At 45.3% G+C, this 144179-nt stretch overlaps 2 protein-coding genes across 6 annotated transcripts; both read right to left on the bottom strand.

Moving 5' to 3' along the window:
* Positions 1-35520: 35520 nt before the first annotated feature.
* LOC8050673 (exonuclease mut-7 homolog) lies at positions 35521-104446 on the bottom strand. 5 transcript variants are annotated; one of them, XM_029994090.3, is made up of 19 exons: positions 104342-104446; positions 99750-99987; positions 98908-99099; positions 95465-95518; positions 94696-94835; positions 94126-94223; positions 93977-94050; positions 93658-93696; positions 92786-92949; positions 89237-89378; positions 87485-87546; positions 85262-85398; positions 85087-85187; positions 83143-83311; positions 80009-80154; positions 42689-42916; positions 37987-38040; positions 37768-37899; positions 35521-35889 (listed from the first exon to the last, which is right to left on the bottom strand). In XM_029994090.3, the coding sequence occupies exons 2-19, from the start codon at positions 99960-99962 to the stop codon at positions 35572-35574; spliced, it is 2463 nt and encodes an 820-aa protein (XP_029849950.2). In that variant the 5' UTR covers positions 99963-99987; positions 104342-104446; the 3' UTR covers positions 35521-35571. The 5 variants fall into 5 exon arrangements, with proteins under 5 accessions (XP_029849950.2, XP_029849954.2, XP_029849952.2 ...); XM_029994094.3 differs by having other exon boundaries at positions 42689-42874; XM_029994092.4 differs by lacking the exon at positions 104342-104446 and adding an exon at positions 103963-104048 and having other exon boundaries at positions 35523-35889.
* A 246-nt stretch (positions 104447-104692) lies between these two features.
* Positions 104693-134310, bottom strand: LOC8050674 (ATP-binding cassette sub-family F member 1). The gene is made up of 18 exons (XM_029994095.3): positions 133920-134310; positions 133762-133823; positions 133546-133677; positions 130280-130380; positions 130110-130195; positions 129862-130001; positions 127582-127730; positions 126380-126463; positions 125212-125336; positions 122897-123009; positions 121763-121937; positions 121069-121143; positions 120731-120801; positions 111960-111992; positions 111797-111868; positions 111136-111297; positions 108522-108594; positions 104693-105171 (listed from the first exon to the last, which is right to left on the bottom strand). The coding sequence occupies exons 1-18, from the start codon at positions 134176-134178 to the stop codon at positions 104987-104989; spliced, it is 2097 nt and encodes a 698-aa protein (XP_029849955.2). The 5' UTR covers positions 134179-134310; the 3' UTR covers positions 104693-104986.
* Between the last annotated feature and the right edge of the window lie 9869 nt (positions 134311-144179).

Genomic DNA, 144179 nt, shown 5'->3' with positions numbered 1-144179 from the left:
CACACACACACACACACACTGAAAGCGGTTTATAGGTTCGGGTGCCTCAGTGTCCTTCTGTTTTGTGTGATGCCATTCTTTGTAGTACTCGATGCCGACAGCACGCGCTCACGGGGAAAATAGAAAGAAACTGCCAGTAACAAAATGCCGTCGTAGCAAAGCCAATGCCAAGAGCTCGTGCCGGGAAGACGCTGCTTCACGCGCTCCAGAATTAAAAAAAAAAAGAAAAAAAAAAGAAAGCGTTAGGAACAAAATAGTCAGATGTCATCACCCTAAGCAAAGCGCGCATGAAGGCACCCTGGGATGACCGAGCCCAGAGGTCGGATTATGCGGAGGGTCTGGAGAATCGTCGGAAGCGAGTCAGCGGCTACCACCACGCACAGCCGAAGAAGAGGAGTTTGACCAGCCAAGCAGATCGAACTCCCGTAATCCCGCATTCCGCACCCTCGGATCGGAGAAAAAAAAAATTAAGAAAATGGTCCAAAGGCATTTTTCCGCAAGGCCGCGCGTGCTGAACCGAGAATTTCTCTGGTCGTGGTCAGCGCCCCCTGGGGGTGTTTGCCTCCTTTGCCGCTTTCGCTTTTAGCTTCCAGCTTCTCTCTGCCTGGTTCCGTCCGTCGTGTGTGTGTGTGTACACGTCGAACCAAAACGAAATTCGATGCAATGTTTTCGGTGGAGCTTGAACTCCGCTGAACCGGTTCAATAATAATAAAAAAAAATACTTCCTTGGTGTGTGCCATTTTCGGCGTTTGTGGGCATGGTTCATACCTTTGCTCGCTTTCTCACGTGACGAAGACTCGCTTGAAGAACTCTGGACAGCGCGCGCTGTGTTATGGATTGGTAAACAACGGAAGGAGGAAATCGAGTGCATCTGCCCGTTGAGGCCGCAACTGGACGCATTGGAAACCAATGCCAAGTGCAGGCGGGTGGGCCCATGGGGCGTGAAAAAAAACAACATACACAGTGGCTATGGCCAGAAGCACCTTTGTTGGAGATGTCCGGATTGCAGAACCCTTAAAGGGGCCCTGCAGTGCCTTTGAAAACCATGAACTGCTTTTCCACGCTACCTTACAACCGCAAAATTTTGTCAGTCCGTCCGTCCGTCCTTCTATCCGTCCGCCAATTTTCTGCTGAATTTAGCGGAGAAAGTGACGTCAGGTGACCTATACACCTTGGAGAAATTGACGGCTCGTGACCTATACGTCAAATCAATTACCCGCTAAATTTAGCTGGGAAATTCACGTCTTGTGACCCAGATACCAAGCCAGTTTCCCCGTTAAATGTAGCGGAGAAATCAAAGTCACGTGACCTGACGTCACGTGACCCATAAAATCACTCAGTTTCTCCGCTAAATTTAGGGGGAAATAAACGTCACGTAACACACAAATTTTCTCACCAATTCTTTGAAGATAAAGATCGCTACCAGTTCTTTTTTTTTTTTTTTTTTTTTTTTTACTATTATTGAAAACGAAAATTTACGTGCGAACTGCGATATGCGACTGTAGACTTCCACGCAGCCGACTCTACGACTATATAGGACCAACCAAACGTGAAAAACGCAAGTCACTGGGGATTTTCCTGTGCATGATCGTATCAGCGATGATAGAACACACGAAACTTGACAAATAGCAAAACGTTGCACTTTTTGACGTTGTGGGCTAGCGTCGGCTGCGGCGTCATGACGTTCTTCGTAGCGTCGGCTACGCGTCTTGACATAACATGAAACGAAGTATAGGCACAAAGTCAAAATATAATTATTAATATATAGTTAATTTTTTTGCTTGTTATCAGTTGAATTGAACACCACAGTCACTGCAGCTTCGCAGGATGTGGCCCATTATAATCGAGCTTCTTGTTTCGTGATTGGTTCATTTGCGTCTTTATCCACTGATGCCGCAATCTCATTGACTGCGGAGGGATGCTCGAAAATAGCCACGTCCTGCCTCCCTTTAGGCTCCCAATGACTCTAAGACCCAAAATGACGAGGGCGTGCAGACTCGCCGAGCGATATTTGCTGTTGTCAAAGACGCCGTGCAACGACGTTGGGCTGGAATAGCTTTCGCTCTATAGAGACCTTTCCAGAAACAGCTCGCTGGCCGCCGCCATTTTGCGACTCGAGCGACCCCTATCAGCCAAAAATTTCTGCCACCCGCCTGAGCTGTGGAAACCCGGTCAGCGCGACGGGATGAGGACGATTCGTCACATGCGCACTCGTCACAGGACGATTGGTCACAGGACGATTCGTCGCATAGGAACATTCGTCACAGGATGACTCGTCATGCGGGCAACTGGTCACATCGATCGGGCAGGGGACGATAGTAAATCACAAATTTCATCAACTACCCACATTCGCTGAGGAGGAGTTCCACGACTTCCCACTGTCACATAAACCAATGGTTAGGAAAACTAATCTTACAATACTCCGCTTTTACTTTCATTATATAACGAGGCTTCAGCAGGTTGATCTCAGTTGCTGGCTTGAACTAGCAGTAATCCAACTCAGCCAAACCAGTTGTTACTTGTGCCTTGCATACCCCTATTCCACAAAATCAATAAGTATCGGAATTCTTTCTGCTGCATGTGTACGAGTGCCCCTCGTGCAGCTGCACGGTGGCTCCACCTCTCTCTGTTGCGATCACCTCCATTCTTTTGAATGTAGTCCGAGTTAAAAAAAAGTCGCTCTTATATGGCCTCCGCATTCACCGTTTGGGACGGACCCAGAAACTAAAACGTCTGTTACAAATTCTTTGACCTTGAGAAGCGAAAGACATGCTAGGATAAGAGGTGGGCCACTTTGTCCGCCCGAACCAAATTGAGCAATACATTTTTTGGGGGACGAACTACTGTGGGACCAGTTGGCCGCGTGACGAGTCATCCTATGACGAATGTTCCTGTGTGACGAATCGTCCTGTGACCAATCGTCCTGTGACGAGTGTTCATGTGACGAATGGACCGTATCCCCAGCGCGACTCCCCACCTGCATTGTGTTTTCGGAGTTTGCCGGCTTTCCTTGAAAGTGGTTACTCTATTTGCCTGTTCAGGATCCTTGCGTGTTTTTGTAATCTTCCACTGTGAGAACCAGGGAATACCAGGGCTTGTAGCCTGCTGGACCTTCGCAGGAAACGAACGTCAAGCAGCCCGCGACGCTGGCCGTTCGACGTTCTTCGAGGATTATTTCCGTTGAGATAATCTCCGAAAAGCCTTCCCGGATATGTTCCCGGTCTTGGCGAGAATTAGCTGATAGGGTTTGGGGTATGGCAACTAAATAGACACGTTCGTTCATTTGCTTTAGTGCTGTGTAAAAAGAACATCACTCTTCAAAACGTACCCCAAGACAAGCCGGATTCCGTCCGATCGTCGTGAAGTGACTATCGTCGACACTGTATATTGGATATGCTGTATTATTTGAGACCTTTCGCAAATCCTGTTCGGATAACGCGGCACCATGGGGTACGTACAATATATGTTGTTCGATTGATGAGACTCGTTGAATTTCATGTAGTGAGGACGAAAATACCTATGCAGTTCGGCTATCCTCTGGTGTGGTCAAATATGTTAGGCAGTTAAGATCTTTGTAGGTTGACACAGCTGAGTGTATGGTGCCGTTAAAAAGATCTGCATAAAATGAAACAAACATCCCAGTTGCATTTGTTCTGTCGCGCACAGACTCGCCGAAAATAGCTTTCATATGTTTGTTTGTTTTTGTTCTCAAAAATAGTTCTACGCTTTCCTAATAATTTCGAGAAAATCTTTTCGCCATAGAACACAAAAGAAAAAATAAAGCGAGGCGATTTTGGCGCTACCAGCGTTCGAAGTTTCTCCTACGCAGGCTTCCACAGCCTACTGACGAGAAAACCCACAGCTCAGCGCAGTCGGGCAACACTGACGTACACTCTCAAAACCAGGGATGCGAGCTGGAAATCGCTTCGTTCGAGACTGCCGCTGGAAAGGTCTATACACAAGCATAGTACCAAGCACGGCCGCACCACAAACCCAAGAGTGTTTTTTGTTTTTTTTTTTTTTTTTTTTTTTTTTATCGTGAAAATTTTTAAATGAGAGTGGACTATTTTTTTGTTCTCAATCTTTTTTTCACAGAGCCTAATGACAAAGTCGCGAGGATTCCCTCTTGGTGAAGATTTTTGAATACGGCTGTATCCGCTTCCTTATAATGATGGGGAAAATTTAGTACTACGGCCTTTTTATCTGCTCGAGCACCTCGAAGTGCGATTCGCTCACCCGGCGAAACGTAAACTTAGAAAATGACGTCGAAACTTGTACCGCTAAAATGCGAATAAACAAAGATTTGCTTTTCAAACAGCTCAGCCGGGCTTGACTCTGTGCACAACGAGACCGGAGTTCGTTATTTTATTTCCTCCGTGTCTCGGGGTTTAGATCATGAAAACATCAGAAACGCACAAGCGCGGAAACGTGCACAACGCATCCCTTCGTACAACGCGCACGCGCACACGCGCTTTATCGGTTTTTAAAGATCGCGAATGCGTGATTATGTTGTCTTTTAGCTTGACGTTCAGGGATCTCTCGACGTGAGATCTCAGATCTCTATACTTGACAGCTGCGGAGATTAACTACTCGCACGCCCGTCGCGTCCGTAAACATATATGCCCGTCTCATCTCTGTCCTCCGCTGCTGCCCGATTGTCATCGCGATTGGACAATGTCCCCCGACACCGACACGATCATTGCATAACCGCCAATCACGGCCAATATGTGAACCCATTCCTAAGATGGACTGCGCGACGAATAGGCGCACGTGTATTTACACGCTCGGAAAGCGCCGTCCGACGGCCTACATACGCAAAGTGTTGACTGCTGTTCCGGCCTGCAGAACAAAACTGCAACATGGCACGCTCTTAACAGCTGATTAGTTATAGGATGAATGTAGTAGAGGGCATCCACCACGCACGGCTGCCTTGACGCGTTCGCAGACAACGCAGCTTGAGCTGCGGTCCGACTCCACACTCGACGGCGCAACGCAGTGCAGTCGGCGTCGAAGTGGCATCAGTGTAAACAGAAGCGACCGCCCGTCGGCGAGATGTGTTTTTGTAGCGTTGCCGGAGAGAGCGCTCGAGCCCTGCCGACGACCTCTTGGCAGCCGGTTGTTTGCGCTGCGCAGGCTCTTCCATCAGGGACGACTTGACGCGTCTCGTCGACGGTGGCTCTTGAGCGTTCTTCCGCATAACTGTCCCATTCAACTGAAACCGCCGCCGCTGCCGCTCCGAAACAAGAGCTCATTACAAGATGCGCGTGTCCTCCACCAGTAGTTGGCATTGTCCCTGACGTTGAAGGAAGGCTGCGCTCGGCAGACGTCTTTCTCTCTTGTCCGCTGACACGCGATCTTCCCGGGCACCTCGATGTCCGCCCGCCTGCCTGTGTACACATACGAAACGGATGAAGGAACCGCTGCGCGGTACACAGAGAAGCGACGGCACAGCGTGCTGTCGGGTCAGCGGGCCCCGCCACTTCCTGGCGCGGACAGTGGACGATGACGTCGCCCGGTGTGTATACCGTTGCACGATCGGGGAGACGCCCGCGACGGGCTTCTAATTGGGTGCCCGGACATTGTTGGTGACGTCAGGCTCTGCTGTGTCCTTGTGGAGCCAAAGGTCACCTTGCAAGGGGCTTTCTTGGTTGCCTTTCCATTGGTCCGCCTGCAACCCCAAGAACAATCCGTTACAGAAAAACTTCGATTGGAATGTCTATATTTCAAAGCCGTTTTGTTTTGTTTAGTTTTCGTGTTATTATACTTGTGTACACGTGTACTTAGAAAATAACATACCACTGCGTCGAACTGACGGGCGGCCGCGAAAGAGTTAGTGCGCAGGCAGTTATTCACGGGACAAAACGAGTTATTCGTACAAGTCCTACCTCGGTGTCTGTATAAATATCCCGCACACGGCAACACTTGTGCGCTTAAACTTCTCACTCGAAGAACTCAATGAGGTTCGAAATATGAACAGCCAAACAATAAACTTTTCTTCGCGGGAGCTACGTGTTTCGTTATATGTGATTGCGTTACCTGCGAAGACCCCCACAGGAAGAGATCGGGTTGGATGTTTGCGCTGCCGTAGAATATGGTTTCGCGCGATCATCTACAAGTTAGCCACCCTCTTCACGGTGTAGACACGCAGACGCTCGGAATATCGCGAACACCGGTTGTGTGATGTGTCCATATACCGTGCTGGAGTGAATGAAGTATACGCAAATCTATCCGGTTCGCGCAAGAGCAAAACGTGTGTGCCGAAGAAAAAAAAATGACGCGTCCTCACTTCCGTGTACTTTGACCGTCTGACTTTGCTTTCCGGCTTGACTAATTGATTGTGGACTTTTATATATCCCACGGTATATCCTTTGGTGTTCGGGCGGTTAGACTATTGGCGACGTGAGCGATTGAAAGCGTCGATGTGGTCGGCCTGCCACGATTGGCCGAATGCTGTCAATGATGTCAGCAAAGGTTTTCTCATCGATGGAAATAAGAGGAATGTAAGAGCTTGAATTTTAACGGTGTTGGCAGTGTTGCTTTGAGAGCGAAATGATCTCAAGCTTCTACCATGCTAATTACAAACACCATCAAACTTCTTGTTTGCAAGTTAACGACGTAACGAGAGGGAACCATAGGAGGGCGCCACCAAAGCATCCCGCCTCTAATAGCTCTTGACCCACCGGCAGACAAACAGCTCGCTGCCAGATCGTCTCCATCCAAGGAACAGTTTTGCTCTATATGTTACCGCCTAAAAGATGGTTGCCGAGTTCATTCATTTTCAGGAAATGTGAGCGCCGAAGCCGCTGACATATTGCTAATGCATCGTACAAAAACTGAGTCTGCAGAAACTGTCTTGGGTGTGTTTGTTCCTTGTATTGTGGTCCAGTCACATCAACCAGACAAACAACCGTCTGCGGACATGTTCGACATCTACAGAAATGCATATTGAGGCGTGTTCGCAGATAATTTCGGCGTCGTATCTGCGGAGAAACTCCGCGTGTCTTTTGTACGAACAGATACCCATTGGTATCTGTTCATCATTGATAGCATTACTTACGCCGGTGGCTGTTGTAACCAATTACTTCTCTTATTATCCGGTGATGTAGAGACTAACCCTGGAATGACTAAGGCTCAGGAAGCCCAATTAGAATCTGTCCTGGCCATTTTACGAAACCTTAAAGAATGGCAAAATGAAGTTTTAAGCGAACTAAAAAAACTGAGAGAAGATCAGTCTCGTACTGAATCAGCCGTGACTGCCATGACTAAAAGAGTAGCGAATGTGGAAGCATGCGTGTCTAGTTTGGACGAGATACGCAAAGATGCAGAAAGCACAAAAATATCTTTAAAAAGCATGACAGAAGAAATTCATACTTTGGAATCACGGTGTGAGGACGCGGAGAATAGAATGCGACGTTCCAATCTTGTGTTCTATGGTCACGCTGACAAACAAAATGAAACGTGGGCCCAATCAGAAAAACTGGTTCTTGACATGTGCTCTCGCAACCTGGGTCTTTCGCTACAATCTAGTTTCGTAGAAAGAGCGCACAGGCTAGGTCGCTTTAACGATAATAAAACACGCCCCATCATTGTCAAGCTTTCTTCTACCAAGCATAAAGATAGTATCTTGAGCGCGTGTTACAAATTAAAAAATACCGGTTTTGCCGTCAGCGAGGATTTTTCACCAGCAGTACGCGAGGCACGGCGAAAACTGATTGAGTTTGCGAAAGAACAAGGAAAGCAGTACAAGCTGCGCTCGAACAGATTAGTCATTGAAAACAAAACATTTTGCTTCGACTCTGCAAAAAACAGTATATATGAAGAAAAAAAGCCATAGGAGATGTGTACACGCCGCCACCCACCCCAGTCTTCCCGAGTACGCAGAAACACCAAGTCATGTTCGGTCGTTTTTACAAATATAAGAAGTGTTTGAACAAACCGCGATGACCTATTATCACTAATTGAATCATGCACTGCCGACCTCGTCATTCTGACAGAAACGTGGCTGAAACCCGAAATTGCTGACTCAGAAGTGTTCCCCCCCAATATGAATTATACCTTACACAGATGCGACAGACTAACAAAGAGGGGTGGCGGTGTCCTAATCGCTATCCGCAATCATATTAGTGCGTCACAAGTGAACGTTCCAGGTAACCTCGATCGAGATGGTATGGCTTCAACTTCACTCTCAGTGTTCCGATATCTTGATTGGTGTATGTTACAGAGCACCCGATCATCACGCTAGTTTCATTAGCGAACTTCATGACTCCCTCTCGTCCATCTTTAATACCCTTAAACCAAATGCGTCGGTCATCCTCTTTGGCGATTTCAACTTTCCGAATATTGATTGGAACTCCCTTTCATCAGGTCATCAGTTTGATAATGAGTTCATCGACCTAGCTCTTACGTTTAACCTCTCCCAAATGATAACTAAACCAACAAGAGTTAGCCATCACTCCAGCAACATTCTTGACCTGTGCCTTACTACTGATCCCTCACATGTGAATAACATCACTCATCTTCCTGCTATTAGTGACCACAATGTTATACACTTAAACCTGCAGTTTGACGTCGTCATCAGATCATGCCATTATAAATTTATTAAAGACTACAATAAAACTGACTATGATGCAATTAATAGAAATCTTCAACAGTTTTATGATACTTTTCATATCAACTTTTATCAAAGAAAAGTCGAGGAAAATTGGAATCTCTTTAAAAACAAGGTAACAACTCTGACTGACACGTACGTTCCAACCATCAGAATTAAAACAAACAATGCAAAGCCTTGGTACAACAAGAAAATCTCCAAATTAAGTGCTCGGAAGAAACGACATTTCAAGCAAGCTAAAGAAAAGGACAATACTATTGCATGGGATAATTACAACGCGTCTGCTAAGGAATATAAAAGAGAAGTGAAAAATGCAAAGAACAAATTTTTTAACTTCGACCTTCTTAACATTTTGAAGAATAAGCCTAATAAGTTCTGGGAGATCATTCATCCTAAAGAGCATAAATCCATCCACCTGACTAATATGAATGGAACTCCCGCGTCTGATAGCGAAAGCGCCTCACTAATAGATACCTACTTTAGCTCAGTATTTACACTAGAAAACAATGACAATATTCCTCTCCTAAATCACCTTTCTCATTCTGCTATGCCTTCAATCGAAATAACATATTTGGGCATAGTGAAAGCGATAGAAAATCTCAAACATTCTGCCAGCTCCGGTGATGACCAAATAAATTCTAAATTGCTGAAAAACACAAAACATATCTCATCCCAATTTTTAACCCTTATTTTTCAACAGTCACTTGATGTCGGCAAGCTTCCGTCTGATTGGAAAATTGGTAGAGTCATCCCTATTTTTAAAAGTGGGGATCGTAATGTTGTATCGAACTATCGCCCAATATCTCTCACCAGCATTTCATGTAAATTACTAGAGCACGTCATTTTCTCTTCTACCATGAAATATCTGGAAAATTACAATCTGGTTTTTAAAAATCAGCATGGTTTTCGTAAGACATATTCGTGTGATACCCAGCTAATACATTTCATTCATGAGCTTCACAGTAACCTTCACAACAGATTACAGACCGATGTCATTTTCATAGACTTTTCTAAAGCATTCGATAAAGTTCCCCACCAACGTCTGCTACAAAAACTAACCCAACTGCGTATTCATAATTCAGTAATCACTTGGATCAAAAATTTCCTATACGATCGTACACAATATACTGTTGTAAACGAGTCCCGTTCACCTCTTTCTCGTGTAACGTCCGGCGTACCCCAAGGTAGTGTTCTCGGCCCCTTGCTGTTTTTAATATACGTTAACAACCTTCCTGCTAACCTAACATCTGAAATTCGCCTCTTTGCTGACGATTGTGCTCTATACAGACCGATAAGTAATAATAATGATCACCTACTCTTACAGGCTGACTTACTAATAATAGAAGAATGGTGTCAAACATGGCAAATGACAGTTAATGTAAATAAAACGAAACTAGTGTCTTTCACCAGATCACAGTCCCCATCACTCTTTTCATATCAACTCAACGACACAATAATTGACCCCTGTACATCTTATAAATATCTCGGCGTTCATTTAACCTGTGATCTATCTTGGGCAACTCACATTAATTTTATTTTATCTAAGGCTAATTCATCATTAGGATATCTTCGGCGCAACCTCAAACTGGCCTCACCTGAAATTAAACAATTATCATACATAACATTTGTTAGATCTCGTCTAGAGTATGCGTCTTCTGTATGGTCCCCATGGCAGCTTTACCTAGTTATGAAATTAGAGGCAATTCAAAACCGAGCTTTAAGGTTCATTTTCTCAGACTACTCTCGTTTCACTAGCGTAACAGGCCTAAGAAGCAAAGCTAACCTTCACACACTTTCATTTAGGCGCATTCTTTCTCGACTAGCCCTGTTTCATAAATTATACTATAACAATGCCTCTATTAGAGCATCTCTCTTCCTTCCACCCCACAGTATATCTCTCCGCCATGATAACTCCCGCAAAGTTCGCCCGATTTTTAGTTCAACTGTATCATTTTATAATTCCTATCTGCCCATGACAATCAAGGACTGGAATAAATTACCCGATAGTGTTGTAACCGAGACTAACTCTGATAGATTTGCCGAAGAACTGATCAATTACCTGGAACTTACAAACATGTCTATCCGCTAAATTTTTTCTTCCTTTTTATGTTCACAGTGCATACCGTTAAAATACTAATAATATTGTGTAATGTTGATAAGTACTTGTATTTTGTTGTTCTTTGATTGATCTGTATTGCTGACTTCCTCTCTGTGAGTGTTAATTTATTTTAAACTATGATTATTAGTGTGCTATTGACCCCCCTTGTATAATGCCCTAACGGGCCCTCAAGGAATAATAAATGAATGAATGAATGAATGTACGGGCAGTGTAGCGCGACTGGAGCTTGAAAGGAACAACGCGTATACCACTAATATGCGCTGCCGGTAGCGATTTGCCTCTATAATAGGACGTATCGAAACTGAAACGCCATTAATACTAAAGAGCGGTTAGCTTACCTGCGAACGGGTGGATGCTAGGTGTGGGTGCCGAAACGCCACCCGCACAAAAGGGTCGATAGCAGACGAGATAAGACTCGTCGTTGTTCCATCGTAGGTCAAACTGAGCGAAGGTATAAGGTTCACTCCGAAGAAAGCTCCAATGTGTCAGCCGCCCTAACTGTAAAAACAAAAGAGGACTCAAGGACGCCGAACGTGTGGTGCTGGTACGTCTGCACTGAGTACGAACTATCGCAAAGGCCTAACGTCCTAAATCTTTTTACGAGCGCTCTTCGGTTAGTCTAGAAGGTGTGTCAGGAAGGTGAAGCTATTCCACCGAAACGCTCCTTCCTGACGCACAACTTGAACTAACTCGGACGGCTCGTAAAGCATCTTGAATCGTTCTGAGGAAAAAGTTTTAGCAGATTGTCTTTGAAGAACCAGCTACCCCCCTCATCACAAATAGTACATAATACAACGAAGCTCATATTGCCTACAAAAACCTCTCGGACATAATTAATCTGGTCTATTCCTAATTTCTTCCAACCCTCCTCGTCCTTCACTTTCCCAAAGCCGAATAACGACTGCTCGACACCTTAAAAAAAAAAAAAAAAACACAGAGTTTTTTTATTTTTTTATTTTTTTATGCAGCAAAGCAAGCATATGTTATTCTTAGCGAGCAAACTACCATTGAAGTTTATCTCTCACCTGATCGTATCGTCGTCCCATGTTCTCCTCCAAGCTGGATAAGCACCGTTGCTAGCTCTTCAAAGAATCATATAGAAGCTGAGATTTGGAATTCTAAAACAAAATTACACTATCTTCCCGAGTAGATCGACTCGTCGACTAGATTTTTAGCATTCTAAAATGAAATCCCGTGCGTCTACTTTCCCGCACCACGCTCGGAGAGCCAATCACCGCAACTTAAGGAGGCAGCTCAGCGAATGAAGATGTCAAAACATATGATTAGACGAAAAAACGCAGTATGAGTTCTGACATTAAGGAATGGAAAACTTCGCGTTTGCATTGGCTTAATGTCACAACTCAGACTTCGTTTTTGGTCTAATCATATGTCTCGGCATCGTCATTCGCTGAGCTGTCTCTGTAAGTTGCGGTGATTGGCTGATCGAGTGTTGTTGCGTTACGCACAGACTTTTTTTTTTAGAGTATCTGGGACCACCCCTTTGACGCTCTTAAACTTTATTTTCTCTTTCCGCTGCTTAAAATTTCATCGCCCTGACTTCTTTTTTTTTTTGTCATATATATATATATATATATATATATATATATATATATATATATATATATATATATATATACAGTAATGAACAAAACGATATATTTCAGTTTTACGTGAGTAACTTTTCTGCGAAATGTGATAAAGATATAAGAATTGTAATGGAAGACTACATTAACGTATTTATAGAGTACAAACTTATGCTTACTTAAATATGAATCAATCAACTAGACGTCGAGCAATACTTCTGTAAAAGAAACGAAATATCAATCTTTTTGTTCACTACTGTATATATATATATTTTACGAAAAACTCAGCTATTTTGTAGTTCCACTCCAGTAGTAAATCTCACACCATCATACCGACATGCAAAACAAATTGCACGCAGACGTGTCAATTTACATAGTGGCAGCTTTTTTTTACATTTTTCTTTACTCTTTTTTTTCCTAAAAAAAATTATAAAAAAAGAAGGTATTATAGGTTGTTCGCCAACAACACACGTTGGAGAACAGAAACCGATGTTTGTTGCAATAGTGAAACTTAATTGTTTCATTGGCATTGGCGTTCATGCCAAAGTAGCCAATTTGCCGGGCCTCTTACACGTTTAGCTCGACTTCCTTTCAACGGGTCTTTCATTTGACAAAAAGCTAAACTGACATCGAGAACACGAGACTTCGGGATAGGAATCGCAGCATACTACAACTCCACAAAAAAAAAAAAAAAAAAAAAAAAAAAAACTATTGTTTTTGATTTGAAGACGAACTTTTTGCGCGGACATCTCTTCCACGCGAAGATGGGAGCCGAGCGTCGAAGCAAGGGCCCTAGACAAGCGGCTTCCCCGTCGGCCAGTTGTGCGGAAGAGCGGTCAGAAGAGCGCGTCGTGAACTCAGATTTCCCTGGCTCGGGCATTTAGTCACCCGTCCCTTTAAGCCGCTGCCATTGCGTTTGCGGCCCCTAAGTCCGTTACTTATTGCGCACTCGTCGTGGAGGTCAGTTTAACTATCTCCACGCGGAAACCGAAACGCGGGAAGCCGTCTCCGCTGGGAAGCGGAGGAAGCTGAGACAGGTCCAGCAGCCGCGGCGCTGTGCCGCAGCGCGACAACCATGCACTCCGCTCACCCCTGCGTTGACAGTGCGCTGGAACCTATAGCTACTCGTCGGACCAGTCGGACGTGTATCTTTCGCCACGTGATCACTCTCCCGCCCGTACCCACACTTGTATATGTAACGCGTTACTTCTATTTAGTTACTTTTTTTTACCAGTAACGAAATAACGAGTAACGCATTTTTGTTTTCTCTTTGATGGAAGAACGACGGGCACTGGAAGAACTCTAGTTATTTACTTCTGTAGAAGAACCTATTACAATGCGAGTTACCTCACTTGGTTTTTTCATCCCAGCTCGCGCCCGTGACTTTAACGGCACGAAAAAAAGCGACAAGAAAATAGAAATAAGATGTCCACGAAGGCGTTAAACAGCTAGGCATTATTAACGACACCAAATAATGTAAGGTGCCTAGTGCTGCAGAAAAACGACGAATTCAAAGTAACGAGAAAGTAACTCGTTCGGTTCGAGCTGACGTAATCCGCTCCTTTTGAATTTTAGTAACGTACTTTAGTTACTTTATCAGCGAGTAACGAGTATCAATCTTTTTTTTTTGTTCAGTAACCCGTACATGCTTCTTTTATACCTGCGCGACGAGAGCGTGGTCAGGTGTTGTCAGTTGACTGGTCCGGTGAGAGCGTGGCTCCCACCGCACTGTCTGCGCAGTGCTGAGCGGAGCAGAGATTCACAGATGGGGCGGTCAGCGAGCGGACAGTTGCTTCTTCTTGCCGCTCGGGTGAACGTGCTCCGAGGAAGACAGGACAGGAACAAAGACGGCACCGGAGCCCTGACCGTGACAGCGGCTCTCGCTCGCGACAGAGAGGGGCAGATAGTACGTCCGCCCCAAGAGGGATTGTCTAAAGTCTTCGAGAGTTTGCAGTTCGCCTTCTCCGAGAATCTTCCGTTCCGAGTTCGACTCTTCCTCGCTCGCTCTGTTTCCGGGGATCCCCCCCCCCCCCCCCCCTTTTTTTTTTCGTCTTTGTTTCATGGTAGTCACCGGAACGAAAGACTCAAGTGTGTCCTGCTTAGACACGGGGGCTGGAATGTGTTGGCAGCGGCCGCGTGCTTCTGGTGAAAGCGTACAAGTGCGGTACGGTCGCCGCTTCGGGGTTACAATGTAGTTCTTACTTACTTTATTTTTCCTTCGTTCTTTTTTTACACTTAAGATGCACCAGCTTTACGAGTATGTACACGTACTTATCAGCTGATCGTAAGTATTAGCGGGTGTGATGGTCTGGAGTTGATATCGAAACCAGAGATTGATCAGGTTTGATCCCCAACCCGACCCATAGCATCGGCATGTGGTCCTGTAATCACTGCTGCATGGATACCTCCCTGTTGCCCACGCTCCCTGTATCTTATATGCAGACTGATTTCACGCTGTAAAACGACTCACAACATGCACTGCGCGACACTGTTAGAACGAACGTAACGTCGGCGGTTTTTCGCGTTTTATTATATTAGAAGGCTTCAAATTGTACCCCTTAGCTAAGTGCCTTTATTGAGCCCTTTCCACGAACCTAGTAGTGGTGATAAAATGACATATATATATATATATATATATATATATATATATATATATATAGCGAAACTGTGTAGCGCAGAGTACGTTTTGTGAGCCCGCTCGGCGCAGGCCAGATTCGAATTACCTGCCTCGCGACAAGAGCAGCCTGATATCAGCGGAAATAATGATAACGGCAACGAAGCGGAGAGTAAATATAGCAATGGTTGTGATTATTGTCAAGACCTAAGAGCACGATGTCCCATGACACTATTGCCAAATAAAAAATAAATATGTAATGCTTCTTTTATTAAGTATACAATGCTTGGACGACTGGGTGTTATATAGCTACTCGTAACCTTTCAAGCGTTTAAATCTGACAAATACGTATTCTGCGAAAAATATTTGTATCTGCACTGCACTGGGTTACTGAACCGGGGTAGATTATGCGCGCACGAATATGCACCATCCCATCATTCAAAGTACAAAGCCCAGCACGGATGATTGTCGCTTCAAAGAAGAACAAAGCACGCGCCGTACGTACGCACGCTGGGAATAGCAACGGCCGGAAGTTCATTTCTGCAATGGTTCATCGATGAGAAGAAATTACTTATTCCAAATGGGTCACTATAGTCAACTGCAGCCCATAGTTTTAATTTTTCATTACTTTACTCGCCTTCTACAAAACTTATATTTCATAGATCACTGCACTGTAAATTAGAAATATTATTTTTTTAATACAAGTGCAGCTAGACTAACTCCAATACGCCGTGCATTGAAACTGTCTTCGTGCTCGCGTGCTTCCATATATGTTTGGTTTTCTTCACAGAATTATTTAATTCTCGGAGTGTTCCGGGAGACCAAGTCTGTTACCGCACGACGGCTCGGTACCACGTGCAGAAAAAGACCGCACTGCAGATACACGCCTCATGAGTTTAGTTCATTATTTTGTTGTTGTTGTTGTGATTTCCCGGTTCCACAACTTCTTGTATGCGCTAGTGACTGAACGCGAGGTTATAGAGTAGGGTATGAACCCATCACACGAAGAAAAAAAAAAAGAAAATACTCTCATATCTAACGGGCGTATTTAGGCATCCTACATGCTCTCCTATCAAAATCTAGCAATTATTTTTATTTTTTTTAAATCGCCCGCTCGGAAGGTTTTTCGTGACCAACATTGCGATACATTTCGTTTTGGCTTCATTCCGAACCGCCATCTGGTGTCCAATCGTTAAAAGTGTTACAAAAGCCTCATACCATCGATCACATGAACATGAACTTCCGAAAAGGCGCGTTCACACCGGCAAGTCGCAGCTCACGCGCGACAACTTTTGTTGTAAAAGCGACAGGTTTGGAGCAGTCGCTTCCAGATGGTAATTTGCGACCTGTCGCCGAGTCGTCCGGCGACTGAATCAATCAGCGGCGCCTCAGAAGTGACGTGAGGTGAGCCTCGCGTTCGTTTACATCCGGCACGCAGAGGAAAAAGCAGCAACCAACATGTCCGTTCAATGCCTCGGTTCGCTGTAGCGGCCGTGGATACGGAGCCACGGAGGCTTCTGCGGCGCAACATCTCGATTTGATCCAGCTCTTGAAAAAGAAGAACTCAGCCTGGCAGCAAATCCGTGCCACTTCTTGACAGGTATGTACTGCGACGCGGTAGCTCGAGCGAGTGCACGCCGATGTAGCTATTGTGCGATTCACAAGAACTCAGGTTAACATAGCGAGTCTTTTTCATAAGACAACGACGGCGCATGTGTAGCTGTGAGACGACGGAAATGGAGAAGCAGCGAAACGTGCACCCGAGCTTTGGCGGGGTCGGGTGCACTGAACCGACGGCGGCTCCCAAGATCTTCCGAGAAGCGACTCGCCGGTAGCCTGCAGTGTGGACGTCGCTGGTCGCTTGTCGCGTGTCGCTAGTCGCTCTCGCGACAGCTGCTAGTCGCCACTGGGAACGCGCCTTAAAGGGTAACTGCAAAGAAAAAAAAAAAGTTTATTTTTAAACAGCCTAATTGGGACAAGCATGTCACAAAACAATTTTTCCGCCAAAAACAAAATTTTTTACAGCAATATTTATTGCGCGAGACTGAGTTTAGTTTGCGGCTATTTCGTCCGTTTTAAATTGCGCGCCACAAAGTTGGTATTATACGTCACGTAGTGGCTGCTATACTTCACGGAGTGACGCATAACAGCCACTCCGCGCGCGTAAAGAGAGCGGGAGTTTCAAATGTGGAGAAGTTGTGACTCTGACTAAATTACGTTTTGCGGCGTAATATTGCTAGAAAAAAATTTGTTTTTTCGCGGAAGGCTTGTTTTATGACATGCTTGTCTGATATAGACTGCTTAATAAACTTTTTTTTTTTTTTCTTTGCAGTTACCCTTTAAAGCTTGTTTGGCCTCAGCGCGTCAGTGAAGGCAGGAAAGAAAGCTTTACAGGGCATGATACTACACGTTTCCGAGGGATTTGAAGTATTTGTGGAAATTATCAAATATTATTTCGGCATGTGCTATAAGTCGCACACTATTACAAACATCAGGAAGAATTTTTTTCAAAATGATGGGCATAAATTTGAGGTTTTCTAGACGGGGTCCGTAGCAGCCGTTGCGAACAAATATGCCAGACGTAGGAATAAAAAGTATACGCTCCCAAGTTTCTAATCAGTAATAATTAATTTTAATCATCGCCATCTATAATTCTTTCGAGGAATATTATGACTTATGCAATTCTTAGCCCGAATAATTTTCTTTTTTACGCAGTTTTGGTGAAACTTTTTAAGAAAGGCTGCAAGGAACGAATGTCCCATGTCTCCAACCCGATCTTCTCTTCTTCATACTACCCCCTTTGCCCCCGAGCAGTGGCATAGCCAAAGGGGCAAATGTGTGTGTGTGTGTGTGTGTGTGTGTTTGTTTGTGTGTGTGTGTGTGTGTGTGTGTGTGCGTGTGCGTGTGTGTATGTGCGCGTGTGTGTGTTCGCGTGTGTGTGTCTGTGTGTGTGTGCGTGCGTGCGTGTGTGCGTGCGTGCGTGTGTGTGTTATAGGGTCGGCAAGATTTCAGAGGGGGAGAAGGTGAAGCCTCATAACCTCTCCCTGCGGCCCCCACCCCCTGACTACGCCCTTCTTAAGAAGCCTCGAGGCATGAGCTGCGCACGAATATGGCACTACCGAGCTCAACTTAAAAAAAAAAAAAAAAAAAAAAAAAGGTGTTTTTATCGAACGAGCAACGCGGAATCCGCGCGTTGGAGTGCAGCCCGGCTCACCGCCGGTGTCGTTGTGCTCCTTTTTTTTTAAATTACGTAATATATACACCTGGCAGTCTGACACCATTTGTCGAGGAGGACTCGAAAGGGTCGGGCCCTTCTGCGTGCGCCCCGATCCTCCGGCATCGAAGCCGTCGAGGTCGCTGGAACGGGACGGAGCGGAGGGGGGCACCGTCCACGCCGCATCGGCGCGGGACCGCGTCAAGCGGAGCCGACAATTAACAGCTTTCTTTGTCCGGGTGAGACTCCTGTTTCCGGATGGGACCTCCGTCCAGTCGTCCTCTTCCTCCTCGGAACATCGCGAGACGTAACGGTCAACCGCCCGGCCTCCTCCTCGACTCGACCACAGTGCGAGCAAGGACAGCTAGCGGGACAGCTGCGTCTCGCCTCACGATGGACCGCAACGGACGGCAAAGAAGCAGTCACACCGCTCCCACGTCACGCAAAAGACAGGCCGTTCGCTGCAAACACGATGGAGGAAGTGTCCGCGGACAGGCTTCACGCGTGTTCGAAGCATGCTGGCTTCATACATGTTTAGAACAATGTCCGCGGACAGTTTTAGTGGGACCAATGCGATAGCACCTAGCCTAAGTCTTTTTGACTTAGGCTAGGTGGCGCAAGCTACCGCCCATTGCAGAGGGTATAGCCATTAGCATGGATCCATTCATCCGGACCCTCCTACAACACACGCATCGGACAGTGTCTGCGGACCGTCTCTTGTACGATGTACTAGGAGTGGGGGCGCGGCTTAAGAGCCGTCCCAGCGAACCCGATGTCGCGTGAAACTCGGATGGCTTTCCCGGGCTGCGTAGCGAAGTGAGGGGATCACAGTCACGTGATATGGTTCCAGCGCTGGACCGCTCTACGCCGAGACTAGGGTGGGAGCCCCCGTTGAACGAGTCATACGCCTCTCTTTCGACACGTGGTCGAGTTCTCACCCATACCCGCCTGGCGCAGAGAGCCGGGCCAGGCGATGAAAGGAGGGCGGCTGATTGGTCCGGCGGGCACGTAGCTCCCACCGCAGTCTCAGTTTAGGGGTTAACGAATTAGAATGGGGACCACTATGCTCAAGAAGAAGACGACTGCGCTTGAAGTTTCTTCGTGCAATATATCATGATCGTATGGGTATTAGTAAACCAAAGTTCATACAGCCAACTCACTTCATCTCTCGAAGATTGGACCACTCTAAGAAAATAAGAGGATACACAGCCCGAACCGACATTTTTAAATATTCATTTTTTTCCTAACACCATAAAAGAGTGGAATGAACTTTCTGACGAAACTGTTTCCATCGTGTCCGAGTCTCTTTTTACGACAGACTGCCGCGCGATGGTTGGGCAGGCTGTCACGACTGAAGAGAATCTAATATCTCCCCTACGTTTACCTTCTCTTATGGAAAATGTGCCGGGTTCTGTGGGTAGCACTGTATTGCACTGTTTTGCGATTTTGCTTTTTTTGTAATGTTATTGATTTCTGTGCTCCTTTTTTTCTATAGTGGTTGATGTAAGTGGAGGGGCTCGTGGCTCGTTTTGTCACACTCAAACATGTTTTTTTTGTTTTTTTGTTTTTTTGTCTCGTGTTTGGCTGATACAGTGCAAGTGTATATTCATCTGTGAGCTTGTGTTTTTGCTTATTTGTACATTGTGTGCGCAAGCACCAAGTCATCTTATACGCAAATGTACTATCCCCCCCCCCCCCCCCCCTGCTATAATGCCTCTGGCGCTGCGGGGTAAACTGAAATAAATAAATTCTTGTACGCGTGACTGCAAAAATAAAATTGATTACAACTACAATTTCCTATTGGTTAAAACATAGCCCAGTGTATTACTTGATATTACTCGAGAGGAAAAGTAACTGGGCGTTACTCGGAAAAGTGAACGTTACTTTTCCAATTACTTTAGATTTTCAAAAGGATATATTGTTTTGTAGGTTTAAGAACGGGTCGTTCGTAGTGTTCGTTACATAATTAGAATCACCCTATCGGCCGATCTCACTAAGCGTTTCACGCATTCGTAAAGCCGCCATAACTTTAGTTCCCGGGAGAAAGGCGGCAGAGCACGAGAAGACGGCTCGTGTCGTCCCTGCACGTGCAAAGCTCCAGCGGTGTTGTCCCACGTACAGAAAAACTACAATTCGCTCGATGCGCCGTGGCAGCGGCGACGCAACGAAACTGGCTAGTGAGATCGGTTGATTGGTCTTCTTAATACGCACATTTTTGTAAACCATCCTCCTGACGGATACTTGATTCGAGGATTCCTCGTGGTGGGAAGCTTGTTTGGACAAAGGAGTGCCATTAAAAAAGCGAGGAGAAAAATAGTAACGGTGGCGAATAATTTTAGTACTTCCAAAATAATCCGATGACTCTCGCAATAGACCTATTGTTATATTACCGAAGCATCAATGAGAATGCCGGGATTGGTGTTCCACGCGCTGTACGTGCTGGCCTCAGCAGTAGTAACTTTTCTAAAGCAAATACCTAAAACAAATGGCATCTTGCACGCGCGTTCGTCAACGCTTTATTTTGGTTATTTACTTCGAATCTTTTATACGGGGAAGGCGTGCGCGAGTAGGCGCGTGGAACACCAATCCCTGCATTTTCCTTGATGCTTGGGTAATATAGCAAATGGTCTATTACTTCCTAGCAAATGTATTCGAATAACTACAAAATTACTCCTAAACGTAATCGATTAGGAGTAATTTGATTGCTTGTAACGAGTACCGCACGAGTCTGGCCCTAACCAAAGCCTGTGCACTAGAATTTCGACGTCGTCGCAGTGAGATCGTGCGAAAACGCCGATTGGACCCGAGTGCTGCGTCAGCGTTCGTCTGGGGCTCGTGTCCAATGAACGCGTCGAAAGACGCTCGGCGTCGGGCTCGGCTCCGATTGTCGAGTCGGCGCCATCCGACTGTGACGACGTTCCACGAAGCAAGAGGACGATGTTCGCGGGCCTCGGTTATTCTCGTGGCGTTGGTGACTGGACCAGTCGGTGATTATTAAAGCTCCCCGACGTGTTCCCGTTTGTCTCGCAAGTAGCGTCAAATGCGCCAGTGCACGAGACTCGTGTCTCGGGCTACCCTCGGAAGCAAATGGCGGCGCAGCACTGAAATGAGCGGCTCTCGGAAGCGAATGGCGGTGAAGCAGCCCGCTCGTGGCCCGTGCCTCGCGCATTTCCGGAACAATGGTTGGCGATACTTGTAAGCGTGAATTTCACCGAGGGTCTTTAGTCGGGATGGCTCGTATATAGCGTAACCGCTGCGGCTCGGTCGCAACGTAAAAGAAGCGGAGCATAGCGGTCTTGCAGGGGGGCGCGGACTGGCAGGCAGAAAGTCCCGTCTTTTAGCGGTAGGTGTTTTGGCGCATGCGGAGAAAAGCTAGAAGGCTACGAGAGAGGGGCAGAACGAGAAAGACGCAGACGTGGAGAAGGAGGCAGGGAACGGTCGCCCTATACACACGGCCCGAAAGAAGCTTCTCGACGAAAGCGCCTACGATAGCTGAATACGCCTCTTTCCTTTTTTCTTTTTATCCGATTGAACCGGCAGAAGTGTTAGGTCCGTTTTGGCGGACCTGGCCTCTGATTGCGGCTGTTCCCGTTCCGGATTCTTGCTGCAAGAGCGACGGTTTAAGATTACTCCTAGATTTATTTATTTTTTTCATTGTGTGTGTGAGAGAGAAAGAGGGAGAGAACCTCTGCAGTACAGACGCCTAATTTGCTTCCCAGCGAGATCCGGACGCGGGCATCCCGCATCTCGAATCCTTTGACGCTCCTCCTTCTGCGGTTTGCATTATCCGGTTCTGGCACGACCTGGCGCCTGCTTGGCCAAGACGACGGTGACAAACAGCCCTTTTAATCTAAAGGGCGGGAAGAGAAGTCGACGCTTGCGCAGATTTTCCTAGGGGGTCAATCGAATCACGTGCACGCGTCTTTGTGTGTTCGGTTTAGGAAAAAGAGAGGGCTGCTCTGATGTATTAGAGTGCGAAATGCTCCAGGTTCATTTTAGCCTGCGAGACAACTGGTAGGTATTATTGAAGTTCTCGCCGCTTTTCTGCGCAGTTTATTTCGAAGTGCTCTCCATAACCAGAAAAATGTTTTCAGCCGTGTTCGAAATGTGTTCAGGTGTAATTTTTTAACTGACTTCAATACGTCTATTTAGCTCATGCTAGTCATGCTTGCTGTGGTAATTTTAACGTGTCGTCCAAACGTTCTCCGCTGATGACCTCTTCGTCAGTGGAAGATCGACGAGATATCTACCAGGCAACAAACATATCGTTGTGCAACGATTCATCGCGACCTCTACGTCCCCTAATCCCAACCATGCTTCAGCTATGGCACGGTGCCTATTGTGGTCCTCAAGTGCACGACTTGCTCGCTGCAGAAAATGACGTATGCTCGTTCGTGTTCCTTGAGCCTAGTCGATGTCCCAAGTACGCCCAGAGGTCCTTCTCGCGCAAGACTTGTGTAACTGTGTAACTAAGCCTTCTAACACCAATAAGGGGCGCCGACAACAAGATCTTGGAAGGGATGCGGTTCGTCTCGAGAAAGGAGCAATTCTTGATGTATCACCATTGTACACTGAGCGGCACGGCGCAATCCCGAAGCCGACGGATTTTCTAGTCAGGCGTGTCACTGGGGGGCACTAAACGTTACTCGTAAGCTGCTTTCTTGAATGGTCATTTTCCACTACTCTAGTGATTTTATTTAAAAGTTCTTCACTTTAAGAGAAAAAAGAAATCGGCGATCGTTTCCTAGTTTTGCTTTACGCAAAAGCAAGATTGCAGAACACAATGCCAAAGGTGGACAATAGACAGAGTGGAAATTTCGAAATTATTTATATTCATGAGGTGAAGGTTGGTATTAAGCATATGGGCATCGGAATTTGTTTGGTATGGGTACCAGACATTCTTTGCTAGTTTCGGTGCGCGGGGCGAAAGGCGATCTGCGCGTTGACACAATTGTGACGCAAGCCGTTTATTATTAAAAAACGATCGCCTTGAAAATTCAGATATTCACCGAAAAAGCTAGGACATATCTAAAAAAAAAGAACACCGAGTTAAAATTGAATGTAATTTAAACCGTGCGAAACAAAGGTTTCACACTATCCGAGAGACGAAAGCTTTTCAGACGTCCACGAGCAAAAATCGCGAATAGTTAAGCCTTTAACAAAACCACATATTTGCGATATTTGTAAAACAAATTCCTTGACGTGGGTATTTTTATTTCTTTTATTTACTTTTAATGTAACAATATAATTTTATACTGTTATATATGTATATAATTTATATTGTAATTTTTATATTTTACATAAAAATTACAATATATGAGCGCAACGATTTTGGTACGTTTCAATTTCTGCCTGACTTTTGGCCCGCTTCTTCGGATATGCGCTTCAGTCTATAACCTCACACATACTTACCCAGTAAACATTACCACTTTTTTTTTTTTTTCTTCTGTAGAAAAAAGAGCCCATTTACGAGGCTGCTTTCTTTATTGTTTTAGTGCTTCGGCAGATTTCGAAGGCAAATACGTCGCGACACCTTTCCCTAAACATTTTCGCACGCTTTTCGGGTTGTTGTACCGTCTGTGGACAATAAAGGCTTCTCTCGAGCCTTGAGTGTAGTGCAGACTCCAGCCAAGCGTGCAAACATCATGACTGAATGCCAACGCCGGATTACTTAACAGGGGCGGCAGTCTTTTATGAGCTGCCTCCGCTTTCACTCCGAAATGTAAATGGCCCACGTAGAGGAGAACAGAAAACGAGTTTTCACGACGCTCTGGTCTTCATCGAGACTACTTTCAGCATCAAAACAAACACGCGCACGCAAACGCGCCCAAATTTGTTCGGAAACCAAACAAAAACCAAGCCTCGTTATGCAGCGAAAAACAAAAAGCATGGCTTCATTATAAAATGAAAAAAAAAAAAAAGCTTCGCTAAAGCAAAAAAAAAAAAAAAGAGAAAGAAAAAAAAAAAGCCAGCTTTGTTATATGGTGAAAAAGAAAAAGCAAGGTTCAGAGTGAAAAACGACAAAGTTTTGTCGTATAACTTACTCCCTTAAAAAAAAGAAGAAAAAACAAGTGAAATGTTTGTTAGAATGTTAGGCGTGCTAATTTGGTTCACTGCAATCCGTCTTCACGCGCCAAGGATTCCGGAGGCGTGAAGCAAAGTGTCTGCTTTCAACCATCAGAATGCCTTTGTCTTGATGAATGCTTTCCGGAATGCACCGAACGCATGAGTGTGCATGTTGGCGCTGTGCTCAGCCACTTCTGTCTAAAAGGAGTTGAACGAAACACTACTTTACAAAGAGTCTGAGCGCCTTAGACTGAAAGTTCCACAACTAAGTGCAGCTAAAGCTTATTTTTTTAACCTCATCTCACAGTTTTGTGTTTTGGGCGCCAGGTGATGTGGCATTCTGGCGCTGTCGTCAATAAACAACCGTCGCTACCGTCAAATCTTTAAGCTTCTTCACAAAACTACAACAATGTCGACTCAAACGTCCATGACGTGGCACGAGATATTCGTAAAGAGGAGGCGATGGCCACCCAGCGGCCAAGTCGCAACATTTAGAAACGTAGAGCTCGCGCCTGTCGAAACGCGCAGCGAAAACTTCTCCGACCTGGCGGCGAAGATGAGAAACGGAGGAACGAGGATTTTAAATGCACACACCGTTAAAGCCGCGAATAACCAGTAATCCCTGATCGCTTTTTGGGAACAGCTTTGTGAGTGTGTGAACAAGTTTAATCGAAAACAGCTACGGTTGTGTAGAAATTTGGTTCGTGAACAAACGAAAGCTGTTCCCCATATAACATATAAAAGAAGGAACCGAAAATAAAACAACGAAGGGGGTCCCAAGGCACATTGGGCGTTTACGGCGTACCGCTAACAACGTCCGGAGCGCATACCCCCACCCCCCCCCCCCCCCCCCCCTTTCCACTCCTCCCCCCTTGCGCCGTGCACAGAAGCTAGTGGAGCGTATCTCGAGGGCACGTTTCTATGCGGTGTCATGCGCGTAGGCAATACACGAGCGGGGCGCATTCTGCCGCGTCTTTCTCGGCTGTCCCTCGCTTGTGTACTTCCGCCGAGGACACTAATTCCCAGCGGGCCGCAAGAACGACCGGACGCCGCGTGGTCGCGCATACATACGCGTGCCACTGCGGGCCCACAAACACCCCGAACTTGCGCTTTATTCAGCCGACGCAAGCGAGGCGCGGCTCTGGAAGCAAACAGGAGGCCTGGCGCCTCCGTCTAAACTCAGCTTGATACTCAGATGGACCGCTGTGGACGCTACGACTGGGCCGGACCAGCCACGTGCCGTATACCGCGTTGCGTTACAGGCAGGTGAGCCATTCGAGATTCACAACGCTTAGAAGAGAGAAAATTCACAACGCTTAGAAGAAGAGCCATTCCAGAGTCGGGTACGCGACACGTCACCAGTTGGGTCTGCGACACCGCTCCGTTTGAGCCCACGAGTGAGAGCGTAGCTTTTGCTACGTTCAATCCGCAGGTGAAACAACAGACCGTGCCATTTACCGTTCTCCGCTTCAACCCAAGTGGACCGCGGCAAATGGTATAGCGTAGGAGATGCAGCCACGTGACTCTGCGAATGGTCGTAGCGCAACGTGAAACGTATAGAGTCTCGTGCCACGCTCCTGGCGCTCGACTTGGCCACAATGACTCGTAGAGTTCCTCCTGGTCCACTATAGTACGTAAATAATAAAAAAAAAGCGTCGTCCTGTTTTTCGTGAAAAGAAAAAAAAAAAAAAAGAAAGACCGACAGCAGCGGAAAACCGGAACGGACCAAAGAAGAAACCAAACACAGTATAGCTAAATTTGGAGGGTGTGGTTGGTTGTCGTTCTGCGTAAGGCAGGCGATGCTATAGTAGTAGCAGCAAGCCGAGGAGGGGGTACTTTGAGACCGCCCCTGTAGCGGCTATGTCAGGTCAACTGATGCGGAACGGAAGACCGCAAGTCGTGAGTGGGTCAAGCTGGACGCGACTAATGCATCGCACCCGCGCAGCATGAGGTACCGGCGGGCGAAGCCAGTTTCATCCTTGTCAAGGCAAGCGAGCGGGCACTTAGTGACCGCACAGTATTGATACGGCGAGCAAGAATTCTAAAATGCGTCTTTGGCGCATCGGAATGCAAGGAGGGGTACGCCAACCAAAGGGTAACATAGGGAACGCGCAATGACGAAGTAGCCGAACGCACACCGTTATTGGACGAGGTCGGGGGGATACAAGAGCATGTGGGCGCAGTTGGTGGGTAAATAAACGCACGGAGGTGCGCAAAAGGCAGATGAACTTGCATGCTTGTAAACGGCATGCAAGTTCGTCTGCTCTTTTCGCACCTAGTGCGTTTCTTTACGCTCAAGGTTCGCTCACGTGCTTTTGTCGTCTCCCTCCCCCGTGGTTGATCTCAACCAACGAGGGGTGCGCCTGGCTGCCTCGTCATCGCGTGTTCTGTCAACACCGCCTAGAAGACAAGGCCGTAGTGCTGACATTTTTGCATCACCAGCGAAGGCCAACGCTACGGACAGATTGGAATCGAGTGCTGCGCGTCAGCGCTCGGCTTCAAGTTTTAGCCGAACGTTGACGCAATCTTTGTGTCCAATCTATGGCCAACGTTGGCGTTCGCCGATGACACCATCTCATTCATCACTACGGCTTTGTTATCTCGGAGGTGTTGGTTCCGTGCTCGCTGTCTACTAATCGGCGTACCCTCCTATGCATCCTGATGCGCCAAAGACGTTTTTTGGAACACCTGCTCTCCGTATAGGCACTGATCGGACGCAAGAGCTTCCTGTTGATAGAGGGACATCGTGCCGTCACTTGAAGCACGGAACGACCAGGCGCCCGCAGGGCCCGCCATCCGTCCCATATTATGATCTACGAAAAGTCTCGAATTATATATGCTATGCCGCATACACCCTGTAGACTCCGCTGTATATACCTTTGCGCAGGTCCGCTTCTCGGTATAGAGCGGCGGCTGTTATGAATAGGAATCTTCCGAATGTCTCGCTAATCTCAAAACTGTACTCTTCTTCGTTGCACCAATAAACAAGAGATAGTGGGGAGTTTTAGAATAGGGGGACCGAATGCTTGGTGGTATCCAAAACGTTGGGTATCCATGATTCTCTCATTTCTTTATCGTTCTTTAATCGTCGCTGAAATCCCCAAATTGCGCAAAAACTGGCACATATACTGAGTGGAGGGTTTAGCATATTCGGCCACGCGTGGTCCACGGCACTCGGAAATTTTCTTATCACGCGTGTACAGGATATTTTTAGAATATTAGAATCACGAAGCAACGAGTGTTAGCATGATAAGCCGAGGCCTGCTTTTTTTTTAGGCTATCAGTGACCATAGTTACATGCGTCTCTCTAATCGGACTCGACATACATGTCCAAATACCCCCCACCTTTTTCCACCCCCCCCCCCCCCAAAAAAAATGCCAGTACGATACAAACAAAATGAATGCCCCAAACAAGCGCGGTTATCAGGCCAACCATCTGCAATGTCCCGTGAAAATGTCAATTTCCGGAACTCCAGCATCAGGTTGTTGTCAAGATTGATTTGGCGCGTTTTTCTTTTCCTTTCACAGGAACCAACGAGGAAGTCTCTCGCGAAAGAGCAACGGCATCCATTGTGATCAACGGTCCAATCCGTCCGTCCATCAATTCGCGTGCATTTCCAGCTACTCGAACGTGTCAATAGAAGAAAGCCCGTCACTTGGTTCGAAACGAAAGAGGTTTGGTGAAGAATAAAAAATAAAAATAAACATTTCAACCCGCTTCTCGCCAGAAAGAGGCTCGGGAAGGGGCAACGACCACGAGCTTCCTACATTCTATTATTATTATTACTATTATTATTATTAATATTATTATTTCTACTAGTAGTAGTATTTTGCGCTTGTACCTCGATCTTATACGTTACTATTTGTTGTTGCTCTAGCTGCCCCTTTTCACAGCGCTTGAGTCACTTTTACTTTGGATACTTATCACAACACACATGTAGGCTCCCTAGTCGCGCGCAAAATAACATACCCCACTTCCCGATTAGAAAAAAAAAAAAAAAAAAACATTTCCAGCGTTCGTCGCGGTCCACAAGAACGGCTCTTTGAGAGGAGCTCTGAGCGGGCAATACCCCGCCGTTGAATTGCGAGCTGGTCAGGAAAATGGGCAAAGCATTCTTTGACACTCCGCGAATGCAATGTAAAAGAAAAAAAGTAGACGAGATAGACCGAGAAAGAGAGACAGAGGGAAAGGAGGACAGAGACGATCCTAAAAGGAAAAGGGACGCGCACAATTTACCAAATATCTCAGGAAGGCCAGTAACCTTCGCCGAAAGTTTTCACGACTTCCTCCCTCACGTTGGTCTGCCGCAATTGTTGTTGCCGCTGTGCTCGGGGGCTGCAGAATAAACAGGCCCGGCGAATGTGGTCGGTGGGCTTCGAAGATTTTTGAAAATGCTGCGATGAGGTGGGAGGCCTTTTTTTGTCGACTCAAGCGGGCGTTACGGTTGAACGCCAGCAAAAAAGAAAAAAATAAGCCTCTTCCCAAAACAACAACAAATAATAATAATGTTAATAATATTAATAATAAATAAAAAAATAAACGTTCGACACATTTCGCATTTTTGTTTCTCATTTGTGCGCAAGATCTCGGTAGTAGATGCAGACGGGAAACCAAAACGAGGGTCACTTGGACATGAGAAGGAAAAACGAACCAATCCACACCGGTTCGTTTTTCACAGGGTAGGAGGCCCTGTAGAGGAGGCCCACATTTATTTCAGCCTCCCTCTCTCTTTTTCGTACCTGAACACACATGCACAAAACAAGGTAAGAAGTCTACACAGTGGCCTTATGTGCGGAGTGTAGTGAGCATTTTCAAATATTTCTGGGTTTAAAGAAATATGTATATGCAATATTTTTATGAAAGTCTGCATTTGGGCATCCTTAGTACATAATACGAGAATTGAGGGATGATTTGCAATCAATCAATCTGAATTAAACTATTATTCCAAGCACATATACCTTTTGATTAAAGTGCAGGTACACCGATAAAGGGCGAGTGAATGTGGCACCTTCTTTGCAAGAACATCACTGACATGGGCGTAGACTTCGGGGAGGGGGGAGCATCGGGGCTCGTGCCTCCCCCCCCCCCCCCCCCTCCCCTCCGGGCCCGGGCCATGATCCTTACCGAGACGCTGTTTACGTACCATGTAACGAGCTTCTATAGTAGTGGCATGTAAACAAAATAACGCCCACGTTGCCTTTATTGACAAAATACATGGGAAACGGAATCCCAGTGTACTTTTGTTAGCTACAATCTCCAGTTCTGGCGAAAAGGTAACGCGCAGCACCCCCCCCCCCCCCCCCCCCCCGGAGAACTTCTCCGAGCCTGCCTGCACCCCCACCCCGGGAAAATGGTAAGTCTACGCAGCTGATCACTGATACTAGTATACTGCAGAATCTCATGTATGCAACTATCGACTCTCTTAGTAGTATGTTATTCTTAACCTTTGAATAGTGCTACCTCCTTTTAAACGGTACAATATGCTTCTAAAGGATTTTTTTTTAATTTTCTTATTAGTGATCTGATTGGAATGTTATTTTACTTGGTTCGAATACCATTAAAAAGTTCCTCAGCAAAGGTTATAGTAAGATTAAGACAAATTCAAATCTTGAAATCATTACATAGAACATATCTCAGTAAACTGTAGGTCTACAGAATCCAATAAAATATAAATGAAAACTCTAGGTAGTTTCTTAAGTTTATAATAAAACTTTTTTTTCTTTGCAATTGTTACGAGTCATGTTTGAGGCATATAAAAACTGCTTAAGCCGCATTTAACATATTTATACCGGGGTACCTCGGTTATACTTCGACCAGGAAAAGAGTGACAAAGATTGGTTGCGTATACATGCAGAGCTTCCATAAGATATCCAGGTTCGTAAAAATTTTATTGCGAAATAAGTGGAAAAAAAAACATTAACAGACCGATTTTACTCCACTTTCGTGGCAACAGCTGAAAATAAATAGGAATTATTTCATGAAAACACTTGAGAGTAACAAGTATATTTTCATAAACAAAATTTCAGAAATGATTTTTTTTTTTTAGCCTTAGAGAGCAGTGTACCCGTTTAAGAATAAACATTTAGACGCTCACCTCTCATGTGCTTGTTTTGAAATCGCACTCCACTCGCACGGCCTATTTATTTATTTATGGTGACCACCAAACAGACAGCAGCCTAAAGCGGTAATTCGTATATTTTGATACGAGGAAGGAGGGAATCGTCATGGCAGCTACTCGCAAGCTCAGATGCCCGACAGTAGCGAATGCCATTACAACAAGACCTGTATACAAACTTTATGTTTTTCGGTACCAAACTGAAAGGCATATCGCGGAAGGGCATCACGGAAGCCGTGAATCGTCCACCTGCTCTGACGGAAGGTCACCATGCGTCTGTCCTTGCAAAGTCTGGCCGCTTGTTTTGCATTGTTTAACGGTCGCATTACCACGCACGAAGTCATATGGTAGTCTGAGTCTAAAAAGTCACGTTGTTCGCTCCATGGGGAGTTTTTAGGCGTGGCGTCGGGCTTGGATTTGTCTCCCAGCCTTTGCAAGGTGATACATCGAAGTAACGCTAGCGTGAAACGGTTATTAAAAGTCGCAAGATGTTTTTTGAGACATGCCTGCAAGACGTGTTCCTAATTTGTCGCTCCAGTTTGGTCAATACTGCACACTATAGAGGTTTGTGAATATAAATGTATACACTTTTATGTGCTAAAGGTGCCACAGCAGTTTGTTTTGTGACGAGTGCATTTTTTGTGCATGTACATGTTGTGTTTTGCGTGCCTGCGTGCGTGTGTGGTGTATGTGTGCGTGCGTGTACGTATGTGTGTACGTGTGTGTGTGTGTGTTTGACCCAGAACCGGTGACAAGTGTAAAACAAAGTACGTCATTTACCCGCGCAACCGGCGTTCTTTTGAAACCAGGTGGCAGCAGAACTCAAATTATCCTCGCACTTACTTCCACCCCTTAGAATCTCCACTTTACAGTATTTTCACTCGAGCGAAAACGTGTATTCCGCTTGCTCTAGAAAACGAACAGTCGAGAGCCAAATGCAGGATCTACGCGAAATCGAATTTGATCCAAGCCGTCCCGCAAAGTGACAGAGTAATTAGAAGGAGAAGCAGAACAAAAATCGGTAAATAGGGATAGAACCCGGACGCGTGGATGTCGATGGCTCTAACTTCCAACAACGGCGTCTTCCTTTGGCCATTGTGTGCCGCATATGTTAACTCCCTCGGTCCCGCTTTTCCGAGACAGCACTGGTGCATCACTTCCGGCAGCGTCCCGCAGTTGGGCGCTTTTCAATGCAGAAGAGAGAACTGCGATGCCACTATCCATTCGGGGGCACCCATTTGTGAAATTTGAACGGCCGATCGCGTGTGCAGTCTTCTCCCGCGTGGTACCGCGGACGCTGCATCTCTGGTCGGTGGCCGCGCCGACGAGGAGGGGGTTAACGACACCCTCGGCTCCCCTCGCTCGGGAACAACCAACCCGGCGAAAACTCCGCTTTCGGCGGAGACGGGAATTTGCGCCGCGAATCGGCGACAGCGAACGGAGCCAGCAGACCGGCAAAGGGTCAACGAGGGACTTAGCGCCACCGGTGCGCTGAGGAGCTCGCAGAAAACGCCCCGCGGAGAAAGTGCAGGCCTTGACGGCTGTTTAATCCAGTGAGAAGCGTACTTGAGTCGTCGTTCTTATACGTGGTTTACGATGAGATTACATTCACCAGCGGCCGTTGTGGTGCCCTTGCATATGCTGAGCGCCTATCTTAGGGTGCATGCTATTCGCACTATCAGTTTTTTTTTTTTTTTTTTTTTTTTTTTTTTTTGGGGGGGGGGGGGGGGGGGGGCAAGAACATGTAAGATTGACCACAAACAGGATGATATGACGCCACCAAGCCAGGTATCCGTTTAGTTCCCGTGTCACGCGGGCGGAGAAATTCAGATACGTCTCTTTCCAGGACTCACTGACTATCAGACATTAATACGAATGAGGCTCAAGAAATGAATATATTATACCAAATTTTATTGTCAAAGGGTTGTGCCAATCTGTTCGCTCCTTCTTTATGTCACATGTTTAACCTTTCCTTGAAAACCGGTGTTTTTCTATCACCATGGAAAAGGTCAGTTGTCATACCAGTGCAACAAAACGGCGACACTTGTAAGGTAAACAACTATCGACCAACATCTCTGTTATGTGCATTCTCAAACGTCTTTAAAATAATCGTACACTCGCGTATTTCCTATTACTTTTGACGTAAATTTAGTAGTGTTCAACATGGGCTTTTGAAGGGACGCTCAGTGGAAACGAATCTTTGTTAATTTCTTGGTTATTCAGCTCCTATAGTTATTTCTCATGGTCAAGTAGATATCGCTTATTTTGACGACCTATTCGTAAACGACCTTGCAAAGAGCATTAAAATTAACGTTTGTTAATGTTTGCTGATGACATGAAGATTTTTATAACATATGTGATCGTCCTCTGATTGCAGTATCTTACAAGAGGATATTAATCGTGTTTCTGAGTGGCGTTCAGCAAATTTTTTTATGCTTAATCTAGGGAAAATTACTGACAATGTCACGAAAACGCGAGATTTTATTTTATCCTTATGTTCATCAGTCCGCTACTATCACACGTGCCACCATGATTCATGACCTCGGGATCGACTTCGATACCAGACTTCCCTTTTCTGGTCATGTTATTCAGATTGTTGCCTCTTTTGTACGAAGGCTTGGTTTACTTTCTCGTCTGTCCTGAGACTTTAGGAATTATTTTTTTGCCTTGTACGACTATTTTCCTCCTTATACGAACAAAACTTGAATTCGGTATTGTAATATGGAACTCGTTGGTTTTGATCTGTCTCGAATTGAAACGGTAAAGAAACGTTTTATTCATTTGTTATTATGGCTACGACTACCTGCTCAAAAGTCTGCATTTACAAAATCTATCTACTCGCCGACTCACCCGTGACATTCTCTTTCTACACAAAGGAATTCATGGACACTTCGATGCTCACCTGCTAAGCTCTGCACATTTTCATGCACCTGCTCGCTTTTGAAGACACCACTCTCTATTTTATCCTTCCCTTCAAGGAAAATCATAACCATTAATTCGCATACAACTCTCATTTAACGATTTTGAGTCTCCACGTTTTGACCTTTTTGATGAAATGGACTCTTGAGATCGTAAACTATCTTGTGTCCTTTATGTTTAAGACTATTTTGATAATATGAACCAATCTTTTTTTTATTTTTGTAAAATTTTATGCTTGGAAAAAGTTCTTAATAACATGTTTCTTTTTTGTCAAAAACAAAAAAAAAAATTTGAGCGTGATTTTCTTTTTTTTTTTAGAATTAGCTTTGTGCGATGTATTTACGATTTTCCCGTGATGCGTTCATCCTTTTCGCCAATGAGTTCTGCCAGAAAGAGAAATCCCTCCCTTTTATGCAGAGCCTTGAAATTTAGATTGATTGGGCGATACTTATCGATGCTCCCTTTTATAAATAGACTGAGTTATTGACCTCGCTCATTGGAGTACCATTCAAAAAACATTATTTTAGGATGACCGGTGCACGAAGCCATATCTCTTGTCAAAGGCAATCGAAGAAAACAAAGAAGCCGCTGCATTAGAGTTCTTTTCAGAATTCTGTGACTCATCTTGTCATTAAGTAGGCTTTCCACTGCACACTCTGCAAGTTGTCCTGTTGAAGGAATAGTGAGGTAAGATTCGTATCTCGGTGGAGTAGGAGCAGCAGCTCGATGAACCATTGCGGCATCTCCATCCCGCCATGGACTAAACCACCGGCAGCGTAATGCTCTAGCCCTATGTTAAAAAAAAAAAAGGCCGCCGAATAGCTTCCCCTTCCTTCTCCTCCCTTAAGCTATTGTAGTTTAGTATGGGGTACATGCTCAAAGACCTGTGTTTCTAAGTTACTTCTATTGCAGAAAAGAGCAGTGCGGTCAATTGCCAATGTATCATATCGGGAACACTCCCGCCCATATTTCATAAAATACTCTCTTCTTACAGCAGAACAATCACTCACCGAGAAATTGGCAATAATACATGTTCCACAAAATTAAACTACACCCTGAGTTCGTGCAAGAAAATTACATCAACAGGGCATCCACATACACCTTCCGTCATACGCACCGCCTACAGTCGAGGATACGCACTAAATATAATAGCTAAAAAATACTTAATCAAATTGCACAATAAATAACCATCCTGAAATACTGTCCTTGATTAATAGCTCTAATACAATGCACATATTTAAAACCACCATAAAAAGTTTTCTTCTAGGACTAACATAATTTATGTTGGTATTTTTATGTGTTTCTGTTTTGTTAGATCACATTTTGTATATGTCACTGTGTCGTTGTGTAATGATGTAATTGTTTTGATTCGTTTTTTTACTGTACCTTTTGCTGCTGGACTGTGCAGGGGGACCGGCCCTTGTCAGGCGACTCTAGTCGCCTTTTGCCCTATCTTCCAAGACGTTTGTCTGAATAAAGTATATTCAAAATATTCAGCCTATTTCAATCTTCAGAACACGACGGGTATATTTCCGATTTCGTTCAAGTACCACTCTAAGGCAGGTTCCATAACATGGTGCTACAGTCCCTTATGCTAGCACCTTAGCGATAGCACTATGTCAGTGGTTTTGTGTTCTTGCCGCACTGCAGAGAGATTTGGGGTAGGTGTCGCATGTGACAGTGCACTCGCACGACAGCACCGCAGTGCGTGGTGCTGTCGTGTAGGTATTCGAAGCAGAGAGCAAGATTGCTTCTTGCACCATGCACGAACTATACATTTTGAAGGCCTTATCAGACAAAGAATACGCTGACCATGTACATGTGAGGGTATATATACGGTCCGTTTGCGAAGAAACTGGGTGGTTTTAATTTGTGGCGTCCGTTGCGAGCCTTTTACTCTTGATCACGCCATCGATGTCAGCGCTTTGTGCGACCACCGCTCGGCTTAGAGTGCCTGAGGAAGATTTTTGCATACTTTTTCAGTTGTCTCCGCGTTTGTTAACGTCAAAAGCTTTATGCTGCTTTTTCCAGTAACGCGACGTAGCTGTCAATGGCCATTTTTTTCCACGTTTGGGAACAAGAGGAATCAAATGGTAGAATTCAGCCATTCCAAAAGTGGGAATGGGTTTAGTGTCTACATTCCTGTAGGGGTTGAAATGAATTTTCAGAAACTCTAATTCCCCTGAATGGAACTGGAAGAGGGATTCCCCAACACTGGTGGCAACAGGCTCGCACACAACACCGAAATGTCGAGCCTGGAAGACAGCACGAAACCGTGAAATTCCCAGATGTAATTAAGGATCTGGATTCTTCTTATTCATCAAATTGACTTCTACAAAGTCTCGGACGCCTGCCAGGGTCCGGCGATCAGGTTGGACGAGCGCATCTGCTGGTTGACGCGACGGCGGTGTGATCCTTCCCAGTACACCTTTCCGCACTTGACGCACACGTGGAAGGTGTCCACGTGAGACATACGCTCGATGGCGAAGCTCTCCCGCTGAACCCTGACCCCGCCGTCGAAGCAGGCCGACTCCAAGTCTAGGACGTGGGCGCCGTACGTGCGCCTTTCCCGGTGGCGCGCTCCCGACCTCGTACAGAGCTTTCTCATGTCGTCTTGGGGCACCAGGGCATAGTTGTCCCCGTTGCACGCCTGACAAGGGGAAAAGAAAATGTGACGGTTAGTCAACAAAAACTTCGTCGCCACAAGTTCCCTTGCACGTGGATTTCAGTTTCGGGTGGAGACGTACAATAAAAACGAGACGACAGGCGGGTTGATGGAAATAAGCAAGATGAAAGCAGAGGCAGATCGTACGTAACTTAAACACTCAAATCAGGTTACTTTAATATTAATTTTTTTAGTAGCTTGATATTTTATTTCAGTGTTCCCTGTTTTCGGAAAGTACCGATAAGCCCTGAAAATACACCCGTGAGCTGATTTTACCCAAATCAGGGGAAACTAAAAAAACCCGAATCGAAACTGCCGTGAACGAAGAAAAATAGCTTCGCAAAAAGATCCTTTCTTAAGGGTTTTATTTTGTTTTGAACGGGAAGGACAACCTATATGTCCGCCGAGGCGGTTTCTCCCTTCGAAACCACACGCGCATGCCCCTTGGATTTACATAATCCCCGATAATCTCCGAGGTTGTGCCCGACAGCGAAAATTAACACTAAAAATCATGAAATTTGTGGGAGCAAATAAATCCTAAAAAACACCCCCGAATTCGAAGAAATTAATAAACTACAAAAACACGGAACCCTACTTAAAAGCGCTTTCAAATTTTATTATTTATTAATCTGCCTAAAACAGATTTTTAAAAATTCATTTTTTTTTCTTTTTGACGAGGCGGCAAAATGTTTTGTAAAATAATTAACTTTAATTGGTTTGGCTGCACAGTAAGATTGCATATACATTTCGTCTCAGATATTCCGGGGCACCACTGTCCTTGCACGGAAAGAAGTAATCCGCAGAAGCAGGGCCGTAACCAGGGGGGGGGGATAGGGGGTTCTGACCCCCCCCGAAATTTTTTTCTGGGTACGGCCCTGGTCGGTGCACTGGCAGCCAGCCGATTTTAATCTCCACCTCTGCGCACGCGCAGTGGCGCCGGTCGGCTACCGGGTACCAAACCGGGACCGGTTCTCCGGTTTGCTGTAACTCTCCATTATATGCCACCGATGCACATGATTCATAGGCGAAAATAAGGCAATAGACACTTTCAAAATGGCCGCCGTTGTCCCCGAAACCCCCCCCCCCCCCCCCCCCCCCCCCGAAATTTTTTTCTGGGTACGGCCCTGCGCAGAAGCAGGTATCGCCACATCAGGGACAACGGACAAAGAAAGAAAGTAAAGAGGAAAGCAAAGTACGCACTTCGTAACGCTATTGGCGCGTGCAAAACATCAAAGCTTTTTTTTTTTTCTTTTAGATTTGGTTTTGTTATGGTATCGGAGCCCACTAAATTCAACAGCTTACTTTAGTGCCCCGAACGAGCACTTTCCACCATTGTAGTAATTTTGGCGACAACCTTTCGATTCGCGTGTACTCTGGAGTGCACCTTGCTTGTCTTGCCCTTTTCTCTTTATTTTCTTTCTTTCATTCCCCCTCCCCCAGCCCAATCTCCGACGTGCATTGCCTACCACTGGGTCTAATAATATCCAATACTTTGTGCGAAAGGGTTAATGACCTCTGAATATCAAGTTTTCAAAAGAAACAAAAAATACTACTTTGGCTCGATCTTGGTCAACATTCGCCCAATAACCTTGACAAAAAAAAAAATCTTTCTTTTTTATTTTGCAGGTATTCTAGGCGTTTGTGTTAGTAATGAATGAACTAAGCCAAAACAAAAGCACCTCCTCAAGTTGTGTAAACGCGGTCAGACTAAATATCCATGCATGCAAACGTGACTCTACCTTATTTCGAAGCGTTTGGACATCATCGTGATATTTAGTGAGTCACGAGCCCGTGCAACTCGTACAAGTGATAAAAGGGGAAAAAAACAGCCAGAAAACAAGACGCTGAAAAACTGATACATACCGTGCAACGACTAAGCAGATTTTCTTCCTTGATGACGACCTTGTAATGTTCGAGAACTATCTTCAGTTGTTCCTTGGCTGGAAGGAGGTTGTTCACCTCAAAGATCATCACGGGGCGAACGTACAGTTTGAGCTGCGTGAGGAAATATTAAAATGGCCTAAATCTGCCTACGTGGAGCTCAAAAATAGTAAAAACAGAAATAAAAAATAGCAAAGCTACCTTTTGAAACGCAGCTCCGCTTGTTAGGATGACCCTGTCTTCTTTATGAGAAAGCTGAAGTGTATACACAAGGTTCGATTAGACACTGAACGGGCATTTACTCCAGTATATGCTACATTTCACCTTATAGTATACCGCAGCGGTCGCTACGAGCTGTCTCAGCCAATCAAGCGCTGTGAACCTGTCACGTGACTCTCGGGACGGGCGCGCCACTGCGCCCGTTTTCAAGGTCACGTGAAAAATATTCCGAAAATATTTTTTTATTTACCGTTTGTCCATCAGTTGACGCTTTCTGTGCATACGTTTGGTTTGTACATAAATCAAAGAATGATCAATCAAGAAGAATCTCTATATAAGACTGAACGCAAGCAAAAACAGTGCCTTTTTCTGAGTAAATCCGAGCGTTGAGCTGGATTTCTACCTTCCACTTCGTTCTTTACTTGCATTACGTCCTACAACAACAAAACCAGAACGCAAAAAAAAAAAAAAAAAAAAACGAAAACAAGGAAAGTATTTGCAACTCTCCCGACCTGTAGAGGGCGCACTGCTGCCTATCAAAATGGCTCTCATCTGGATGATCGTCGTGGAACAGCAGTACCAGGCCGGTTCGGCGACGCGCAGGTAATTATAGTCTTACTATATACGAGCAGTAACAAAGCCTTACTTTATTTTTTTGCACAACGGGAAGGTGTAGGCAAGCACCTTTATTCTGAAGCCTGTTATCCAGGAGCTATAGGGAGCGCGATTCTCACACCGCGGTACCACCATCGCTGAAAGGTGCGAATAATGTCCTAGCCTATTACAATAAAATCAGAACGCGAAAGAAAAACCAAACAAAAATTTTAAATAACGAGACAAAAGGTTGTGTTTTGTCTAGTATGCGGAAATTTCATCAATAAATAATTCCTGAATTAAACAATACTTAAAATTTACAGTAATTTTCTTCGCATTGTTTTCAGTGATCGCAAGAGCTGATCACTCAATCTCCAATGTTTATCAATACAAACGGTGCACTATTTTCGAACTAGAGAAATTTAAATCAAATAAATCTGATCTAAATTAAATAAATATGACTTAAATCAAATAAACCTGATTTAAATCAAACTTATACAATTTATTTAATAATATGTTTTATTCGCCAGGAAATATATTCCTCTCGCGAACAGGCTATCTGGGCACAAGGTATTTGCGTAGAGAATCGTTGACTTGAATGCATTATTAGGTACTTTTTTTTATACAGCACGTGATGACTGGTTGTGTGTGTGACCTGTGAGTAAGGTGACCTTATTCATAAACAGAGCGTCTACGACTCGAGTACATATTAGATTTATAAAAACAAGATTAAACAATTAAGACGTTTACAACCCTCTGCAGTGCCGAATTAGAGCGCAGCTCCTGAAAAAGAGGAGGGGTGGGTATGCCCCTCCTCCGACTCCTCCTCTCCTGCTCAATTCCCATTAAGCGGGGAAATTTTCGCTACATTTCCCGCTAAATTTAACGGAAAAAATTTCCCCGCTAAACTTAGCGGGAGAAACTCTTTTTCCTAATTTAGCGGGAATACTTTCCGCTAAATTTAGCGGGGAAAAGATTTCCGCTAAACAACGAAATTTTTCTGCTAAATATAGCGGGGAAGTTTTCCCGCTACATTGAGCGGGGAAATATTCCGCTAAATTTAGCGGGGAACTATTCCCGCAAAATTTAGTGGTGAATTTTTTCGCTAAATTTAGCGGAGAATTTTCTCCCTAAAATTAAGCGGGAAAGTTTTTTGCAAAATTTAGCGGGGAATCTGTTACACTAAATTTAGCGGGGAATTTTTTTTCCGGTAAATTTAGGGGGAACACTTGTTCGCTAAATTTAGCGGAAAAAATTTTCTCCTCCTTCTTCGTGACCCTCGTGACGTCACGTGTGACGTCCGTATGGGAAACGTCCCGTAATGCAACGCGCAGTTACGCCGACGGCAACGCCGCTCAAACCGTAAACGGGCGCCTAAGGGCTGCGTTCTAAAAAAAATGAGACGTTTACAATCCTCTGTAATGCCGAAATAGAGCGCAGATCTGTAGGAGGAGGGAAGGGTAAGGAGGGGAGGGAACTGTACGGAGGGGAAATAAGCGCGGAAATTTCCCTGCTAAATTTTGCGGAAAACTTTCCCCGCTCAATTTAGCGGGAAAATTGGCGGAATCATTTCCCCGCTAGATTTAGCGAAAAAAAATTGCCCGCTAAATTTGGCGGAAAAGTTTCCCCGCTAAATTTAGCGGGAAATTTTCCCGCTAAATTTAGAGAAACATTTTCTGCTATATTTAGCGGGGACATTTTTCCGTCAAATTTAGCGGGCAATTTTTGCCCGCTAAATGTAGTACGCTGCCCACACAAGCGCGGTTTGCTCGTGTGGGCAGCGGTTGCAGACCGATCTCACTAAGCGTCGGGCGCATGCGTGAAGCCGCCATAACTTTAGTTTACGGGGGCTGGCGCCAGTGGCCGAGACGGCTCATGCCGTATCGGGCTCTGCACGCGCAGAGCTCCACTAAGGTTGTCGCACGTGCAAAAAGACTAAAGTTCCCTGGATGCACTGCGGCAGCGGTGGCGTAACCAAAAAGGAAAGGAGCGGACAAAACTCAAGCCCCGACCAGGGCGCCCCTAGCGGCGAACAGAACATCGTCATCGGTAGGTCCTTTCTAGCCGCTGCCCTCAGATTACGTTCGCACACACTGATCTCCACTAGAGGGGGCTGGATGGCGCATTGAGCAAACAGGTATGAAGCCACCGGAAGTAAGCGGCTTGTCCCGGAAGCGAGCGCTTGGCAGGCTTTGTAACCCTTCCGAGTGCTGGTTCGAAAAACGTCGAGGGCGCTGGATTTTCACTTGTTCCCTCAAGAGAGCCAGAAGTATCATGGGAAGCCATTCAATGTAAACGTTTTGAGATTCTAGTTGATCAAGTTGAGAATATGTCCCAAGTTCAAATGCCTCATTCTCGGGATTTAATCCAGAACGGGGGTATTAAAACCCAATCAAAGGCACAAAAAAGCCTGTTCCAAAATATCGACTGAATGCACTAGGAAGCCCAGTGCACGCCCGACTTCCGGGACAAGCATCGAACTTCCGGTGACTTCACTTGCGCCAGGCTCGTAGAGCAGCTAAGCGCCATCCAGCCCCCTATAGTAGAGATCAGTGTTCGCACAAGTCTTGCGCCACGGAAAAAGCTTGCGGAATTTGTAAGAACCATAGAGTTATTACAATAAACGCTAGAGGCTCAGCTGGCGCTAGTGTCTACGAGACTTCCGGTCGCAAATTAAACAGCAAGCAGTCTACTTTTGCAGCCTTCCTGTGTATTCCTATGGAAAAACGTACAAGATATTTTTCTCTTCGCCAAGGAATAATAGAAATCGGCGTAGTTCCTTTACTCGTAACGGGTACTATGTAGGTTTATTCACATTATAAAAGTGTAATTTATTTAGTTCATGACTATTTTTTTATTACTGAGCGACGTTTGAATTAGCAACAATGGAGTCCCGGATCTATGGTGTACACCATGATATGTCAACACAAGCTATCAATCAATGAATACAAGCTATCAATGCAAGCTATCAATCATTATTCATGCACAGTTTTCTACTAATCCAGTACGTGTTCTTCGTTCCATAACTCAATGCTTCGTTCTTGTCGTCTGTTATAATTGTTTGATTTGGCATATACTAGCATCCTTTTGGTGTTCTGTCAAGCTGATTCACTCTGTGTGCGTCATAGCATTGACTATATGCGTAAATGTGTGCCCTATAATAGCAGTCTGCAACGTCAACATGTATTATACATGTGAATTGGGCTATTTTAGCGCAGCCTTCGACGCTATCAATTTTAAAGAAAAACGCTCTGACATATTTTTTCGTACATCCGATTGTAAAAAGTTCCAAACTTGTTATACTCTCACAACACTAAGCAATATTTGCTCTCATAATCGTGTGCGACAAGAAAACGCAATTGCGTTTTCCCATAGGAATACATTACCGGAAGGCAAATTTAGGCTGCTTGCTGTCTGTTTCAAAATGCAACAGCACACTAGCGCCAGCTGAGCCAGTAGCGTTTATTCTAATAACCCCTATGATAAAAACCTTAGATCCCATCGTAAAAATTACATCCCGACGAGTAGGCGGCGACCACCGCTAGGTGGCAGGTCACGTGGTTTACGGGCCGCGTTTGCACTACGAGTTACATGTGACGAATGCGTGGTCGTCCACGAACGCCTCCACCTTTCCACCTGCTTTCCTCCTAGCCACGCGATAACGCAGCACGTGCGCACTTGTGACCAATCTCCGGTGGCGCTGACGTGAAGTGGCAGCGCCGCATTCGGCCGCGGCATAGCATAAGAGGCGGTTTCCTTGGTTACACCACTCGGCGGCACGACACGACAAGTTTATTGATGGCATATGAATGCCCGAGTCCCACAAGAGCAAGAAACAGAAACAACCGACACCGACAAGCCTCAAACACGTAAAGCATCCGTGCGACGATACCTTTGGCAGGCTTTGTGTCTCTCGATGCTCGTGAAATAAGCACAAGTGATTGCAAGCCTGCCAAAGATACCCTCGCGTGCATGCTGCACTGCCCGATGAAATATAGTATCATGACTGTCATTAGTTTGTCGAAAATGAAACTGCTTTTTGAGACAGCAGATGGCACTGAATTTGGAAAAGGGTGTCTACCGAGCTTACCTTTACTGCTTGGTCGTGGTGCTCGCCCTGTTGCAGAATGACGGTGTCGATGCCGCAGAGGCGCAGTTGGTGGCCCAGGCCCAGCACCATGCTGTCTGCGACCACCTTGAACTCCGAAGCCGGGATAGGTGCCTCGGGTTGCACGACGGACACAGAATTCGTCGCTTCTTGGGGTCGGAACTTGTGCTGACATGGAACAGCGGAACGTTCTTCTAAGCAAACAGCCGACTGCGATAATATGAGGACAACGGTCGAGCCAAATACAAACACATGCGTGTGTGTGCGTGTGTATGTGTGTGTTTGTGTGAAAATTAAAACGTCGGCAACAAAACAACTTAAAAACTTAAAACTTTAATTCCCAACCGTTGCGCCGGGCGGACCTGGCTTCGTCAGGCGTTCGACATACAGTAAAATTTCACTCGCGACGACATCAGTGGAGGCACAATTAAGGATAAAGAAAGGGAAAGAAAAAGACAGCACCACATACGGAAAGACATAAAGACACATGTGGTGTTATGACCTTCTTTCCCTTGCTTTATCCATGTGCCTCCACTGATGTCTTCGCGAGTGAAATTTTACTGCGATATATATTACTGCAACTAACCTCTGCTGCGCTGGCATCGCGCGACGCAGCAGAGGCTGGTTGCACTTTTTCTCCACGGGGCGCGGTGCCGTCGGAGCCGAGATGCGCTCCGATTGCAAACCGAAACTTAAAAACCCGGCGAATATGTGCGGTTTTTCAGAAAGCCGTAAAATGCTTCACGTGCCTTCTATCCTTCTGCAATTTGTTGATTTAGTGTTTTTTTTTTTTATGATGCTGAGCAATTTTCTAATTGAAACCATGCCTTTAAACACAATATTTAAAAAATTAATTACGCAAAAATAATTAACAATCTATTTATACCGTACATTATTAATTTTCCTAAATAGGCCCCTGGCCCAGGACAAAAACGGAACAAGCCTTGTTTTGTTGCGACGCGTAGTTTTCGCAATACCGAATTTGTCCACTTTTCGTGAAAAACTACTAACGTTAAATAGAGAACCTTACATAGATCGAAATTCTGCTCAGCTGAGCGTCTATGCGAAGTCCCGTTCAAAACTATCATAGCACAAGATTCGAGTCCTAATAGCGGCAATACAAACAATATATTACAGTTTCTGTTGGCAGTTCCTGACAGACTACTATATTATCTAACCAGGAATAAAAAAAATGAAAACATAAAAGGTGGTTTCTTTTGTAAGAAAATCGACTTCAAACTTGCAAGTCTTTCTCAATAGTCGTTTTTCATTCAAATGTTCCGCGTTATATGTTTAGCGCAAAATATTCAAATTAAGTATATTTAAAAGATAGAGCTTAATTGGAGATTTACGGTGATTTAAAGATCATAAAAATATATTGATTAAGCCACACAGCACAGCTTGCTGAACTTCGTCAAATATTGTTGCAAAGAGGAGGTTTGACAATTTTAAAAAAATGATTTTTTTTAATGTGTTAGTCACATTTGACATTTGTCACAAGTGCGGGCACAGCGCAAAAAATGCGCTGTGCCCGCACTTGTGGATAAGGACTTCTAAGTAACTTTCTTTAAGTACACTACTCCAAATTTTATTAATTTTTATGGTTGGATATTGAGGTAACTGCAAAAGATAAGTAGAAAACCTTACATAGGCCAAAATTCTGCTCGGCACAGCGCCTGTGTGAAGTCCCGCTCAAAACGCTCATGGCACGAGATTCGAGTCTTAATAGCGGCCATAGAAACAATATATTGCAAGTTCTGTTGGTAGTTCCTGATAGACTACTATATTACCTAACTCTGAATAAAAAATAAAATAAATAAAGTTCTTTTTTTTTTTTTTTTCAAATTCGACTCCAAACTTGCTAGTTTTTCGAAATATCCGTTTTCCAGGCACATGTAGCGCATTATATATTTATTGCACAATAATGAAATTATACTCAAAAGAAAGAGTTTAATTAGAGCTTTACGGTAATGTAAAGATCATAGAAATATGTAGATTAGGTCAGACAGCACAGCTTGATGAACTACGTCAAAGATCGTCGCGGAGAGGCGGTTTGACAAATAAAAAAAATACATTAAGAATGTTATGACCTAGCCAGTGGTCTCAAACTCATTCAAGTGTGGGAGCCAAATAGCCCACACCGGAAAAATCGCGAGCCAACCTCAGACGGGAGAAGGGGGGGGGGGGGAGGGGGGGGAGGGGGGGGGAGGGGGGGGGGAAACACAGTTTTGCAAGTGAAGTCATTCGCTTTCATATGTTTTATGACTACTCTGGGCCCTGCCGTGATGTGATAGCTAGAATGAAAATGACACCGCCCTGCCAACGTGCTGCCATTTTTGATAGTACAAGGGAAGAGGTACACTGTCGTTCACCAGCTCCAAACATATTTTAAAAAAAGAAAACGGTTAATTTGGCAGTTTTTGCTTTCCTTGCAATTTTTATTACAACACTCCGAGCAAATACTTGTCTTTTAATTGTGACATATTTTGAAGGCGAGGATCCCGAGCTCGTAGCTTTATTTTTGGCTGTTGCTCCGGCTGATCGAAAGTTCGCGCAACCGAGATGCACCCTTCAACGAATAGCTCGCACTTGCGGCCTGGTAGCGGAACAGTTGTACATTACAAAAAAGTTAGGAAGCAAAGAAGAAAGCAAAACATAAGGTAAATAAACACAGATAAGTATAAACTATGCGAATGCGTTAAATGAGCAGAGTTACTTTTCGAGCGAAAAGGAATCGGTGAGAAGAGATCACGAAGCCGCATACTTTTTCTACACTCTAAAACCGGTCTCTCATAAAAAACGCTGTCCCTCTGATTTTAGAGGGGACAACAATGCTTTCAGGGGGACAGCTCTTTTTAAGAGGGAAATTGAAAAATAAAATAGCAACATCTAGAGGGACACCAACATATTAAGAGAGACCAAGGAAACCGTTTCGTTAGTCCCTCTGAACAGGAAAGACAGACAAAAAGATTCACGCGTGCCCTTCATATTAAGAGGGGACTGGTCCCTCTTAACTGGACCAATGTAGTTCGGTCAGGAGGAGGGGGGCAGGCGCACTAATCCACGGCAAAGAGTTCGGACTGTGCTGAGGCTTCGCGTCAATTCACGGAGAGCTGGAAACGGTCGTTGCCGGAGAGTCCCAAGGGTCATGCTGCTCGTTTGACTTCCTTCGGGTGAGTAATCCTGTCATATTGGCGCTTTCGTTTTGGGTGCATTGCGGGTGGGAATAACAAGCCATCAATATTTTCACGCTGGCTGTGAGATGCACGAGCTTTGCATGTAGAGTGAGAGTGTTCAGCTGTAGTCCGCGGACGCGGTCGCTTCCTGGATCTGCTCGTTCAGCTAGGACAAAGCGTCGCTAATCGTTTGCCCTGCCGTGAGCCGCAGGGCTGTCTTTCGCACAGAACACTTTTAGCGGGTTAGGGTGTCCCAATGTGTACGCGTCTGTCTTAGGCTGGTGATATCAGACCATTTTCTATCCGACGCTTTTGTCTACTTTTTAATTTCGAACGCGCGTTCGTTCTTCTCCCAGCTCGAGCTGCTAGCTTTGGCAGTGCTACGCCGGCATTTTATTACCGGCAATTTCCTTGTATTTTATCCGTGAGCGTACACTGTCGGCATCGAGTACTACAAAGGATGGCATCACCCTCCCTAAGGCAAAGCCAACATAAAGGCACCCTAGCTGGGGCAGTCAGTGTAAGCTTGGCTCGCCGATTTCTTTCTCGGTGTGCACTCTAAATGCTTGAGGTTGACCGCCCGAGAGCGTTGATTGACAGAAACAATGTTGGCGATTTTGCGTTTGTTTGCCTTCACAATTCATTACAGCAATTTACACTGCAACGTTATGTTGTAGACATCGTTAGCGTTGCAGTGATTATGAACATTTTTTTCTCAAGTGGGCGGCGAGCAAAAACCCATAATGTGTATGTATGTTTGTGAAAAGGGCAGGGGGATTGGACGAGCACAAAACAAAAAGAAGAAATAATGTGTTCGCGTTGCGTCGGCGTCGCGGCGTCTGCGGAAAGGGGGGAAGGGTGTAGCGGTGACCAGGGAGTACTTTTTTTTTTTTTTTGTATTTCTTTGGCCTACTGTTTTGTTCGTTATATTTTGACGGTCGTGCCGGCACAGCTACCGGCTTTTTTTCTTTTTTTGACGCCGACCATGTTTTTTTTTTTGGAGATTTTATGATGTTTATTATGCTCTTTGTTTTCTGTAGCTGGCTGAATATTTTTTTTTCTGTGTCGTACATCCGCGAAAAATATATAAACAGAAGTTTTCTTTTTTTTTTTTTTTTTTTTCCTTCTTATGCGCTTTAGGGCTAGGTTGACTGTGGGCGTTAAATGACTGACCGTTGTTAACAATCTTGTTTTCAGAGTGAGGCAATGGCAACGAACGTTGACATGAAGGGAATCAGGCGGGGGTTCCGCTCGGATTGCTCGTGTAAAGAGCTCTACCGGGACCCTCTGCACGGTGGAACGCACCACCCTGTGTGGTGAGCCTACTGCGGCCACCCGCACACGGTTCACAACGAACTCGGTAATTATTAACTTTTTGTATTCTGGTATGTAGGTAGGCTCTATTTACGTTCTGTTGGCATATGCACTGCTTCTGAAAAAAAGAGTAAATGAATGGCTTGCGGCGAAATGTTTACAGAAATGTAATTTTTTATTTGATTATGTTGCTTTCTAAAACATGCACTAGATCACTTCTGCAGCTTCGAGCCGCAAATGCAATCCATGCTTTCCAAAGCACATGGGGCTTCTAAAGTTCATCTACTACTAAATGCGTTTTCGTTTTGTCATGGTAACACAGAAACGATTGATTCTCGTAAATTAATTAAAACTACAGTCTATTCTCGTACCAAAAATTAATAGTAGCAGAAGTTACGTCATAAGCTAATGTCACTCGCTATTTAATCGTATACAGATTGGGTTCCGAATCTTTGAACTGTTTGCACTTTATTTTCGCATTTGTTTCCTAGCGCCTGCTTGATAACAGGTGAAATCGCTTCATTATCTTTATTCTAATTCCCACTCTCTGTATCTAAAGGAAAACGATATGGTCTTTCATTCAGCTAAAGGTGGATGCACAACTTCGGTTCCATAACACGATCGTCACCATGCTGGGAAACCTGGAGGAGGTAAAAGGGGCCTTCTGCGGAGACAACCCAACAACATTCTTGAACATTAAGACCATTCTCAGGTCTCGATTGGCCAGAAGTTCTTTCATCACCTATGGTATGTGAAAAAGCGAAGGCAAAAATAGAAATCTAAGTTTGACGCTGACGCACTTTTTTTTTTTTTTTTTTTTTTTTTTTAACAATTGCTGCTTGCAGGACGATTTTACCCCTGACGAAAAAGTTCCAAGACCCAAGACTTTCTTCGGTTCGGAGGAAGGGATCGTTTCTGGGAACTGGTCAGTGAACTCACCGCTAGCACGACTATGGAGGGGGCACTAGTCATGTGCTTATGGGTGTATTACATAACGGGACTCTCCTACCCTGTGGCATGTGGACAAACCCTTGGACTCCTGTAGGGTCTGCTCGTTGAAAATAAAATGTTTCGATTCAGTTTCTGTCGGAGAAGCTCATAAAATCGCTTATGGCCGTTCAAAAACAACAGAAATTCTGAGCTTCTGCTGATGGCAAGAGACACCGAATAATTCGTTTTTAATGCTATGAAGTAGGTAAATACGCTCTAAAAAAAAGCACAGGGATCTACTTTCCCGAGCCAGCACTTGGAAAGTCAATCACCGTAACTCACGGAAGCAGCTCAGCGAATCACGATGCCGAAACATAAGATTAGACCAAAAAAGGCAGTCCGAGTTGTGACATTAACCAATGCAAAACATCACGCTTGTTGTGCTTAATGTCGTAACTCATTTTTTTGGTATAATCATATGTTTCGGCATCTACATTCGCTGAGCTGCCTCCGAGAGTTATGGTGATTGTCTTTCCAAGTGTTGTGCGGGAAAGTAGACGCACAGGCTTTTTTTTAGAATGTACTTTTCTTTTTGTGTTATCCGCTAAAAAAAGTTTTTTTTTTTTCTAGCACGATGGTATTGTTATTGTTTATGACAGGCAAAATGAGTCACTTTGCAGCACGAAATTTTTTGTGTGATAGTTTCCAAGAAACGCCGATTTCTGGCGTCGTTCTAAGTCTTTTTTATTCGTAAAAGCTACCAGAACATCTTTATAGAATTATTATTTTGATAAATACATATCAGAATATTTTCTTGTGTCATGGCAAATAAAACAGTGTTTACTCTTAAAGATTGTTACTGTTTTCTTTAACACATTGATTCCGTTTATCAAACAAGATATACAGATCAAATTTCAATTCTGCTACGCAGCACAGAATAACTTTGGTTAAACAATATCAGCGAAAGTGCAGTGCAGCCTGTCAGCTGACACTCAAAACACGAAGGAGCAGAAATTGTACGATACAATAACAGAGGTAACTTAAAGCCGGGGTCACGCTGCTTATACATCATACAAAATACATTCTGCAGACATGTTCCAATGCGAGTCACCGCGACATCCGTGCTTTGTATGCCACGTGACAAAGTAACCTCTTGATTGGTTACCTCGTGGCGTACGAAGCGCGGATGTCGAGGCGACTCGTTTCGGAACATGTCTGCAGAATGTATTTTGTATGAAGTATAAGCAGCGTGACCCCGACTTAAGGGGGACTGTAACCCTGCATTTTAAGCGGGCCACCGTCCCTCCGAATTTAAGAAAGAAAATATCTAAAAACTGTCCCTCTTACTAAGGGACTCTGACCTCAAATTTAAGGGAGACGCCGCCTCGCTTACTTTAAGAGGGGTGGTGTCTCACTTAATTAAGAGGGAGCATCTCCATGTAATATTAAGAGGTCTGTCGCCCCCCTTAAAGTTAAGTGGGAAAAAATCGAAGAAATGTCCCTCTTACTAAGTGGGACCGGGCTTAGAGTGTAGCGCTCGAGACATGGGAACCGCGACTCGTAGCCGGTTGCCTGCGGGCCGCGTCCCAGCGAATCACGGGCCACATGCGGCCCGCGGGCCGCGTGTTTGAGACCCCTGGACCAAGACGCTTAATTACAGAAAAAAAGCACATGTCGAGAGTGTTCCCAAAAAGTTATATGGATGTAGCGTAAAAGATATGGAAAAGGGATGGAGTGAAATAATGGCACTCCCGATAAGCTGGAAAAACAAGTTTCCACCTTGGCCGCTTCAACGCTCCATAACGTGAATAAAAAAATGCGACGAACTTGCCGTCTGTGTCTTCTTTTATTATAGGAATCGTTCGAGCAAGATGGCCAAAGTTTCAGCACGAATCGTTATCATCTTATTCAAAAGTTATGAGCGATTTTCTGAAAATTTCAACAAAAAAAAATGGCGGAAAAACGGGCCAAAAATGGGCCCCATTTTTCCATCGAAATTTTCAGAAAATCGCATATTACTTTTGAATAAGATAACGATTCGTGCTGAAACTTTGGCATCTCGCTCGAACGGCTGGGGCTCCGTTCTGACAGAGTTTGAGCTCTCCGCAATGTCTAGTTTATTTTTGCGGTGCGAAAAGTCGGGTTCGGATTTCTCACAGCACCCTATACACGTTTGCAAGTCCGGTCTCAGGGCGCCGCCATCTTCCTGAGTGGGGTGCGCTCTCGGGAGCGGCCATAATTCGATTACGACGCCTTAGCAAGGGTTCGTAATCGGATTATGACTGGTCCAAGCGCACCCCAGACCGGCAAGATGGCAGCGCCCTGAAGCCGGACTTGCAAACGTGTATATAATCTTTCTGTGAAAGCTACAATTCGAGATAAATAAAAAAAAAACTTTTTGCGGGAACAAACTGCCAGCCTTGGCGGACGTCAAGTATTGCAAAAGACATACTAATTAGCGAGTCAATTAACTAAAGTTTACTCATTATTTTGTTGTAATTAGTGAAAATAAATATATAGTTTTACTGAGAAGCTTGCTAAGGCTATAAGACAAGGGCAGAATGTTTGCGGCGTTTCGAAAAAAAAACAAAAAAAAACGCTGAATTTGGATACGTTTCTAGGTTTCGGTTTCTTATCAGAGCGCAGAGAGCACATATCTGCGTCGCGGTCCTGCACCCGAGTGGCTGAGACGCGCAACGCACGTGCGCCACACTTGTCTCCATCCCACGGGGGAGGCCAGGCCGCGAGGCGGTGGCTTAGCGCCCCGATCACCGGGGAGAAGGACCGCGGGCGCAAAGATGCGCTCGATAACAAACCAAAACTTAAAAACGCGTTTCATTTTTTTTTTTTTTTAACGCGTAACTGGCAAGATTTATATGCTTTGTTGCAACACGGCCGGACTGGAAGCGCGCGCTCTCTTTCTCTTCTTACGGCCTTTGCAATAGGGGCAATCGCCACCTCCCGCCGTAATTCGCGGGAGGTGGCGACGAAGAAGTACAGCCAAAGGATATCTGCGTACCTCGCTCCAAGGAATCTGGCCTAATTTTTCATTACCGCCGGCAGGACAAGACGAAAACCTTTTTCGGATCCTTAATATAATCAGCAACGAGAATATCCCTTCATCAGCACATAAGGTGGGCCACCCCGTCAAGCCGACCCAGGCTTGGGGTTCCACATCGACTCAACTAACATGGCCAACCAACCTGGCATTCGAATGGAAACCAATCAATTGGACGCAGATACCAGTCATGACGACTCAGCTACAGAAACCTCGATGGATGAACTAATCGAAGAAGACAACGCTCCCAACGATGCTGAATCTCTGGATGCAGATTTCAAAACGGTGAGCAGCAGAAAGAGCTTTAAACGAAAGAAAGGACGCCAGAACGGCAACAGCTCCAACTCAACCGATGACACCATCCTATCTCAACCACAACGCCAGACTGGTCTGACAGTTAGTTATGTTGGCGCCTAAAACTCCAGAAACTGTGCTAACAAAACTGAGTAGCATAAAACTTTCCAAAGCCCTCGATGAAATCATTCCCGAAGGCGTCATACTCATACGATATAACCTACGCCTAAATCTCATCGCTGTCGATACTCGAAATGGTCAATCAACCAACGCACTTCTCCGTCTTAGCAGCATCTGCGGAATTCCGGTCACGCCTTATGAACCGCGGAATAGCTCCTCTGTTGTCGGTGTCATCAAGAACGTCTCTTCTGACGTAACAGACGCTCATCTCAATACATCGTTACAAGCAAGCTGCCCATATCGAATGCTCGACGCCTGGGGAGCACTGAAGCTGTACGAATAGTATTTTTATCCCCATGCTTACCGACGCACGTAACGCTAGCACATGTAACATACCCTGTGACGCCTTTCAAGGATCGCCCTATCCAGTGCTCTAAATGCGGAAGCTTTGGCCATCGTAAAAGCGGTGTGTCGTCGTTCTGCAAGGTGCATGCAAATGTGCAAGCGAAAGCCACACCACGGAACAATGCAAAGAAGACCCTAAGTGCGCAAATTGCGGAGAAGCACATCCTTTCACATCCACAGAATGTCCGAACTGGAAGCGGGAGTGCGTAATAAAACAATATCAGATGGAGAAGAAGGTAGACTACATCACAGCACGTACAGTAGTTTGCTCTGGAATATACTCGAAACCTGCGGTGGAATACCCCCCCCCCCCCCCCCCCAAGAAAAACGAGCCCGGTAACCGTAATGTCCAACAAACTAAGAAAACCCCGTCGATACCTGGCTCTACACGTGGTTCAAACCAACTTGCAACAACTCCACCGTGCGGCACTCCTCAGACACCGTCAACAACAGTTCTACAAGTCCCAACAGCTGCCTGTAGCTCCACTCCTCAGAAAACGTACACAGCAGCGCTACAAGGGGAACCAAGACAAAGCAAGGTAAAACCTACTCAACATCCAAATCCCGTGCCAAACAACACAGGTGTAGAACTCCCCAAGCAAGCAAACCTGCATGAGAGTCAGCCTTTCGGCGACAAGCCCACGCAAGCCTCCAAGGTATCTGCACCAGCCGAAAACTCCGAGGGCATTGGAGCTCTCTTTAAATCCATCTCTGAAGTAATCCGAAAAATTCTTCAGCGCTTTACATCCCCCTACACGTTAATTGCCCTTAAGATCATGGACTCTTTCCTACCCTTTATTGAGACATGGTGTGGTTAAAACACTTGGCCTTCGCATCATTTTTTTTTATTATCATTATGTCATCCTAACAAAATTTTAAGTCTTGCACACTATTTCAGTGGAACGCACGTGGACTTTGTTCAAAGCTGTCTGATTTCCGTCAGCTAATTAGGGAACATCAATTTCCTCTTATTACTATTTCCGAGTCAAGAGTTGCTGATTCATTTCGCCTAAATGGCTATCAAATATATCATTCCGAAAGAGGCGGGGAGCAAAGTAGGTTATTTCTCGGATGTCGAACTGACGTTACAGTAGTCGAGCACATTATTGCTCCCCATCCAACAAATGAATATGTCTGTGCCACAGTAGGACTTGGAAAAACCAAACTGACTATAATCACAGCCTATATCCAACCGAATGTCCCTTTCGATTCAGGAAGACTTGATCAAATTTTGCAAACTACTCCAAACCCTCACGTCGTCTGTGGAGATTTCAATGCCCACAATCAACTTTGGGGCAGCAGAAAAACAACGTCACGAGGTACAGTTCTTGCCGACCTCATGGAAAAATATGGGCTTCTCTGTCTTAATGACGGAAATGTAACATTTCTAAAAAATGCGAAATCAGGAAGCTGTCTCGATGTTTGTTTTGCATCCAGTGACCTCTTCAACAAAATGTCCTGGCACACGGACCTTGAAACGCGAGGAAGTGACCAATATCCAATACTCATGGCATTAGAAGGAATACCCTCAAGGAAGAAGCAACCACAATCCATCAACTGGGACAAATATACAGAAATGACAAACCAAAGCATAACAACTGCGACAAGTGATGATGAATTAATTCCAACTTTATCATATTCCCTTACTGAGGCAACATTTTTTTCCTTTGTGCGTCAGGTTGAAAATGCATGCGATCAAGAATACTTAAGACTACGTGCTTTAAGACGGAAAGCAGAGCGGAAAGCTCTTCGTACAGAAGACCCGGTAGATTTGCGAGCTTCACGACGGGCACAATTACACATTCGGAGACATCTCGAAAAATTAGCAAAAAAGAGGTGGAGGGAGATATGTACAAATCTCGATGTTCGTAAGTCATTTACATGCATATGGAAAATTATCAGAGGTCTAAGGAGAAGCCCCCAGCAGCGATATCCATTTAAAGCACTCTCACTACGTGAAAATCAAAGTGAAGTCGATACTGCGAACAATTACTGCGCTTTCCTAACAAGTGGTGGCATACATAGTAGTACTATCTCGACTCCGGGACCTACCACACCTGCTGCAACAAACGAAAGTCTAAATTTGCTCTTCACTATTGATGAGCTAAATGCAGCAATTCAAGGTGCAAATAATTCAGCGCCAGGTAGAGATGGCATTACGTATAACGCCGTGGCACACTTATCCCAACATTCCAAACTCAGACTTCTTGAATACTACAACAATTCCTGGATCAAAGGAGCCTTACCACAAGAGTGGAAAATTGCAAAGATTGTGCCGATTTTGAAGCCTGGTAAGCCGCCCACTAGTCTCGAATCTTTCCGACCCATTGCGCTCTTGAGTTGTATAGGAAAGCTAATGGAAAAAATGGTACTCGGTAGAATTTCATAGTTTTTAGAACAAAACAAATGTTATTCAGAACAAATGAATGGCTTCCGCCGCGGACGGTCATCTACAGACTGCATCATTGATCTTACAACGAGTATCGAAGAAGGTAGAGCCAAAGGTCACACGACCACTGCACTGTTTTTAGATATTACAGCAGCATTTGAGTCTGTTCAGCATGAGGCAATATTAATGGCTCTCGCAGATCTAGGACTTGGAGGACGCATTTATAAATGGATATACGATTATCTCAAATGCAGAAAAATTTACATTGATACTTCAGAAGGAAGTTCCAACTATTTTGATGTTGTCAAAGGAGTACCTCAGGGTGCAATACTAAGTCCCACTCTATTCAACTTCACACTGATAGCATTAAAAAAGCATCTTCCCCGAAGAGTTAGTATTAGCATATACGCTGATGACATCTGCGTATGGTCCACTTCCCGCTCTAGGCTAACTGTAAAGGCGCGTTCACACTCTTGCAACCGAGTACGACCGAGAAAGACTTCTTGGGACCGGATGCACTGAGCGGAGCTGGTCCTAAGAGATCGCAAGAGGCTTAAAAACCGGTTTGGTCTCTCTCGGTCGCACTCGGTTGCAAGAGTGTGAACGGGCCTTAAAGCTGCGGTTGCAAAAATCTCTCCATATATTGACAAGTTTTCTAGGTTCCAAAGGCCTCCAGATCTCTCCCAAGAAATCAGTTGCCATGGCATTTACGAAGAAATTTATGAAAAAGTATCCGATCTTTTTAGGCGGACATACAGTTCCTAACTTCACAGTACATAAATTTCTAGGGATCAACATTGATCGAAATCTCTCATGGACGAAAGAAGTTAATTCTCTAAAAAAGCGAATCATGGGAGCAACCAATGTTCTACGCTGCCTTGCAGGAACAGCTTGGGGATGTAACTGCAGATAAATGATTCTACTGTACAAATCTTTGGTTGAAGGACTAATAAGGCACTCTATTCCACACCTAACAAATATAAGCCTAACGAGTAAACGACAGCTTCAAGGGACGCTTAACAAATGCACTCGAATCTGCCTTGGTCTACCAAGAGGTTCGTCTGGACCTGGCACGGTAGCAGAAGCCAGATGCCTTCCTTTGGAAGTATTACAAAAACAAGAAATAGTACGAATTCATTTACGCCATAAAACTCAGCATAAGAATCACTATCTTTCTAAAATACACATAAAACGTCCAAACTCCAGCTATGGGGATACTTTAGGTCGAAATATTGACAATATTCCAAAGCAGGCAACTTTTATTGACTACTCCAAAATACCTCCATGGACGCTTCGAAAAATGGATATTAAACTAAACATCCCCGGAATCCTCGCAAAGCACCAACAGAGTAGCTTAGTTATGCTACAACTTGTAATGAGTTACATATATGAAACTTACACTAGAACAACGCACATATATACCGATGGCTCAACAACGGCGACGACTTCATCGTCAGCATTCTTTGTTCCATCGAGATTTCTTGCAAGATCTTGTCGTCTAAACCATCATACATCATCAACAACCGCTGAGCTTCACGGAATTAAGGAAGCAATCAAGTATATATGCCAACAACCACCCCAAAAATGGACCTTATTTACAGATTCGAAATGCGCTTTACAGTCGCTCAGTCCTATTGGAAAGAAATCAATGTATTCGATTTATTCCCTAGAAATAGCTGAGTACCACCACCTAGCATTCGAATACGGTCACCAAATAACCTTTCAATGGATACCAGGAAATTCCGGTATACGGGGTAACGAATGCGCTGACAAATCAGCCAAGAGGGCCCACCAGCACATCTCAAGACGAATGGCTCCTTTTACGAAAGGCGATTGCACATCTCTGACAAGACAAATAGCAAAACGTGCACGTGAGATGCTTTGGTTCTCACCAGATTCTAACTACAAATTTCTCTATGACATAGACCCTTTATTAACAACACAACTACCAAGCGATCTACCACGAAATCTAGAAACTCTTATACATAGACTTCGCCTCAACTGTGCGTACACGAAGAACTATCGCTTTAATATAAAACAACGCGCGACCCCGGACTGTGAGAAATGCGGTGCGCCGGAAACCATCAGACACATTCTACTCACATGTCCAGCATATGAAAATGAACGCAAAGTTTACAAAAATTCTACGAATTCTCTGGACTGTAGACCTTTTGATCTACCAAAACTCCTCGGACCTTGGCCTGCTAAGACACAAAGAGCAGCCTTAAAAGCTCTCTTTAAATTTCTCGAAGACATTGACTTGCTGACAGTGCTTTAATTATTTTTCTCATCTTTCTCTCATATCCTATCCTGAAACTAGACACTATAGCGTGTATATATTTTAACGTTTCATCTCATCATCATTGACCCTTTGTCGATCGTCTTTCTGTCCCCCCTCCCCTTCCCCACCACAGAGAAGCCTGTTAGAGCGCAAAGCTCAGACTAAACTCTCTGTTTCAATAAAGATATTCTCTCTCTCGCGCGCGGGGGGCGCTGTCACCTCACTCCTGGAGGGGCTTTAACCCCTAGCTGGGCTACCCTTTGCCGTTTGCACAGAGCGCGTCTGTGAGTGTATCTCAGCGCTCTCGCAACTTGGGGCCGAGATTTTTATAGCCTTTGACACCTGATGCTTACGTTCAGACCATCAGCCATTATCCAATGCGCTTCTGATGAGCCCAAAACGGTGAATATTTGACGCACATCTCCAAGAGATTCGGGAGTAAAAAGTAGTAAGTAGAGACAGCGAATGCGCGGAAAAACTATACTCGTCTTTACCTTCAGGACTTCTGTTGCAACTCAAGAACAGGAGACGGACCCTTTCTACGTGGAGGATCTTAAAATGATAAATAATTGGTACACTCTCGTGAAATGTAAGCAGGCCCAATTTATCTATTGCCGTGGTCTGCATCATCATTTCATAGGCCGCACATGAAATCGGTCAGCTGCTCTAGACGAGGGTGTAGTAGTCTGTACAATTTTCGCACCATGCATATTACAGCCTAAAGTGCTTCCTGAGGGCGTGTGCACATATCCAGCTGATTTTTCGTTTATGTCCGTGACCGTCTTTGGATTGTTAATCAGAAGTATTCTGAGGAACTTATTGCAAGCTAAACCAGCCAAGCGCTATGAGTGACTGTTGTTAATGCCCTCTGGGCAACTTAGGATTGGCGCGTCTTCAAGATAGGGTGCAATGAGTTGCGCCCTATCTAGTTGCAGAACTTCGTGCGCATTTGAACGCGGAAGGTGCTTAACAGCCTTTAAAAGAAAAAGCAACAATGTTGTCCAGAAGTGCGAGGAACCTAGGATTTAAATAATGAAGTCCACTTTTATCCTGGCCTTGCAATAAGGCGAACAGAGGATCACCTCTGTTACTCGTAGTCAACAGCATAACACAGGCGTCGCACCCAAACTCACTAATGAGTTTCACCAGATAGCCACCGACATACACCAGACCCAAGTTGCCAAAACAACACCCTACGAAGCTCGAACACCAGCGCAAAGTAGCTCGAAGGGACTCTCCGCGTGGGGTGAGTTGGTTGCGCCCCTGGCGGCAAGCAAGTGAACTAAATACAGAGAAAAAATGCCATTGACCAGCGGCCGATTGCAAAGGCCGTAAGAAGAGAAAGAGAGCGCGCGCTTCCAGTCCGGCCGTGGTTGCAAGTTCAGGAAAGCAGGAGAAGCTCGTTATGCGAAGCCCTTTACCCTCTCCAATTTAGCGGGCTGAAGGCTGGAGAGGAAGCGAGGGGATTTGCCTCCTCTCTCACCTTCTCTACAGCGTTCGCTCGTTAAAATAGAAAGAGGGGAAGGCTCTGAGGGAAGTGCTTGTCCTGCTTTTCTGAATCTGCAAAAGGGCAGATAGCAATATCGATGTAGTAAAGCTAAAATTCCTTGTAAACGGCAACTGTCCGCCGAAGCCCTATTCTCTAGATAGACTCTCGCTCTCGGCGTATTCGCGAGAACGCAGCACTGCGTTCGGCGATTATGCCGTTCCGGCCGCCAACCACCTGTGCCAATCTCTTTTAGTGCCGACTGTACATAACGTGGCGACCAATCCAAGGAGCAGCTACGAGAAGTTGTGTGTGCAACTTGACGGAAGGCGCGAAGACGCCGCAAACATTTTTCTTCCAATCGATAATCCTCTATAGTGCCAAGAAGGCCCACAACGCTTTCGCAATGTGCTCACAGTGAACTTGAACAAGTGAAAATTTGCTCCGAGTATGAGCTGAACAACTATGGCGGAGGGGGAAGTAACATGATCTACTCACGAAGGTGCCAGGAACTTACGTCAGCGGCGGCTCGTAAACGTTAGAATAAAACGAGTTCCAGCGGCGCCGCGCGAGTCGGAGAAGGAGGCAAAAGCAGGGGAACGACGCCGGGGCGCGTGCAACGTCTGCGAAGCGACTTTCCTGCACGGCGCAGGATTCTTTGCTCTTCACGTGATCGGCCTTGACGAATAGCGGCGTGACGGGAAAACAGACGCACAACTCTGACTCCCGTAGGGAGCCTATAGGAGAGGAGATCGAACAGCTACGCCTCTAACGGTACGCGTCAGCAGTGGGACAACAAACAGCATTTTCTTGTTTGTTTTTGATCCCAGAAATCGAAGATGACGATTCCAAGGCGACTAACGCCATTCGTTGTTTTAGAAATGCTCGAGGCACGTGCCGCGCGCTTCTTCTGGGAAATTCACGGCGTCTAAAATCTAGCTCAGTGCTGCGCCGTGTCGATGATCTTGCCAAGGGCTGCACGTTGCACGTGCCTCGTACATCGACGCACCTTTGAAATATCAAGGGGCTTTGAAATAAAACAAACTAAAGTCTCTTGATAAAATTCATGCTTTCAAGTACTTTCGTCAAGGTACCCGATGTTGCCCTTCTGTAATAAACGAATTCTCACCCTCGCCAACTCTTGTTTTGGGAACGCGCAAGACACGTGCACGCCACGAGCGGGTGCTCCACCGCCATTCGCTTCCAAGGGCCGCTCAATTCAGTGCTGCGCTCCATTTACTTCCAAGGGCCGCTCAAGACACGGGCCTCGTGCTCTGGAGCATCTGAAGCTACTTGCAAGACAAACGAAAACATATTGAGGGGCTTTAAAACAAACTTAAGTTCCTGTATAGGCTCCCGACGGGAGCCGGAGTTGCGCGTTCATTCCCGTAGCGTAGTCTTTCCTGCACGGCATTTGGAGCCTATTCTTCACGTGACTGCATTCGGCGAATAGCGGCGTCGCGCGTTCGAGGCGCGCGGCGCGCTCAGAAGCAGGGGAAAAAGTCAAATTTGGGGGTTTTACGTGCCAAACCTACGACGGGCATCTGGCACGCCCCAGCGGAGGACTGAGGATTAGTTTGGACCACCTGGGGATCTTTTGACGTGCAACCGAAAGCTCGGTTACACGGCGCCTTCTCCGCAATAAGCCTCCGTCATATTGCGGGCTCCTCGGTCGAAATTCGAACCCGCCACCTGGGGATCCATATGCCGGCGCTCTCGCCTCGGAGCCACCGAGGCGGCCAGAAGCAGGGGAACGTACACCGGGGCGCGTGCAGCGTCTATTTCCTGCACGGCGTTTAAGTCTGCTCATCACGTGATCGGATCTCGGCGAATAGCGCCGCGGCGGCACGTGGAAAATAGACGCGCAACTCTGGATCCCGTAGAACTATAAACAAACTATAGAGCGCCTTCATACACACGCACGCTTTTGCTTGAGTGGTGACATCTCAGCCATTTTTCCGCCCAATCGTTTTTTATGAATTTTGAAGTGCGCGCAATCCGGTGTCACTCAGCTCGAGCGCGTAGCCTTGGCTGATACATAGAGACGCCATTTTACAGCCCCAGTCACGCACCGAGTGCGCGAGAGCGTCACGCGCTGGCACATTCAGGGCAACAATGAATGCCTTCACCCTGAGACAGACAGACATGTAGGCACCCTAAAACAAACTAAAGCCCCTGTGTATCCTGAAGAAAAGTGGCGCCATTCATTAATGTGAAAATGCTCGAGACACGTGCCGCGCGCCACTTCTGGTAAGAGCATGGCGTCTGAAATCTAGCTCAGTGCAGTGCTGTGCCAACATGATGTTGCACGTGCCTCGTGCATCGACGCACTTTGCGCTACTTTTGAAACGTGAAGGGGCTTTAAAGGGCTACTCCACCAATTTTTTCATTGTCTCCGATTTGCTTGAAATTTTGCTAAACTAACCAACAAACATCGCGAAAATAGTATCCCAAATATTAGGTCAAAATATTGTTTTTTCGCGAAGTTATTGAATTTACAGTTTTGGTCCTCACCGTGTTTCTCAAGCTCGAAGTCTCTACTGGCAACAATGAAAAAGTGACGTCAGTGGAAGGCAGGGGTTCACTCTTTGGGCTGTAGATTTCGTTTTAAACTGATTCGAAGCAGTTTCATGGTGTCAAATGAATGCTTGGGAAGCTCACTGCAGTACCCGCGCTCCAGCACGAAACAAATGATTGGCATATTCTATTTTTTGGCTGCTTGCTCGACTGGCAAGCCTGCCTGCCACTGACGTCACGGCCCTGAAAAGCGCGCGTATATTTGAATGTTGGTTTTTGCATCATTTTCATTTGCCGATATCGCAATAACTATTACGAATTTCGCGATTCTAAATAGCATACCGGAGAGAGTAAAGGCCGGGGAGTCAGAAAATATAGTTAGTTGAGGTAGCTAAAAAAATCGGTGGAGTACCCCTTTAAAACAAACTAGAGTTCCTGTATAGGCCCCCTACGGGAGCCAGAGCTGCGCGTCTGTTTCCCACGTGCCGCCTCGCCGCTTGTTATGTCCGGCATAACATGGAAAAAGAAGAAGACGCGCCTCGTCTTCTTCTGCGACATCAGACAGTGCACGTGCCTGCGCATGCAGGCACATTCGGTCACGCCGCCATCACGATCGCAGAGTAAAGCTACTCGTTGTGCTTTCCGTAAACGACTCCTGATTACTCAGCACGTAACATTGGAAGAGCACTAGAATTTGAAGTTGACTCTGGTGCAGCAGTCACGGTCATCAGCCAAGAGACCTACAGGCGAACATGGCCAAACAAGCCACCTCCGTTACAGAAAGAGGATATGACGCTGCAGACGTGGACCGGTGAAGGACTCCGAGTTCTCGGTTCAGCGCGGGTACACGTAAAGCATAAGTCTAAGGACTATATCCTGCCACTCCTAGTCACAACCGGAACAGGATGCAACCTGATGGGACGCAACTGGTTTTCAGCACTGCAGATTCGACTCAGTGGTATTCACCACATTGAGCAAGACCGTACTATCACAACGGTGCTCAGCGCGCACAGTGAGGTCTTCAAGTCTGAGATCACAGGGTACATCGGACCAACGGTACACTTGGAGATGAAAGAAACAGCAACACCCAAGTTCCTTAAAGCCCGACAAGTACCATTTGCACTACGGCCAGTAGTTGAATGCGAATTGCTAGCATTGCAGAAGCAAGGCATTATAGAGCCGGTTCAACACTCCGCGTGGGCAACGCCTGTCGTGGTTGTCAGGAAGAAAGATGGATCCGTGAGGCTCTGCGGGGATTACCGCAGTACCGTGAACGACGCAGCAAAGCCGGCATCCTACCCGCTCCCGACACCGACGGAGGCTCTATCAAACCTTCAAGGAGGAACTGTCTTTTCGACCCTTGATCTCGCGCAAGCGTATCAGCAGCTGCGAGTAACGGATACGACCGCCGAAATACTGACGATCAACACGATCAAGGGGCTCTACAGAGTGAAGCGACTACCTTTCGGAATCGCGGCCGCCCCGGCGATATTTCAACGAGTCATGGAAACCACACTCGCGGCCATTCCGGGAGTTAGCGTTTACCTTGACGATATAATCATCAGCGGAACAACTCCAAGTGAGCACGCGCGTCGGCTGGATGAGGTACTCTCACGACTGGAAAAGGCAGGGCTGAAGCTCAAGCAAAGCAAGTGCTTCTTCGGCGTGAAGGAGGTCAAATTCTTAGGTCACCGCATAAACGCCGAAGGAATTCATCCAACCCAGGACAAGATCCAAGCAGTAGTCGAAGCCCCAGAACCAGAGAACAAGACGCAGTTACAGTCCTTTTTAGGCCTCCTGGCGTTTTACGACAGGTTTTTAAAGGATCGCGCGACAATCGCGAAGGAACTGTACGAACTACTTGAACAGAACAAAGAGTGGAGGTGGGAAGAAACACACCGAAGGGCTTTCAAAAAGCTGAAAGATCTAGTGGCGAACTACACTGTGCTCGCACACTATGATGGAAAACGACCTCTAGTGTTGTCTTGCGACGCCTCACCATATGGAGTGGGAGCCGTACTTGCACAGCAAGATGCTGATGGGCGGGAGGCTCCGATCGCTTTTGCATCCAGAACGCTAGGCAGTGCCGAGCGGAACTATTCGCAACTGGATCGTGAAGGCCTCGCTATCGTGTACGGAGTTCACCACTTCCATCAATACATAGCTGGGAGGTCCGTGACCATATTCACAGACCATCAGCCTTTGCTAGGTATCATCGGCTCCAACAAGCCTGTTCCACAAGTATTATCACCAAGGATGACTAGATGGTGCGTGAAACTGGCAGCCTACCACTACGACCTGAAATACAGGCCAGGAAATCGTCACCAGAACGCAGACGCTCTCAGTCGGCTTCCGTTACCACACACAGAAGACGAACTGAATCCACCTGGCGACATCTTGATGTTTGAAGGATTGTCACGGCCTCCTCTGTCAGCGCAACAGGTAGCAGAAGCGACAGCAAAGGACACTGTGCTGGTTGAAGTGTTAGAAGCAATTCAAAAGGGCACTCTTCATCGACTCAAATCACCAGAGTTCGCACCTTACACAAAAAAGGCGGCAGAACTGTCGACACACCGAAATTGTCTGACATGGGGGGCACGCATTGTGATCCCCACGCGGCTGAGGACGGACGCGTTGACGTTGATTCACGCGGGGCACCGCGGAATTATAGCAATGAAGACATGCGCACGGAGCTACCTCTGGTGGCCCGGTATCGACGCAGACATAGAGTCATTCGTCGCAGAATGCACTGCCTGCCAGACCCACCGCAAGACACCACCGAAGGAGCCCATGCCAGTCTGGCACAGACCCTCCCACCCTTGGGATACTATTCACGTGGACTTTGCGGGTCCTGTTGAAGGCCAAGTTTTTCTGGTGGTCGTGGACGCATACACTAAATGGGTGGAAGTCCGAGTGATGCGAAACATGACGTCGGCTGCCGTCATTAGACAATTGAGGGCTATCTTCGCAACTTTCGGCGTTCCCCGGAAGGTGGTTTCGGACAACGGCACAGCGTTTGTGTCCGACGACATCAAAACCTTCTACCGGAATAACGGTGTAATATCGATCACAAGCGCGCCATACCATCCAGCAACTAACGGCCAGGCTGAACGCATGGTTCAAGAGCTGAAAATGGCACTAGCTAAAAGAGGAAGAGAAGATCTGAATTGTGTGGTTGCCAGATTTTTATTCAAACAACATACAACAATCCATGTGGCAACAGGAAAGACACCTGCTTGGATGCTTTTTGGGAGAGAACTTCCGTCTGCTCTCGAGCGACTAAAGACGTTCAGCCCCGAGACACCTGAAAGCACTGCCACCTTTACAAACCCACGCAAGCTGAATGTAGGCCAGACTTGTACACGTTACTGAAAAAAAGTAACTGATTACAATTACAATTACTACAGTCAAAAAAGTAACCGATTACCGTTACTGATTACTGCCTCCCAGAAGTAATTGAACAATTACTGCAAAGTAATTGATTACTTTTCAAGTTACTTTCACGTTACTTTTTATTGCGATGACAGAAATACACAAATACAAAGTAAAATATTGCGTACACAATTTTGTTTGGTTATTGTTCCCTTTTTTGTTTTCAGACCCGGACCTTGTCGTGTAGCTGACGCGTCGACCTAAGGAACAAAGCCCACTAAAAAGTCAATAGCGAGTTCCCGCTTCCCGTCGACTTTATCAGCAATCTGCAACGAGATCCGGAACTCCCCAGCCAAGGCTGGTGGCGCGCTTGTAGAAGAGCGTGGCGTAAAAGAAAAAAGGATTTGCCGACTAATCCTAGTTTTATTTTTTTTTAGATGTTAAAAAAATGTCAATCATTTTTCCTCCATGGCTGAGTGACTATGCTGATTTTTGTGAGAAAAAAGAATTGTGGGATGAAAAATGTAATTCGTAATTGTGTAATTCAGTTTGTAATTGATTACAGGAAAAAAGTAATTGAATTACTCCGAGCGTTACAGCTTGACAAATGTAATTGAAGCGTTACAAAATTACACTTAACTGTAATTGATTACAAGTAATCAATTACTTGTAACGCGTTACGTACAAGTCTGATGTAGGCCAAGCAGTGTGGGTTAAAACATTTCCAGACGGTAAAAAGTGGATACCGGGAGTGATCGAACGTCAGCTGGGACATCGCTCTTGGATGATTCGGGTAGAGCAAGGTTCAATTCGCCGGCACACCAACCACATACGGCCGCGAAGAGTGGCATCGCATAATCAACCTCCACAGACAGCTGTGGCACCCGCATGGGACATTAACAGCCGTGATGACCTGGCTCCGCAACCCTCGACAACCATCAGGGACAACAGCACAACTGCTATTCCCGAGGAATCGCTGCCTGTTGTGCCGCCGGCAGAGCCTGACACTTCAGGCACTCGAAGAAGTTCCCGAGACCGGCGACCACCTCAAAGATATGGACATGACGTCTAGTGGGGGGAGGTGTTATGTCCGGCATAACATGGAAAAAGAAGAAGACGCGCCTCGTCTTCTTCTGCGACATCAGACAGTGCACGTGCCTGCGCATGCAGGCACATTCGGTCACGCCGCCATCACGATCGCAGAGTAAAGCTACTCGTTGTGCTTTCCGTAAACGACTCCTGATTACTCAGCACGTAACACCGCTATTCGCCAAGATCCGAACACGTGAGGAGCCGGATGAAGTGTCGTGCAGGAAAGTAGACGTTGTACGCGCCCCGGCGTACGTTCCCCTGCTTTCGAGCGCGCCGCGCGCCTCGAACGCGCGGCGCCGGTATTCGCCGAATTCAGTCACGTGACGAGCGGGATCAACATGCCGTGCAGGAAAGGCGAACGAGAGGGCAGCTCCGCGGGGCGGCGGAAGATGGCAAAACGTGCTGCACGCCATCCGTAGATCAGAACACTCGAGCGACGAACCTACCATTTGAACGAGAAAGAGAAACGGTGCACGTTGTGTAAATCTCCAAGCCAACATGATAGTGGATAATTTTGAATCCCCTTTTGGCGCCTGCGAGCGTTCGTGTTCAGAGTGTGTGGAGCTAAAACCTAAGGTTAGAGTAGGTCAAAGATCGCGCTGCAGAACTCAGGGTTCCTGGGCTAAATCCCCACCCCTGCCGGTTTCGATCTGGATGAGTATCGTATCGGCACCCGGCCGTGTATCACTAATGCAAGGTACACGTGGAAGACCCCAGGATAGCCGTTGTACTGCATGCACTGGCCAAATTGCACATCTACAGCTGAGAGACATGTCACGTGTTGAGGCGTAGTAACTTCAGGCTGTATAAACATACACACTACACACCATTTTGAGTGAGTTTACAAACTCGTGATATAGAGGCTTGTTTGGTTGCTTCTTGTCTAGCGAGCCAGCAAACAACCATTTTAGAAATTACTGGCGCCACCTGGCTTAGATAGGCCGACGTACAACCTCGGTTTTCTGCAGGGAAGATATTCCTCTTAGCACTCCTTTCTCCTAAGCTGCAAGGGGAGCCATGTTGGGGCAAGGTAGAAAGTGGAGAGGAGAGGAGCCGGGCAAAAATGCAAAGCGCGAAGTGTACGTCGGCCTTTAAGAAGGGGTTCAAATACAGAGGATGAAACGATGCGCGCGTTAGGAAGGAGAAGGAAGACCAGTTTGATAAAGAACTCTGGTGCAAAGCTGACTGGAGCTATATAGCAGGATCTAATTTCCTTAGTCGAGGGAGTGCCCGCGTTCACATGAGCACGAGCTCATATATTTTCATGCCAGAACCTCCTGAGGCGGCGATTTGCGAAAACGGTTCACTCTCGAACACTGCGCAGCAGCAGCAGCAAAATTAATAGGCTTCATGCATTTCATGCCACGCTGTACAGCATGTAAACGAACCCATTAAAGGGATACTGAACCAAAATTTGGATTTCGCAACATAAGGCTGCAAAAGTGCTGAACGGGATGCTACAAACTCCAAAACCTCACTCATACATCGAAATCTCAAACGGATGGCCGAATTTCTGGAAAAGTGCGCGATCAAGCGAGAACTCTTACGTCAGGATCTTCCTGGAGAAGTTGAGAATGAAGGGAAGTGGCCTCGCTACTCTCCTCGCTTCGGTTCACCAGCTCGACCAACAGCTTCTAGAAGGTGTTGGCTCGACGGGACGAAGCGAGGAGGAGAGGAAATGAGAATCGTGACGTTTCTTTTCATTTCTTTTCTTTTCCAAAAACATAGCCAACCGTTAGAGATATCGCTGCATGAGTGGTGTTTCTTAGGTTCTGCAGCGCCCTGCCTATCGCTCCATGCCCTATTTTGAGAGCTCGAAATTTGGGTTCAGTATCCCTTTAAGACAATTGAGACGGCCGGCAAAAATCGGTTTCTCAATGTGTCGCACTGCAATTTACTACAGAGGTGCAAGCAGGTGGTAAAAGTATACAGCAAACAAAAATAAATCAATTAAAAAAAGTTTTTTCGTGAAAAAAAAAAACATGTTGTTTAGGGCAACCTACGCCGCCACTTCGCCGTCGATGCACGCATAGTGAGCAGTGCCGCAGACAGAGGGCGTATGCCGCGTCGAGAGAGCGCCGGCCGATCGGGTTCTGTAACGGGATCGTCTGCTATCATAACTCGAATCGGCCGGCACTCCTTCAAGAGAGCCTACATTGCACAGAGTGTCCAACTCAAACCGCGGGGAACGTTTGTAATTTAAAAATTGAGTTGTGTGTATGTTTATATATATCAGCCGAGAACTTGGTCTGCCACAACGGGCGACGAGTCTCCCAGCTGTAGATGAGAAATTTAGCCAGTGCAGTACAACCGCTAGCCTGGGGTCTTTAACGTGCTTCACGCAGTAGCGATACACGACCGCACGCCGGTACGATGCTCATCCAGATCGAAACGGGCAAGGGTGGGGAGTTTGTAATTTAATTTCGAATGTCTCCTGCGGAGATTGGTCGCAAGTGCGCATGCGCTGCGTGTCGGGTGGCATAAACCAAACTCTCTGATATACAGCTCTCTACGCTTCCTCAACGCGGCGTACGCCATCTGTCGGCAGCACTTCTCACTACGCGTGCATCGTCTGCGAAATAGCAATAAATTGCCCATATCTTTTTTTTTTTTTTTTTTTTTTTTTTTTTTTACAGCGAAGCTGTTTATGGCTAGGGTTTCGTGGATTTGTCGTGTGCGTGACCAAAAACTCTACGCTCGCACCGCCGCACGCGTGCGCTTTCCTTGCATAAACGATTCGCAGTAAATAACCAAAATAAAGCGCTAAAACAAATGGCAAGATGCCATTTGTTTTAGGCTTTTGCTTTAGAACAGTTGCTGCTGCAGACGCCGACATGTGCGGCGCGTAGACCGGCTCATCGGGGCGGCGATAGTAGTACACGCGAATGTATATAAAAGACCAGAATGCCAAGTTGCGTTCTCAATTTTCAATTTCACTTCTCTCGTCGCAATGGGGAGGCCGCGTATGGTCCGGAGTCCCGAAGAGCAACGCGCCTACGAAGAGCAACGGCGGGAACAGCAACGAGAATGTCAGCGGCGGCGGCGGGCGGCACGCGTGTGTCCGTACCTTTCGTCACGATCCATTAAGACAATAAACGTGTTCGTACCTTTGTTCAAAATTCGGTGTCAAGTCTGTGTCGTGCGCTAAACAGCTTCGCTGGTCATCCACCTTCATAGAGTGGGTTGGCTCCCAATTGCTTTTACGAGGTAAGTTTTTTTTTTTTTTTTTTTTTTTTTTTTTTTTTTTTTTTATTATTATTTAATTTTAAATTTTCATTTTTTTTTTTTTTTTTTTTACCTGCACAACTCTGTACTAATTCGCAACGCGATACGCTGAAAAACTGATTTTTGCGGGCAGTTCAAAGTGACCTAAAGGGGCCCTGCAATCATAATTAAGCGTCTACCTTTTTTGCGGTTGCCACATCTCTTGCGGTTCGGGCAAGCCGGCGGGCACGGAGGGAGTAACTAAATGTCAGTGAGTCCTATTTGAACCGGACGACGCGCAAACCTCCTCCATCTACGGGGTGCGACCCGCGGTGCCGAAAGCGCGCGATATGTGACGTCTTTGGTCCTGGGCTACTACTGGTCAGAGCCGCTAAAAGCTTCTTTTAAGTCGAAATACAAAAATATAAGTGGCGCGAACCGTTTCAATTGTTTATAAAAGTAGTTTTTGTTTACTATTTTAGATCAGAAAAGAAACAAATGCAGTTTAGAAGGTACGGAAACAAGAAATGACCCGTCGACATACCCGCCACAAAGCGGTGAAAAAGGCGGCGCATTTAAGAAAGGTGTAGTAGTATCAGGCACGAACGAGCGGCGAGCGTAGAAAGGTCCCGGATGTACGCGGCGGCGCTGCGGTCGTATGGGCTGGAGGATCCGACCGGTTCCGAGCGTTCCCAAGGCCTTCGGCGAGCAGCTTTGGCTTGCGGTTTGGCCTTTTGGCGGTATGGCACAGCGAAGTGGCTCCCGTTCTGATCTTTACCCCGTGTTTGCTGTCGTTTGTGGCCAATGAAGTGTCATGCCGAATTAGTGTTTAACCGCGCAGCAAATGCAATGCGAGCCGCCCTGGCTGCCCGCTTCATACAGCCTATCCAATACATGCTTTAGTGGCGCTCTCTCGAGCTGTCGACACGGAGTGCGGCCGTGAGCGCTCGCTGAGCTCACTACCCCTCCTCTAGTTCACGGCCACTCAAGCAACCAAGGACATCATGAAGGAGGTTATTTTTTGCTTGTTTTTGTAATTTTTATTTGCCTATAACTTTTAAAATAAAGCGGAATTCGAGAAAAGAAAAGTTTCATTAAGTTACTACGTTTAGTACGCTCAGGTTCGGTGCAAATTAAAAACCAGTAAAAAAGTCATTGCAGGGCCCCTTTAAAGGGGCATTAACCACATTCTGGAATAGTTTACTTACAATCATAACTTAATCTATGGGCTCTAAGCATCCTAAAAAGCAAACATTGCATTTATTCGTGGCCAATTTCTCTATTAAAATTGGTATCAAAAGATTTATTCCCTCAGAACCATCAAAGACAGCAAAGGACGCAGTCACACAAGAAAAGGCAGGGCTCTGCCCTTCCTTAAAGGAGCCACGAAACAATTTTTCTAATTCCGCCAAATACTACTTAGAATCACTCCCTAACATTAATAATTGAACAAACTTGCCTTAGTTTTTCTTTCGAGGCAATTGCAGTCGCCAAACAAATTCGAGAAATATGAGCATCGTCCATCCCCTCAACTCAAAGCCAGAACAAGCAACTACATGGTCTGGTACCTGTGCTATGCCGCCGACGTTAATCATAGCCACGCGCTGGGTTTGACAAACTAGAGAACGGGTACTAAGCTCCAGGTGTTGTTAGAGTTCGACTATTCTCATCACCACAGTGGTTCGACACGAGCCACTACCAGAGTGTCCGCCGAGGCATTGATTGTTGCGCGCCGGAGTCGAGCGCTCACATGAGCCACGCTCGACTGTCGTCAGGCGGGTGGTTTCGATCCCACAATTACGTCATCAAGCTTTATGAAGGCAAGACGGAAATAGCTTCCTTTTATCCTCGGAATTTCACCGCGACAAAAAAGCTTTTGAATCAGTTATGGTCTGTGCGAGCAGGCGAGGCCATTGACAGTTTAGATTCTTCTATGTGCTTCTCCCCAGCACTGGCAGCACTGGCCTTTTTGGAGACTCGTCAACGCCCGTCTTTGGTGGCTCAGCATCTCGGTAAAACAAGAGGTCAGCAATGGCCGATCTAATCTGGCGCGAGTGTAAGGCGTCTATACAAGAACTCTATACTTGCAGAGCCAGAGTGACGCATTCCTTTTCCTTGCGCCGCCAACTCCGTATTGTTGGAAAAGCGATCCCGTGCGCCGAACTGGATCCCAACCTTCATTAGAGAAAACGACCTAGCAGGCCAAGTTTCGGGCAGTGCATGTTGCTCACTTTGCGCTTGCGAAAAATACCCCTACGCGGAAGAGTTGCAAAAAATACAACTAAACTCGAACAAACTTGAAAGTTCCTTGACCATTGAGTATAGCCACTGGTTTCCAAAGTCCGGGAAATAAGCGACACGGAGGACGATCCCGTTGCTCGCGTCTGCGGCGCTTGCGGGGTGATACGCGAACGGCACATCCGGGCACTTTGGACCAGACAACGCATAGCTACGGCTTGCAGAGGGACAACGTTTTCGTCGGCTACTATGTTCTACGAATGGCAAAGAAAAAAAAGTAGGAAGACATATAAGCACTTCTAATGAGTTGTGAACGCTAAAGCATGAATGTCGAACGATGTGGATGATAGAGGCGGCGCCATGTTCGTCGGCGTCGAGACAAGCGAAAGCACCGCCGACGATATGGATGCTAGAGGCGGCGCCATGTTCGACGGCGGCGAGACGAGCAGAAGCGCCGCCTACAATGTGGATCATGCAGGCGACGGCATGTTAATTATAGTCGGTTACAAGTCAAGAAGGTAGGAGAAGCTCCTTCCACAAGTGTGATGCGCCCGTTTCAAATCTCTCCGCAGTCGAAAGAAGAGTTCACTGGAAACGCTCCTTGTTCCGCTTCAATGGATTCCCACTTGTCTCCGATCCCACTTTTTAAGAAAGCGACCTTTGTATTCATCGGAGAGGGAACCGAGCCCCTGAAAGCAGCCTTTGTATCCATCGGGGGGGAAGCTAATCCCCGAAAGTCGCATTTGTTTCCGTCGGTGGGGGAGGACTCTAATCTCCCTCTCGTGGCTTCCACAATGCTAAGTCAAAGTCGAAAAATAAAGCAAATATGTACAGAAAGGCAAGACCCTCCTCGCGCGTTGGCCGCGACGTCAAGGAAACGATGCGGAGGTGGCGGAGGGATATCTGATCCCCTTTAAGGGGCATTTGCCGCTACCTTCTTAACCTGTAACCGCGAACCGGCCGAGGTTCGAGTTCGACCAGGTTCGAATTTTTCGACTTTTAGTGGAAAGTTCGACGAACCTTGTATTGAGGTTCGACTCGTGTGCGCATGCGCGAAAGGCTAGCCAGTTGGCTTCGGATTTGATGGTGATGACTAAGGGATGCATTAAGGGCAGCGCTGATTGGTTATTTCAGTTAATACAGTACCAAAAATTAAGTTATTAACTTCCTCGGTGATTAGAATTACTGTTCACAAAATTAAAATAACACTTTGCATAAAAAAAAATTCTCCAATCCTCGACATGCTTGTATCAAGGTCTGGCCATACTGTCCATAAAGTCGAACCGGTCGAATCTGGTGAAAAGGTCGAAGGTTCATCAAACCGGTTCGATTCAGTCGAACCCCGAAAGTTCGACCTAAAAATTTGGTTCGAAAAAAATTCGCAACACCCCTATTAATTAGTTTTATCGGCGCGCTGGCGGCACGGACACGCACACCATCTGGCGGCGGTCTTCGAAACTGACGCGCGCAGCGGCCAATGGGAGCCTCGTCGCCGCGCGCCAACCAATGGGACCTTTGGGATCAGGGAAACTAGGTGCCGTTTTCACGCTTCTAACTGATGACGTCGGCTCACTCCATGGGACCCCCCAGTTAATGCTTTCGCATTAAAACAGAAGACAAATGACAGGACGACGGCGCATGCGCAGCGTGTCACCGGACCATATTTTCTCCACTCCGCGCACGCCGCCTCACAGCTCAAAGCCACGCTAGGGGAAACGGCCTTGCTTCTCTCCCTCTTTGCGTCCTCGCAGAGTCAAAGCGAGAAGAGGAGGAAACGAAAATCGCGACGTCACAGGCTTTCTTTGGCCTTGTTCAAGCGCGCTCTTCTTTCACAAAAATACGAACATCCGTTGGAAATATCGCTTTATGAGTGATGATGCTTTCGGGTTTGTAGCACCCAGCCTAGTGCTTCCGTGCTGTTTTCTGAAATCAACGTTTTGTTTCACCATACCTTTAAGGAGTGTTCATAAACCCATCGTGGCAATAAAGGTGTGCAAGAAGCTACTCTATGAATAGGCAGTTCACGCAGGAAACCAGAGAAATTTTCACAATGCAACTGAAATGACAAGCAATGCTGTTGCGGAGAAATTTGTTTAAAATACTGCCCAAGACTATCGTAAGAATGCAACCACCTTAGTAATGTCTCATATTCCAAAGCCAGAAGCCTTATGGTCAGAGATGAAATCATAATATTAATTTGTCAAATGTTTGTAAATGGAAAAAAAAAATTCAGTCAGTTCGTCTGAAACAATAGTGCGACTTATGTGCGCGTTTTTCTGACAGTATGAAACTTAACCACGCAAATTTGCAGTGGGGGTTATATTTCTCATTTGATTCGTTGGCAAGAACATTAAAAGCGACTCCAGCCTGAGCATATATAGCGATCACAGTACCATATTTTCCAGACTATACATGCTTAAAGTTGAAATTATCCGTAAAATACCGGGCAAGCGCCCACTCAAAATTTAGAGTTAATTGCGAAAAAATTTGGGATGGGCGCTTGTCCTGTCATCATTTTTATATGTAAATGTACTGTGCATATTCTCTCACATCTTAGAAATTTTGATATGGGCGCCTAATGTGGAATGGGTGGATGCACTGTGTTCTACGGTAGGCTGTGCAGACCATACAGGAATTTCGTTTTTCAATATCGTTATGACGAGACGACACGGATTTTGTGAATAAAAAAAGTATGTTAATGATGATTTATGTGTAACACAAGCTTCTTTGTGAGCTAAAAAGCAGACATATGTCAAGGTGTGCCGCGTATGAGAAGATTTTCGTGTCGACTAAGCACCAGGTGCAGACTATACACTGAGTGCGGACTACAGTCCGGAAAATACGGTACACATATTCAGGTTTATCAGTGCAGTTTCGCCGCTCCAACCGTACATGTATATCAGAGCCGTATATGTAGAGAGTTTGGTCAATGGGAGGCGCGGGCAGAGCCAGGGCGCGCACCCGACTCGGAAAGAGGGCTTGGCATGCTCTTTTGACCAACCAGAAGCCGAAAAGAATCCCCTAGCGGTGGTAGCCAGAAACAGTTCTGATCAAAGGTCTATGTTCGTAAATGGTTTTAATAAGCGCATAAGAGTGAAGTGTAGTAACTCTTTGTGGTTGAAAATAGGGTGCACGTGTTGTTTTGATCATGATCATGCAGAAAGATGTAAGAAACGAATGCGCCGCTCAACTCTGTTTTGCTCGGACAGAGTGTGACCGCTCGGACGGCAGATTCCCGGCCCTCGGCACTTGGCGTAAGGATTATGTCAATCGTTCCGCTAATCGCACTCCTCCACCATCATTTTGGATGAGCGTGATTGAAACATCATGTGTACCATATTTTCAGTCATCAAGAGTTAATCTAATGCAGTTATCAGGTTTGTTTCTCGCAACCACCGCCAGAGTATTATTTCCGGCTTCTGGTTGGTCATATTCAAATTTCTGAAGACGCCCTGGAACACGCCCAGCCCGCTTTCAGCCAATGGCGCCTCCTCATTTGTCTCCTATACTTCCCAACGAATGGCCAAACTCTCTACATATACGGCTCTGATGTATATAAGTGTGATATATACAAAAGTGCAATTTATATGCAAATTTTTCGTGCAGCTTACACAAAGTTGTTCTGGTATATCGGTTGCACAAAGGTGCGACCCATAGACCAGAAATTATGGTACGAATGTTTTGGGGAAAACGGCCGTTTATATAGGTGTGCGACTTGCACAATGGTGCGATTTATAGGCCAAGAAATATGGTGCTAGAACTGATGAGGAGGCTTTGAAGGGCTCCTGCATTCCTTGACCCGCAACAGACTAGTACTTTATGGTCAAAATAATTTACAGTGGTCACCACTGTTCAAAAACTGTTTATTTCTGTACCAGCACAAGCACCTGTTACAACAAATTGTGCACAGTTCTTACTGCGCTCACACACATCCAGAACGCCAGACATAAATCTTGTGGTCAACCCTTGAGACACCGGGAAAAGCTCCCGTTCCATGAGGAAGAACTGCATATTTGTATCAGGTTCCACCAAAAGCTTGTTTGCAAATGCAAGATTTGAGTCGTTTAAAAATACGGCTTCTGCAAAGAGCAAACAGCTTTTACCATTTATAAGATGAAAGTTGGGCATGCACTTCTTTTGTATGTGCATAGTTGATAAACGAAAAACTGACATTTAAGGGACCCTGCAGTAATTTTTGGGCCGCTTTCAAATTGGTGTTGCAACCAGGCTAATCAAGCATTTAAGATAATCAAGCATTTAATATTGAACCCGAGCCAGAACGTAACCGTAACCTTATGTAGCAGTTACCTATTCATCGCAAAATGGTTTGGCTGGTCGATCGAAACATACCTAGTCTTAGTGGCCAACCAGTACCCAAGACGCCTCGCATGGCATGTGGCCACCGGGATTGTTTCTTGCAGGTGTCGGCGCGAAGTCAAGTAAATATTCCTGACGATGGTGTCGGCGGTGCACTTTTGACTAAACAAATGGCGGTGACATGGAGACATCTCAATAATGAAACAAGCAAAATCATTTTACGTCTACGTGCAGCACGACTTGGCGTCAGAGCAGTCGCATTATGCTTCCATGGTTTGTTTCACCTTACCATGAACCACCGCAGCCAATCCATTGCTCAAAGGATGCCACGTCCCCTTTTGGTTGGGCGGAGTGACGCAGGGAGTGCAAAGTCACGTGACAAGCTACGGGTTATGGATTGGTGCAGGTAGAGCTTGTAGCGTCTGTTGTGAAACATCATCGTAAGGTAAAACGGAGTATATCTGACTATGCCAAAAGGCTAAAGAGCTATTCTTTGCGTGTTTGTGTCATGTGTGTAATTTTCTTTTCTTGCGGCTAAGCAATATTCCTCAAGAAAAAAAGAAAGCAAACATAAACATAAAAAAAAAAGCAAGAAGCTGACGGCTGTCAACGGGAGTGTTTGTTCTGCGGTGGCAAGATCTGAAGGTGCCAAAAGGCAAAGCCGTGACTGACACTGGGACGCTGGTCGCCGGGACACCAATCACCCAGAGCAACCCAAAAACCTGGACACTGACTGAAAAAAAAAATTGTTTTGTACGTTTTTACAAAGCAGCATGTTGCCTGTTTTCGTTTATCTCTCTTTTGTTTTAAGGCGGGACACTACCCAGAAAAAACAATTTCGGCAAAAAAAGTTGATTTAAAAAAAATGTCATATTTACATCCACCACCACCTAGAGAGTATTCCCAGAAAGTTTCATTAGTTTACACTGCATAGTTAATTTTTTATAAATTATATTCGGTCCTCCGATGCTAAAGAAAAGGCAAGGGTTGGAACACTTTAAACACATTTTTCTCCGTTCCACTTTTTGGCATAAATTTCACTTTAGGAAAACTATCCTTTTGTTATTACGCAACTTGGATTAATTTTTATGAGTTCTTCTAGAGTGAAATTTAAAGGGGAAGATAGCTATGAGCTTGTATTTTTTATTTTTGTCATTTTTCATGCTCAAGAATGAAAAGTTTGGACAAAGAATGGAAATCTAAACAACAGTATTTGAGTTTATCTGGCTTTGTCGTGAAAGATGGTATAATATAGAAATATGGCTCCATAGCTGTCTGCTCTGGACTGTCCTAAAGGAATATAACACATGAAAACGACAAACTCACAAGTATTTTCGAAACAATAGTTTTCCTACGCAGACACGCCCACTTTCATCTTTAGACATTTGCAATTTTTTTGTACTTCACCCATGTTAACAAGATTTGGCAGAAATATTCTGAACGTTAACAGAAACGAGCCCTGTAAATGTCATTTAAATCAGATAAGTGGTTCAAAAATTCACTTTTTTGGGTAGTGTCCCCCCTTAATCATCTTTAGATCGCCCTTCAATGTCTGTATCTCTTTGCCATGATTGCTCCAGCAAGGCGTTCGGGAGTGCAGGCTGGGTAGTTTGCGAGTATGGTGTGTGCTACCGTCACGGTGTCACTGTGCGTGCCGGCTGATTGATTTCTCACGATATGAGTACTGCACTTTGGTTCTGTCTCTGAGGTAATTTGCATAGAACAGTGCTTTGCATTAAAAAGTCAAGATCACAAAACAAAATTAGGCATATATTTATTTTCCTGTCCTTGTTTCCGCGACACGGCTTTTGATGGCCTCTTTTAAAGCGATAGCTTTACGGGCGACACTTTGCAGAGATTTTGAGCTTGTCGGCTGTCATCGCCACTATGAAAAAACTCTTCTCTCCCCTCTTGGCACGAGGAGAGGGAAGTCAGTCGCGCAGCGCGGAGAGAGAAGAGAGGGGAGCTCCGGCATGCTGCCGGTAATGATGCGATGAAGGGAGGGTCTTCCTATCATCTGCTTTAAACATTTGTTTTCGAACATTAATTGCGTTGCACGAAATCAATTTTAGACAGTATCCAGTTGCTATGCATAATGTTGGATGGTTTTAGAAATTTCCACCGCACTTACCCACTTACTTCCCAGATCATTAAGCACCGGTGGCGGTCGTCAGTGGCGTCCACGACGGCTATGAGAATTAACCCCGCCGCACCTCCGTCCTCAGCTACGCAACGGCACCACTCCACTTGCATTGTGTGACCATGCTACAGCTATCGCTTTTGTTTTTTTGCACAGTGTCGGCGAAAAATGTGAATTTTTTTTTCAATGCAGATGACGCCGTGTTGAACACACTCTTTTTAACAACTTGGAGCTGTAAACTTTTTTTTTTAAAGAACCGGTTCAAGCCGGTTTGTGCTTGGTGGAACCAGTAACCAAACCGGTATTTCAATTCATCACTGAACCAGAACCAAACCGGAACAAAATGCAAAGCTACTGAACCCGAACCGAACCGGAATAATGACCGGTTCGACACCCTGGCTGGAGCTGATCTCTAGAAAGGTGATAACATGCAAGAAAAAAAAATGTTTTTTTTTCAGAATTCAAAGTAAGTGTATTGTAATAACAAATGCAAAGGGAGAATTAAATTCTGTGACACTACTGATGAATGTTGGAGTTGCCAGTGATGAGACCAAAGCAACTGGCCAATTAGCTGTAGACATTTCAGAGCTTCTTTTCTCATGTCGGAGCACTTCTGAGGGAAGGAAAAGGGAGACAGAAACTAGTAACGTCAACGGGAAGCGAAAACTCGCATAAAAGACTGAAATGTCGAAGTGCCACTTTTGCTGTATTTTCATTTTTTACTTCTTCTGATTGCGTTTTCTGCTTGCATATAAGGTTTCTGGTGTTTTAGATCCCTAGGTAGCTGCACGGACTTGGTCGCCAAGCTGCGCCACTATGCTAAGATAGGGTGGCTTGTTGTTGAAAAACAAATAATATTTACTTCTGAAATATCCACTTTGGCTCCTAAGCAGTGTGCACCACGAAAGATGCATAATGCCATAAATAACAAAAAGCAAAACCAACTGCAGAGTCCCTTTAAAGCACCATAAACAGCAAGTGTAAAAAAGACAACAGAGGGAGAAACACGAGACAAAATGTTCAATTTTCAAAGTAAGACTTATGAATGCTATACTGTAGTTATACATAACCAAAAGCAGCTTCTGTGCATAGGTGAGAGAGTGCTTCAGTCGACAACTTGCTTTACAAATGACTGCTAACTTGCCAACACGTGCAACAGCTTCGCCGTAGGCGCAGTGATAAGTGTGCTGTGGTAGCGGAACAGTAAAGATGAACTAGCAGTGACATGAACAGAACCTGTACGACCATATATGCTTTTAGTATGAATTCTTATAAAGAATTGTGCTTTGGTCCATGTACCTGAGAGAACAATCAATTCTGGTAAAATAGGATCCTAGAAAATACTGAAGTTTTTATTTGTAAATTGGCCAAATAAGCATGCAAGGCAGCCTGGTAGAAACAGCCCTGAATATACAGACATGGGACATGGCTCATCTACAACTGGACTTGTAGTAACTTCAGAGAAATTTCTGTCGCTGAAAGACATGCATTCAATTATGTACGCTTGTGTCATATGTCGATGATGCAGACATGAGCCAGGTACATGTGAGGAGCCTATCCAAATTAATGTGCCCAGCATATTCCCAAGAAGTCCATCTCGAAGCCATCTTTGATTATAGGTTCAGGTGAGAATTACAAGGTAAGGAATAAGTCAATTGGGGCAGCCAATTTCACAAGAATAATAGAATTTTTGCTTTCTAGAACAAATAAGTTATATTCTTCCAAAGACATCTGCACAAAATACCTGTGGCATAATGTCATCATGTGTCAAAGAAAATCAACTATATTAGCTTGCAAAAAGTAATGAGCTCAAATGAAAGTGTCACTGGTCAGAATTGTAATTTTACTTAGACTAGGTGGTTGCAATTTAGTAAGGGCTAATGTCACTGAACATTTTATTGAAATAGCAGTCTTGAAAATTTGAGAAATATTCCACCAAACCACAACAGCATTGTGATTTCAGTTGCCTCATGACATGGGAAGAGAGGAATTCATTCTTGGAAAACTACATGTACAGCTTCGTGTGGGCATACCAAATGAACGCCCCTGGGCGAAAAAAACCCGCCAAACAAATAAAGAAAAAAAACAAACGGAGTGACAAAAAAGTTGCTTTTAAAGGCCAACGTACAACCTCGGTTTTCTGCAGGGAAGATAATCCTCTTAGCGCTCCCCTCTCCAAAGATGCGAGGGAGCCAAGTTGGGGAAGGGTAAAAAGGGGAGAGGATATAGGAAAGGAGGAGGCGGGCAAAAGTGGAAAGCGCGAAGTGTACGTCGGCCTTTAACAAACATTCACCAACCTGATCTAGCAATAAAATGATATTAAAAAAGAACAAAAAAAATGTATGATCAAGTTGTAAATACTCAGGTCCAATGACCATTTTTTTTCCCAAAGTAGTATTGGTTATACTGCATGCATGTCTTCACAAAACACTTTTACCCATTGTGTCCACATGTTTGGTTGTACTACTATGCAAGGTATTTCATCCTCGTCAAAATTCAATTTAAAAATAAAGCTAACATCACACAGCCTGGACTGCACAGGTAAATTATGTCATGCACCGTGATTGGTGCAGCACCGCAACACAAACTACAATGAGTGGTACACTGTGTAAAAAGAAACTGAGGACAAAGCATACACTAAAGCAAAATTTGATCAGTAGGCAACCCAGCAAACATTAACGTGCAACTTACTTTGCGTAAATAAAATGTTCAAAAGCATCGTGAAACGGCAGATGTCCTTTATTATGCACCTAAGACGAAAAGTCTGACTTGGGTTTTGCTTACAAAATCTAGCTCTATCTGTGCCTGCTACAATTTAGAGGGCTTCAACAGAGGCCCCAAAATAATTTCACCTTTTTGCGAGATGGAGGGTAAATGAAGAGGAAAATTGAGAATGCGTAGAGCTGTGTGTCCGTCTCCCCCTACTTGCGGCTGCAATTGGCCGTGTAGCCATTGCTTCTTCTGTGTACCTGAGGTTTGTACTTTCGGGGCTTGTCCCTGCGCACTGCCTCGGAGTCCCTCACTTCCTGAATCAGCTCCCTCAGGTTCATGTCCTCTCCTTCGGCCCTCTTGAAGAGCTCCTCGTACACTTGCAGCAGGCAGAAAGCATCCAGAGCTGTTGGGAAAGAGAAAACATCGAACAACAGTGCTTAGAACAGGGTGTCTAGCAAATTATTATTTTGAAATACCCCTACTTTTCCAGGTTTTTCCCTGACCATTTCAGGTGAAATTCCCCGACCACTGTAGAGGCGGTTAAATATATAACACCATTACAACACAAGGCATTGAGCATTGAGCTCTTTGAGGATCATTTTGCACCGGTTTAATCCAACTTGCATATTCTAAATATTTGGGTTCGTCCAGTCCGGATTAAACGAGAACTTTCTTGCAGCCAACATTGTCAGTGAAGAGGACACTTCCGGAAACACGATAAAAACACGACGCTCAGCCACACACGTCAATAACCGAATGGCGACATGGCCACCAGATGCACACTTTCAGATACTTTCAGCTTAAGGCTTGGATTGGATTGGGGTCTGCGGCTTTCCCATTAGTTACTAAATCTAGTAGCTCTAACTAGATCTAGCCTAGTGTCACGCCCTCAATCCAACCCAATCAAAGGAATGGACTGGTATTGTCGGCTGTTCCCTTTGCATCGAGTAGCACACTACATCGGGTGAGCAGAGCCCACGCTCCGCTCTAAGCAGAATTTATTGCCTATTTTTCTGTCCCCCCAAGTCCTCAAGTCTTTGCTCAGGACACTCAATGGCGTTTCCGGCTCATTTTTTCTGACTGGGCTCGCTTTTTGACAACATCTCTGACAATTCCCCGAGTTTTCCCGGTAATTAAAATTTCCCCGACAATTCCCGGTTTTCCCGGTCGCTAGACACCCTACTAGAAGCAGGCAGCACTGGTTTGGCATAGCTAATGATTGCCCACAAAGAACTAGCTTATCAACACAGCTAGGGTTGATTAGCTAGTGTTTTCTGAGAAACTTGTTGCTTCTAAGCTTCCAATGCAAAGAAGGCCAGCTGCTAAAGGCCTCCATTATTTGTAAATTGGGCCGAAACAAACATGTGATATAGCAATTAAGGCATTCTATGTCCCTTTCATTCGACCGAGATATTCAAATGAGCAGAGCATGCTGAGAGCGAGCGCTCACCAGATTCCTTTTGCGCCGTTAAAATTGGTGCTCATGGCAGATGTTAAGTTGTCTTACCCACAGCTTGCACCAATGACGACATGCAAACACTTCCTATGTCAACTTCAAAGGCTGTTTGAGGCAATATAGGAATATCACTCCTACGCCTAACACTGGAGTACAAACGGCTTCCCATAACCTACTAGTTATTTAGACTACCCTAGTTCACCCATGGCAGTTACAATAAAGTCATGGATGCACACATGACTACTGTAATTGACTTATTTTTCGCGGGCTCAATATGTCGTGATTTAGGTCGAAGCTGAAGTTCTGTAATAATTCGCAAGTCCCAATTTTCGCGACTCGGTGGGATCTCAATGTAGATCTCAATGTGTTTACATTTTACTGGAATTATTCGCAAGACCTATTTCTCGCGAATTGTAGGCAATTCGCAAAAATTATGTCGTTTAGAGCATATAGCTATAAAAAACATAATGGTCAGAGTGTGCAGCAAACTGTTGGTTGGCCAACTGGGAGAGAGGCACATTCAGAACCTTTCAACCCTTTCATGGGCGGTGGGGTATATAGTTCCCACCCACGCCTCATCTGTATTGAGCTCGAGGGAAAGCCAATTCCCACTATTGTACTGTTCTGCTATCTAGTGATAGCAATGCAAAAAAAAAAAAAAAAATACACTGGTGCCATTTGGTGGTGCAACAACAAAGCTGTACTTTTCCGAAACATTCTCGCGCAAGGCGTTCGCAGGCCTTTGTACTTGTGAGGCTGGGTTCTGGTATCTGCTTATGATCAGAGCGTTACAACCTATGTAACCTTCGAACTTACAAATCAGGTGCTCTGAGCAATCGAATGAATCTGAATATTTTGAAAGCTCATGTGTTACAAGCAGCTTTCTTGGTAATTGTCGAAGTGGGTAGTATGGTTGCCGTGGCCCAAGAGCAACTCTCTCCCACACAACTTTCAGAGCTTCAGTTCTTAAAAGAAACAAATATTTTCGTTTCTAGATGGCTCTGAGAAAGAAGAGAGCACAGTGAGTTGCAGAAAAGTGATCTTCAACTCCTGCAGTTTCTCTCTTCAACAATAAAATTAATTGTTTGACTATATTTTGAGCAGCTGCTCAGCCATGAAAAGCATATTTCCCAACCTGGTATCTTTTTTGTGCTTTCCAGAAAAAATTTGAATTTGGCACAGAGCTCTTATTAAAAAAACTTTCATACGGTAGAGAAAAAAAAAAAAAAATTCACTACGGGGCCTACAAAAAAGTTGCCCATGAAAAGGTTCAGACAAGCCTGAGAGCCTGAGAGGCACAACGATTTGCCTTCTTCAGCAAAGGAACCCTTCAAAACAATTGTCTTCCACCCTGCATAATTTACGTAACATAGATTTAGATTGTTTCAGTTTAAAATTGGAAGTGCCTTTTCATACATGCAGAATATTGTCCCGAACACCACTTTCTGAATTTGGCTTCGTTTACAGCCAACACCAAAGGATCCCAGGTTCATAGTCTGTTTCACTTCATGCGCGAGCAATACTGAAGCTATGAGCACGAGCATGTTATCGCAAATGATGCTTGCACTGCACAAGCATGCTTAGCAGGAGGAACACTGAAAGCATGCGGCTTGCTCTTGTAGCTTCTACTATGCCCGCACATAAAGGTTCACCTACAGAATTGTCTTCTGCCAGGCAGAACATTGGTTCCGTTTTCCTCTCTCCATTACCTCTCACACTCTTCTCTCCCCTCCTCACAGGAGCGAGTCTCTGAGCTAGTCTCCACAAAGAGGAGGTGGCGTTCCTTCTTTCTTAATTGGAAAGACGGAATGAAAGGACAGTTTCTTGCTTTTTGGCTGCTCATTGGCCTTTGAAGTGAAACAGGGTACAGCAACTACACAAACTCTCATGGGCTGTTGTCTCCTAGTGCCAAGCCATGAGGACGGCACCACTCACCGGCATATCTCATCTGGGACGACCTCAGGGGCCTGTTCTCCCAGTCGGAGCACTGCTCGTCTTTGTTCAGGGGCAGGCCCAGCAGTGTTCGTGTCAGCTCCGAGAGCCCCTTGTGCTCTCGGTCCTTGGGAATTACAGGCTTCATCAGGCTGGGGTGCTTCTGCCGCAGCTGGGTACAAACAGTCAAAGGTTTACAGTCCTGAATAATTCTTCTAAAACTTGCCTCAATCTTCCTGATAAACCCGGAGATCTCAGAATGCGTCATGCATGCATAATGCACGCGTTATGATTGGGTATGCTTGGTTACAGGAAGCTTCAGGTTGTTTCAAATGTGCTGCACATAAGACGCACACTAGTGTTCATGAAGTACTGATCAAGACAAGTATATTTCAGAAGCTGGATGTGTCATGAGCATTCTTTAACGTGAAGTTCTCTATGTGGTCCGCTTTGGTGGGTGCTTGTAGGGCCTTGAATTCTTTGTACTTTTGGATTGCCAGGAACCCCTTGTGGCAACAGAAGTAATCCCGGAGGGAACAGGTTAATTGGACCCTACAGACAATCTATTGAATGCTGTTTAAGCTGTGACGTTATATGCCCACCGCGCTATCTCTTGGTACATTACGATCCACCCCGTGATGTCATAAGTCCACGTGGAGAGCTATGCTTCGTTATTTGAGAGCCAGCTGCGCGAGCTGACGGTCGCCTCCAGATTAGGTATGTTGTATCAAGTATGAATCGCTGCAGACAATCACTTGCAGGCTAATTAGCGCTGGACTAAGTGTGAACTGCCGTTGACGATCGCATGCGGAGTAAGTCTGCTGGACTAAGCATTACCCACTGCCAACAGTCGCCACCATACTAAGTATGCCGGAATGAGAATCACTCGGCGCGGACAGTTGCGTGCTACCGCGGTCGACCGTCGGCAAGTCCTACTTAGTCCAGCTGCTTGCAATCTCTTTCATCTCCCCCTTGTGGCACCGAGTAAAGAAGTCAAACTGCGGATTGCACGGTCTGGGGTTCGATTCCCGCCGAGCCCCTTGGTGACACATCTTGCTGTTTGGGATTAATTGTTCACAATTAAGATAATGTAAGAATTATTATAACTAATGATGTCTTTTACATAAAATCCAACCCATGAACAGACTCTGTGTTAAAACTTCAATCTCAAACTTGCTATAGGATGCGCAAGACAAAAATTGTACAGAAAGTTTCATGTGGTCGAGACACTATACTAATGCCCACAGGCCCGAAGAGAACGCACAGGCTGAGAATGACACTTGAACAAGTATAAACTAAGCAATTTCTTGTTGGTAAAAAAAAGGCACCAACAACAACAAAATGGGATTAACTAATAATAATGTGCCTATATGAATTTCCAGCAAAAGAGGCAATAATCTGAAAACCTTCTCTAAACAACATCTGACATAATCTCAGCTGCAACTGCCACCTAAAGATGAAATGCAGAATTGCAACTAAACCTCAAGCCACCCAAAAAGTTTCAAATAAACAACAAGCTCAAATTCAAAGCTCATAACTAACACCTCAAATTTCATTACAAAAAAAAAAAAAAAAATCCAATTTTATTAGGCACATCTTAAATTAGTCTAGATTTTGTTGAAACATCATGTACCTCACTTCTCGATTTGTCTGTAATGTTGATATATTAGCAGAAGCTAATGAAAGTAAGGACAAACAAATCAAGCCCTTAGAGATTGAGTTTTACAACATAAAATAAACTGCCTTCTATGAGATCTGTAATGTTGATATCAGCAGTAGTTAAAGAAATGAACAAACCAAGCCCACTAGAATTCAAGACTTCCGACACAAAATAAACTGCTTTTCATGACAGACAAGTAAAATTTGCTTTTAAGCACACTTTTAAATTTAGCTGCATGCTTTTAAGTCTGCAGTCTCTGATAGGAATTGTTCCATTTGCTGGCTCACCTTTTCGCTGAAGCTACACAGGTCAATGAAGTTGCGAGCCTTTGCACTCGGACATTTCGCCACTTCAGAGAGCAGCTTCAGGTCCTCTACAATCCCATAGCCTGCAAGAACATTACAGAACAGTTAAAAACTTGACCAATAATCAACTCCCGCGCAGCTAAAGAAGGAAGCTCACCGAGTTTGAGTATGTCGTCAGATGAAAGAATTTCTGTGTAGAGCTGTCGCCAGTGAGATTCTCCAAGTACCTCGGAGAGCTTCAGGATGTCCAAAACATAGACGCCATCCCAAACCGCTAACTGTACAAGAGACAACCTATAGAAAGGAATGGTAAATATCACACATTTCTGTATTCCCTCTGCCATGAAGACCTCACTAACTTGAAACTATAGAAAGAAGAGGCAAATATCACATTGCTTTCAGCACACCTTTCCACCTTGGTGATATCAGTAAGTTCAGTTTCAATCCAGCATGCTTGCTCAAGCAACAGGTGCATCTTAATCGAGGGCATCGGACGTGTTCGGGAGATGGGAATGAGATTTCCGGCCTCTTCCCCCATATTATTTACTCTACTCCATTTCATGTAAGAAACAGACACAAAAATAAAAAAAAAGGTTTTTTTTAAAGAGTCTTAATGGACACTCTTTTTGTCAAATTTTCAAGGAAAAAAAATTAGCAATGTTTACATTAGACGCAATTAAAGGGAAAGGGGGGGGAATAGGTAGCCCTGCTCTAGGCCCCACCTGGTGCTTAGCTAGAGCTAAGCACCTTCTTTTGGCTCTCATTGGTTGGAGATGGTTGACGTGTGAAATTGTTGTAAAATTGTATCTCCATGCCATAACAGTACCTTTATCGACAATACTTCTTTATATTTCGGAAACAAATAATCTAAATAGTCATTATTGTTTTCAAAAATGTCACGACACTGCCTTCTCCGCTTTGGTTTCAAACGATAACAAAACATGGTTTCCAGCGATTGCTCAAAGAGCTACGCTCCTTGAGCTCGTTTATTTTGACGAGTGCGAGTCGTTCCGCGTTCGCCGAGGCGTTTAGAGGAAGATCTCCTCAACCAACCTAGTTTTCAGCAAACAAGCGTTGCAAGTATGCGCGTTAGGAACTGCTGTGGGAGTGCTTGTTTTCGTAGCAGGACTGGCCCAGTGCATAGGGTCCCACGTCAAGCACTTTGCTCGATCTGGCTTGATTTGTACATTTGCACTTGGTGATGCTGAATAAAGATGTTGGTTCCCGTAAAAGCGGCTCCGCTGCTCTGTGACTTGTGCAACCGTCGTGACTGTGACCATGGTTTCAATATCAAGAAGACACCTACACAGGTAAGAACTTGCGAGCCATTTGGCTGGAGGCAATCGGGCGTTCGGCTCGCATCAAGTTTGTCCAGGTATGCTCCCGTCATTTCTCTTCAAAAGGCAAGTGACTCAAGTTTGGCAGTGCACCTGGTCTGCCAAAGCGAATGTTTTCAGGTAGCGTTTTAATTGTGCATCATGACGCTCACCCACCTTGCTCGCAAACGCCGATGAGTCGCTTTCATAACACCAACTTACAAACATTGAAGACGACGATAGACGGTGGTGGAATAGCAGGTAATGCCGAAGACTGCCGCGTGGTTGCTCGCACGACTGGTAGGAGGTGTCGGACACATGACTAGGCCCACCGGACATCGCGACGGGGGGACACTAGGCTCGCAAGCGTATCTGGCTGAGCGGCCGAGTTAATTGAATAGTAATGGGCGGGGCCACTCATCTGTGGGCTGGGCTTAAGAGCAGGCCACCACCTCCACCTAAATTGCGTCTACAACGTAAATACAGCAAAAAAATATTTTTGTTCTTGAGAAATTAAAAAAAAGTGTATACTAAGCTTTAAAAAAACCTTTTTTTTCTTTTCATTGTAGTGTTTTAAAGTTCGATTGCAGCCGACGCTATGACCTTGTTAAGACAATTGCGCAGAGTCAAAAATGCATCACCACAGCACTCACCGTCTTTGTGCGTTTGCTACCGCCAACTAAATCAATTGAGCACAGTGAATATGCCGTGACCCTGCACTTCTTTTTGTGGATTGTTGGTTTAGCTGGCGATCGCAAACGCACAAAAACAATGAAGGCCGTGACAATGCACATTTGGCACTGCTTCACTAGCTCCACCAGACCGTAGCATTGACTGCAGTCAGAAGTGAAACAGGGCATAGAAATGCAAGAGGGGGGAGGGAGGGGCGGCAATCACCCAGTCACTTAATCATGCAGTGACTAGCCTAGCAGATTTCTTTGCACGATTCTACCACCATCTTTGAGAATGGTTCTAAGAGATGACATAAAACCACATTGTTTATTTGACGTCCAACTTTAGGCAGCAGAGTTGTTGGTCCCTAGCAATGCAAGACATCAACCCACCTGGAAGGGGCAAGGCCCATTGTCGGCTTCCACTCGGCGTCGACCCCGACGACGTCGTAATCCTGGTGCGAGAAAGGAAATGCGAAATGTATCGAGATGTGCAAAGAGTAAAATCGAAGAGCTCGGAGAAAGATGGGCCTATGTCTCGCAACCCCAAACAATAAGATATATAGTAGATTTTAATTTGAAGTTACTCAACAAAGATGCAGCTCTACTAAAGATAATATAGCCATTAGCCTAGCCAAATAGCTGGTGCGCTCACTTTTCGTGCAGGGGGCCAGGATTCAATCCCTCATAGAGGAGGCTATTTATCTCTTTGTCAGCTGTTCTGGTATGTTCCAAAGTGATTGAGGTAGTTGCGGCATTTGTAAGCCTGGGTCTTGAATGTGGAGAGTGCATAAAAGGAAGTGTAGGTGTCTATGTCCAGGCTGTCCCGAGCTGGATTCGATCTGTCGTACCGACACAGTCGATATCAACCATTTTTCTTTATAGGCACAGGTTTGCCTTAATGAACCTTTTCGCTGCCCCTGTCGTCCGTCGACAACAATGTTGTGCAGATCTATGCAGACAGGCTAAATATTGTTGCTCTTTAAGAATGGACGCATAGGGCAACTACAAAAGTGCCCTTATAACAAAATAAATATCTCAAGGCCAGCCCATTAAAGATTGGTTCACATATTTGCGTTGCAGTGAGACCAAGTGCTTCGTCGCCTACATAGAGGGAGTGCAATGACACCACCTATTGAGTAGCTCTGGAACACTTCTGAACTGCATATGTTTTCATAATTTTTAAGCACCACTCTTTTACTGCGGGCCTGAAATAATTCTGTCATTTGTGACGTGCGAGCATTTCTCATAGATAGTGTGTAGACTTGATCTTACAAATACTGCAAAACCTTCAGTCTAGTTACGCGCAGATCGGAAGGTTTCCAGCGCCACCCGCCAGGTGACAGTGTGCTTTGTCGTCATAAGCACGCGCAACCAAGGGGGTCATAGTGGGCAGGAGGTGGCATCCGTATTCTCCATATACTGAGAAAAGTGTAAAGGAGGTAGGCGTGGTTACGAAATTTCCCTCTGGGCCAATAAGAAACTCAATTAATGAGCACTACCGTGTAAATATTGGGCAAAGAACCACATTGCCACAGCAGTGCGCTTCTTTGCCCCATATTTACACGGCGGCCTCCACCGAATCGGTGCCGAACGCGTGAGATTCGGAGCCCAACACTTGCCTGACCAGCAGGAGGTCGGTGAACGGCGGACAATCAAGGCACTCTGCCGGTAGCGTCGTCACAGCGCGGCTTTGGAAGGCAAGCATATCCGGTACCGCACACACGAATGCCAACAACGGTATTAGGTTGAGAATGCTATAGAAGTTTCGCTTCCAGCATGCATTCATTGCATTCCGCCGTGCTCCGACTGAGCATGCGCGTCGATACTTCTTCGGGTGCGCCAGTCGTAACAAAAGACACCTGTGACGGCGGGCAGACTAAGCAGACCACGGGCATGGAACAGATGTAGCCTCAACCTAACATAGCCGACAGAGTGCCAAGCGGACAATGAGAGCAGCGTCAGTGTGTAAAGCAGTCTGATATTGAGTTCTTTTTTCGGCATCGCTATGCATGATGTCGTGTCGGGCTCTGGGGTATTCAAACGTCCCTTAAGTGTGATGCGCTCGGTCCCACTCGAGCGCCAAGGTGTGAATTGGCCTTATGCAATTTAGTGTCAGTGCGGTGCCGCCCACCTCCCCCTTACCTTGAGCACCTCGATGCAGTGGGCAAAGCCGTCCGGTGTGTCCACCATGTGCACGTCCGAGAGGTCGATCCTGAGAGACAGGAACTTGCTCGGGTCGTCCTGGTCCTCATTGATGTTCCATGATCTCATCAGCTCTTGCACCCTGGTGGATTGGCACAGCGACTCAGCACAAAAACTGGGCAATGCAAATCGTTACAGAGGAACGTGAAACCCAAATAGTGCATGGCTAATTTGTTTGTAAGTACATGTGCACTGAATATGTCATGTCTGCCTTAGTTAGGGTGGCGACATCGGAGGTGACACTTCTTTTTCTTTTAGGCTCGGGAGTGTGTGAAAGAGTGGCTCTATTGTACCCTGGCCCCCAAGGGGCAACCAGGAAGAAGCAGAATGAAAACTGATGTTTACTTTGATGGCATGGCCTATATACAGATGTTACAAAATGTTACCAACACAACACTGAATATGGCATGTCTGCCTTGGTTAGGGTGGAGAAATTGGATGTGACACTTCTTTTTCTTTTACGCTCGAGAGCGTGTGAAAGAGCATTTCCCAGCACAAGCTCTTGGCATCGACTGTGCTGAAGTGGCACTTTGTTTCTAGCCATCTCTGCGTGTCGTCAGCGCCGGGCACTGCTACAAAAAATGACATGACCTTAAACAAAAGAGGATTGAGGCACGCTACCCCTGGCTCGTTGCACGTGAAGACTTTTGCTGGTCATCCCAGAATGTGCCTCTTCTAGGCAATCGGATAATCTGCTTTCTTTACTCCCTGGAGACTGGAGTAGATCTACTTACGCTAAAAGAGTTCTAGTTTATTAAAAATACCAACAGTCTAGGAACAATGGCGAGGCAGTGTGATAGCAGTGATAAGATAGTGGCCCAGAGCCGCATCTGGGGGCACGTGAGAGTGTAGCGCAATATATAAGAAACACTCCGTCTGGTTGTTGTACGCCCCCCACCCAGCGCCGCGACCATGTGTGGTCCCACTCTTGGTTTGTCCTCAATAAAGTGATGCAGCAACAAACCTGTATCGGATACAACCAGAGTGTCGAACCAAAACCAAACCGAACCGCTACTTTTAGCTGAACCGGCACTGAACTGAACTCTAATCTTCGCCGCCATCTTGGAACTGAACCGGAAAAAACATAACGATAACCACTTCAAAACGGTTCACAGGAATTTTTTTCTTTCTCTTTTGTTAGTATCACAAAACGAATAATTGAGAATAAAAAATTGGCAGTTGTAGTTCTATATATTGACCAAATCCTCATTATAGAATTGCAATGTGTGAAAAATTGTGGGTTCTCGTGGCGCTTTTGTATTGGCATTATGATTAATCACGTGTCACATGGTCGCTTGACGTGCATGGTGTTAGGCATGGTGCCTGGAACGCGTCTCCGACATTTACCATGCTCAAAAAAGGGTTCCTTCCATTTCCGCTTGATGATGTCATAGAAGTGCCCAGCTGTCACCGGTCATGATCCCGGCGGTGTCCCAGCAGTAACCATGCTTTATAAATTGCTAACCTTTTTAGGGCACCTTCAGCATGCCTTTTGCCGAAGGAAAAGCGCCCTACGAAGCTCACTCAGCACGAAGAGCAACGCGACCATTCTTAAGCCTAACCACTTTCACGATTTCACTGTCCGAAAGCAGACCACAGACAGCGGCGTGTTTGTTGACATCAATGCATCCGATAGGTGAAGAATGTCCGGAAATTCCTCGACCCAAACTTCGTCAAGTGTGCGAGCCGCTCCGTATCACGGTTGATCCCTTTCACAACTACAGACTTGCAGCCATTACGAGAGCGGCTTGGCTTAACTTAGCCTGACCACTTGGCAGCAAAAAGAAGATGGGCTAGGTGGGCTTGGTGGCTAGCTAAGTTGGATGCAACTCGAAACTTGCGGTGCAGAAAATTGAAGGTGCATTCATTACGCGAGGAAAGGAAGAAGTCAAAATATTGGTACCCGTTGTGGGGGGTGCGTTCATTATGCGAGTAAATACGGTATATCAGGGTGTAAGATAGGCAGATGAGGAAACGAGAGCCGATTGGGCGACCTGATTATGTCCCTGCTTCAGGAAGGTTTGTGGTACTCCACATTGATGGCGCCACACAAAAAAGAAACGAAAAACAAAATATTCTTTTTAATTTTGCAGGCAATGCGACCGGCTGGCAATTTATTTTATAAAATGGGCATGAACCACGCAAGTTTAATCAAGCAAATTAATAATATATTTAATATATGGGTTCTGTTTTGCCCGTAGTTTGACATTACAAGTTAAAATAATCAAGGGGGCGCACAGCGCAATAAAACGAAGGCGAGCTGAGAAGTCAGCCGAGACGTGTCGTGAATGCATCGACGTCGCTGATTCCACTTCGCCTGCAGATGTATTCCGACGACCTAACTTACAAGTTTCCGCTGTTTACGTGCAAGCAAGTCCGACGTGATTTAAAGCCAGCGGTACGCAACTGCACTTTCCAAGTATGACTGCAGTCATACTTGGAAAATGCGTCAAAGGTAGAAAAAATGTCGAGACATAATCATGTGGCACTTTTATTTCACCAGGATTTAGTAAATTAGACTTTAAATTAAAGAATATCGTTGACACGGTGCATTCTCTCGCAGAGTTCCATACAAAGCCGAGCCTATCGCCTTCCGTATGCCGTCACGCCACCTATCATAAGGCTAACATACCTGCCGAGCGGAAGCCGCCAGGACATAATGAGGTCGCATGACTGCGGCATGTTTTAATGGCCGTTCCCCCACCTGCTTATCTTGAAATAAAACTGAGCATACGTGCAAACAAAATTATTGCCGTTTTCTAATTCAGTTATTGCGTGGGCTGTAAATAACAACAGGACAAAGGACGGGCGACCGTCCGCGATACAGCTCAAGGTGACAGCACAAAGTGCTAGAAAAGCGAAGGTGCCTAGCTAAAACCTTCTACTAGTAGTTCAATGCTTTAGCAAGCCTAATTGAGTCGGTTCAGAACCGAGCCATTCGTTCCATCCCGTCTAATCACTCAGGTTTCTCCAGTGTGTCTGCCGTGAAAGCTCAACTTAATATTCTCTGTCTTTTCACTCATCGTAACATTTCCCGCCTTTGTCTTCTGCACAAAATTTATTACCCTCCAACCTATCTACATTTCTGCGAGGTTTGATCGCTCCTGCAAAATAGCCCAGTATAAATGCAGCTCAACGGCCTACCTCTGTTCTGCCCTTCCCGACGTCATTGTCGGCTGGAACGACCTCCTGGAGAATATTGTCACCACCGGCGACGGCACTTCATTTAAGAGAGTTACAAGTAATCCCATCACTAACACCCACTCTTCTCTGTAATGCCTCAGGCCCTGAGGGCTTTTGAAATAAAATAAAAAAAATTAATTCTATAAGGTCATGGCTCATTTCATTTTTGGCACCTTTGACAATACCAGCATGGGCTCAAAATTGTATTGGCTTAACATACAGTCATTTTCGATTGATAAGATTATTTTTCAGAGAAATTAAGAGGCCCCTGGAAGTCTGACATGAAAAAAGGAAGGGTGAACTCACTTGCGCACTCCACACCGCTCTTTGTAGTCTCTAAGGTAGTTAGGCCAGTGGTGCTCGGGCAGGCCAAGCTTGAGGGCAAAGCTCAGGGCATTCTCGTAGTCATTCATCCACATCAGGTCGTTGATCAGCTCTTTCTGAAGACTGCAATTGGGGCCAACTGCCTCCTGAAGTTCCAGAAGCAATCTGGTCAAGTCCCTTGAACCACCCTTCTGGTCAGCACTGCTGAGGTTGTACCACCCCCGATAAAAAAAATTCCAGCAAAGGCTTTATTCCGTTTTGTCATACAGCCTAGCAACTGAAATAGAGCAATGGCACGCAGGTTTCATTCTGTCTAGTTCTCATTTCCTTTAATGTGGAATGTGTTCTTGGGCTTGCAGTGTGGATTTCCAACAGCGCGCCAAAGTCTTACGACAGAACACGTGTTCACCCTCCAACTCCAAGTAACCCTGACCCTAGACCCAAAGGTAGGCAATCTTCATACATTCACAATAAATCCTCATATATCGGCAACTGGCAGGCAGGAGTGTCATGCGTCCGCAGACCAAGAATGTACTCAAAATACTACAAGATCTGTAAGTACAGCCAGGCTGCATCTCTTAATTACCGAATTACTTCATCCCTTCAATTTTTTTTTTTTTTGCCAAACAATTTTTTTTGCTTTTTGTTTTGAGCAAGTTAACAGCACTATGATATGCCATTCCTTGTCAAGCACAGTTCCCAGCGACACAAAACCAGGTTCTTTTGCCACGAACTGCCTGAAAGGCAACCATTCATGTGGACTTTCTGACAGTTCAGAGTTGTCAATGTTGCAAGGATAAATTTCACAACTTTCTGCTGCAACCTACCACTATGATCGTAAAGACGTTACTTACACAAATCATTTCTCTCCAACTTGCTTCAGAGTAATCATTCTGGAATGTTTGTCATCAAAGCCATTAGATCGCTTATACACTAAACTTCAAAGTGCTGAAGAACATTTAACCCTTCATACCTTTGAAGAAAAAAAAATTTGCTACAACCCCAATGAGGAACTGAGAAAATTGAGGACTAAAGCTGGAAGCTCCGGAAAATGGTCCTGCCAAGTATTTGCTACTGAATTAGGACCACCTTAAATGGAAGCTCGGAGGACCACCCAAAGCAATCAAAGAAATAAGAATGAACCAGGTTCAGCACTGAGAAAAGAAAACTTACCTCATTGTACTTTTTGTGAATCAGGTACTTCATGGCACTCTTACTTCGACTATACTGAACGTTAGGACAAAGCTCTGAAAATAACAAATTTAACTTTTAAAATTGAAAACTGTTAAATGATATCATTAGAAAAAAATATGAATGCTCACCAACGGGAAGGTTGTACTGTTTCAGAAGCCTAGATATCACTTTGGCCAGGGTCTTTGGATGAAACTTGTCTCGGCTGACCATCTTCAAGTTTAGGTTACTGTGGGAACAAGAAAATTTTGAAACGTTGAGTGGAACTCATCAAGGGTGAGGCGCAGGACTATACACTGCAATCCATTTATAACGATAACGAGAAGACTTAAAAATTCAATCGTCATAACTAATTATCATTGTGTCTGGACTAAAAACTGAGCGTTCCTAGTCTTGAAACTCTAGAAACTGATCGTTTTAAGCAGTACATTGTTGTATATGGTATCGTTACAAGTGGATTGCACTGTACTTTGCGCACCCCCAACTTGACAGTGTGGTGGAAGCCACATGCACGTTGGACCAGTGGTACGTCTAGTACCTTTCACCACGGGATCCCAATCTCCGCAATGCCAATGTGCAGAGGACAGGGCTCAGGTGATGAAAAGGAGGCAGTCGATTGGTCTGGCAAGCGCGTAGCTTTCATCGAACTGTCAGCTCAGGGGTGAACGAGTATGCTAGTATGTACTTTTTGAAGAACGCACTAGATCAAGTTGTCAATGCGGTTGGCATCATTATACAGGCTGTCCATGTACACAATGACTTCCTTTTGAAGCTCGGGTAGCCCAGCCATGTAGTTCTCGAGAAGGCCGATCTTGTCAAGCAGGAACAGGGGAATGGCAATCTTGAAAAAGACAGAAGAAAAGCCATCAAAACTATCCATATGACACCTAGGAGTTGGGCAACATGTATAGAGATTACTAGGATCACGTAGCTTACACAAGAATACAAAAAAGTTGAGGTTGCAGTAATGTTTGTAGCATAGTCATTTTCAATTGGCTGTATGTTACAGTCGATTGGGGCCAGAGGGTAACTTTAAATCCGTCCCTTCTAAACTAAAACGACTTTTTCATATTACTCTCGTTCATCCTAAACTAGAATATCTTCATCAATATGCAATTGAAGCGGTTCAAAGTCGTGCAGCTCGGTTTGTTATTTTCGATTACTCTTGTGTTTCAAGTGTAACTGCAATGAGATCACAACTAACCCTTTTCTTTCCTCGCGTCGTAAAATTTCCTGGCTTCGCCTTCTTCATAAAGTTTATTATTCTGCACCTTTAAGAGAGTCCCTTCTCGGCCCTCCCAGTTCTATTTCGGCAAAACTTCACTACTCGTGTGAGATTTCCCGGCCCATCGTCACCATCACCGATAACGCCAAGTTCTGCGTCAGATTAACCAACCACTTCCCTCCGTAATGCTTCTTGGGGCCCTGAGGGCATTTGTAAATAAAAAAATAAATGTAAGTAAGACTAACCTCCTCAAGAGTGAAGTAATCGTGTAGCTTCAGTCGAACCACGATGGTGCTAGCCTGAAATGAAAGTACACAATCAAGATACTTGGAAGCGAACAATAGAGAGATACATATGGAAAGTAAGCCTGGTTAGAAATGTAGATTTTCATGTAGATTTTCATGTACATTTGGCACAACTCTGTTATAAATAGTACTAGTTATGTCTTCTTCCCCTAGAGTCGTTCACATACTGCAAGATATCTTCGGACACCTCCTGCTCACACCTCTGCATCATAACCCCACTGTGTAACAATATGAGCGAGAAAACTATGTTTCGTTTCACCTTACAATGGACAACAGCGGACCCTACAAGCCATCCTAGCCGATCAAACACTGCGAATGAATTAGTGATGGGCCAAACTTTTGCCGAATCGAAAATTCGGCCCCGTATCTTGGGATTGGGCAAAACAAAATTTTTGCCGAAATTTTTTAAAAGATTCGGCAAAGATTTGGAAAAAAATACATTGTTGAAGAGACCTAGAAGTTGATATACCATAAAGTTCCGAGAGAACGCCTGCCCCCGAGACCGCCCATCCTGTTTTTCTGGCTAAATATCTGCGATATAAAAATTCCGAAACATCGCCCCTCCCCCCTTCCTAATTTCCCTCGGACGTCACGTGATGTCAGACAAGAATCGCATCCGCCACGCGATCTGCAGTACCAGTACACCTAATAAGCGAGTTCATAGAGGGTTCCCGGAATTTTGTACGCTACCAACGTGCGCGATATCGGCTCCTGTAACATACGAGTTGTTCATTGTGTTGCATATTGCATCGTGACATGCGAATCTGCTGCGTCACGATTTGCGGTATCCGTTCCTGTGACATGCGGGTTTGTAGCGAATTCCCGCCTTTTTGTCCGCAACTTGCGCGCGCGATATTGATTCCCGTAACACGCAAGTTGGTCCCGCGTTTATATTGCATCGTGAAATACGATTCCGTAGCGTCCGCGATTTGCGGTATTCATTCCCGTGAGATGCGAGTTCTCAGCGGGTTTCAGCGAGTCCTTCGCACGGTGAAATGCAAATTTGAGGTGCCCGCAATCTGGAATATCATTTCCCGCGTGCCGTGGTCTGAGTGGGTGTCCAGGTGTTTATCACTAATATTTGATAAAATTTTGTTGTGGCATCCCCAAAGATAGCCCACCCCATGTTTTTCATAATTTATCTATTCATTTTGGACGAATGTTCTTTCCCAACTTTACGGTATAAATTTTTTCCTGTAAAAAGATTGTTTTTTTTTATTGCATATTTACAGTTATTACTTAAAGGGGCACTGACACCCCAAAGGTTGCATTTTTTTCATTGTCTAAAACGATGCAAGTTGTAGTCATAAACACGCAAAAAAAAACGCATCGCAAAAAGAAAAAGAATTTTTGCGCACGCGAGCGCTTTTTCACTTTTGTTGCTCTTCTTTTCCGCTCGTTAACACAGAGGTTTGGGCAAGTTGGTTGCTCATGATGTACAGGAAGAACAGTGCACCCGCAAAACAGTCACTCGAGTCAACACACACACAAAAGAAAGAGACTTTCTTTTGTGTGTGTGTTGACTCGAGTGACTGTTTTGCGGGTGTGCTGTTTCCCCTGTACCCCTCCCGCTCCTCACCTCCTCGCTTCTTTTGATTGGTGACATAAAAAATCATGAAATTTAGAAGCTTTGTAGGCGACATTTCTATAGAATTTAATAACGGCAATCGTAAGACATGTTTTTTAACGCAATTGCGAACGCACTCCCGCCCTTCTTTTTGAAATACTAAAAATCAGAGTCCGGTGCAATGTTGCCTCCTGGATTTGTAACCTCCTTCGGAAAAGTTGGCTGCGCTCAAGCAGAGGACGATCGGTGAGTTCGGGGAACTGAACGAAGAAACCGGCTTTTCCCGGTCCGCCAGCGCCCTTTTCTCCCGCCTCCTCACCTCCTCGCTTCGGGTCGCGGTGGTTTGGAGCGGAGGTGAGAAAGAAAGTCGACTCGCAGGAGACCGCAAAATTTGACGCCACTGCACTGACGTGGATCGAGCAGGAACTTCAAAGTCGGCATTTGGAAATTGTTTTTTTTTACTTCACAAATACTGAACTCCCAAGTTTCGAATTTTGAGGGTAATGTCCCGGCATCGTTTTCAATTGTTTCGTATAATAAAAAAAATAATGATTTTGATGTGTCAGTACCCCTTTAATAAGGTGATATTCTACTAGATAATTGTATTGGTGTCATTTTTGTGTGTTTAATGGTAATTTTAAAGTGACTTTTTGCAGAAGTGCTGTGACAACAGGATTGGGTACAATGCAACCCACTTTTAACCATAATAAGAAAACCCAAAATTTCAATTGTTATAACCGATTATCGTTGTATCTCGACTAGAAACTGATCATTTCCAGTCAAGAAACTCTAGAAACTGATTATTTGAAGCAATGCATCGTTATATGTGGTATCGTTATAAGTGGGTTGTACTGCAGCAGCAGGCGCAGTCACGATGCACGAGTTTCGATTTTGAGCAGCCTGCAAGTGTGTATTACTGAAATAAAGGCAATAACACTGTGTTCTTACTTCCTCTGGAGTCACCATTTTGTGCGCAAAAATGAATGCAATGGCTGCTGAGCCTTCACCAGAAGAGATAACAATATTATTGTAAGTATGCATGTTGTTTTATTTGAGTCACTTCAGCTTTGTATGAAAGTGGGCACCCCTATCCGCAACGTCCCGTTTTTAACTTTTAAAATGCCAATTTCTGATGTTAGGACACACTGGATGTTTAGAAAGATGGGAAGAGTTAGGAATGTCAGATCTGCAATGTCAAGCATGATAGTTCTATGTTTAGTTTTATGCGGATAGATAAAAACAGTGAAATAACGCTAATTAAAAAGCGATATTATTTTGCTTTGGCACAAACTACGTCCATTTGCAATCGATGGCCCTGTCACGTTTCCGCGAGTGCGCAGACGTTTGCCAAATTTTTGCCGAACTTTTGCCAAACTTTCCTTCAAAAGCTTTGGTATGTGCCGAACTTTGCCAAATCTGAAGTTCAGCAGATTCGGTCAATCTCTCGAATGTATCATGTGACTACGCACCCCAAGCTGCCCCTCCCAAAGGTCTTGTTACATTCGCACGGCATGGGATTGGCTTAGATGGCTCGCAGCATTCTCCGCGGGAATGAGCAACATTTGTAGTGCCCAGAAGCGAAGCTATACATCTTGATTTACGACGAAAACCAAGCTTCATGGAATGAGCATCCATTTTTAACTCTGCGTGGACACAGTAGCTAGTCTGCCTGTTTATGCTGACAGTGTCTGTAAGTGCACAGTCAAATCAATAACCTGAGCAAATTATTGCACCAGTTTGTTGTGGCAGCTGTACCCCAGTAGTCTGGACCCAAAAGGGGACACCACTCAAGTGCAAGCATAGAGTTACCAGTTACCTCGTTGAAATGCTGCCTGAGCAAGAGGTCCTGCACAACATCCATGTAGTCCTGGGCATTCTCGTCCAGCCTGTACACTCTGCACACAAGATCGATGAGCGAGGTGTTTGTCTGCTTCAGCACTGTTTGCAGCGCGTGCCGCTTGATCTCTCGGGTAAGCAGTGCAGGGTAGAGCTCCTGACGCTCAGACACCTGAAATCAACCATGAGAAGGTAGTGCAGTACTTTTCCGACCAAAACGTGCATCATTTACTTTTTGCATGTGCTCTTAGTGACCTGGAAACTTTCACGTTTCCATGTTGTGGGCATGCCGTCACCGATACATGTTCAAGCGGTCTACAGTGGAAAAACAGATGTCAGTTTAGTTGAAACGATTTCACTACTGAAACTGTGCAACATTAGATTTGATCTCTCAACTTGCCCACTGCTATATGAATACTGTCTCCAATACCATCAAACTTCACAGCCGCACCCCAAAGATCACATCTGAAGCACGCCTTCACGTACTGCCTCACAAATCTATAGATTAACCACTAATCTGGACATCATTCTCTTACTAATCTGTAAAACACGCTCGTGACATATCTGAAACAGGTCATTTTATGCTGCCTGATGATCTCAACATTGACAGCTAATCTGACACCACTTCTTTGCTAACTCGTAGAACAGGCTCAGGATATGATATTTCGAACATGCCTCCATGCCTCATCAATCTTAACGTTGACAGCTAATCTGATATTACTCATTCAAAAAACAAGCTCACAATATCATATTCGAAACATGCCTCCATGTACTGCTTCGACAATCTCAACATCGACAGCCAATCATTCGTTATTTTCTTACCCATTCGTAGAAGACGCTCATGATGGTGTAACTCTGTGCCGTGGGCCTGTTCTTGTGGAAGTCAGAGGCAGCCCGCATCAGGGCGATGGCGCACTCAAAGCAGTTGGGTGCCTTGTCCAGGTACGTGGTCAGCACCTTCACGAAGGGCTCGCTCTTCTTGTTTCGGCCAGAGACCCAGAGGGCCTCCAGGTTGACCGGCCACGACGGATCCATGCTTACTCAGCACTCACTTGCTTGGCTGAAAGGGGACGAGCAGTGCATCATTTGAATCGGCTTTGCCAAGGTGCAGTGTCAAGCAGCTTTCAACTCTCAGCACAAAGCAAAACCTCACAGTGGTATTCGAAAGTAACGCCTAGTAAAACTGCACTAATCTTGCAGTTGATTTCCACGGCACTGTGAGCCATTTCTTTGAACCAACCTCTTTCGGCAAAAGTGGCACCCCTTGTTGGAGGATTATCTTGGTAAGAAACTCGAGGAAAGCAAAGGTGCCAGAAGGAAGGAGAAGGGAGAAGCTTCTTTGTTCTAACTCAAAGGAATATTTGCGCTCGCTCGTGCTGCACCCACACATTCTCGCACGAAAAAATCCTCAAACCGGGAATCCAAAAAAGGGTGGATTGCAATACTATTTGGAGCGGACAGTGGGATCACCGTGAAATGCAATGATCTCACAGTCTTCATTTATTTTATATATTAAAGCATGGAATGCTTTTTAACGAAACAACCCAATCCCAGAAGTTTGTCTGCCCATCTAAATTTAGAGGGGAAATTGATGTAACATGACCTACATGTAAGTTCAGTTTCCTCGCTAAGTTCAGGGGGAAAATTCAGGTATTGTGACCTAGTCCTAGACATCAATTTTGATTCCCCGCTAAATTTAGTGGGGATATTGACGTCATGTGACGTTTAGACCAATTCAGACTCCCGGCTAAATATAGCGGGTAAATTGATGTCCTTTGGCCTAAGTGCCAATAGACCTTATGCAGATTAGCCCACCCTCTGTCAGATGTGGCGTCAATTTCCCTTCCAACGCCATCTTTGAGGCGGCTGGCAAAGTGCTGTAGCTGTTTGCGGCGTGTGAAAGTGGCGCCCAGCAACCGTGCGACTGCTGTGTTCCGATATGTATCCAATAAGGTAATCAAATTAAAAAAAACTGATGTAAAGATTGCAATTGTGTTACTTTTCTTTTAAAGGTAATTGTATTATAACCACTGTTTGAATAGCCGTAGCGTTTTCCTGTAATATTCATGCTCCTAAAGAGAAGCACCCGCGCATTAGTGTTTCTACCGGGGTCCTAAACTTTTTTTAATATATGACATTTGCTATCATTGCATGAAGGGCTCTTGATATTTGTATGTAACATCAGGGAGCATCTATTTTTTTATTAAATTTTTTGGAGCATGACGATGGCTAGCGTCGTAGCTTCGCTCGCGCAGAACAACAGCAAGGTCCAGTCAACATCCCTTAGATATATTGCTTTGCGCTTGTTTTTTTTTTCTCGCTCAAGTAAGTTTTTTTTTTTATTCAATTGATGGCTGATGCAAAGTGCAGAAGAGCTAGGCAACGTAACAACTTTGCTTCGCACATGAATGATAAAGACAGCGGTGTTAAAACGCTAAGGCGAACGCTTGCTTATTATCACGCTAGTCTCACATTTCGAGAAACATTTTCAAGATGTAAACGAAAGCATAAAAGCGGGCCCTTGACTGCTAACCTAGACATGTTGGCGAGTTAAGACAGTTGTGCTCGCTCACATTCCAACAGATCGGCTTCGCACTGCAGGAGAATGTAGCCAATACTGCAAGCGACCACTTTTATGAGCACTAATCATATTCTAGTATAAGTAAGCATGAAAGTGAAAATTGCACTGAGCTAGATGATTGAGCTACTAAGAGGAGCACATTAAAATGTTGCAGACATTTAATAATACATTTTCTCTAAAGGGACCTATGAGTATAGATGCACAAGTCATTTATTCATTAGTATCATTATTATTATAAAAGGAAAATGTTCTAGCTTTCCGTAGAATAGTATTTTTTGCTTTTGAATACATTATGTTCAGCATACTTGCACCACGGGGACATGCCAGTCATTACTTTTTATGCGTGTGTTTCTTGCATACGCTTGCATGCGTGTGTTTCTTGCATACGCAAGTAGATACTCAGCATAGCTTTCTTTTTACTTGCAACATTAAAAATTACTACTATCGTAAATTCGTGCTGTATTACACATGTTCCTTATAATGACGTTTTAAGCTACCATTCGGTGATCTCCTCAAGGAACTGAATAAACATTTATTTAATAAACTTAGTTTCATGTCTTTTTGTTGTTTCTTTGTGGAATAATTTCTGCATTATTTTTAAGGTTAATGGAGCCCTGCAATCATATTTAAGCGTCTACCTTTTTTTGCGGTTTCCACATCTCTTGAGGTTTGGGCAAGCCAGCGGGCACGGAGAGAGTAATTAAATATCAGTGCGTCATATTTTAACCGGACGACATGGAAATCTCCTCCACCTATGGGGACGACCCGCGGTTCTGAAAGTGCGCGATATGTCAAGTCTTTGGTTATGGGCTTACTACTGGTCAAAGCCACTAAAAGCTTCTTTGTAGTCGAAATACAAAAAAATATAAGTGGCGTGAACCGTTTCAATTATTTATGAAAGTAGCTTTTGTTCAGTATTTGAGATCAGAAAAGAAACAAATGCAGTTTATAAAGTATGGAAACAAGAAATGAGCCGTCGACATACGCGCCACCAGGCGGTGGAAAAGGCGGCACATACTAGAAAGGGGTAGTGGGGTGAGGCGCCAACGAGCGGCAAGCGTAGAAAGGTCCCGGACGTATGCGGCGGCACTGCAGTCGTATAGGGGCTCGAGGATCCAACCGGTTCTGAGCGTTCCCAAGGCCTTTGGCGAGAAGGTTTGGTTTGTGGTTTGGCTGTTTGGCAGTATGGGATTAACTTCGCCAATAACAATCATTATTCGCACAATGATCCATGTCCCTGGGAAGTGTGGTGCGAGGTGAAGCAAAACTCGTACGTGAGTGCATCTCCCAGGCAACTGTACAGCAACAAAGCAGCAAAGAGCATTTGTTACAACTCTTCGTTCACGATAGATTCCAAAGTACAGCCAATTTTTGTGAAGGATCTCACACACAGCTTCAAAGATAGTCTATAGGGCAAGAAACTTTTGTTATATCTGTTCTATTGGTGCATAGTTCACACTGGAGTTGTCTTTTGGTTGGAGCAAAAAGTTCAAGAGGGGATTCTGCAACCTTGGTCCTCCATAGCATGATTAGCAACATCAACTGAAGTTGCAAAGCTGCTTTTGAATTTGTAATATGACAAAATGAAACTTTAGGGGCCTAGGCGCCAAATCAAGAAAGGCCGTCTGGCACATCTCTGTGAAGAGTTGAGGATTAATCTAAGCAGCCTGGGATTTGCTCGTCATATTACGGGCACCCTTGGCCAAGATTTGGATCTACCAACAGCGAATCCGTAGGGTGGCGTTTTGCCTCGAAGCCAGTGGAATGGCTTGTGTCTGTAACATGTCCCTGCTGACTGTAACATACATAAGATCAAACTGGTGAGGAACATAATCATGTAAAAAATTTCAAACTGTATAATCACCAGCTGTTGGTTAATTCCATATTAGGGACGTTTGTTGCCAGCTTGGCGCCAGAAACATACCGAACCTCGAGTAACGTACTGCAGAGCACGGCATTTGTTCTACGTGAGCACTGTGTATGTCAAGCAGACGAGATAGGACCGTCGCTAGCCAGCCCTCGACGTCGCATATTTTCACTCTGGTGCTCACTATCGGGTCTATCGGCTGCGACACGGAAGGCTGACTTTACAGATAGCGCGGAGAATGCATTTCTGACCAAAGGCCGCGCGGAGCTTCTTTGCGGGCGCTCGGAGAGCAATATGCAAGTTGCAAACACAAGCGTGCGCTGCTTACCAGCTCGGAAGTGCGCGCGCACTGGAGGCAAAATGCTCTTTAACTTTCAACAACTTTGCACTATTTCTGCACCAAAATGTCGGGCACAGTAGACAACTCATGAAGATAAATTCCCACTGAGTCACAAAAAAAAAAAAAAAAAAAAAAATGTCAGCACGTTGACTCAGCGTGCGAAACAAAGAATGAAGCGCTTTGTCCCAACTTATAAGAATTATAGCGTAGGGTTTAATAACATGGTATAAAAGCGAAAGAAACTTACGCTAAAAGGGTAGTTTACGGTCATGAACCCAATTTTGACGGTCCGTGAACACGAAAAGCACGGCGTTCGTTGCGCTGCCAAGAGCTTGCGTAAGCTGCGACAAAGAGGTAGCTACACAAATCAAAAACAAAAAAAAAACGTTTTTACTGAGAGTCTTCGTGCCTGGAAAAAGGTGGAAGGACGCGTTGTACGCTCAATTTACGAAATAATTACAGGAATCGGGAGAGAAGTGACTAACGGATTTCCTAGATTTGAGGCGACTGATAAGTTCAGGGGATTTTCTCCCCATGTCTTACACAGACTACAGATCGAGCCGCGCGCTTCTCTATGAGGCTCAAGTCTCCTTAAACAATGCAAAATAATCGTGAAATAGACCCACCACTTTTTCCAACATGTGCGATGAAAACTGGACGGGCAGACGTCGTAGGAAAACGACGGGGCTCGGGAGATCGGGAAATCTAAATAGAATGAGGAGCAAGCCTGTCCATACCAAACGCACGAGGTGGTATAGTAGTATTAATCAGATGCAAGGTAATGTCATTAAATAAATGCATGAGGTGACGGATAGAATAGATACGAGATATGTATTTAAATAAAACTTCACATTTATAAAAAAATATTAAAATTTAGGCATTTGACATATTTGACGTGCAAACCGAAACAAAACCCGGTACGATGACAGGACAGCCAGAGCTATCAAAGCCCGTCGCAGTGACAGAAACACAACACCAAAATTTAACCATTTTATTTTCAGAAATTGTGCGGAAACGTTCGCTCAACATGCACGTCGAGTGATGCAAGTTTTCCTCTTTCTCTCTTTGCTTAGCCTAAATTTGTATCTTACAACCAGCGCCAAATAAGTTATAGCCAATCACCATTGTGAAAGATATGGTCAGAATTATTAAAAATATATTCATATTTTCCACGGCGATATCTTTCAGGTCACAAATTTTCATAAAACTTCATGACACTGACTCAAGCTAAAGCTTTCAACAGTCCAATCATATTCCTCCTTTAGTGGCAGTTATTCCATGGCTTGTCGAGCTGCAATGCTAGGGTTGTTGACAATCTCTCCCAGAGATTCCAGCAGTTCTTTCCTGTAGTCTTCGAAGTCTCCGTCAATCTCTTCGATTCCTTTGTGCTCGATCACCCAGAGCTGGCAGTTTGTTTCTCGAATCAGCCGCTCGTCGTGGCTCACAATGATAACTCCTGCGCACCCAAAAATGCAAAATGACCAGTGACTTTCATGTTCCGAAAAGAACTGGATACAAAAGACCAGTCTAGCAAATTTATATCGGTATCTTCACAAAGTCAATGTTTTTACCACACCAACCACTGAACTTGGGCATCTGTAGGGAAACCAATGTCTTTCAACAGGTACAGGCTGCAGGAAGCAGTAATGTGGAGACCTATTCTTGCCAGCCTGCCGTCATCACCGACGATCGTCGCCTTTGGCCGTACACACTGTTTCATCACACTAAGAGTGAGTGAAGCCGAAGGTACAAGAGCGAGCACCATGCTTGAGCTTGCCGTGCCGTGCACGTACACTCGTGTCAATAAGTGTCGTTCATGGTAACAAACACATGCTTGCAGTTTCAGCTTTGCTCACACTAATGATAAACCTAAGTATCCAGAGCGCTAGTAAACCTAAGTATCCAGAGCGCAAGTTAGTCTGCTTATTTTGCATGGGTTGTGGTGACGTCAGAACGCCGAGCTCTGGTTGGCTCCGATTAAAGAGCAGTGGATAGACCTCAAAGCATATTGCCTTAGGGTCTACCCACTATCTTTTAATCTAGTGGTGTATCCAAGAGAAAAGCTTACAAGGCATCAGCCAGCCCCCCCCCCCCCCCCCTCCTCCACAATCCAGCCGACCCTATATGGAGATCAAGTTTTCTGCTTCTTGCGCAGGAGTTGCGGGGACGTTGCAACACCGAGCTCTGATTGAAGGATAGTGGGTAGACCTCAAAGCAAGCTGCCTTGAGGTCTACCCACTATCCTTCAGTCAGAACCAACTAGAGCCCAGCGTTCTGACTTCACCACAACCCCTGCAAAAGAGGCAGACAAACTTGTGCTCTGCATAATATACACCAACTCATCTCTGTTACGTCACAGCGCGGTGGTGATGTGTCGGACACACTTCCGGTCTGGGGCTGTGGGCAGATGTCCCCATGTGAGACGTGTATTCCTGCATTGTTTTGAAAGGAACCAGACAAAAACTTGCCTTCCCGTCAAAACGCCGCGATGGGGGCTGTACCAAAAGAGTCGAGAAAAGTTTGAAGGTCAGTTTTTATGCGCTCGGTTCGTTGAAGGACGTGGAAATGTGCCGTGAAAAGGGAAAACCAGACGCCATCGGACCACGACTGCTTGGGCGGGAAGCACTTTGGGTTGAATTCACAGGTACTTGTGGTCATCAGATTTATTTGTTTTGTTCCAACATGAACGCCGGGAAACCGTCAAGTTGTACGGACCGCCTCCAAACTACATTCAGTGAGTCTTCAAGTTCAAACGGCCGCCTGATCGTTCGAACTGTCGTTTGCTCTTTCAAACGTTTCTGCTTGTCGTCTGCTCTTTTAGACGACACCAGCCCGTAGACCAAACCCAGTACTTGCAATAAGAAGTAAATGCAGGCCTCGTAAGGCTTAAGTTTGAAGGTTGGTAAGCAGGCTCGATGTAAACAGTAGATACAAGGAGATGTTGATTATTGTTACCAGAGGCCATCACAGACTTGTTATGCCCGATTCACTTGGTCCGATTCTGCTTGCGATTTTCAGTATCGACGTCGACCATCTCAGCTACGTTTCACACTTTTGCAGCCCGAGTGACGTTGCGACTGAAAATTGCAAACAAAATCTCGTCATGCGAATTAGGCTTTAGCGTATATTCTGCGGCGTCCACGCAAAATGAATCGCCGCATGTCACATTATTCACGCAAAGTTTTGCGGTGTAACGAGCCTCGATAATTTCGCTGAGGCCACTCAAGTTGTGAGACATTGCCAGGAAGGCGTAGAATCAACAATTCGAATGTGAAAAAGGGCAGGGGGACTCACACCGACAACGACAACATCGCATTTCAATGGTTTGTTTATGGGCGACAGCGAGCTTTCCCACACTCCATCGCGCATGCGCGGCGCCGGTGGCGTTTGCTAGGGGCGCTCCAGTTTGTTTGTAAACATTAGTTTGTGTATACACATGCACTTTGACCCCCTCTCCCCCGTTCCACACCCCAAGTCATACATTCCAGCCACCTCAGCTTCCCACTCCTGAAAAACAATTCCTGGCTAAGCCACTGCTTCAATCAGAGCCAATCAGAGCTCAGAATTCTGATGTCATCACAACCCCTGCAAAAGAAGCAGACAAACTTGCGTTCTGCATAGATGATCAAAACTAATGCAGCCCTGTACGATGAATGCAGGGCCTATCGGTGGTATAGCCCCATGTCGCAGTACAAAAAACTTGGTTCAAGTTGCTAGCTTAAAACACACTTTTCGTGTAAGGCTCGTTGCAACGAAGCAACTTTTTAATGTAGAATGAGCAAACGCAGCATCTGAAGCCAGCAACGGTAGATGCCATTTTCCAATGGTCGTCTGCTAAAGTGCATGCGTCAACGCTGGCCAAACTCAGACACGCTGTGGTAGAGGTCAATGATGAGAGCAGAAGGCAATCGCCTGGGAAACCCTTGGCGGGTCCAACAAGGCCTGGTGCACGCTCAGGCCCGAGACTATAATAAATTTTCCCCAAGCGAAGCGAGGGGTGACTGCGTGAAGCGCACTCTGGAAGCCTAGCCTGGAGCCCAAGCTTGCGTTGCCACATTGTTAGCACACAGCTTTCGGAAGATGGTGCAGCTGTAGCCGGCTTCAGGCACTGCGTCTTTGTGTGTGCCTATTGACATACAGTGACCATAGCAGACAAACTTTACTGTGTGGAAGGAGATGGTGGTGTGATAAAATCAGATGTGCACTTGGTTTCTTTTGCCTTACACAAAGAACACTTTTTTTGTGCACCGACGGCTTGTTTCTTTCTCCTGAAACGTAGGACTAAAGTATCAAACTGCCAAATGCAGTACCTCGATGGCATGTAGAACATCTAAAAAGCAAACTTCAGATGCAACTACCAAATGACAGCTTTGTCGTCCCGGTAATAAATGAATAAAGTCATGACAAGATGCTGATCACAATGCCTATCAAGGTAGGCATTGTGATCAATGGTTCAATGGTTCCTATTCAGCAATACTCTTATAAACTATTATATAAAAAGGTGGCAAGTGAAGCTAGCTGGTTTGTGATTAAAACATTCAAATGCCAGCAAACAGAGACAAAAGATAAAATACAGGCAATGACCACATATTACTTGACCCAGCAAAGTACCCTTGCGTTGGGCATAACTGTGAAATTAAGCTATCTTTCTAAATTTATTATTTAACATATTAAAAGCTCATAATTAGAGTCCCGATTAAAGGGGCTTGTAAAGGGACAATGGAAGTTATCTCGGCCCCTAGTCCTTCGAGCATTGGGTCTGAAAAGAATGTTCTCCTTGAAGAAAAGATAAATATAATAACCTACCACCCTCATAGCACCCAATGGCTTCAGCCAAGGCATCGATTGACTCAATGTCCAAGTTGTTTGTAGGTTCATCCTGAAAAATGAAGACAAATTTGGAATTAAGTTATGTAGACAGATTAAACAAGCAAGGCGAGGGACGATAGCTAATTTAGTGTGGATCACACACAAGCATGCACATGCTTTTTTGAAGCAGAATTAAATGTATGTTGTTAAAGAAACTGGTAATAAACTTCATATTATTATTATGATCTCCCGCCATGTCAAATCAACATCACCGGGAAGGCAAACCATACTACTAACAAACAAATTGTTCAAACCACATCATCCCATAGCCCCATAGCCTCCTCTATACAGTATAGACCACTTACAACGTAACCGCTTATAGTGCAGGACTGGGTATAACGCGGCTTTCTTAAACCACCGGTTCGCCTCCCATAGAACTCCATGTAATCACATACCGCTTAAAATGCGGGCGCGCAAAGGGAAATACCAGTTATAGTGCAGTTTCTGGAACAGCCCACCGACCGTGCCGACCAACCAGTGCAGCGAGCACGCTTCCCTGTGCGACACTAAATAACGGCGCTGGCCGCAAGCGGCACTCGCGGGGCAAGGAAATTGCTCGAAGAAGCGGGGAGAAGCGAAGAAAGAGGCTTCAGTTGCCATAGCGACGGAGGGACGAAAAATTTGGGGGGGGTTTTACGTGCCAAACCAACGACAGGCATCTGGGCGGAGGGACTCACGCACGTGTCATTCACATGTGTGCGTCCCTCCGCTGCGTTGGAGACAACCGCAACGACAGACCAATTGCAGGTTGAGGAGAAGCATGCCGGTCGCGGGCCGGCTTCTTCTATCCGCAAACATGGCGTCGGTTGTGATTGTCGACGTAGACGGCGTGGCGAAAGCTCATCGTTCGCGTAAAAGCGCTATCCTTCACTGTGAATTTTCGTTGTGTGTTGCTACGATAACCCAGCACGTACTAGAAGGGAAGATCCATCTATTTGTGTGGCGATGTCGTGGACGCACTCTCAAGACGGCAGAAACGCCCGTGCCGTCGTGTTTGTTTACTTCGACTACAGTGGTGCTTTCTTAGCATTTGTGTTTTCGAACATCGCCCGGATTTCTTATTTGGAGCATTTCATGTCTGTGCTAAAGTTGAAAGTATTACTGGTGCGTACCGTATAAAAGATGTGAATTTTCACGCGTTTTCATCACAGAAGAAAAGTGATTAGGGTTAGCAATCCTGAACGCTCGCAACGTCCGTCCGCAACCCGCGATGCCATTAAAAGGCTGCGCCAGGCAAAAGTCGCTCATTTCTTTCAAAATGTGTGACACACTTGAGAGAGAGGTGTACTAGTCTGGTGAATTAAAGACTTTCCTCAAACTACGCTTTATTTTTCATGTAACATAAAATAAATTATTTTACAAAGGTAAGTTGTCTCATGGCATGTATTTTGGCCTGAAAAATTTATGTTTTGGTTAATATGCGGTACCGCTTATAGTGCGGATTTTAGCGACTCCCGCGACATACGTTATATGCAGTCTACACTGTACTCACAAAGCCTGGCAGTTTGACGACAAAGCCATAGCATGCCCAGTCGTAGATTTGGAGAGCGAGGATCTGGTAGCACAGAGCATCGAACAACCATTTCTCAAAAAAACTTGGGCGTCAGCGCACAACTTCTGCAGCGGCGAGGACACGAAACACACTTGTTCACTCGGGAGAAGTGTCTTTCAGCGTTCGGTCGCCGCAGGGCGCCAGTCACGTGGCTCTCCTCTCATCCGTTGTTTGCCGCTCCACCTTTTCTATTTCGGAGACCGCTTCTTGTGGTGAACTGCCAGGCTTTGTCAGTATATAGGAGGCTATGTGCCTGCTCGTCTCGCCAGCAAACATGCTTAAAATTACTCATAAAGAAAAAAAAAAAAAAAAAAAGAAAGACCCGAACATTGCATTACAATACCACAAGCAACCATTCTCCGATCACATCTCCTGCCTCGATCCACAGAATACAAACCCTAGCCCGGAAACCCCCTCCTTACTCGTACCAGCCTGCACACCTACCACGTCTTAGTTCGTTGTAAGACGAGAGCATTGGGGAGGACAAAAACAATGTTAGTCAAATACATTCCACTCCTGGACGGAACAAAAATTTCAGCTGCTCCCCGATCGCAACCAAAATAGACTTTTTGCAAAACTTCCAAAAGGCAGCACGTGAGGTCTCGTCAAAGCATACAGGACTCTGCTTCCTCTATGTCACGACACCGAAGAGAGCGAGAGAGGTAACTCAATTCCTCGCACACCCTCGCCCATTAGTCTGTTTCAGGTTCAAAATATAGCAGTACAAGTCCCTTCCACAAAGCTCTCTGCTCGTCATAACCGATGGTTTCCTGCTCTTCAGCATCTACCTTACTAAGGCGAAAAAAGTGGAGGGGCCCCACGGGAAGAGCCTGTCCCACTATCCTTAACTTGCAACAGACTGTAGCCTGCATATCATCCCTTGCCCGCTACAACCGGTTCTGAGTGGGGTGTTCCCAGCATTCCTCAGGGCACCGCGGATGGCGCTGCACATTTTGCAACGGGTCTATCCTGCATTTGGACGGAAGAAGAGGCCCTCACCAGGATGAGGACGTCGGGAGCCTTGAGGCAAAGCTCGGCCAGGGCCACCCTCGCCTTCTGACCTCCGGATAGGTCTCCGTTCTTGATCGTGTGCGCGTAGCTCACCAGGCCGAAGCTGCCCAGCTGCTTGCGGGCATCCTGGTAGTTGAGGTTGAACAACCTCTGCAAAAAAAACGAAGCGAGCAACCCGAGCATGAGTCTTGACAGGACGGCCAGAGGCCCTAGGCAGCTTGGAGATGGCGGCAGAGCACATGCTCGCAAAGTACTTGTGTCGTGTGTTTGTTCAGACAGCAGGAAGTTAGTTGTCCTAACGGACGTCTGCTGTCTTGACTGTAGATGAGAAAATAGCCAGTGCACTATCGCTGCTAGCCTGGAGTCTTTAACACATGCCACATGGTGGTGACACGCGACTGCGCGCTGGTACAATGCTCATCCACATCACAACGGGCACAGCTGCGGATCGAGTCCCTGGATTCGGCAGGGCGTTAACACGCTCAGCCACCGATCCCCCGAACCTGCTCGAATCTTCATTCACATTTAGCATGTAGCCAAAGACCCCCCCGTTTTCAGAAGTCATGCGTACAACAATGTGCACAACTGCGTCATGAAACTAAAATTTAATCTAGAAAAAAAGGAAACATGCAATGAAGCGCCGTCTTACCTGAAGGTATTCGACTGGGCTCTCTTCAGAATTTAGATGCTCGCCCGAGTGCTGGTCGAAACGGCCTATTCTCTGCAAATAAGAGAATGTGCTCGATTAGAAAAAAAAAACCTTTTCACGAGCACAGTACCGTTCCTGTAGACAAGGGAAGGCGAAAACTTACCAGTCTGTGATTTTTCCGAGCTTCACCTTGTAGCTAAAAGAAACGGCGGTGAAATTCGACTTCAGTAGTTGCATTAGAAAAAAATATCAATAATTGAATCATTGATTACTAGCTCTTGAACGTAAACATTTCGGCAGAGGTCTGCCTGGTTGCAGAAGAACTTTGAAAATTGAATGAAATCACCAACCAAATCCTATTAGGAGTCCCCGACATTTCAAAACCGGCTCGGTTTTCTTCTTCAGGGGCAACTGTTCACATATAGGGGACAGCATTTGGTAACGTGAGGCTTTGTAAAATGATTGAAAAATTAAGTGCCTTGATCGGTACCGCCTTTCTATTGCAGGTACAACCGATTTAAAGCTAATTCAATATAAACGAATTGGATCCTGGGATCAAGTGGAAATTTCACCAAAAAGCCAATTGGAAACCGAAGGAAGAAAAAACTGGGCCTTGCCAAATGAACAACCCAGGAAGGACCGATAGGGAGGAAGGACCTTGCAGAGCCCGACACCAGCCCAACCCCGCAAAAGGGCACTAAAGGAATAAGGGTGGCGATGTGGGTTAGTTGGTTCATACTGACGAAAAGGCAAACAGCGCACAGTAAATGGGGACTAAAGGAAGTGCAAATAGGACAAGCGCTTATCCTGTTTGCACTTCCTTTAGTCCCCGTCTACTGTGCGCTGTTTGCCTTTCCGTCGGCACTAAAGGGCGACACAGTGGGTCGACGACAGTCGAGGGCATCCCCTGCGCCGGACAACCGCCACCGTCGTGGTATTTACTGCTCGCCCCCCTCCCAAGGAAAGACCCCTATCAGGGCCCCCCCCCACCCTCCCCCTCGGTAGGGGGGGAATAGGGGACAGCAGCTTTATTTTCTTCTCTCGTGATTGTCTCTTTTTCTACTTTTCTGTCAAGTGACTTAGTCTGTTCACATAGGATGATGGTAATGTGCCAGAGGATTTATTGCCATTTCTTAGTGTTGTTTGGCTATGCCACGACTTTATAGACTTTTTCACCCTCCGTTGCATCGGCGCTGCCATCTTGGAATTATGTGACGCGGCCGCCATAAGGTGGCTTCAAATCATCGCTCTCTCCCCTCAGCACCCTGGCAAATGTGTTGTATTCTGTATTTGTGTTTTTCGTCGCAGTTTACCGCGCTTTTTTGCCTTGGTTTGTGAAGTGTTGCCCGGCAGTTATTTTTACTACCTACCTAACTGCATTCCATCATATGGGCACAACTTCTGCACTTGATGTCATACAGTCGAATCTCGTTAATTCAAGCTTGCGGATAATTTAAACTAACATGCAGGTCCCATCCTATATGTCTCTGTGGGAGGAAACTCCCGGTAATTCAAACTTTGCTTTGTTCTAACAAACTTTTGGTCCCTCTCGAGTATGAACTAATGAGATTCGACTGTAGCACGTTTTAACTATTTGCACCATCGGCATACTGGATACGGACGAGGAAAGGAATCAGTATAAGCACTGGCACACATTGAGTATGTAGATGATTCTAAGACACATGAGGGTTGAGAGGCCAAATATTTATGACAGCACACAAATTTTCTTAAGTGATAGTGGCTCCGTGATAGTGGCGCAGTAAGAAGTGCAACGTATATTCAAGCATTTATAGTCTTAACTCTATCCTGACCATAGCAAAAGTAGCCATTTTCAAAGGATCCATGCAAACGCTTTTATTTTCCTAACTAATTTGCGTAGGAGCAATATGACATATGAAAATCAGTAAAATTAGTTGTTCTTTCAAACGAAACTGAGGTTGGTATAATGTGGAAAACAGATTTTAAAATTTTATTGTTTGAAAATACAATGTATGCGTGGAAGGCATACGAACGCAGATACTTTTACAACTATTCAAATTAAACGACAAATTTAAAAAATTTCAGGCCATTCAAAATGTGCCCCACCACCCACGGCTATTACCCTACTTCTGAATGTTAGTCTAGTGTTACCGGCGTTAACTATTTTTGGTTCGTCAAAGAGTCAGCCTCCGTAATACGTGCGCTTTTCAACGAAAGAATGCTTATATCGGTGAAACACATCCCAAACAAAATGATTTCTTTGTGTGTTACCCTCGTTTCGTCATAGCCTTGATTGCAGTTCTTTCATATTTAGCATTTTTGCCCTTGTTAGGAACATAAAATGTGCACGCCGGCTCAGGACAGCATTGGATATTATAGTGATGATTACTGACAGCCATCTGTTACTCCTATACCATCATTTAAAGTGTCCCCAGAGCACTGGAGGTACAAAAAATATGCCATAATACAGCTGAATTATGTAAATAATGCCATCTTCGTTACAAAGATTGACGCAAGCAGTTTCCTTGTTAGACAAGCGCAATCAACGTTCCCAAGACTATTTTTGACAGCCCACCAGGTTCCGATAAAGCTTAAACCTATGTTGAAATTGAAACTACAGTTCTTCGGCTATCCACGAGACTGGGGAACGTAATTCTCCACACTAAATTTAATTTCTTGATGGCGCTTGGAAACTGTCTATCACCGGGGATCAATGGCCTATGGGTGCAGTCAGAAAAGAGTTAAAGAAGAATGCAAGTATAGTCAACACAAGGAGTCACTGTGTGTTTCGTGAAAGCATCGTGCTCTGCCTGTATAACAAAACAGTTACTCTTGATTATATTGGGGAATAATTTTTTGCAGTATAAACTTTCGCTTGATCTGTTTACATATGAATTTAAAGAAACTATACACTGTGCTACGTCTCATCTGCAGTCATTCAGGTTTCTTAAGGTAATTAATTTAATTAATTTGTTTAGACACGAAGAGTTGGGGTCCCCAGGTGAAGAATGTGTCACAGACAGCTCGCGAGTGCCTGACAAAAGTGCCTGAGGTACACAATCCTAAAAGCCGAAAAGTACATGGAAATCACTCGAGTGCAGCGTTGTCGATGCCGGATTTACTCTATGCGCCGCTGACAGTAAAAAGTGTATCTGTTCAATCAAACAAAGACCTGTCTACACAAATCCATGAAGTGGTGCCTGGCATTTGACTTGAACTAAGCTTGCTGGAGGTCAATTTTCTTGCACCATTTACTTTTATTCCGCAATTTATATGGAAGGCAGACGCCACAGTTCAATTGACAGGTTTGTCCCATACCTCATATTCTCAATACGTTGTAGGAAAATGTCCGTATAACAGATAGTTTCCTAAAGTCAACTATAAGAAAAGCTGCCAATAAATACTTTAGCAGGGCTGATAGTTGAAAAAATTTCCTACATGGTTTACGAGACACCATCAAAGCATCTCTCGAATACTTAATTTACTTAATTTCTTTAAAGAGACCAACGGAGGCAATATTGCTTTTTTTTTTTTCATTCCATGTGCCATTATAATGGAGTTTTCCGGTCGGCAATTTCCACCAAAAAAAATTGGTGTCCTCAAAAACCGAACAGTGAGCACTAAACTTGTGAGTTCATCTGTTCTCTGCAATTCAGGACATTGTTAGTCAGGCTGTCGACCCGCTTTTTCACTGCCTCCAGGCATCAGCCTCTTCATTAGCTTATTTTTATGGAAACTAGTATCAACTAGTACGACCAGTACGGTTATAAAAATCACTAACCCTCCCCTGGCATGATTTCAGGCGTTTCGCCGCCGAACCTGGCCGAATGAGGAACATGATCAGATGAAGGCGTTCCTTAAAATGTACACAATTTAAACATGTAACTATGTCGTAGCTTTCAAAATGGCCCATTACCACAGAACCATTGGTTCTTTACCACAAGGGATACATTTACCTATATCACAAAACTAGGCGAAAACTACAGAACACACCAGCCCATACGCGAGCCTGCTGGAACTGAACCCAACCAGGTTGAAGCCACCTTATTGTGCTGCACGTGTCAGCGCGCCCTGTCCACCGGTCAGCTAACTGCTAAGATGACAGGTCTATAAATAGTTGCTGACGGAAGTTCGCTTCAACGTTTATGATGGGGGTGTCTGCAAAGTCGATGCGATGGTCACCGTCCTCACGGCGCCTAGCAACAGCGCTGCGCTAACGGCCGAATTTGCGCACATCACTGTTCTGTTGTAGAATTCTTTCTGGGAGGTTCATCATTTGCCGACGTAGGTGGAAGGGCACTCTGCGCAGGGAATTGAATGCACAACACCTTGCGCTCTTTCTTTAGAGGGACGATCTTTCGGTCATGGCATCATACGTCCAAGTGTTAATACCGGTTTGTGGGGCACCTAAATACCTTTTGCCAGCGTATGTGCCAGCGCTTCGCCAGTTTTCTTAATGTAGGAAACGCAAATGAGGGTGTTTGGGCGGAGCCACGTGCTGTCCTGTGGCTGACGGTGACGCCGAGCAACACAACAAAAGAAACTGCTGGTGTAGCCATTCTTTTTTAAATCATTGATGACTGTTTGCTCTTTGTTTTTTCGGCCTGTCTATGATAAGAAGGTGTTCCTCACTCTGGACAACAGGGTCGTAACCACCGAAGCCTTGCGACTTATTGGATGTTTTCAGTCAAACTGGAGTTAACGTCCTGTGTGAGTCAGCTTTCTGTATACTGTAAACTCCAGGCGTCCACCTTGCCTCTTCATAAGCACATCCCAAAACGGTAAGGTGTTGTCCTTCTCATGTTCCACTGTGAATTGGATGGCCGGCTCTATGGTGTTTAGATGCCCCAGAACGTTGCCTACTTCAGACTTTTTGATACAAAAAATATTGTTGATGTAGCAAAAAAGCCCTTTTGGGGTTGTGACGAATGACCACAGCACCCTTTGCTCGATGGCCTCCATTGTCAGAATTGCTGCGGTGATCAAGATCAATGCACCCGTGACAGTTCCGCTGGTTTGGCTTTAAAACTCTCCTTTGAAGCTGAGGTAAGTGCTGCTAACGCATAACTCAAGGAGGTGACACAGTTCATCGACGCTAAGGCTAGTCCTTTCATTCAAGTCTTTCTCTTTCTTGGGGGTGTTTGTAGCCATGGCGATTGCCAGGGGAACAGTAACGCTTGTGAACAATGAAATCACGTCAAAGGATACCAGTCTCTCCTCGGCAGTGACCTTGAGTTCCAAGACGAGCCCCACGAAATGGCCGGAGTTTTGCACATAGACTGAGATGACTAAGAGATCAAGGTTTGGAATCTCCTCAATAGCTTGGCTTACCCAAAACTAAAAAAAATTACCCTACGACACAGATCCAGACAAAATAGAACGAGATCCTGGCCGAAATCTTCAAAAAAACATCTCAAATCGAGAAACCTGCACCCACGACTGATTTGCAGAAATAACTCTTCATCTGGATTCTACGGGTTCCCTAAGATCCATAAGCCCAACATTCCTCTCCGGCCCATCGTAGATTTCACTATCTCGCCGCTTCAGACACTCTCCACAGGCATGTAGCCAGGGGAGCGGCCCATGGGGCCTGAGCTCTCCCCGAAATCTTCCGTTTTGCGGGGGCCTCCTCTCCTCCCTCATACAGCATTTTGTCATGGGCGGGCACCCCCCGAAACAAAATCCTGGCTACGTGCCTGACTCTCCAACTACCCCCACCACACTCTCTCCCCCCTCATTGGAAAAACTCCGACCTACCGTAAAATACCGAGGAAGCGCCCACCTCACTTTCACTGAAAACTCAATTAATCTAGACATGGGCACTTGTCCAGTCAAGTCGGTAAAAACCAATATGCCGGTCAATAAAGAGCTTTGAAGGTAAGAAGGGTGAATGGAATCAGAGAAAGCACATTTATTTTCACATGATGAATGATGGGGTTCCCCTCATCTTTTATCATGTCAAAATGAATAAACTAGTTAGTACCTATTCATTGTCACTGAACCCAGAAAACAAATCTGAGTCAGTGCAGAATAAGTGAATCCTCTCATCACAAGTAGTTTTTCCCTTTCGATCGCAAGAAAGCGGATATCCCCGTCATCACCGCTGGCGGTCTGATGGCTGCTGCAACGAGGTGAATATTTTCGGCTGATGCCGGCACTTTGGAGAAAGTGGACAATTAGCAAATACTTTGCAGAATTCCCAAGTTTTGGAAATGTTAATAGTGGGTGCTTGTATGAAATGGGCCTTCTGCAGTATTTTACGGTATGTGCAAAACTCTGGCCATTTCATGGGGCTCGTTTGGGAACTAAAGGTCACAGCCAAGAAGAGCCTGGTGTCTTTTGACGTGATTTTATTGAAGCGTTCCTGCTCCCCCGGCAATCGCCACGGCCAAAGATGCCGTCGAGAAAGAGAAAGACCTGAATAAGATGATATCTTTTGTATCCTAAAGAAGTTTGAAATAGACAGCGTCCTAGCACATCTAAACACCAAAGAGCCGGCCATCCGATTCACAGTGGAAAGTTAGAAAGACAACATTTTACTGTTTCCGGATGTGCTTATGAAGAGGTATGGTGAAGGACTGGGGTTTACAGTATACAGAAAGCCGACTCACACAGGATGTTACCTCCAGTTTGACACAAACCACCCAATGAGTCGCAATACTTGTGTGGTTACGGCCCTGCGGTCCAGAGCGAGGAGCATCTAATCATCACAGATGGATCGAAAAAACAAAAGGGAAACAGTCATCACCAATTTCAAGAAGAATGGTTATACCATCAGTTTCGTCAGTCGTGTTGCCCGGCGTCAAAATTGCAATCGCCGACACCTTCAGCCACAAAATGGCACGTGGCTTCACCCAAACACCCGCATGTACGTTCCCTACATAAAGGGAACTAGCAAAGCGCTGGCACGTACGCTGGCAAAAGAAGGTATTTGGGTGCCCCACAAACTGGTATCAAGACTTAAATGTATGATGCTGTGACTGAAATATTCCCTCTGAAGAAAGAGCGCAGGGTGCTGTGTATTCAATTCCATGTGCAGAGTGCCCTGCCACCTACATCGGCGAAACAAAAACGATGCACGAAAATTTGACCAGGAGTGCGGCACTGTTGCTGAGCACTGTGAGGACAATAACCATCGCATAAACCGAGGGTGGCCAAACTCCGGCTCGCGAGCCACACGCGGCTCTTCGCTTGTTGAAGTGCGGCTCGCGGCTCCCCCCCCCCCCCCCCCCCCTTACTCCCCAACCTTCCTCCCGGTCACACGAGCATTTCCCCAAACAGAGAAATGGATGATGTATTAAATCGAAAGACATGTTGTGGTTTTGTAGTCTTGTGCTACTGCTACCTCACGTACAGTTGCACTGCTTTTGACTAGGATGGATTGAAAGTAGTTCGAGCTTTGTTTATTGTTCTGTACAAAAATGTTGCCCCCCCCCCCCCCCCCCGCAGCTCTTGGAAGCTTCGTGGGTTTGTTTGCGGCTCTTAGGCCCGGTCAGCCTGGCCACCCCTGGCATAGACTTTGCAAACACCTGCATCGTAAATGTTGAGACGAACTTCTATCAGCCTAGGGTCATGGCATATCGAAACACAAGGAAATGTCAATAGGTCCACTGGCATACTACCATTATCCTATGTGAGCGAACTAACCTGGCAAAGAAGTCAGAAAAGAGAACACACCGTAGAAGAAAACAGAGCCGCTGTTCCTTATCTGTAAATAGTCGCCCCCGAATTAAAAACCGAGCTGGTTTTAGAACGTTGGGACCTCCATATAGAATTTGGTTGGTGATTTTATTCAATTTTATCAGCTCTGTATGATTACCCTATTTTCTGCTGGAATAAGTCACATTTGTTTTACAAAATTTCCGCCAGTGCAATCTATATGTTTTTGACTTCTATAAGTATGAACCTCATTGCGCAAATTCACCGCAAGGGTTGTATGGCTCATTCAATTCAATGCAAGGATATTGAAATTGGCTCCTGGTTATGCATACAGTATCGCTATACCAATGTGCACATGCGGGCTTATGGAAGCCGTTTCATTGCGCCGACATGACAAATTTTTAAGTGTGACTCATACAAAGGTGCAACTTATACACAAATTTTAAATGGCCGTTTGTAGGGGGGTGCAACTTATACAAAGGCACGATTTACAGACCAAGAAATATGGTATATCGCAATAAAAAAGGACGTAATCCTAACAAAGTATGAAGGCAGTTGAAGCTGCTAATAAGAACTCAAAAAGCTTCCAAAAGGTTCTTACAAAAAAAAAAAGAAAAACGTGCAATGGAATATGCAGGAAGCATGAAAAGGTATCATTGCCGTTTTTACAAAAAGAAGTTGGTACATGTACAACTCGCATTTATATATTTGAACGGTTGGCGTGGTGAAACTGCACGGCTCAGTCTGGATATGTATATTGGCACTGCGTTATATGCGCAAACGAAAGCCCGTTTCAGTATTCTTGCCAATTAAGTCAAACGAGAAAACTGGAAGTACATTGACCTATACTTTTCTACGAAGTGTAGGGCAGTGTACTTCCGGAATGCGTATTTAGATACAATCAAAAGTACACCGCCCCACACTTTTCTGCACCGGTGAAAGAAAATCGAACACAGCTAAGGACCATCTTGATTTTTATACACCGCAGCCGTCACAATGTTTGACGAGGGCGTGCTTTAACATAAAGGCAGACAATAAATGAGAGTTGGAACCGTCTCTTGACAGGGGCCCCAAAACTTGGTCGTTGGCTAGACTCTGTCGTCTGCGCCACCAAACTGTTCAAGTGTGTTGTTCTCGTCTTTCACGGGAACGAAGCCAGGCTTTAAATTTCCAAAGGTAAAACTAACCGCTAAAACACACTTTCAATTCAACTTTTAACTTGCTATATGCACAAGCACTGATTTTTCCGGCTCATTTTACTGCAGGCCCGAAGACCAATGCATATAGCAAACTTACGGGAGTTAAGTCGCCACACAGGAGTTTGAGGAATGTACTTTTCCCGACTCCGTTCGGTCCAACAACAGCAACTGCAGAAAACAAAAAGACAATATATAGCCACATTTTCAGCTTTTGTTTTACACATGGAACTTGAGGGTACCATGACCATATCTCCGCAGGAGTGGGTTTGCAGTTGAGAAAAGTTATCACAAGTTCATCAGTAAAATGCTATTGATTGCCTCCCTCTAGAGTAAAGTCCCAATTAACTTTAGAAAACTCGAAAGCTGATAGAGCATCTGACGCTTAGCTGGAGAGAATGAACTGCTCCCCTTTACACGTTATCTACCCCAACTCACCTCTGGACGACATGTCAATACCAAAATCAAGAGATTTGAACAGCAGGGGCTGTCCTGGGTATCCGAAGTCGACGTCTGCAACGAAAGCCGGTAGATTTCACTTAGAGTAGAATATATTGATCTAGCACACATCAAGCACTAGCAAGCTGATGAGTTAGTAGGGTGCCAAATGGATGGCTAGCACCGCCCGTTTTGTCCCGTACAAAAGACAGAGTTCTGCAACTGCTACGCAGCCTTTACTCCGAGTGCAAAAAGGCACGCGACAGGATAGACCTTTGAATTATAACAGAATGTTGCTATCACTATCTAATAATAAAAACATTTTCACAACAAGTACACGTAAAAGATTAGATTGTAAAAAATGAGGTGCAACCACCTTAGAAGCGCAAGTACAAAAAGAGCTAAACTAGAAAAAAAAAAAGAGCAACTGGGCAAGTAAAGCCTGGGCTTTACCGTTCCCACTAGATTGTACAAGACAAGTGTCTTTGTTAAAGAGCACCCTCATCACGGGACTTATGCTGACAATAGCTAGAGGTCGCATGATGCAAAGTAAGACAAAGGAACTCTGCTGAGCTTAAAATGCCAATTGTACAAAACTTTGTCTGCACCTGAAAGTATTGTTGCCATTATGGAGTTCTACCGAGGACGCTTTACTGGACTGTCTCAATGACACCACCACAACACAAAGACTCACTGTAAAGACCAAGGATGGGGGGGTTCAGCGGTGGTGGGTTCGGGAACTTGAACTTGACAATATAGTCCCGAGGCTTCTGGATCAGATCTGGTGGACCGCTGTCCTCCTCTGTCCCTTGGAGCTTCTGCTTGTTCTTCTGCTGTTTCCTCGTCAGAGCCTGGACTGTCGTCTTTGTCTGGAGAACCATAAAACGATTCCACAATAAACCTAACACCCAGCTAATAAGTAGTGCCTGCAGCGTACTATAGCTGGCTCCAGCTAGAAGTGAAAAGCAGTCAGACAACGCTCCGTCAGGATTGTTGGTCCACGAGTTACTGTACATAGCTTGCCTGCCCTACGAAATAGTTTTCTACCATTTGGTATGGGAAACAGAAACAGTGGCTTTGGATCTTTACACCAGTGTAAGAGTATATCTTCTGTTAAGTAACTTATTTTTAAAGGGACCATGAAACGATATTGTAAACAAACTTTTCCAACTACCACATAAGGGTAGGGAGCTGGAAACGTCATTATTATTGCTGTGAATTTAAAAAAAATAAGGATGGATGTTATTTTGTTTTGCTTTTTGGTCCTTTTCGAAGTTTTCTGCATTCTCACTACGGTGCCTGCGCTGGGCTGAAGCCTGTCATTTGAACCTAACTTGCAAAGTGAATATGAGCACTGCATCACTCAGACTGCGCTCGGTAACAATCAGTCCTCCGTCAAATATTAGGGTTTGCATTTGCGGCATTTTAGTGCCACACTGGCAAACAAAAACTATAATATTGTCCGTGCACAGTGCATGCTATAAGCATTTGCAACCCAGGTGTGCGACTGTGATGAACATTGACAGCATGAGCCGGCAAAAAACCACCAAACAGTTTTTAGAGAGGGCAATGATGCGCTACTGGGGTCCTAGCTGTCACAACACATGTGGTTACTTGTTTCGTTGGTGAAACGAGAAGGGGAGCCTAATTAGGTTTTCATTATTACTTTATATAAAGATAATTTACCCGAACGAAAACAAATTCCTGTTTTGGGTTTTATGAGTGCAGAATTTACTGGGTTACTAATCAGTGAAAGCTGCAAACTCATATCATGGTCCATTAAACAAATGAATCTGATGTGGGAAAACATCGGAGAACAGTGACTCACGGCAACTTTGCTTGACACTCCAGACATTTTCATCTGCTTTATTTTCTTCTCCTGCTTCTCAAACTCCTTGACCAATTCTCTTCGACGCTGGACATACATCTTCTTGAACTGGCCTAAACATGAGAAAAAAATGGCAATTGCATGAGTTGTGTCTCCTCGCAAATAAAGGTACAGTAGAGCCTCATTGATATGTTTTTCAGGGGATCGGGGAAATAAAATGTATGATTCGGGAAAACGAAAGGGACAAGAACGCCATTCGGGGGGGGGGGGGGGTGGGGTGTTAGATATGAGACAGATAACTGTTGCAAAGCAATTTATTTCACAGAAACATAACATTTGTAGGTGTAAACTTAAAGGGTAACTGCAAAGAAAAAAAAGTGCATTTTAAAACAGCCTAATTAGGACAAACATGTCACAAAACAATTTTTCCACCAAAAACAAAATTGTTTACAGCAATATTTATTGCGCGAGATTGATTTTAGTTTGCGGCTATTTCGTCCGTTTGAAATCGCGCGCCACAAAGTTGGTATTACACGTCACAAAATGGCTGCTATATGTCACGGAGTGACGTATAACAGCCACTTCGCGCGAGTCGAAAGAGCGCGAGTTTCAGATATGGAGAAGTTGTGGCTCCGACTAAATTACGTCCGGTGGCGTAAATATTGCTAGAAAAAATTTGTTGTTTCGCGGAAGATTTGTTTTGTGACATGCTTGTCCCATATAGGCTGTTTAACAAAACACTTTTTTCTTTGCAGTTACCCTTTAAACAAACATACTGTAAGAGTTTGTAGGCGTGATCTCAAATACATTCAAAAGAACTGTGTAAACATTCATCAATATGAACTTGCGGGCAAGCGACGGAGTCTTGGTCTTACAGATGGGCACTTGCCAATGTCTTCGTTGGTTTGTCCATGCACAATTGTGCGCAACATTTCAGTATACCAAAGCCACGAAAGAGGTCTTGCCAGATGACAGGCTGTAGAACACATGCAGGAGATTGCGGTGTGCACGACAAATTTTGACAGAAGCTTCTCTACATGAACCCGGAGCACTACCAGAACCTGCAGCAGCAGTGCGTGTGGAACCAAGAACCGTGCAACAACACGGACCAGCAAATGAACAAGAACAGAAAAAAGCACAAGTATGCACCAATTTAGTGTTGCTCGTTAAAAAAAAGAAAAATGTTGCCCGACTAAACGTGTTTGATATAAAAAAATTTGCAAGTAAAAAGGCGCTTGGCTTTTTCGGTCCACGGATTTTTGACATGCGCTGATACAAAAAGCGTCTTATTCGGCAATGACACATTTTTTTTCTTTTTTTTTTTCTGACAAGCAAAATAAAGATGGCACTTTGTTTCCTTTTGTCTGTTCCGTCCATTCGTCGATTTGTTTGGTCGTGCGATTCTCCGTTCCACGCGAGAAGAAATCTGCAGGAACTGTCCCCGGCTGACACACTGCAGGTTCCGGTACTTCTCCAAGTCCGTGTCAAGAGGCTTTTGTCAAAACTCGTCTAGCACGCTGCACTCTGTCCTGCACATCCAACCATTCCTCATTTGGCAAGAGCAAGACCCAACAAGGTTGTCCCTTTTGCACGTGTGGCGCTTTGAAGTGTTGCGCACGAGTGTGTGGGAACAACGACATGGGCAAACACCCCTTCGCAAGCCCATGACTTTGTCACTCCTACTCCGACGTTCCTCGAGCCGGACCACACTTCTGTTAAGGTTAGTAAAGGTAGTGGCACTTTGTGCTAAGCATCTCGCGGTGTTCTGTCATGCACAGCATGTAACAACAGCACACAACAACTATTTTTCGTATTAATGCGATAGTGCCACAACCTTAGTGACAAACGTAACACTTCGACAGTGGTGCCACTATGCAGTCGTTAAGTGGTTCGGTCGAACCTCGGTATTTTGTCTCTCCCTCCGTCTGAATGCGCATGAGAGGAAAACGATCCGCTAACGTGCCGTCACGAGACCAACCCGTCCGCGAATCGGATTGTCGTGTGAATTGGCCAGTGTCGTCGGCTCTTTGGACATAAGGACGCACTGAGCAGGAAATTAACGTGTTTTCCTATGGGAGCTCCGGGGGACCGGTGCTTCCGAACGTAAAAGCCGGGAAAATGCAAAAACCGGGAATGTATCAACGAGGTTTCACTGTACTAAATTAAACCAGATAAATAAAATAAAAACAGGGTATAAATGTTGCTATGTCTAAGACACGAACCGGCTTTCAATTGAAAACTTGTAACGTCAGTCAGTGTCCCTCGATTTTTGTTCTGAATTGTCTAGGGAGAGGATGAGGGACACCCCAACTTACTGAAGTTGCCCCGGTAGTAGAACAGTTTCTGATTGTCCAGATGAATAACATCAGTGCAGATGTTGTCCAAGAAACTCTGGTCGTGGGACACAACCAGCAAGGTCTTCTTCCAGACTTGAAGATAGCTGGGATAATCCCACACAACATTAAGACATCTTCAAACGGCACTAGAACAAGGTGCAAGGTTGACAATAGATAGCTGGGATAATCCCACACAACATTAAGACATCTTCAAACGGCACTAAAACAAGGTGCAAGGTTGACAACAGATAGCTGGGATAATCACGTACAACATTAAGACATCTTCAAGCAGAACTAGAACAAGGTGCAAGGTTGACAACACATTGATGCACATTTCTGATTACATCAGACAATATCTGCATCTCGAGATCAAGCTCGTCTGCATGAAAATTGTCAGTGGAGAATCGTCTGTTAAGGTCAGCTCCCACTTTCTTTTCCATAGACATGTGCATATTTTTTTAACTTTTAGCCCACACAAGGCACATACTCATAATAAAAGTATTAAGATTAATAAAATGTAATTTGTTCAACCACTCAAAAAACAAAAATACACGGGTTTAAAAAATGTCTGACCACACACAGTCTATATGATCAGAAACTACTCGTGACTCCCGTTTTGTTCGACATCGTTGTCCATTGTACTGGTCTCCTAGTTTTCGCTTTTCTCAATAAATATGCGACTTCCCAGCAAAAAGAATGTTTCGGTAGTGTCTTGACAGCGCAGTCCTATGTTTTGCATAAAAACTTAACAATTCTTTGGAAATATCGGTGTCCCTTCAGAAACTGACACACACTTTGCATTTTATACTTCTGCCTGTTTCCTCCTTTACTATCCCAGCCCTAGAGCTCTGCACAGGCCTACCTTTTGAGGCCCGACCTGGCTCAGGAATGTAAGTGTTACTTGACCTCGGCGCAGCCCAATGGGATGCCTACCTGATCCGACCTGGCCCGAGCCCAACCTGACTGGAGGTACCACAGCATTGGAAAATAAAGCAGGTCTCGGGCCCGGGCTTAGGTCCAGCCCATGCAGGGATCCACTCATAACTCTCCCACTTTCCATCCATTTTTAACTCCTTTGCCACCCTCATTGTTTGGGAGAGGATGACGTCAAGACGACAGTGCTGTATTATTAGCAAGGCTCACTCACTTGTCAAGCCAAATGACGGCATTCAGATCCAAGTGGTTGGTCGGTTCATCGAGTAAGAGTAAAGTCGGTTCCACGAAGAGTGCCCTTAAAAAAAAAAAACAGAAGAGGCATTTAGCTTTTATATGCTTTTAGGAACAGATAAAATACAATATGCAAATTATATTGCATTTTCCCTCAATGAAGCAAACTTACACCATCAAGCTTGGAACTACAGATCACGAAGCAGTAAATTGGTACAGCAATGCAAACCATAAAAAAGAAATGAAGATGCAAGCCAGCACCTTTGTTTTATACTTGACTAAAGCGGACATGCATGATATGCATCTAAACAGACAACTTGCATTCAATTAATTTTTCAAATTGTGCATAATCAGACTAGCTACTAAATCACTGTTTTAATTATAAAAATTTATACTTATGAAAACCACCTGTTCCTTTAAACACTATAGCGCTAAAACAATGCTCACCATCTGTTCACAAAAGAAAGATACTAGTAGCAGCAATAAGGAAGCCTAACCCCTTAAGTGCCTTGGACGAGCTGAGCTCGTCCGTCACTTTCTGGCTAAAAATGCCGTGGACGAGCTCAGCTCGTCCAGTGGTTTTTTCGGTGACCCTCAATTCCACGGACGAGCAAGGCTCGTCCAAGTAGTTTTGCGGCGCTGATCATAGATGGGCAGCACTCGCTTTAGTTGGCAAATATTTTTTTTTGCCTACACTGATTTTTGCGCAATAAACTTTTCAAATTTTATGTGTAATACTAGAGGAATAACAATTCAAAATAAAAAAAGATATGGCACTTTTAGGTTACTTTTGGAAAAAAAAAATTTGGCCTTAAGGGGCTAATGTAGACTACCTACATGTAGCAACTAAAACTGTTGCAGTCATTGTAGTATGAACACAAAGCAGGTACGATGGCTTGCAACAACCACATAATCTGGAAAACTGATCAAAGTGATGTTACTTGCAATTTAATCATTTGACTACTACTTTTCAGGGTCAAGTAATGAAGTCCAATATTTTTCAACGGTTGGGAGTAATTATAGAATCTGTGCTTTTTTTACTGTATAACGTGTGCAATACTGAAACAAAGAAGCGGAGGCATGAACGACAACTCGTCTGGGAGGCACAGAGGCCAAGAAAGGGGAGGATGCGTCAATCTGCACCCCCAAACTATGATGGCAATCAACTCGTTATTACTGCACCTTGCGAGGGACACCCTCATCCTCCAGCCTCCAGAGAAGTGGTTGGTGGGACGGTCCTGCATTTCTCGGGTGAATCCCAGACCGGCGAGGATGCGGCGTGCACGGGACTCGGCCGAGTCAGCACCGATCACCTGCAACTCTTCATAAACCTGTAGGGCGAAACAATTTCACAGGGTTAAGTACCATGTCATTGTTCCGATGTAACAGACAACACTAACTCCGTGCCATTCTTAGGTACTTCTTAGCAGCCCCCTTGTCTGTTCATTCCCCCTCCCTACTGACCGGACAGACCCAGTAGCAGCCCTTCGCAGCGCATTCTCGCAATAATTATTTGAGCGTATATCAAAGTGTTTCATATGCTCTTCAACGATGTTCTTCTTGAGATGTTTTTGTCACGTTTTTTTTTTCCTCCTTCCCCGGGTGGCTGGCTAGCAGACGTGCGAGCGTACTGGCTTTCACCTTTCTGTTCTAGACGAACAAGCCACTAGGGGTAAAATTCCTCTGCAAATAAAGATTATTATTATTATATTAGTGTGCTCACATAGATAAAAGGACCTAGACAGAGGGAAAAACAAAAAGAAAACAAAATACCCATTACTCAAGTCTAAGTAGGCCACAAAACTTTTTTTACTATTTGTCTGCGTGTACAGCGCTATCTGCGGATCCTTTTGAATGTTCACCTGGTCTTGAAAGGTTGCCATGTTTTGAAAGCTTCCCAAAACACAAACAGCACAATCAGCAATTAATAGTGAAAGTTATTAACAACCAAAGGACATCAGAAAAAGATTGAATGAAAATATAGCTTTTGTTTATAAGAGGAAGTGCAGCAAGTAACTGCCTGAGGTAGACAAAGGTAGTGTTAAGATATTAATATGTTATTAAACTGAATAATATTAATGCAACTTCTTTTTATTTGCTTTGAATGCCTAATAAGCACTTGAAGCCTACATCCCTAGCTTTTATATTAATTACCCTGTTCTATTCTTTGTTTATAAAACACTGTTAACCAAACTGATTCAAAATTATTCGAGCAAAACTATTATTCAGTTTAGATTTGATTCAAACCTAAAATTCATTTCATTTGCCCATGCCTAACATTTTTGTATAATTAATTTAATTTAAATATTAATGATCGCTTTAGGTCCTGTCACTTCTGGCAATAAGAAAAACTTTCATTCCTTGACTTCACATTTCCACAAATTTTTTTAGCCAAATAGGCAGCATTTCTCAATATTAACCAATTGAAAATTTTTTTTATCCTGGCAGACTATTTTTACTCTTCTCTAGTAATATCACCCAGTTTGTGGCCTACTTATAAGTTATTCACATCAAATTCAATAAGACCATCATTTTAACAAAACAAACAATGAGGTATGCAAGTACAGTGCTCACAAACCTTGCAAACAAGGCAAATTCACTGACTAAAAAGTTGAATCCACAATCTATCAACAATAGGCAAAAAAAGAAAAAGTGGTAGCTACCTTCACTTTTAAAGTTCTACAATGCATGAAATGCGTTACAGGAAATCGGTGTCATGTGACGTCTATTTTCCCGCTATATTTAGCAAATAAACTCCCCCACTAAATTTAGCGGGCAAACTCGATTGGTGTCTGGGTCACAAGAAGTAAATTTTCTGCTAAATTTAGCGGGTAACTGAATTGGTGTATAGGTCGTGTGACATCAATTTCCCGCTAAATTTAGCGGGGAAACTGAGTTGATGTATAGGTCATGTGCCAACAATTTTTGCAAGGTGTATACGCCATGCAATGCCAATTTCCTCACTAAATTTAGCGGAAAATGCATGGATGGACGGAGAGACAAAATTTTGGGATTGTGGGGTAGGGTTAAAAAGCATTTCATGCTTTACAAAAAAGAATGAGTGCCAGCCAGAAGGCATGCCCAACACATAGGAAAGACGGTGAGATTGCACAACAAACAAGAACGAGCTACTCAACATAAAGAACTACATCATTCATCTCTGCAACATGAGCCCACCCAAGGGCTTTGTTCAATGGGATTAGATGCAGCCCAGCTCCCTCTGCAACATTAGATGCACCTGTGGGTCAAAGGGTGAGCAAATAAACTTGAGAAATTGAAGGTGAAGCTCAAGGTGAGAATCAAGCGAGGGACGGTGTTGCCTGGTAAATGGTCTTCTTGGAATGTAATGAAATAGTAGTTGCTTGATGTACAGAAACCGCCCACAATGAACCATGTCCTGATGGCACAACACTCCTAAGTGTCATCTTGAGCCACAGTCCTCCATTATGGTCACCACCTTACTTCTGTTATCCGCTCCTGGTTCTTGAGGTTGCCGGTGGACGACTCTTCTTCAAGTTTCTTCAGCTCGCTCAAGAGTGCCGTACGCTTGAAGTCTGCCTTGAGGACCACGTCCACAGCTGGAGTCTCATCAGCAACCACCTCTGTCGTCAAGTCATAAGACAAATAAGAGGTCTTAAACAGCACGCAAAGTAGGCAAGCGAGAGCTGAAATCAACAAACTGATCTATCCAAGGTTACAACTATAAATACCCTGTTCACAGAGGAGGACGTCAATGTTTGGAGGAATGTTTAATGAGCGGTTGGCAATGTGTTTCAGCAGGGTCGTCTTTCCATGCCTGGAAACCAATTAGAATTTGAGTAATGAAGGCACCAATGTGCAAGCTTCACGCTAACCATGCCAGTATAAAAGATAGACTTACCCATTAGGGCCAACCAAGCCATATCGTCTCCCAGCAGTGATTGTAAGGCTGGCATTCACAAACAAGTCCTTGCCTCGAGCCGATATAGAAAAATTTTCAACCTGGAAGAGCAAAAACTGTCAGCAAGGTCTATTGAAGCTTAACAAATGAATGACACAAAAATTGTTACTAACAACTGTTCAAAGGGGTTTAGCCCATCTTTGAGATTCAACTTCTTGAAGTGTACTAACACTTTGTTGTTGGTTACATTTAGTTGACATCACTTTCTTGAAAAGCGTTCAATGATGAAGTTATTTCGGCAAACCATTTACAGATTGATTGGCAAGTCAATATGCTCCACAAAACTTAAAATTACACCTTTTACCTGCAACACGAGTTGTTAACAAATCGATCCTACATACCTGACTGCAGATCATCAATACAATGATTTAAAAGGTTAAAAGCACAAAACCACAAGGGCGAAGAAGAAAAAAACACACGACATAGACAGGCGCTAACTTGCAACTGATATTTCATCTCAGTCAGTCAAACCAGCGCAAATGCACGCACAAAGTTGCAGCTCATGCACCCACTTCAGAATATAAACAACAAATTACACAATTCTACACTTGTGTCCTAAGATCCAAATCCTAAGAGTCATACAATCGAGACGAAACCGTCTAGAAAAGAAACCCCTCTGTCACTAAGAACAATGGACGGCATGCTGACGCAGTTGTTACCCGATGCTCTGAAATAAAAAAGAAAAGCCTCAACTATCTCCCTTTCTGTCTTGTTACGGGCTCTTTTATTAAACTTTGTTAGTTCTGAAAGGGGGTTCACATTGCAACATCGCAACCACAACATGCCCCTCGACTTATTATGAATTGCAAGTCTATGCTTATGCGCCCTTTAATTAAAATAAGGCACCGTCTGTACTACATAAATGCACCCGCATGTCAGTAGTATCTTGCAAACAGCATAAGATGAACAGGCTGTAAATTGTGACGTGCTTCTTCAAGCACTCAACATCCTTCTCCCTTGTCTTCATACAACAAACGTTTGCCAGCTTGCACGGCACAGAAAAACAACATTAACTTCATATTTAACAGCTATCTTCTCCAAATTGTGTGACACCCTAGGCAAATAAAGAATCAATTGAATTTTTGATTTCTTAACTTTCTTTTGTTGAACCCCATCTGTGCTAGTGCTACGCTTGATTCTTTGAAGGATGTTTTCACACACACTGGAAATCAAGCAGGCAAGGTAACCTGCGTTGTTGCACTCTATCTGATGAGTAAAACTGGTTGCTACTTCGTGATGCCAACTTTTTGACAAGGCGGCCTGAAGGCAGAAAGAAGTTATGCCTCTTTTCATAGACTTTAAATAAGCACTGTCAAATGACAAAGCTTTTCCTTGTACGCAGTTTGGGCCACCAACACATGCGACTTTCACAAAATGCAAGCCTCAGATCCAGAAACTGGATGCACGTGTCCTTGGGAGGCTCCCAGATGAACTTTAGTCCATCAGACAAGGCAGCAAACAAATTGAAAATCTTTGTAACTAAGTCACCAAAGCTATTCTCCGGGGGAACATCCACAAAGACCAGACAATCGTCTACATACCTAAAAATTCTGACAACATGCAAGTCAATCAGACATTTCAAGGCATGAGTGGCAACTTTGTCTGCACACGTACACTGGTTTGACTGATTGGGATAAAATCAGTTGCAAGTTAGTGCCTGTCTGTGTCGTGTGTTTTCTTCTCCATTCTTGCTGTTTTGCACTTTTAACCTTTTAAATTATTATGAACCAACAAGCTCAAACCAAAGTCTTACATCAATACAAGATTGGCATCACTGTATCTAGCATGGATGACAGATATTATTAAAGGGTACCTGAAAAGGTTCTTCAAATAAACGAGTTTGAGGTGAATTCTACAGTATTTTTATCCCGTGAATCTGAATATCACATTTGTTTTCCCCGAAGATGCAACTAAACGCAAGAAAACACTAAAAACCTTCGACCAGTCGTTACGTTATACCCAGACCTTTCGGCCGCCAAGCGCGTGTCGCTCATGTGGGCAAAGCCTGCAATTGCAGGCTTGCCAGGTATATTCCCCTACTCCATTTGTGACGTCTTTTTCTGACCTTTTCGAAAGTAGCAAGAGTGCGCGAGCAAAGCTTTGATAGGCACTGAAGATACATGAGAGCGAAGATTCCAAAAACTTGAGATATGATGTCACACTCAGGGAAGGAGGGGCTTCGGCAGCCCCTGTGCAAAAAATTTAAAAATAATCTCGATGCTTGTGATCCCGGAGGCCAAATGAAGATGATTTAAGAACTTTTCCTCAGATACGGAACCGCTTCAGTTTCCCTTTAACCACACACCTCAGTAGCGTCAAATATTTGCATTCTAGCAAGAGTAATGCCGCAGCTATAGACCGACACACTGTTTACAAACAAGTTTGCGTTTGCCCACACCCACACCAAGTGTGGGCACTGCACGAACGCAGAAACCAGATTCGCGTGAGGTGAAGCTTCTGCACATGCGCCATGGCGACAACAAAGCCACCGCAGAGTCGTGACGTCAGAGCCGCGTGTTGGTCTATAGGTGGTATTCACTGGCGGCCATAGCTGAGCTCGCTGGTGCTGAGCACGTGATGACGGCAGGCTTCCACAACGCTTCCAACACGCACATTGCACACCATCAAGATTGTCTCCTTTGGGAGATCATAAATAAGAACTCATCTCGAGCATGCACTATGAGCAGTCACCTCAAATATGGCGTCCAGTGAATACCAGCTATACTCCGTTTCATACTTAGCGTGCAACACTGTCAAAGCTACTGGCGCGAGCGCATGGCTTCATCTATGGTTTTGTTTGCGCGAGAACACGTGCAAATGATCAACGAGGTCAAGCCCCATGCTCGCGCCAGTAGCTTTGAGAGCGTTGCACACTAAGTATGAAACAGAGTATATAGTTGCGAGAAATATCCTAATTACCGTATGTTTTCATGAAGCCTAACTAATATGTTTGTGCATTTTTGTTTCTTCTCTATTTTACCCATTGTGTTTCTGTTGAGTGAATAAGGCAGATAAACCATGAGCATAATGGAAGTGAGCTACCCACACACTTGCACCATCTGTTGTCAAATGTTATTTGGTTTAAGGATAACCCTGCAATTTCAAATGTCCATAGAAATTCATTCAAGCAGCTTTCGGGTAAAACAAGTGTCAAGAAAACGTCAGCTCGCAGGTGAAACATTCTACGAACTAGTCGAATTCCCTACCTTGATGTCAATAGCATTTTCAAGTTGTTGCTGCTGAGCGGCGGACTTGTCAGCCTGAGACACCGTGAACTGCTCCCCATCTGAGGCAGTTTTTCCTTTGTTGAGGCTCTCGATCTGCTTCTGGTATTCCGACTAAAAAAAATAGCGTACGCACTTGCATGAAAACACGAAGCCCCCTGTCAAGGAAGTACTGTTAAGAAGGATCCAGCACAATACCTGCTTCTTCATTAACTTCTTTTCCTTGTGTGACATCTTTTTAGACGCGAAGGATTCCGACTCTAGAAAGAGAAGAAAAGACATCGGCCCAGAATGTCAGTCGAGCTGCCAATACGGACATCCAAAAAAAGAGGGTCATATGTTTGAACATTTCTCACCTTTGCTGTCTCTATCGCCTTTACCCTTGGTTTCATTCTCGGAGTCGTCGCTGTTTTCGTCCTCGCCGTCACTTTCTAGAGCGGTAAACTTGTTTTTGGAGGTTTTGGGAGCTTCGAAGTCGGAGTCGGAGTCATCGCCGTCATTCAAGTCGAGGTCTTCCAAGTGCTTACCGACGGCCTCTTCGGTATTCTGAGATTTTCCAGACTTTTCTGGCTTGTCCTTTTTTGCCGGTTTTGTTTTAGACTTCTTAGGTGGCATTTTAGGAGTGTTTCTGGCTAAATATTAAATTAAATTTAAGGGAATATCAGAGAATCTCACCGGCGAAATACGCACACAGGCCGAAAAATTGCACGTTGTCGGGGCTATTGGTTGCCAGACCTAAGGTACACGGCTGCAAAAGTCGCTAACTTTGTCCGCTGAAAGCATAAATTTTTGAGCTTCTACTTGTTGACATCTGGTGGCGCCACTGACCTACAGACTTTGTTGGGCTTGAAACGATTTGAAGATTTTTGGCTGCGGAAAAGGCGGGAAAGCAAGGAGGCACCTTGGGCAGCCTTGGGCACCCGGAGGGCGCAAACGAGGTGGTGATGTTTGAACATTATTGACTAAAACCCCGAGACTGAGACAAGAATAGACGGACAACACACAAAGTCTTGTTGTCCGTCCCTTCTCGTAAATAGCGAACGCCATTTTTTTTTTTTTTTTTTTTTTTTTTTGAAGATGTTTTATGGTTTGGGGAGCGAAAAAGGGGAGAGGGGCCATATCTTGTGTCGGCTGGATTTCGGACAAACACGAAGTCTTGTGTTCGTCCGTCCCTTCTCGTCAGTGGCGTAGCCAGGAATCATGGGCGTACCGACCCGGGGGGAAGGGGGGGGGGGGGGGGGCGCTTGCCCCCCAGTTCTTATTAGAGTGGGGGGGGGGGGGGGGGGGGGGGGGGCAAGGCATGTGTTTTGCCACCCCCTGAAACAGCCGCCACTGGGCAGGGCAAACACTGGCCGGCGGCGCCCAAGGGATACCAAAGGCCCCGGCCCTGGGTGGGGAAGAGAGGCAATGGGAGAGGGGGGGGGTCTGGTTTGCCCCCCCCACTGAGAAAGAAGTTGGTACGCCACTGCGAGGAATATTTTAAGGGGGGAGGAAAGGGGCGGGGTGGCTGGGCTGGGGTTGTTCCATGGTTTGGGGAGCGGAAAGGGGGAGAGGGGTCAAATCTAGGTTCGGTTGCATTTCGAGGGGCGGGGGCTGCAGCCCCATAAACCTCCACCCCCCTTCCTGAATACGCCACTGCTTCTCGTCCCAGTCTCGGTGTTTTATTCAATAAGATGAATCCCTGCACAATGGCGGAACTGAGGTCATGGAACGTGCGAGTCATCCCATAAAATAGCGGATGTCGGAGCGCGGCCAACGCTTGGAGCAGACGAGCCAATCAAACAGCGTCGAAAGTGCAACGTCCCTGCGACCGTCACCTTCTGTGGGAGTGTGTTTGCCTTCTAATACAACGAAATGCATAAGGTGTGCCCTGGCGTTCTGGGTTTAGTCCGCCATTGTGCAGGGATTCCACAGTTGCCAACAGGGGCCGTGCAGGGTGGTTTCGACCTTCTATTAATCGGCACGTGAATTTCGTGTGAGGGCCGATGGTAGGCCCCAGGAAGAAAGAACAAGTTTAAAGATTAAGATAACTGTTTATTACGGAAAAGGAAGGTATGCCTGAGTCAGTGGGACGGGCGGAAGCAACTGGAGGAGAACTCGGGCTTGGAGTATCTTGAGGCGATGGCAGCGGGCAGGGGCGATAGCGAGGCTGGTTTATGAGGTAAGGGGTAAGGTTACAGCTGTGCCGAAGAAGTCGGCTGCGGGGCTTGCGAGAAGAGTCGACTTAATTGGCTGGTGTTTACATTTGGGTGATGGGTAGAACTGAGGGCGAGAAAGATGGACGGTCGGTTTGAACGGCGAGGGCTCGTTGGCTCTAGAGAACTCGGGTTGTGGGGAGCAATGGACCTTTCCCGAGAAGCGTTCTGCGCACGCGCGAGCGCCCGATGCCAAGCGGCGGAAGTCGGAACGAAAAATCGAGGAAATTCGGAAGGAGGCTGCATATCAGCGAGTAGAACACGTAACTGCAGCATATATATAATTGAGTTACACAAAAAAAGAACGCCGACGGAAAGGAAAACACGACGTTTGGGTGGACGCCACGGATCGCGTTGGGCAGGCGCCGCTTCTCAGAGAGCGAAGAAACTGGTAGCGTAGCTCCCATTATCGATTGGTAGTGCAGGTAGGTCACTTCCTCGACTTTTAGTTCGTGCAGCCACCGCCTGGTGCCGTCGGTATGTGGAAAAGGTCCATTTGGAAGGAAAGAACGGAACGGGGGCGGCAGGGTGGATGGAAGAATAACAGATGGCTACGATTTACATATGCTCACATTCGAAAAGGTCCCGTTTTGGCTGGGACAGTCCAACGACAGTCCCGTTTTATCGTACCTGTTGCCCTGTCATTGCAGTATACAAATGTTACCTGCGGAAGAGCGGTTTTTTTTTTTTTTTTAGCTTCTTGCTGTGTGTGGCTCGACGTGCAAGTAAGTTTTTGTTCGCGAAGACGTGTAGAATGGGTAAGAAAGGTGCTTGTGTACTCAACTACTCAAAGAAAAGACCCACAAAAGTGTGCGTTTCTAGATTCTTTATGTCTCGCTCCGTCTCCGCACCCAACTCGCAGTGGCGTAGGCAAAGGGGTGAATTGGCGGAGTCAACAGTCAACCTCCCTCACGCTCCTCACCCAAAATCATCGCTTTTTTTTTTTAGTAAAAGAGAAAAAAGTGGTGATGCTTGTATGTTTAGACAAGCTTGGTGCTGTACGCCCCAACGGGTGACTTGTCTCTTAGCTGTAGATGAGGAATTTAGCCAGTGCAGCACAAGCGTTAAAGGGACACTGACAGGGTATTTATGCTCGCCGAGGTTTTTAGTTGTACGTGACATATGAGAGCTCAACTACCCAGAACAGAATTTACGGCTCGAAATTCGGTTTCTTTCCGCCCGAAAACCGCCGATCAAGAACTGGCCGGTTCGAGTCTCGCTCACTCTCTTTTCCGCGGTCACGGGCCGTTTTCTAAGGTATCGATGCGACCACCAAATTTAATCAAAGTCGTGGATCACTGAAGGCACACACTCAATATTAAAAATAGAAAAAAATATGAAACCCATTTTTTGTGGCTTCTAAAAAGCTGCAAATACGTTGATTGAAAAAAAAAGTTCCACAGACAACCGGAAGCAATCTGTGCGTGCGTCGTTTCGCGTATCGTGGGACTCGCAGGGACGGCGATGGCAGCGGACGACGGGCGTGGGACCTCTATTTCAGAACTGTCGTTCGCGGTACCGGCGAATTTTGTCTGCCTTTAAAAGAGAAATTTGGGACTGATCAAAAGAACTGGTATTCATCCCGTACGACACGCCCGATCACCAAGCCGATTTGCACGAAGAGCTCGCCGAGCCGTCGCTCCCTTCTCGTGGCTGAAGACATCGCTCGCGCAAACGTCAAGCACGACGTGTCTACTTCGAGTTGAGTATGCACGCGTACGATTTCTTTACTACGTGAGAATGTCGCCTATGCGCGGTGCATCCCGACTTCGACCCGGGAGTGCTTTTACTAGAGAAAAATCGGCAGCAAACTTTCCAACTTAGTTTATCGGCTGAATTATTACTAAGGAAAGAGATTCCCCAAATTCGGGGTGCCCCAGTAGCTCAGTGGGAAAGACGTCCGCTTCTCACGCGGTAGGACCGGGTTCGATCCCCCGTGAAACTTTTTTTTTTTTTTTAATATTTTTGATGTCTACATTTCTTTTTCTTTTTAAACAATTATCACTGAAGAAACAAAAAATAAGAAACAAATGTTGTGGACGACACGTCGCTGAATTAAATGGTACGGGATTTACATTTTGACCCCTGCGAACTCAATGTAATCACTTTCCACAAAATGCAAGGAGCATATAAATCAGGTAACGTCCGCTTTCCGAGGTGCCCGTAAATGGTCTACAGGAATTGCAGCCAGCCATTGGTCCCGATCCCTTTGATCTTTCGGAAACTCTGTCGCACAATGCCACTTCTGTTTCGGACGCAGGGCATGTGAGCCAGCTCTTCATGCAACATCTTGGGTGTATTCTTCTCGGAGCCGATCAAAATTCCCCACGGGCACTCACTACTCATCTCCAACTCCTCAATGTACAAAACAACTCATCTAGGAGTACAGAACAACGAGCGGAACATACATAACTGCAAAAGAATCGCTCGGTGAATAGTTCCGGTACGCCGCATGTCGTCTGCTACGGAAAGGAGGAGAAAAAAAAAAAAAAACAAAAAACACACGGTTGCGTGTAGCCACGTGACTTCCGCCACTCCACTCTCTTCTCTCCACTTCTCCGACCTCCGTCGGGTTTCGGTTTCGGTTTCGAGCAGTTGCGTCTTTTGGCTTTATTAAAAAAATACGCTACTCTGTTGCAAAATATTAATTGGGTAGTCCTCCGACACCATAATGAAGCGCCTGGCAAAAAATTAAAAAAAAATTTTGGGGGGTGTCAGTGTCCCTTTAACGTGGGGTCCTCAACGTGCACTACCCAGCAGTGATTACACGAACGCGTGCCGGTACGAAGCTCATCCAGATGGAATCGGGCAGGCGAGTGCAGTTAACAACTGTACTCCCCGAAAAATTACGGTACTGTGTTCCAGTATAGAGTTTTTCTTTTAACCTTTTGGAGATATTCCTTCGAAAAGTGAGCTTCGAAAAACATCTTTGCCGCCGCTATTTCTCTGTAAAACTTTAAGCAACGTGACCGGGATTCTCCCGTATTTCCCTCCAGTCATGGTATGGGAAAACTTCCAGTACTCTGAACGAAAAGAGTATCAGGAAATTGGTTTCGGTAAAAAAGATTAATCGCTGAACAAAGGTAACAAAGAAGCGATGCACTTTTGCATTGTCACTCTGGGAGCACGGCAACACTTGTGCCGCGTACCAAACGGTTGGAAAAAACACCGAGTTACAGATAAATGCGCGATTGAACAAAGAAAGTTACGTGGCGTGCCAGTCCATGACTTTGCTTCGGAGGCGATTAATGTCCAAACCACCGCTCCCAGCACTTTATTGTACATGTATTGTGTTAAAATTTATATCAAAGTAGTTTGTCATACTCGTCATCCAGTTGATTCCAAGAGAGGTTCCTGGTTGCAAGTCCCAGTATCCGAGCCAAACTCTTACAGACTTGTCAGAGCTCATCGACGCACCCGAGGCACCACAGACGACCGTGACGTGTTGTATCACCGCCTGCACCTGCGTCGTTGAGGAGCCTATCACCGCGACATCGTCCGCATTCACGAGCACTTTAAGCGAGCCCGACGGCAGGGTTAACCCGCGAATACTCTCGTCACTGATGATCGTCCTGCACAAGAGTTAGAGGTACAATGCAAACAGTACCGATGACATTAGGCAGCCCTGTCGAATAAATCTGGTCACTGCGATTGGGGCCGTCCTGATACCGTTCAGCAGCAAGCGCGTCGTGACGTCACGGTAGCAGAGCTGCACGTAGCGAAGCAAGCGCTCACCGATCCCACACACTTCTAGGAGCCGGAAGAGGAAGGAGTGCCCTACCCGGTCGAAGGCCTTGCTGAGGTCCATCGGGAGCACCGCCAGAGGAACCCTTAACACGTTTGCAGCCTCACTTTCTTTGCACTGCGGAGTGAATATAGATTTCACATTTAAATATTCTAAGCTTAAATGGTAAAACAAAATGGCTAGGTGGCGTAAGCTACCGCCCGATCCAAAGGGCTCAGCCGTATTCATCCATCCATCCAACCATCCAGCCTCGCACACGATTCTCATCGAGTGCAGGTTTGTGCCAATGGACCTTTTTCCAGTAAGCGTCTGCGCACGCGCACACCCTTTCCACTTGACCTTGACCGCCCTTTCGCCATTTTTGGGGGGCACTGTTTTCTTGCGACACTAATCTGTTCCTATGGGAGAAGGCGAGTCCGGTTGCCCTCCATTTGTAGTAGGCGGCGAAACCGTCATGGGGCACTCCTTACTGGAAAAAGGTCCATTGCTCGTCCCTTGATTCGGTACGCCTAATGTTCTCCGACAACGTCTCGCAGGACTCACTCCAGCCGCTTTGCCACAATCTTTGCGAGGATTTTATAATCTGCCGTCAGCATGCTGATGGGACGAAAGTGGTCGACCTTCGGGACTCCCTTTGAGCTCTTCTTCGGGATGAGCACCGTGACCGCCTGGCGCAAACGTACAACATAGCCCCCCCCCCCCCCCCCCCCCCCCCCTGGGGGGCTATGTTGTACGTTTTGGACTTCAAGGAGACTAGGGAGAAGGAAGTGACGTCAACAACGCACTAAATGCAGATTGGATGTTGATTTTGTTTTCTTCTGTCAACATCCAATCTGCGTTTGCTCTAGTCGCTGACGTCACTTCCTTCTCCCAAGTCTCCTGGGAGTCCAAAACGTGCAACATAGCCCCCCTCAGCCCTCGCTTGAGTACGCCGGCGAAAAGGTCGCGCAGAATCGGACCTATCTGGGTTGCGAACGTCCTGTAGAAGTGGCTGTCGAGTCCATCGACTCCTGGCGATTTGCGTAGAGCATAATCCTTTATGACCGCTTCCACTTGATGTCGCAATATTCTGGTTCATCTGTTTTTGGACCGCTTCGAATTGCTTGGGCAGCGCGCCCCCTACATTTCGGCAGATTTCGTCGTCCTCTGCTTCCGTAAACAGTTTGGTGTAGGCCTGCAGAAAAACACCTTCGATATCCTTTTGGCCAGTCGGTTTCACCGACCCGCAGCGTCGGAATCCTGTTCAGCGAAGCGTGCTGGCGCTCTTTTGTTTTGAATATCTTACTTGGCTCTTCATCCCTGTCCAGAAACAGTGCTCTGCTGCTGACCATAGCGCGCGGTACTCCTTCTCGAGCAGCTCCAAAACGCGAACTGTGCAGTCTCGGATGTATTGCGTAAAGATTCCTCCACAATGAGGATTTTCAGGGTCTTCGTTAGGAGGCGCTTATCTGCTTTTGTGCGTGCCGCTTTTTGAAACTGTATCGGTACGTGGCCAACAACATGTCTGCTTTCCCATCCTCCCATAGCACGGTGCTCATCTTCACCCCTTGAGTCCTGCTCTCGATGAGGTCTTTGATCTGGACACGAAGCGTGTCGTCTTCTAATGTGCTTTCGTTGAGCTTCCAGCCGCTCCACCAAAATGACTTCTTGATCTGAAGGGCTGGTCTTCCCACCGTTACGGTGACCAAGTCATGCATGATTTGAGAAGGCCAGTGGATGAACTTGCGACGTAAGCGTCGAGACTGTGAAATCCCTCTAGAGATATACCTGTTCGAGGTGGGCATGGCAGCTTCCCTGCCAGTGCGTGTAGGTGGGGCCTTCCGTTTCAGAATGGTCCTTCATGTTTACCAGGTCGAAGTCACGCGCATTATCTTGCGCAGTTCAACCTGCTGACGTCCGATACCAGACGCTTGCTGCAGTACCTCTGAGTCAGCACGCAGATGAAATTACCAGAGAGGACCGTCTTGCAAGGCATGTTGACATACTGACGGAGACTCTTGAAAAAATATTCGCGCTTAGTAAATTTCTTTAGTAAAGGAAGACATATTGAATGACTACCGAATTCTTTCAGCGAACCGGGGAATGGAGGATGCCCGTGTACGTACCTGTTAATTCGACAGTACATCGACTACTACACGCAAATATAGTACAACCCCCCCCCCCCCCCCCCGACACACACACACAAAAAAATAAATCAATAAATAATTCCTGGTTACGCCACTGTCCACACCCCGTGTCCCGTTTTCTTGGTCGGCCTTCGGCCTTTTGTCTGTCCGTCCGTCCGTGTATTTCTCGCTAAATTTAGTGGGGAAACTGAATTGGTGTTTAGGTCGTCTGTGGATGTCACGTGATCTATACAACAGTTTAGTTTCCTCGGTAAATTTAGCGGAAAATTGATGTCAAGTGACCTATATACCAATTCAGTCTCCCTGCTGTATTTAGCGACAAAATTGGTGTCACGTAACCTGACGTCACTTCGAAGCTCAATGTATCGGAAATTTGATAACAATACGGTTCTTCACTCAACGAAACGACGGTTTAATGTCTTCTAAATAATTTTAAACGACCTCGCCTGAAAGGGTTAACCCAGCGATATTTTTAGGTACGCCAACTATATTTTCTGAATCCCCGGCGTTTACCCTTTCCGGTATGCTATTTGGTTTTCCGAAATTCATAAAAGTTATTGTGAAATTGACAAATGAAAATTTTGCAAAAGCCAACACCCAAATATACCCGCACTTTTCAGTGCCGTGACGTCAGTTGAAGGCATGCATTTGCCTTCTACAGACGATCAAGCAGTCTAAAAAAGGGTCTATGACTCTATGCCAAGCCTTTGTTCCCTGCTGGTGCGCGGGTACTAGAGCGAGCTTCCAAGGCATTCATTTGACACCATGAAACTGCTTGTACAAGCAGTTTCATGGACTGTAGAGTTTGTTCCCAACTGATAACAATCAGTTGGGAACAAGCTGTACAGTCCAAAGAGTGAACCCATGTTTTCCACTGAATAAATGGATGCTAACGACTGGCGTCACTTTTTCGTTGTTGCCAGTAGAGACTTTCAGTTCGAAAAACACACTGAGGACCAAAATTGTAGATGCAATAACTTCGCAAAACAAACAATATTTCGACCTAATATTTTAGATACTATTTCAGCGATGTTAGTTGGTGTGTTTAGCAAATTTTCAAGCAAATAGGGGACTATGAAGAGATCGCCGGAGTACCCTTGATTTAATATGGTGTCAGAAGACTACACAATAAATGTTTTTGCTACAAAGTCACGTATATTTTTAATAAAGTAAAAAAAACGTAACTGCTCGAAACCGAAATCGAAACATGAGCACGGAGTTAAAGGGCCCATGAAACGAATTTCGGGCTGGAGTGAATCAATTTATATTGGGATTTTACTAATAGCACATCGTTCAGTGGGCCAAAAGAAAAAAGGTAGAAAGTCAAAAACCTGACTTTCGGTACGAAAATTTTGAAAACACAGCGGACTATTTCGTACCTCCTTCCCATCGTAAGCTCTGCCTTTTCATTGGGATACACCCGCGGACCCCGCAGCGCGTCATCAAGCCCAAACGCACGTCACACGGCACCGGACCTCACATAATCCCGTGACCCCTAAGCTGACATTGTGATGGAAGCTACGCGCTTGCCGGACCAATCAGCCACCTCCTCTCATCACCTGGCCTCATTCTCTACGCGTCAGTATGCGCGAGAGAGCGTGATCACGTGGCAAAAGTGTGGCTGGCCCGAGGAGCACGCAGCTTCCACCGCACTGTCCGCTTCGGGGTGAACGGGGTGAGGAAAGCAACTTTTGTCTGAATTTGGAGCGACGGGATAATCTTTTAGGGGGACAATGGCTGTGTCCTGCTACACAAGCGAGATTCCGGGCAAGGGGGACTCCCCCCTTTCCGTCTTCTTGAACTGTTTGGTAGAACGCGCGACTTATGAGTTGAGGAGGAAAGCTAAAACGGGAAAAAGTTGGAAAAGCGTTTCATGACTCCTGTAATGGCCGCGATATGTGAACTGGGGAGGAGGGAGAAATGTAGAGGAGAAAGTTGCCAGAAGTCCCATGGCTACACCCGACCGCGTTTTCTTTCTTTTTTTCTTCGCTGTTTTGGTTGTGTGAAGCAGGCGAAAACCGCGCCAACGTCGAGAGTGACGTGCGCTACGTTTGCGCGTTTTTCAAGCTAATTCTTACCAATTTGTAAGACGAACGATGTCTTCAGCTAGGAGAAGGGGCGACGACTCGGCAACGCCTTCGTACGAGTCAGCTTGGCGGTCGGGCGTGTCGTAGGGATTAAATCCTAATTGTTTTGATCTGTTAAAAAAATTTCTTTCGAAGCTAGTCAGATTCGCCGGTACCGCGAACGACAGTTCTGAAGTAGAGGATCCACACCCGTCGTCCGCCGCCATCGTTTAGTTCGCTTCGTCCATCCGTCCAGCCCGTGACTCCAGCGATACGACGCCATGTGGGGAATTACGCAGTACATGTACTTGCAGTACTTGGTGCAACTTTTTCTTTTTTTGGCAAAGTTGTGGGTCATCGAAGGCACACACTCAGTACTAGAAATGGACAGAAATACGATACTCATTTTTTGTGCCTTTTAAAAAGCTGCAAACACGATCATTAAAAAAAAAATAATAATAAGTTGCACAGCCTTAGGATTTCC

This window comes from Ixodes scapularis, unplaced genomic scaffold, assembly GCF_016920785.2.
Source record: "Ixodes scapularis isolate PalLabHiFi unplaced genomic scaffold, ASM1692078v2 PGA_scaffold3__209_contigs__length_174095766, whole genome shotgun sequence".
Taxonomy (NCBI): Eukaryota; Metazoa; Arthropoda; class Arachnida; order Ixodida; family Ixodidae; genus Ixodes; species Ixodes scapularis.
This window is presented reverse-complemented; position numbering and strand designations above follow the sequence as displayed.

Bases quoted from the DNA above. Each gene is read 5' to 3' on its own strand.
- LOC8050673 (XM_029994090.3), bottom strand. From the start codon at position 99,962: ATGGATCCGTCGTGGCCGGTCAACCTGGAGGCCCTCTGGGTCTCTGGC. The intron at 92,950-93,657 runs GTAAGTAACGTC...CTGGAACTTCAG, and splicing joins GTTGGAGAGAAATGATTTGT to GAGGCAGTTGGCCCCAATTG. The intron at 38,041-42,688 runs GTAAGCTCGGTA...TATACACTTCAG, and splicing joins ACCACGACCAAGCAGTAAAG to CTTTCTCATAAAGAAGACAG.
- LOC8050674 (XM_029994095.3), bottom strand. From the start codon at position 134,178: ATGCCACCTAAGAAGTCTAAAACAAAACCGGCAAAAAAGGACAAGCCA. The intron at 111,993-120,730 runs GTAAGTTTGCTA...CGTTTCTTTTAG, and splicing joins TGTGTGGCGACTTAACTCCC to CTACAAGGTGAAGCTCGGAA. The intron at 105,172-108,521 runs GTAGGTTATTAT...TTGGGTGCGCAG, and splicing joins CATTGGGTGCTATGAGGGTG to GAGTTATCATTGTGAGCCAC.